Source organism: Zea mays, chromosome 4, assembly GCF_902167145.1.
Source record: "Zea mays cultivar B73 chromosome 4, Zm-B73-REFERENCE-NAM-5.0, whole genome shotgun sequence".
NCBI lineage: Eukaryota > Viridiplantae > Streptophyta > Magnoliopsida > Poales > Poaceae > Zea > Zea mays.
Window position 1 is genome coordinate 177,251,964 of NC_050099.1, and position 144,179 is coordinate 177,396,142.

At 47.5% G+C, this 144,179-nt stretch overlaps 4 protein-coding genes and 1 long non-coding RNA gene across 5 annotated transcripts; 2 read left to right on the forward strand and 3 right to left on the reverse strand.

Moving 5' to 3' along the window:
- The first annotated feature begins 7,713 nt into the window (after window positions 1-7,713).
- Window positions 7,714-9,531, forward strand: LOC103654132 (CRIB domain-containing protein RIC5). The gene is made up of 5 exons (XM_023302376.2): window positions 7,714-7,842; window positions 7,924-8,027; window positions 8,286-8,423; window positions 8,582-8,682; window positions 8,797-9,531. Exons 3-5 carry the CDS (start codon window positions 8,378-8,380, stop codon window positions 9,208-9,210), a joined length of 561 nt encoding a protein of 186 aa, XP_023158144.1. The 5' UTR covers window positions 7,714-7,842; window positions 7,924-8,027; window positions 8,286-8,377; the 3' UTR covers window positions 9,211-9,531.
- Window positions 9,532-10,037: 506 nt separating this feature from the next.
- Window positions 10,038-97,160, reverse strand: LOC103655706 (DNA polymerase eta; the record flags this gene model as incomplete). Its single annotated transcript, XM_020552712.1, has 12 exons — window positions 10,038-10,092; window positions 10,253-10,346; window positions 10,528-10,579; window positions 10,801-10,920; window positions 11,081-11,184; window positions 11,382-11,546; window positions 11,625-11,792; window positions 11,900-12,011; window positions 12,102-12,222; window positions 53,005-53,014; window positions 96,789-96,855; window positions 96,967-97,160. Coding segments are annotated over 10 exons (1,098 nt in total), but the record flags the coding sequence as incomplete, so codon positions are not given.
- LOC103654136 (probable glucuronosyltransferase Os01g0926700) lies at window positions 69,475-71,293 on the reverse strand. The gene is made up of 3 exons (XM_008680965.3): window positions 70,907-71,293; window positions 70,278-70,519; window positions 69,475-70,165 (listed from the first exon to the last, which is right to left on the reverse strand). The coding sequence occupies exons 1-3, from the start codon at window positions 71,174-71,176 to the stop codon at window positions 69,652-69,654; spliced, it is 1,026 nt and encodes a 341-aa protein (XP_008679187.1). The 5' UTR covers window positions 71,177-71,293; the 3' UTR covers window positions 69,475-69,651.
- LOC103654137 (uncharacterized) lies at window positions 72,209-72,661 on the reverse strand. The gene is made up of 3 exons (XR_565929.2): window positions 72,574-72,661; window positions 72,368-72,470; window positions 72,209-72,241 (listed from the first exon to the last, which is right to left on the reverse strand). It is a non-coding gene; the product is annotated as an uncharacterized lncRNA (long non-coding RNA).
- Window positions 91,003-93,700, forward strand: LOC103654139 (NAC domain-containing protein 79). The gene is made up of 2 exons (XM_008680967.4): window positions 91,003-92,286; window positions 92,649-93,700. Exons 1-2 carry the CDS (start codon window positions 92,112-92,114, stop codon window positions 93,368-93,370), a joined length of 897 nt encoding a protein of 298 aa, XP_008679189.1. The 5' UTR covers window positions 91,003-92,111; the 3' UTR covers window positions 93,371-93,700.
- Window positions 97,161-144,179: the final 47,019 nt, after the last annotated feature.

A 144,179-nucleotide genomic window follows, 5' to 3' on the forward strand; every position in this document is an offset into this window, starting at 1 on the left:
AGCCACCTTTGGGGGCAGGTCTTCGCCGGCCACAGCAGAGGTGGGCACGCTCGACGCGTCTTCCGCAGGCCCCGGGGTTGTCTCCAGGGCGACTCCAGTCGCGGCCTCCGCAGGGGTCGGCTCCGGGTCAGGCAGCGCGCTGTTCAGTGCCCCGAAGTCGTCCACCCGCTCGCCACGCTCCGCCTAAGGCAACACACACAAAAATTCAGCGAACACACGCACAGCCCGCATACAGCAAACAACAAACAAACGACGTTACCTGAGCCCTCGCAGCCTCGGCCCGCTCCCTGACCACCTCACGACCGTACAGACCCCACATCCGGTCGTAGAGGGCCCCGGCGGATTCCTTCACTACGGGGTCTTCGACCTTATAGATATCTCGATCAAAATCTTCATCCACCTTGTCGAAGGCCTCAAAGTGCCGGCACCCTTCGCGGGAGAGCGCGTTCATCGCCCCCTCGCAGGTGACCAGGGAGGCGTACGACATCAACCCCCCCACGACGGCTGGAAGTTCCAGCAGCTCCTCCTGCGCCCACTGCAGACAGCGAAGGCCGGGCTCTCGGTCCGGCACTTCGAAGTCACCGGTCCGCGCACCCAGCTCACGATATGTATCCATAAGCTGCGTGCGCGTCCGTTCGGCCTCCGCATGCATTGCGGCCTCGGCCTCCTTAGCGCGGCTCTCCAGGGCGGTGAGCCGCTCTTGCAGATGTTCGACGAGCTCCTTGGCAAGATTGCCCTCCGCCCGCGCCAGCTTGGCCTCCGCCTGCGCAGCCTGCCCCTTGGCGATAGCCTCGTTAGCTTCCCTCCTCTCCGCCGCCAGTTGGCGCCGGAGGTCAGCCTTCTCCTTCTCCAGGGCGGCCACCCTGTCCGTCAGCTTACGGCACTTGCTGTCGGAGGCCGACTTCTCACGAACAACATCAGCATGTTGTGTCCGAAGTCTCTCGACTTCGGCAGACACAGCCGCCGTGAGGGCCCCCGACGCAGTACGGCTGGCGAAGTCAGCCACCTAGAGAGCCGCGACACAGCACGTAAGGCAATGGCCCCGAGAGAGGTGGGGAAGAGAGTATGGCTCAACGGACCTGACTCAGCGCCTCCGTCGCCTGACTCAGTGCCTCCGTCACTCTCTTCAGCCGGCGGGTCGCCGCGCCCGCCTCGTCCCTGACCACGGCGAGGGCCGACACCTCGCCTCCGGCGTCAAGGGCCTCGCCCCTCGCCTTCGGCACTATGGCCGCCGTCGCGATCTCCGCGCCAGGCGCAACCATAGCAAGCTGGCCCCCGTCCGACCCTGCAACGCATCTTCGAATTAAAAAAAAACAAAATATACATATATATATATATATACATAAATACCAATAATAGGCCAGCGACTTACCACCAAGATAGTCGTCCACAGTAATGTCGGTGCCGAAGTCGGCAACACGTTTGCCCGCCAGCGGCAGCGCTCGGGCCGCCTTCGAAGCCTCCGCCATTCCGCTGGCCGGGGGCACCACCTTCGCCGGCTTGGAGCCTCCGGCGCCTTGCTAGGTGCAGAGGCGCCCGCCTTCGCCGCCAGCGGCGGCTTACCTCCGCCGGAGGCCACGGCCTTCGCAGTTCCCCGCGGCCTTTTCGGCCGAGCCTCGTGAATCCTGACAGTCGCCTGGCGTTTTTGCGCCGCCCCTTGGCGATCCTTGTCCATCACTGTCCACACAACAGCACCGATATTTCGCCCGTAAGGAAAAACTCTCCACCGATGAACCATACGAGATGTAAAACAGTCCTCCTCAGCCGCGCAGGGGATAGGAACATTTTTCGGCCAGCAACCCCCGGTAACCCTCAGCATCCGAGCCGAAGACTCCCGGAGCTCGGGCGAAGACATCCTTTCCCCCGGGGCCGCACACGTCCTCATTAACTCTCTAGCAAAACTATCAGACACCCCAAGTCCCCCCATCGCAGTACCTAATTTTCTCTTTTTTGAGGAGGGGGCGGCCGCCAGCGCAGGGTCGCCTCCTGTCTCCACCGCCGGTTTCTTCCCACGGCGGTCCTTTTCGTCTTGACCAGGATAGCCGTCGTACGGCAATTGATTTAATTCGAAGACCCTGTTCAAGCGCTCATTTGACCCGCGGATATCAAAGCTGCGCTGGCCTTCAGTCCTCGGCACGTAACGTCCCACGAGCCGCACCGCCAAGTCCTCCGCATCACGCACAAAGGCGGCCGGGTCACGATACCGCAAGTTCAGTGCGAAGGCAGGACTTCGCACCACCCTTCCACCGTGAAAAGGCATCTGGCGAGGGCACACTTCGCCCAACGCCCAGCCGTGCGCCAAGGGCCAGACCCCGTATGCCACGAACTCTTCAACCAAATCACGCCCACTGCTCTGACCGGCGGCGCATCGGAGGGCCCCTTCGTCTGCATCCTCTTCTGCCACTTCAAAAGGCGGATACGCAGAATAATAATGAGAGCACATCTCAGACACAGGGAGACCTTTATGGCCTTCGACAGTACCCTCCGCAACGTAAAACCAAAATTCATTCCAATTGCCCCACTTGTTGCGGGCGCACGGAACCAACTCCACTACTGGCATTGTGGTCTTGCCGGTCTTCGGCGTGAATGTGCATGACCCGAACTGGGCAACTCCGTCCCCAACCATCCTCTTCTGCCAATGCAAACAATAATTCTTCGCAAAAACTTCAACAGACGGCTGCCCGCCGTACGAAGTCGTCGCCCAGACATACTTCGCCAGCGCCACCATGGCATTCGGTGTCAGCTGATGTATCTGAACATTGAATCTACGCAGGACTTCGCCGACAAACCGGTGCGCAGGCAAGCGGAGACCGGCGGCGAAGAACGCCTCGAAAACGACCAACTCACCCTCCGGCTCGGGGACTTCCTCCGTCCCCGGAGCACGAGCAACTCCGCCGCCAAAGTAGCCCAACCGCTGCATATCTTCAACGCGGGCTGACGTCATCCGTGACACACCAAAATCAACGGAGTCGCCGGCGCGCAACTCCTCCACCATCACGCTACTCAACGTCTCCTCAGACGAGGCGGCGGCCGGCGGCGTGGTGTCGGAGGAAGAAGAGGACGGCATTGCTACGTACCGTCGGCGGCGGCGGGCGGTTTGCTTCACTCGAGCCAGCACTCTGGCGAGCAAAGGGAGCAGCGGAAGAAGAAGAGCAGCACGGCGGCGGGAGGCTAGGGTTTTCACGGAGCGCGGAAGGCAAAGTTCAAACAGCGCCGGCCCCGCCCCCCTTTTATAGGCAGGGCGCGGCTCTTCGGGAAACCCGCAATCCGACAGGGCGCGACGCTTCGGGAAACCCGCAATCCAACAGTACGCCGTCCATCAACGGTCACATCAGAAACCCCCGCGGAACCACTTCGAGCGAGGGCAGCGTCTCCGCCATCTAGCGACGTCTTCGGCACCAGGTGACTTTGTCGAACTGGTCCCTCGGAGGGCAAATGTTGGGGCGAAGGCAAAGACGCCACCCTTCGCTCGTCGTCTCTCGCTGCAGTCGCTGGTTTGACGAAGACAAGACGGGCAGGGACACCCTTCGCTTCATTCAGCACAAGACGAAGGCCTGCGGTGACGTCTCCCCGTAGCACGGCCTCGTCCTGCTCTGAGGCCTACGTGTGATCTGGCCCATTGTAACGGGCCCCGCGTGGCCGCCTTTGTGTTACGGGCCTAGTTTGTAAAGGCATTCTTGTAATTACGGCTTGTAACCCCGCTTTATGGGAATATTCTGAGGATAAACTAGGTGTCTGAGGGCACATGCGTCCTTAACACAAGGCGCTGGGCACTCAGATACCTATAAATACCCCCGCACAGTGCCCGTGAGAGGCTAGATCAACAGAGCTATTGCCCCCGTGCGCGTAACCCTGTTGTCACCACCGTTCACCCTTGTTGGCTTCCTTGCCGCTGAGAGCAAGTGCCAACACTTCCATCGTAAGTTATCTTTTGGTAGCTTAGCACTGAATTAAGGAATGAGAACTGTTAGAAGTAAATTAGTGTTATGTAGAGATGTTCCTGTGTTCTCGAAACAAAAAATCTATCACTATATAAAATCTAAAAAGGTTTTAGGGCAAGATTTTCACCTTTAAAATGGGTCAATCTTTTCTAATAAAACAATAACAAAGATTTTGCTATCTTGTCGAAAAACTATATAAAATCTAAAACACTTTATGTATTAAAGAACATAATATTATGAGGGAACAAATCACAGCACACGAATTAAACTTACATGATACTCACTTTAGGTCAGTAAACTTTTAAGACACATCGGTCACTGAATGACAAACATTTTTTTGGACAATTAATTACCATAGCCTCGATGGAGATATCATCGACTATGTTCACATCTCCAAGCAACCTGCATTGGATGATCCTTCCCTCAAGAGGCATACTATCCAGGTTCCTCTTATATATCGTCAACATTTTCTATTTAATAAATGTTATATATATCATCAGCTTCAATGTATCTCCATTGGTTGCGACCTTTTAGAAACGCCCTTCTAACCACCCAGAAGGTTAGTCCAACATTGCAACTTATCCAATAATCACCCAAAATTGACATGAGAATGGACATTTTCCTGAGAACAATAATCCAATTAGAAGGACCAAGGAAGAGGATGTACTAAGGGCTAGCTCCATCAGCAGTTTTGGCAAGAAGAGGCCCAGGAGCATCCCAAACCACGATTCGTTTCAGCGAAATGTGACGAGTGGCCATCAGGTACAGAACGTCGTCCGACCAACAAGAATGAGCATCTAAATCCGATAGGGTTCCGCATGTATGAATTCAATGGGGCATGATCCAAAGTCTGTTTTGGATGACTTTTTTTTGCAAAAAAAGATTGTTTTGAACGGAATATACTCATTGTCGTATAAGAACTATGCATACAACAATTTGCTAGGTGGGTCATAGAAAATCATTGAACTGTGCAGGACTGTTCAGGCAAACATTTTGAAGACCAACACAGTCAACACCAACTCCTTCACAGCACTCTCGGCTACAGAAACCTTCATATTTACACTACCTTTTCGATTTATTTACCATACCAATTCACAATTTAAGATGTTTTAAAATTATTTAGTAAGCCAACTCGGTATTCAAAAAAGTGCAGCTAACAACTCCTAAAAACATGATCTTTCCTATCTTTTTATTTTTAATAATATATATTGTCCAACCTGATATCAAGTAATTCATATTAGATAACGAATGTCCTAGGTTACAATGAAGATAACATATTCAACAACTCTCGTACAATATACTTACTTCACCACAAAACACAATTATTTATCCAAACAATTCATAATAAACGAACAGTTACTTCATAACTGCAGACACCATCATTCTAGGTCTGATACTGATAATAAAAAATGCAAAGGTACAATTACTCCTCATTTCACAATTAATATTTCTAAATTTACTGATTATGTTTTCCTGCAGTAAAGTAAGTGACTACATAACCAAAAAAATATTATTAGCAATAATCCTATTTTTCTTAACTAGGACCAAATAAAGACCACCAGTAAGGCCAAAAGAAAAACTACCATAACCTCAATTGGATCTCCTCAAAAAGGTTATACTTCTAAACATATACTCCCTTCATTTCATCAAAATAGTAGACGTTTTAGCTATTGTTTTTTATGTCCATATTCAGAAGGATGATGATGAATGCATATATAAAACACATACGTTAAGTGTTGTATGAACCCATTAATTATCTAAAATTTTATTTTGTGACGAAGGGAGTACCTTTTATTCGATACCTACCTGTATATATCTACTCGAATAAGATTAACTCAAGTTAAAATTTAGACACGTAAAAAATCTATTGTATTAAAAAAGTGTAGTACCCAATTATATTAGCAAGGTGAGTAATCAATACCTAACACTATTTACTGCTTCACACAACATAAATAAAAGAACATTAACTCCATGAAGATTAAACATGACCGTTAAAAAGACTCACATATTTCTGCATTGCTACTATCTGCATTTTGTGGCCTTTAGACCAAGTATTTTGTTGCCTCAGAAACTTTGTACATATGTCTAATCTGCTCTCAAATGCATAGCTTCACAAATTCACAGCAAACTTTCTTTTAGCGCATAATTATTTTGTTGCAACTGGTATCATTTTTTGGTTTCTTCAACTATCTGCAAGCAGGACCACTACAATATAATATTCACGCTGATCATGATGCCACATTTGCAGATTGTTAATATTCACTTGGGCTCAAAATGTCGTAGTAAAATATATAAGACGGGTTACTATTAATATTTTAGGACATTGCATAGTGATTGTCCTTATGGGATTTGACGTAGACTCTTGAGTGCATTTATGTACATCTCACTCATTCTATTTTAAAACACTTGCATCAAACTCCTACTAATAAAGGTAAAAAGGTCAGGTCTCCACTTCAATCTTTTCCAAACAGGTAAGCTTCTATATAGTTATAAGCTTCATATCCATTAACTAATATTTTTACTACTATATTTGAGATTATATATATCATCTTATCTTGTATTCGTTCCTGTAAAAAAGAACCATCAATATTATATTATACCGGTATCTTTATATATAATATCTCTTCTTTTTATATATGCATTTTAGTGAAATTATTATAAAACAAACAAACGCACGCAGGCGCGCGTCGAGACACTAGTACATATACAATAGTCTAGCATTAGTAGCATCATGACTCACTGAGTTGCATCCGTCGAAAAATCTAAGCGACTGAACGTTGGATTGCTGATTTTATGATTGTATTGTCTGTTTAGCAGGCCATCCCAAGACTTCGATAGGCTATAGACTTAAACACACAAAAAAATCAAGCTACAAGATAATTATCACAATATTTTTTCATGTTGAACAGTTTTAGATATTATTTTTGTTCTTTCTATGAATATATTTGTATATATACCGTATACGCTGGATATGCGGGGTATGGCAGGGCATTCCTGACATACTCCTAGCTAAGCCACTGCATGAAACACTACTGTACAACTTCAAAATGTTTCAGTTCATGTGGTCTATGTCCAATCCATGTCTCTTTTCAATGTTGGAGAGAACATTGAAAAGTGACACTGGCACATCCAGCTCAAACACAGGTTGAAAGTGTTCTAGGACAATGTGGAAGGTTTGAGCGAAAAAAAATGCAAGCAGAGATAACCAGACCCCTCTCTCTGTCTTTGTTGTTGTTAGTGTTCTTGAGGCTAGATACAAGAAGGTATGGGTGAGGCAAAAGTTCTAGACGATGTTGTCAATGTTCTCTCTCTCTCTCCAATGGTTTGGACAAGTAAAGTAGAAACTTAAGTGAAATTACAGGTGAATGGAATCTGAGCGAGGCCTTTGTGGTCTAAAATCAAACGAGAAAATGGGAAAAAATATGAATAACCCTCTAGTCCTGCAAATACTGTATTTCCTATGTAAATAGGAAACTGTGCAATATAATGGATGTTCTACCCGTTTTCCTTCAACAGGGGGACAGAGCCACAGAGGTCCTCTGTGAGCAAGTTAAGATCATCTTGGTGCATTGAGAATCGCAAATCACACCATGTATTGTGGGACTGACCAGAATCAAAATTCATAAGTAATTTAACAATCTGTTGACGTTATCAGTCGTAACTCGTAACTAACAATCTGATGGTAAAACAAGACGTTGTGATTGAGATCCTGATGACTCTTGATTCTTGATCAGTACTCAACATCCATTCCCGTCGTTTGCGTTGCGGACAAGTTGAACAGAGCCATGCATGGCCTCTCAAACGGGACTGCATCACGATGAACTCATTCACCAAAAATAGTGCGCTATAAATAGATTGGGCGCAACAGGTTTCTGCCCTTCCATCTTCTCCAACCAAGAAGGTGGGAAATCTAGGCCTACCTCCCGTGGAGCTCGATCTGGAGTGGGACATCGATTCTGCTAATTTGTGACAGATCATGCAGGAATAGGAGGCCAAGAGAATTTCTACAACCACAATGAAGACGACACCAGGACGATGAAGTCCGGTCGACCGGATTTTGTAGTTCCTCGATTGTTGCTTCCTTAGGTATGTCGATGGATGGGTCTGATAATTGTTCTGATAAATCATTTAGTAGGTTCACATAGTGAGCATCCATTGTTGCGTGGTGGATTGATAAAATTTCTCAGCATTGTTGGCATTGACTTCATGCATGTCATCATTGGTGGCACCATATTCAGGCTAACCACTAGCCATTTCTAGGATTTTTCTTCTCTCATGTTCTTATAATTTGATATCTGTTCCTTGTCTTCTCTCTCAACATCGTGACCTACATGTGAAACAAAGGCAAGTTCAAGAGGCGGGGGGACGCAAATTCGTAAGTGGTGGATTCCTCTCGGGGCACCGCGGGCGGGCAGCCGCCTGTGGAACCTGCTAAGATGAAGGGCCTTCTCAAGGGCCTCCGATACATCTCGCAAATTTTTGGTAAGCGCATCGAACCTAGACTACGATGCTGTTCTTCCAAAACGTAATTTCCAATCTCACCCAAAAGTAGCCAGACACCTCAGCTGCGTTCTAAAGCACGAGTGAAATCACTCAATGCAAACGAAATACGGTTTACCTTGTGTGTTGCGCGGGTGTAGGAGATGCGAAGGAGCCGGAGATGCAGATCGGGAAGCCGACCGACGTGAAGCACGTGGCGCACATCGGCTGGGACAACGCCTCCGTCACCGCGCCCAGCTGGGTAGCCGCTTCCGTTCCAGTTCCACCCCCGACCACGCCGTTCCCGTGCTCCGCGCCGCGTCCGAATGTCCGAACTCCAACTAACAGCTGCGGTTGGGCGTGTCATGTGCTGCAGATGGACGAATTCAAGGCTTCGCCGGGGACGGCGAGAGGCAGCGATCCTGAGCCCTCGCAGCCCGGTGGATCGGAAGGATGCGGAGAGGAGCAGGCCGGAGGAGGAGAAGACGGCGGCGGCAAGGCGGAGCGGCCGCGGAGGGCGAGGGGGAACAAGGGGTCGGGCGGCAACGAGCCGGCGAAGCGGCGGGACTGCGCGGCCGAGGGGTTGCGGCGCGACCGGCGGGTCGCGAAGGCGGCGGACGCGGCAGAGGGCGCCGAGGGCCAGGGGGACGCCGCGGCGGCGGCGCCGAAGCAGCGGCGGAGGAAGCCCCGGGCGGCGTCCGGGGGCAGGTCCAAGTCATCGTCGGGAGGCGCCGCCGCCTCGGACTCGGCGGGGGCGCCGCCGGACGAGGACGATCGCTGCGGCTGTTGAAGGCCTGAGGCGAAGGAAACGGTGTTCGCTGGGAACGTACGTGTGGCGTGGCGCGGCGGCATTGCTAGCGGGGCCGCGCGCCGATGCCTGTTGGGGTTCGAGTCGACTGGTAGTGGTACACACACACACTGACACACGGAGGGAGTAGGGAGGGAGGCATCTTCAAATTTGAACTAGGTGAGTGTCCGTGCGTTGCAACGGAAACATATAATACTATGATATTTTATGTACAAATGTCCACTACATTGCAACCATCAGTATCATACAGACTTCTATATATAACTAATACAATATTCGTGTGTTGCGACGACACATAAATTATTTGAGAGGGACCTGCTATGACTCGTACGGGTCAAGAGCTATAGTTGTTGCTAGGCACCGGTAAGGCGGCGAACGATTAAGCAATCGAGTGCATAAGCACAATTAAAAAAGGTGATACCATTGTGAAAGTTGCGATGTGGTAAATAAATAAAAATGTATTCATTCAATATTAGAATCCTAGCATTCACCTCGAGAGAATTTATAGACTTGTCCAGAGACATCGCCCATAAGGACCAAACAATTGACCAAGTCAAAAACTATGTACAGCTTTACTTTCAAATAAATTCCAACGCACTATGTACAACTTTGCAGCGTGAATGAATTTCATCCGTTTTAATAATTAGTGTAATCTATCTATAAACAAATACACGTGGGATTTTTCTGACAGATCAAACAACAATGAACACGAGCAGCCAATGAGGGCGTGACTCGACGAAGCAGAGAACTCACTACGTTTTAGCGACGGAAGAGAACGACGATCGTCACAAGCAGCGTGATGATCGTGGATGGGTGTCAGCTTTACTCCTTGAGGTGTTTATTTAAAAAGAGTTGTTCTACAATCTGAAAAAGCACAAAAACAAGTATTAAATACAAAAACATTTATTTAAAGATACTATTTATGTAAGAACCAAAACAACAAAGCATCTTTCCATACGACAATCCAATACTTGTCACATTATCAGGGGCAGCATATAGTGCTATAATGTTCAAACGAGAATACCTGAAGACAGCCAACCATCAGTATATTTGTCAGTCAAACTGTACTGATCATTGCAGACTTTGACCATGTGTCCGTCCAGAACCTTTTCCAAACCCTGGAAGCACAAAAATAACCCAATTTAGCAATCACGGGCATCCCATTGATATAAAAGTATTGTCACAAAAGCAATGGAATGACATAAGAACAATACAAAAGCAACAGAAAGGTTCTCATCTGATGATAATGTTGCTCCAAAAATATTTTCAGTACAGAATTTTTCTGATCCGATTACTTACCATTACACACCATGCTTATATAGTAGTAGGGAGATATATTATATGGTCAAACCTGAAATGGTTTCAGCAGAAAAATTCCTAAAGCATGTTATGGTAAGAAAAATAAAAACAAAATAGTTCCTGAAGCAAGAACTGACAACCTACCTAATGTGCAACTTTCTGCCCTGGAGAACATACATTACATTCATATGGCCAGATTTGATAATATCGAAGAAGCCAAGTAATCAAGGTAAACCAAATAATAACACATTAATAAAGCATGAACATAATTACCCAGTATTTACTCCATACTGCTCTTGTAATTTTTCCTCTGTAAAACTTAGGAGATCACCAATTGTCTCAACCCCAAGATCATCCTGCAAGGAACTTCCAAGCTTACCACCAAGTTGTTTCCTGAACAATATGGTTATTCTCACTATTCAGTTTCACATGCAGAGTTCCAACTAAAGCACAATGTTCTGTGATCTAATAGTGACACAAAGTCTCAAAAACTTTTCCCAGGAAAGCAAGAACCATAAAGGACAGAGGCATCTTGTTAGAGGTAGATCATTACATCTTTTTCACAGGTAGTGATGCTAGTAAGTCTTGAACTGATGAAGAAGGGACAACTGTTTGCTGAGCAGGCTTGTACATTCCACTGACAAGTTTAGCTAACATCTGCACAGTATAAGAACAATGAGTGGAAAACTAAGATAGCAAGAGAAAGGAATAAAGGAATGCAGAAAACAGAAAAACAGGAACCTTAGCTGATTTCCTGAGCACAACAAAACTAACACGATAATAACCATGGGCTACCGAACATTTTTGTCAACAGAAAGAAAAGCATCTACTCACTATTACGACTCATTATAAACCTTATTGTGAGCAATCCCAGCAGAGCATGTGAATTGGGTTTCCTCCAGAACTCTGACTCGTAACTGTGCAACAATTATAGCTCCACATGCCAGTAACTTGTCCTGGTAATCAGCTTCTGATTGACAAAGCCATGCCCTCACATTCTTTTCCTTCTCGCTGGCATCCTGAATATATCATGGCCTATGACCATGCTACATCAAATAGCAGAGCAGTAACAAATCTAACTGTGAGAGCGTTCTTACAGCCGGAAGGCCCAAGATATTTGACTTTGTCGCCTCCATAAAAATCCCCTCTGGTGAATCTGGGGGAGCTTGTAAGAGCATTTCCTTTGCTGCATCAGTAAGGTCAAGATAAACTTCGTCGATGGATGCCCGCTCGCACTTCCCTTTGCTTGCAAGGATTGCAACAACCTGAAAGTTCAGGTGCAAAATATAGACTTATTGTTCTATAATAATATGCCATGTAAGTCCTGCGCAATTATAACTTGTAGTAAATTAGTCAGCGATGGTGAACCAACCTCAGCACCAGCACTTCTGTAAAGATTAAGGTTAGCCTTGCCACGCGCCACTGGGACCTGAACAAGATTAATACCAGGACAGACCCTCTTGGCCTCATCTCCGCGCATGGACCTGAATAAGCACAACCATTTCGTCAGAAGTTACAACCTAAGCAAATTCCAATTAGACGGGACTGTTGACGAAGAAATGAAGGGCACTCGCCTCTTCACACCAAATCCACGAGCCTCGTAGCTGACGGCAATCAAGCCGCCGCCTTTCCAGCCATTGTACTGCACCACGACGGTTGGCTGTCCCCTGAGCGCCGGGTTCCTCCGCTGCTCGACTGCAGTAAAGCAGATGATCAAACTGAAAAGCACCAAAAGGAGGGTAGTTAAAAGTAATAGTGATGTTTTTTGGCTAGGATATGGTCAAAAAAACAGCATGAATTTCAGGGTCAGCCACATCACTGTTGTCATATAGGGATGAGGTACATATGGAGTTCTTTTGTGTGGGCATGTGTTTAATAAAATATCATCTCTCTGGTGGTGTTTTCTTTTGGAGCTCATTAAGATATGTCTTCTGCTCTTTGTGAGCCCAGGAAAAAACAATTAAATATAGAGTAAAATTCAATGGAAATGCCTGACCAGTGTGAGAAATGTCAGCTCCTACTTTCTCTCTGGTATTCTCAAGGCATTTGTGTTAGAGGCTTCAGTTAGTAGCAGTTTCAGTTAGTAGTGGCTAAGAGTAGCAGTTTCAAAAAAGGAGGGATTATACACCAGATTGAAATGAGCTTGCTCAAATGAAGACCTGGCACCGTGAAGCTCCTGATTGAGCTAAAAGATAAAAAGGGTTATGAAGTCGTCGCCTTCGGATTAAAGGATCTGGGCAGTTTTCTTCCCTTCTAATTCAAGGATTTGGGCTTGTTTCTTCCCTTCCGATTCAAGGACTTGGGCACATATTCTCCTTTCTACTTCAGCCTGCATCTCCATAGCCTGCCTAATCCCTGTTGGAGGAGTTATGTCCCCTGCATTGCCAAAATAAAAAATAAATAAAAAACATTAGAAGCAAACCATATATTATAACTCAAATTATTAAACACGAAAAAGCAACACATTGATCTCATAGTGGATACACTTCATGCCCAATCTGTGGCTGCCATTGATGGCACTCCTTTTTATCTCTGCAGATGTGTGTTCACAACCTGAAAGAAAACATGTTATGTAGTGACACAAACATGCAAAGCATAGAGTTTGAGAGATTGAACCATCAACCAACATAATTCACACATCCAATTTAGTGTGTCCTATTGACAACGCATGGTGCTTTTTATAATGTCCCCATTTCCCTATTCTTTATGCCATTTGGGAGTTGATATTTGTTAATACATACAAAACCAATTACGACACTACCTATATGTGTGTGCCAAGTTTCCTAAATCATGCAAAACCAAGATAAATCAGCTACAACTACTATTGGTGCAACCTTTCAACTGTGCTGTTACAGCTTTCTTGAAGCCATCTAATGTGGTAACCTTGATATACATAGACTCTTACAGTATGGCCAAATAAACATAAACTAAAGAGCTCAGATGCTAGGCAACTATAGAACACCGTCTAAACGACGCTATTATGTGCAAGCACGCTATGTGTGAAATAGATGGAGTAATTTTCTTTAGCTTCTACTAAACTCTGTCATGCTCTCGGATCACTTTTAGTTTTAGAGAAGAGAGTACAAACATGCCATATAGGGATTTTCTTTAGCAGCCGCCAATCAGTTATGTACGTACTTCATGAACACACCATTTTCTAGCAAATCCTTTATCTCACAAAACCCTCTATAAAAATTGATTTGAAGTTGGAAACGAAGTACCAAAGAGCAACTCGGTAAGATCATAAAACTTTTTCAAGCACTGAAAAATTGCTGCAGCCATGTCCCAGTCATCATCAGATGGAGAAATTTTCCTATCTGGGAATGTGAGGCAACGACAGAAGGGGTTTACCAAGTACGTTAGCTTCATTAGTTGTTAGACATCGATATGTCCATGTCTCGATGAAAATCCAACTAACAACGTATAACAAGTAGATGGTAGTGTGAAAAACTGGAATTTGTAGAAAATCCAAATGCATTTCTGACCAAACAAAGCTCAAATAGACATTGATTCCTAAAAGGAAAATCAGAATTCTTCTAGTTCCAGACTATGGGGTAGGACTCTACCTAGCAAGAAGAGACAGTGCAAGTGCAAAAGTACCAGTATCCTGTACAATGCTGCTTAGTTTAGCCTATTACATAGAGGCATGCAAGTGCAAGATCAACAATGTCTGTATTAGTCTGTTTCTCAACAATGTCTGTATAAGTCAAGAAGTATTCAAGGCAAGGCAAACCTTCTTGTCTGAGAGTATCTTTGGTTGCTTGCAAATGTCTAGTGTATTTGGAAGGTCCATATAAATCCCTTTGAAGAGCATGCAAATATAGGATAGAAAGCTTGGTTAGAAACAATATTTATCCACGCTGAAAAATCAGTTATCTTCTAACTCAGTTCAACTTACCATTTCTTCTTGTAGCTAGGATAGCCAATTCATTGAAAATACATCCATGGACCAGGGGTGGATGGCGCACATCCGAGGATCAAAATAGGGATTGCAATTTCTAAAGTGGGGGGATCGTTTTACCTGTGCCCTACTGTTGTCGCTGGCTGCTTCTGCCCACCTGCACGGTACCCCCTGTTGGCTGTTGGCGTGCAGCACTCGGTGGCCAATGCTTCACGCCGGCAGCCTCCACCGAAACCCCAGCAGCAGCCCACGCCTCCAAGTCCCCAATCACCGATCCGGCCTCCAGGGGATCGCCTGCTGCCCACCGACAGTAGATTTGGTCGCTGTGCCAGTCGATTCAGTCATCGGCCCGGTAGATTTGGCTGCTCCGGCCGTCGATCGCACGTCACGGCTGGGGGCGGCTTTGATGGGTGGCAGCGGCTAGCACGGTGTGGGCGAGCTGGGCGCGTGTGGCGTCCGCGCATCGCCTGTCACGGCAAGCAAATGCAGGGGTCACGGGGAACTCGCGGCGGGGGCTGCAGGACGGGGAGCGCGTGGGGGTGAGCGCGACGTCCATGTGGCACATGTCGCGGCAGGGAGAGGCAGGTGTCGCGGAGAAAGCGTGGCGGGGGTGGGCGCGCGTGGATCCACGGATCACATTTATGGTGGATAGGCGGATCCGCGACATCCGGATCTACGGCATCCGGATCTGCGACGCAGGCAGTGCACGTTGATGGCGGGGAGCAGAGGGGAGGAGGGTGGGGGATCCGTGGAGCGACGCGACTGTAGGTGTTGATGGCGGCGTGCAGAGGGGGAGGAGGGTGCGGTGCGTGCGCCATGGATGGAATGCTGGGGGAGGCGCGGTTTCTGGGGGACAGGATTTCACCGCGGCGACGCCATGGATGGAAGGGGCACCTGGGGGAGGCACGTTTTACGAATGAAAGGCCATGGATGGAAGTGGGCGTGCGCGTTGATGGCAGGCGGGCGCAGCGCGTGGGGAAGACGAGCGCGGCGGGCGGGATGCAGAACGGCAGAACCGTAGGCAATGTGGACGCCTACAATAGATGCTTAAGAGATAGTAGAGATAAGTAGTAGAGATACTATACTTCTATCACAAGGAATCTTTAGGCAAAAAAATGTTACAAATTAATAAAAAAAACTTTGCTCCATCACAGGTAATCTAGGGATCTTAGATAAGATGAGCAAAGGGGAAACAAGTATGTTACTCTATGGTCAATGTTGACAAAAACATTCATTGTAATTGATTAAAAGAAGATGAAGATCTGATGTATGATTGATCACGGATCTATTGCACAATGGACCAGTTGTACCATGGACATTTAGAGTCTAAGGTGACAATCCACAAACCTCTGATATATGACGGATCATAGATATGCCTCAAGAAATAATGGTCACATGTACCAGTATCATAGTTGTCCTCAAATATGAGATGCCTGAATCCAGCCTTTAGCGCTTGCTTTAACCTATTCATAGTATGTTTAAACAAAAGTATTAATAAAAAATAATTGTTTGATTTCTCGTCACTTTCATGCTTAGGATTGGTGACAAAAAGAGCGTAATCAAACATAAAAAACCATGATACATTGAATCAGAATTATAGTTTAGCACGATCAAGATAAAAACAAACAGAAAAGGTCTATGTATAGATTTTACCTTTTCAACTCACTTTGGTGGTCATCAAAGAAAATGAGCACCTTTTCAGAATCAGAAATGCCATGATTTCTCAATAGTCTTCCCCAATCAATGCTTCCAAAATCAACAAAATCCTTCCCATCGAGGTAAGTGCAGTTTCTATCAAATATGTAGGTCCCTTCTTAAGATATTTCTCAGGGTGCGTAGGAGAGTGATATAATCCTAGTAATTGGCATGGCCTTCCGCAGAACCCAAGTAGAGTGCCCCTTGAAAGCACCACCACTCTCAATCATCAAATTTGGTTTAAGCCAGCGAGCCATAAACCAAAGCCCAAAATTGTGGTCAAAACCCATTCCATTTAAGTTATTCTTAATGGGGTTTGTCTCATATATTGGTACGAATTCTTCCAGTCCATATAGTCTTCCATGTTTTTTATCTGCCTTTTGTGACGGAGAAAAGGGATAAGATACGGCATCCCATATAATGTAAAGAATAAACTGACACCAAGGAAATTATGGGTCGCATCATCAAAACAAAAAAACTCACTTCGAAATCCACAACACCTACAATTAACTAACATAAATAACTGTTCAATGCATCCAACAAGCCTATTCCAAAAGGAATACCAAGGAAGTGGCAATAGTTATTGCCCTTATGTTTCTTTGTCTTTATGTTCAATGATACATCCGGAGGAGAAGCATAAAAAGAAGCAGGTGAGAGAGAGTAAAATAGGAACGTATGCAAGTGCACCGTACAAACACATACAATGTTTACAATGATCAGGATACAAATAGTAGCTAGCAATTTACATAAGAATAGAATACAACGGAACTAAACATTAGCAGCATGCACTGCCCCCATATTTCCTGTCTTGCTCCACAACCAACTATCCCAGACCACCCATGCACATCACAACATGTCAATAATTTCTTTGAAAATAGATTCAAATATCTATCTAATGATACTAATTATATATTATAAAATATTAATATTTTCATGGTAGAGAAATGGAACCATAAGTGTTACCAAAACTCTTTTTTTTATTTGTGGGATAATTGTGCTCTCTACCAAAACCATGCTCTTAGACTACTAATATAAAATAACAATATGGGAATCTCATGGGATCAAATAAAAGTTAGTCACCAAATCTACATGGACCACAAAATGACAAAGTGTGTTTATTGTCCATACCAATCAGGCCCACTGCCCCACTCTATTGAAACCCTACCCTGCGAGGGAATATATAAAGCTCAGCGAAATCTATGTTCCCAGAAAACCATGAAGGTGAACTGAACTGTTCTCACACTGACCTACAACTTGTGACATCGTAATCAATAGATATTGTGATATCGTAATCAATAGGTATTGTAGTATTCTAATGGATTTATATTTCATTTTCCTAGCTACAAATCCTCAACTAACTCACAAAAACAGGAACTTCTAACTCCAGAAACTATTGTCCAACAAAAGACCTTCCAAATAGGTCGTCATACTCATGAATCAATCAATTGTACTTACTTTACCATACAAAAAAGAGCAACTAATCCAAGAAATAGTATGACAATTGGATGTAAAAAATGCGACTATCTTTTAATAAGTCTAAAAGGACCAGTCCAAACAGTTGTCAACATATTGATGTATGAACCAACAAGTTCATCAGAAAACCTGTTCGATGCAATAAACCAGCCAACCAGGCTACTCCCTCCATATCAAGAACCAATGTTAAAAAAAGCAAGCACCCCATTAACCCCCATTACCTTCTATGTGCAAGTGCAAGCTGCATATCATTGGCATTAGAGTAATCCTGGATTCCTGGACCATCTATTGTGGAGAAATATTGTGCCCATACGGTAAGCATATTTTAGTGGAAATGGGGTTTGGAACTAAACAGATTTATAAGCTATCAGAGTCGAGAAGAGGGAAAATTGCTATGAGAAAAAAAGGAAATACATAATTTTAGATCTTCGGTAGAAGCTAATCATTTAAGCTTGATTGCTTAAAAATAAAGAAAATCAATGAACCAAATTAGCACAACGCACGCAAAGGTTAGATGATGAGATCACTAAAAATAGCACCTCCTTGCACACAAGGCAAACACTTTAGCCGAGCTAATCATTTAACCTTGAGTTGCTTGCTTCTGAAACATCTTACAATTTGACATGCTTCACTGTTCGTGCATGCAGAGAACAAGGAATCAATAGAATTTGGCGGCAAACCAAGTGCTGCTTACTGGATAATTAAAGACATTCTTTCCTACTAAAACATAATCAGGTAGTCAGAGAAATAATGAAGTCATACCATATATTGCTCCCAGTGTAGCAATCCAATCCGATAATCTTAGAAAGTGATAGCTGTAAAGCAGAAAACGATGTGTGACCGATCTATCTGTTCACATGCCAAATTGAGAACGGGAGTGGGGTCACGTCAGGAATCAGGTTGGTAATACGTTGAGTAGGTGGCGAGTGGGAGAGTTTTGAAGCATCGACGGTGGAAACATGGCAAGGGTTGGGCGGTGTACGGTGTACCTCCATGGTGTGTTTCAAGCGACTGTACTTCCGAAGCTCCCTGACGACGTGATTGAGCTGATAGTTCTGCACTGTGCGGCCCTCCTCCGCCCATCGCCGCAGCACCACCACCAACGCTTCGGGTAGATGAGCTTCAGCAGGCGCTGCCCTGGTGTGTCACCACTCCCCGTAGTGCCGCCCGCGTGACCGCCTCGGGCGGAGGAACTTGGCGATGCGGGTGTAACCGGTGGTGTGTGGAGGGCTTGTCGAGGACGGCGTGGGCGGAGATGACGTGGGCGGTGAGGGTATGGCCATGCATCTAGGGGCGCGGTTGGTCCACGGTGGTGAAGCGCCGTCATTGGGGCTCGTGCCAGGGGCGGGCCACAGCGGACGGTGCCAGGGGCAGGGCGTTGACCGAGGTGCAGCATGCCACGGTGGTGGCGACCCCCGCCACGAGCTCCCCTTCCAAGTGCGACGCCGAGTCCTCGCCCTTGGTAGCGTCCCCCGCATTGTTGGATGGGCGGCGACATTTGCTTCGGATGGGCGGCGACAGTGGTAAGAAACCCTAGACGACGCTCGCAATGACCTCAGGCCACCGGCGAGTGAGGAGCTCGCGGATCCAGGACGCGGCGAGCAGTAATGGCGGCGAGGAGGGGGCGACAGTGGTAGAGGAGAGGAGGTGCGCGACTGCCTGCGGGATGAGGAGTAATGGCGCTGGTCAGCCGTGGGGATGAGAGCTCGCCGGCCGGGATGAGAGCGGCCGCGCTAGAGCCGCGCGACCGACGAAGAGCCTGCGTGCGGGCGTCTCTAGGTTTTTTTTTGCTAAATGGGCCGTATACACTTGAATTGATAGATGAGCCTCAAATAGGCCAGCCAAATAAATTCCATCTTCTCTACCGCTGCGCAAATAAATGGTACCATATCGACCAGCAAAAGAGAGCGGTAGCAACTTATAAACGTGCCTGCTATGGAGAAAGCAATCAGCTCTTGTAATCAGTTAGTGGTATTGTGTACATGTGTCAAATTTTTGCGCGCGCGGATGGACGATCCAGATTGAACAACAGTGATGCGGATGGACGATCCAGATTGAACAACAGCGATGGACGCTCCAGATTGAACGAAGGCAGAACGGCAGGCTACGCTTAGAGCCTTAATAAGTAGTAGAGATTTTGTTTTGCTTGGCAGGCTGGCTGGCTGGATACCGGAGAGATTTTGGCCTTTTGTGTGTGTGTGTGTTTTCTCTTATTTTGTATTTATATATACATTGGTTCTCGACTGGTCATCTCCCATGCACTGATTATTGGTAGTGGTGCAGCGTAGAGACAAGTGTATGTATAAACAATTGTTCTCATAATTCCTTCACACATGGGGATGGGAATACCGAATGCATTTGAAGGTGACATGGTTCGTAGGAGGGCGCAAAGCTATCTGTCTCCAGTAGAGACATTGCTCATTTGTCCAGACCCTCTATGGTAAGTAAGATTTTTGTGTGTATATATTCTGTAGAATTTTCATGTAAAATCGTTTTCTATGTTTTTTCCTACAAAAAAAAATAAACAATTATTCGAAGTAGGTGGTGAGGTGTCTATATAGTAATCTTTATAAATCTTACGATCTACTGGTCATTCTGTGGAAGTTCCACACCGGACTTGACGTCCAATTCTTGGTGTGGCAGCCGGTGCTTGACGGATCGACGCATTTGGCATCGGCAGTCGAGTTCACTGCTGTCGGCCTTGGCAAGCTAGGTATCCACTATCTCTCCGGCAATCCGGTCGTTCCATTCCCCAAACAAAGTCCAGTCGTGTTTCTGGTCGACGGAAGCTTTCTTGCCATCAGTTGCATCAGATATCCGGCCCCATTCCTCGCTCCTCTAGCTCCTCTGTATGGACCAAAATCTTTCTGCCCGATCTTGGCTTTCTTGGCCAATTGCTTGCGATTGCAATCAGTCACACCGGACAGCAGATCGCATCTGCGCCTCTGACAGTGGGGGGTGCCCAGCAGGTGCCGTCCATCCACTGAATTCAGCCTGAAAAAGTTTCAGCAAACTTTCTGAAATCAGCGAGGGCAGCGTCGTTTCAGACATATTTCGCCACATCCACACACCACTGACGTACGGCAGTGAAGCGAGCACCAAAACTGCATGTTTCCGGACATGCCTAGCTTGTTCTTCCCCCACCCCCATCGTTTCTACTCTCTCTAATCTCTATAGCTAGATTCTAGCTACCATTGGGCTGGAAACACACAACGTTGCATATATAGTTCTCATGGGTACTCCGACTCGTCGTACGTGTATCCGGACTGCACCAATCAGAGATCATGTCCTCCGTCTCCGTGTCAGCAGCAGTAGCTAGCAGTGCTTCGGTACCTTGCTCCCAGAAGCAACACAACTGCAAGTACAACAGCTAGCTAGCATAGCGTTGGCCGCTACTACACGCCAACAGTAACCGCCGGCAATGCACGTTGCTGCCGCGATCCGCTGCTACCGGCCGTGGAAGCAACATACTGCAAGCAGGAGTCAAGCGCCCGTACAGTACATGGCGCGTCGATCGGATGGATGGCGTACGCGCGCGATACGTATACGTATACGTACTACATGCCCGTACGTGTCTCGCCGGGGGTGAGCTGAGGACGTATTGCGGAGGAGGCCGCGCGTCGCGTCAGTGTGCAGCCCCGCCAAGCCACCGGAGCTTTTACTTGCAGGCAAGGCAACCGTTTCTCCACTCGCCCAAGCCACCTCCCCCGAGCCACGCCCACGCGCACGTCGTCCCCCCTTGGCCACCCGCAGATGGATGAGCTGCGGCTGCCTGTAGATCGCCCGGGGCGAGCGGGGGTCGCTGTCGACGCCCCGCCCTCCCCGCCCGGGGCCCCGTCGACGAGTCCATCAATGATCAATCATTGGCGCTGCGGCTGCACTGCATGCGTGGCATGCCCCGGCCGGCCGGAGCAGGTACTAGCTAGCTAGCCTCGCCGGCGCCACGCCGCCCGCGCCCTTCCGCATGCGTGCAGACCCCGGCTAGGTAGCTGCCACGCACTATGTACAGCACAGAACAGTGGACACGATCGAGAAGGTCGTCTTCTTTCCCACACAGACACAGGGAAGGGAATGATTAACAACAGATCAAGTATAGTAGCCATCTAGTTCTACTTCTACCTAGGGAATGCTAGTGTGGACGGGTGCTTAACTTTAGCTACCTTCAATTCATCACCAACGGTAACGGATCTATTCACACAGCAGCCTTCCTTTGCAAATACACCGTCTAATTAAGATCAAAATGGAAATGTTTTATGTAGGTAAACGGTGTGAGGGACAAAATGCAGCTAGTACGTAGCTTGCTCCTGCATGCGTGCATTTCGCTTTACTGGCGCCTGGTTACAACTTACAAACAAACAACAACACTATCCTAACTCATACATGCTAGCTAGCTGTTGTATAATTGGAGACATCGTTTTTTAGATCAGTCGGTACTCTGACCATCTGATTGGTTAGTCGCACCGTCTCATCCTGCATCAGTGCGTGCATTGACTTTATTTAAGTCTTTGTTTGGTTGCCTGTATACTTAAAGCGTGAGCTGTATGAGTGGATGCAAAATAATTTATTTTGAGACTGTTTAACTGCATCTGCTCATACGTCAAAATCTTCGGTTTCTAGCCGGCCTGGATGGCACGAGCCTGGTTTGTGAGGCCCAGGCAACCAAACAGGCAGTGATTGAATGCTCTGATGCAATGTTAGTTAATCAGATTTGTCGGGTACCATAATTAGGGGTACCCCTAACACTCCTAAACGCGGCTGGTAACCACCATCAGCGCAAGCTGCAGAGACTGATGGGCACGATTCAGGTCAAGGCTTCGTCCACTCAAGTGACGTGATCTCGCCTCGCCCGAGCCCAGCCTCGGGTAGAAACAGTAGTCCCAGACGAATTCACGCCTCGCCCGAGGGCCTCCTCAAGCAACGGGCGCACCCTCGACTCGCCCGAAGCCCAGCTCGGGCAGGCTTCGTAGTGAAGCAACCTTGGCCAAATCGCCTCACCAACCGACCGTATCACAGGCGCATTCAATGCGAGGATCGCCTAACACTTTATCCTGACACACGTTCCTCAGTCGGCAGGGCCAAAGTGACCGCAGTCACTTCGCCCTTTCCACTGACCGACCTGACAGGAAAACAGCGCCGCCTGCCCCGCTCCGACTTATGTGCCACCCGCCAGGGTGAGGCTAACGACAGCTAAGTTCAGCCTCAGGCGCAACAGGAAGCTCCGCCTCGCCCAACCTTGGGCCTCGGCTTTAGGAGGAGGTCTCCGCCTCGCCCGACCCCAGGGCTCGGCCCCCGCCTCGGCCTCAGGAGAAGGTCTCCGCCTCGCCCGACCCCAGGGCTCGGCCTCAACCTCGGCCTCGGAAGATGGTCTCCGCCTCGCCCGACCCCAGGGCTCGGCCCCCGCCTCGGCCTCAGGAGGAGGTCTCCGCCACGCCCGACCCCAGGGCTCGGTCTCAACCTCGACCTCAGAAGGGATCGCGTCCTCACCCGACCCCGGCCTCGGCCTCGGGAGGAGTCTCCGCCTCGCCCGACCTTGAGCTCGGACCGACCGCGCCGCGGGGGATACATCATTACCCTACCTCTAGCTAGCTCAGGCTACGGGGGAACAAGACCGGCGTCCCATCCAGGCTCGCCCCGGTAACAAGTAATGATGGCTCCCCGCGTGCGTCCATGACGACGACGGTTCTCTTGCGCAGATCTCCAACTGGGATGACCTGGTCAAAGCCTTCGCTGGAAACTTCCAGGGCACATACGTGCGCCCTGGGAACTCTTGGGATCTCCGAAGCTGCCGCCAGCAGCCGGGAGAATCCCTACGAGACTACATCCGACGGTTTTCGAAGCAGCACACCGAGCTGCCCAACATCACCGACTCGGATGTCATCGGGGCGTTCCTCGCCGGCACCACTTGCCGCGACCTGGTGAGCAAGCTGGGTCGCAAGACTCCCACTAAGGCGAGCGAGTTGATGGACATAGCCACCAAGTTTGCCTCTGGTCAGGAGGCAGTCGAAGCCATCTTCCGTAAGGACAAGCAGCCTCAGGGACGCCAGCAGGAAGACGTCCCCGAGGCATCCGCCCAGCGCGGCACGAAGAAGAAGGCCAAGAAGAAGTCGCAAGCAAAGCGCGACGCCACCGACGCAGATCTTGTCTGAAAGGGAATTAGGCTTACACCTAGTCCCTAATTAATTTTGGTGGTTGAATTGCCCAACATAAATAATTGGACTAACTAGTTTGCTCTAGTGTATAAGTTATACAGGTGCCAAAGGTTAACACTTAGCCAATAAAAAAAGACCAAATATTGGGTTCGACAAAAGAGCACCGGGGCATCCGAAGGCACCTCTGGTCTGGCGCACCGGACTGTCCGGTGTGCCACCGGACATGTCCGGTGCACCAGAGGACTCCAACTCAAACTCGCCACCTTCGGGAAAATCCAGAGGCGCTCCGCTATAATTCACCGGACTGTCCGGTGTACACCGGACAGTGTCCGGTGCTCCAAGGAAGAGCGGTCTCAGGAACTTGCCAGCTTCGGGAATCTCCAACGGCTAGTCCGCTATAATTCACCGGACATGTCCGGTGTACACCGGACTGTCCGGTGTAACGGCGGACCAACGGCTACTTCGGCGCCAACGGTCACCTGCCAGCGCATTTAAGGCGCGCCAGAGCGCGCAGAAGTCAGGCACGCGTGGCATGGCGCACCGGACACTCTACAGTACATGTCCGGTGCGCCACCGGACATCCAGGCGGGCCCAACAGTCAGAGCTCCAACGGTCGAAACCCCAACGGCCTGGTGACGTGGCTGTCGCACCGGACATGTCCGGTGTGCACCGGACTGTCCGGTGCACCATACGACAGACAGCTTTCACCAACGGCTAGATTTTGGTTGGTGGCTATAAATACCACTCCAACCGGACACTTCAACGGGTGGGAGTCCAAGCAACATTCCAAGTCATCTAGTTGACATACTCAAGCCCTCCCAACCACATATATTCATTGATACATCCTATACACAAGATCTAGACCACTACAACCAACACAAGTGCCACAAAAGAGAGAGCAAGCAATTGAGAGCTACTCAATTGAGTTTAGCCCTAGTGCCTTGTGAGATTCCTTGAGAGATAGTGTGTGCTACATCTTTGTGTTCATTTGCGCGTGGAGTTTTGACTCCCATCGAACTTCCTCCAAAGTTTTGGAGGCTTGTAAAAGCTAGCAAGAGACACCAAAGAGTGTGGTGGTCCTTGCGAGATCGAGGTTGATCCTTGAGAAGAAGAAGAGCTCGCCGATCCTTGAGTGATCGGTGGAGAGAGGGAAAGGGTTGAAAAAGACCCGTCCTTAAGGGTTGATTTGGTGACAAGGGGATCCCGAGAGGATTGGAGGGGATTGAGGAGGAAATAAACTAATTTCCCTCTCAATCCCCTCCGATCCTCCCGGGATCCCGGGTCACCAAATCAGCCCTAAGTGGACTCCTCAACGGGGACTAGGCCTTCGAGGGCCGAACCTCGGTAAAACAAATCACCTGTGTCTCGTGTGCTTATTGTTTGTGATTTGTTTGTCTTTTCCCTTTCTAAGTTTCTCTTGCACTACTCTTGACTAATTCTATTTGGTGTTGCTTTAAGTTAAACTCTCACTTAGTGAAGCAACACATTGCAAGAGAGAACTTGTGTTATTGCTCTTCTTGCCTAAGCTTTCTTGCTTTAATCTCATAAGCTTATTAGTAGTATTGATTTATCAATTCCGCATTATTTGAAAGCAATACTCTTTGCAAGCAAGGACTTAGTTTTTATACTCCGATAATTATATATCTTGTTCTAACCACTAATCAAGGGATCTAGTAGGGGGATAAAGTTTTAATTTTCAGGTTTCGCCTATCCACCCCCCTCTAGGCGACTTTCAATTGGTATCAAAGCTAGGCACTTCATCTTGAGTCTAGCAACTCGAAGTGATGGCTCGTAGAAGATCCCAAAATAACAAGAAGTCCAAGGAGAACAAGGAGGTAACTCTTGAGATATTACTTTCCGATTGTTCTAATTATGTTTCTTGGTCCACTAGAGTGATAAATGCTTTTAGAACCATAGATCCACAATTAGAACAAATTTTAGACAAGAGTATTATTCCTCTTAACTATGCTAGGGAAAATGCCTCCGAAGAAGATTTAAGATGTATACGCTTAAATTATCTAGCTTATGACATCTTAAGTAAATCCCTTAGCAAAGAAGATTACCATGCCTTCATAATAAAATATGACAAACCATTTGTGATGTGCATGATATTTGGACTAGAATTAAAAGCAAAATTAATAAGTCCAAACATGATAGTTCATTTTGTGCTTCTACTTCCTTTGGTCTTTGTGATACTAACCCTTGCAAGGAAGAAGAAGAAAATGATCGATGGAGACCAAACGATGAAACCACCTCTCCAAAAGGTTTGTCTTCCCATTTCGATTCCCACATGTGTTGTGTGGCTAATGCAAATGATAGCGGAAGCACAAATGAGGATGAGGAGGAAGAAAGAAGCTTTGTGCAACTCTACGCTCGCCTAAGCCAAGAAGATAAGGCGGTCATGCTCAAACTTCTAGAAAAAGCGAGAGAGCAAGGCGAAGCTCGTCAAAGGCTAGAAAGTATTCTCTCCATGAAGATGCAATGCTTTGACGAGTTGACTAAAGAACATGAGGAGCTAAAGTGCTCTCATGTTGATTTGGTCCAAAGGTATGAAACTATTTCAATTGAGCAAGATAACACTTTACATTGTATAGCTCAATTAGTAAATAAGAATACCTTGCTTAAGGACCAAGTAGAAAAGCTAAAAATTGAAAATCTAGCTTTTCAAGAAAAATATGATATGCTCCTATGCTCTCATGAAAATCTTAGAGATGATCATATCATATTAAACATTGCTCATGAGGTTGTGATAGAAAACTTAAAATCCCAACAACCTCACTCATGCACTTGTATTCAAATTGATACTATATTACCATGTGCTAATGCTTGTCCGTCAACAAGCAAATCTTCCTTTGAGCTAGAATTTGCAGGAACAAATGATGATTCATATGAAAAGCTCAAAGAAGAAAATGAGAAGCTAAAGAAGAGCTTGACATAACTTAAAGGGAAGTGCATTGCTCAACCTTCTCAAGATAACCGTGATCACATGGTGAAGAAGCTTGAGACGGGAACAACCATGGCATGCACTACATCCCTTGAAGAAAATGTCAAGGACTTGAGGATTGCCAAGAAGAGGAAGCAAAAGAAGAAAATCAACACCTCTTCCAAAAGCCTCAACCATGCCTCCATAAAAGGTAACATCCAAGGTAATAATCAAGTTACACTTCATACAAATGAAAATAAGAAGTGTAGTGAATGCTTTGAAAAGGGGCACTTGATTAGATCATGTCCCTACATTAAAAGTGTCTTGATTATTAACAAGGATGATAGACTTTGTTTTAAATGCTCCAAGAAGGGACACTTACTTAGATCTTGTCCCCATTTAAAACAAAGAGGCATAGGGTTAGAAAAGAAAGTTTTTACTAACCATGTAGCAAGCAACAAACAAGGAAAGAAGAAAGGTTCAAAACTTGAAAAACGCCTATGCTACACATGCCGAAAGAAGGGACATCAATGCAAGGATTGTCCCATTGGTAACAATCCCACTCCTAACTTGTCAATTGATTTTCATGTAACTAGGCAACCCAAAATTGCAACTTGTGATAGAAAGGTAATGAGCCTACCTAGTGCTAACACAAAGGACTTTTGGGTTCCTAGATCTTTGTTGACTAACCGTGATGGACCCATCAAGCGATGGGTACCAAAATGTGCTTGACAAGCTTTATAGGAGGAGATGATATGAAGCTTTGGGGTGCTTGAGGAAGCTAATTCAATTCTTATCAACTCAAGCTATCAATCTTCAAATGATCTACATATTCAAGATTGACCCAAGGTTACTTCAATTTATTATATCATGTCATCTCGGAGAGTATTTATGTTGTAGGAAATGAAGAACTAATCATATGCCAAAAGGTCAAGGCCTACAACATGGAGGAATGTCAAAGGATGGTAACACTTATGCTTTTAAGTGCAAGTATCTTAAATTATCATTTCTTATGTGCCTTGTGTAGTCACATAGGAAAAGGAAGCACTTAAGATGTTTTTAAAATTATGTCGCCATTCTTTGAAGAAATTCCTCTCATATGGTAGATTGCATATTCTTCATTTCTATATTATGGCAATCTACATACTTTAAAATTGTTGCAAGTTCCCATGGCATGTTTTACTTTAATTATCCTATTATTGCCATGATCTAGATATAGAAGAAGATTCCATGTTCTTAAAAGAATAAAGTGTCATATAAGGAATTCAAATCCTAAACACACTTATAAAAGGGAATCTTTCTTTATGTCTAGAATAGTGAGACTAATGCTTTTATCTAAGTAACCCATGTAGTCTCACTAATAGAGAATATGTTTCTCGTTGGAGATGCGTAATTTATCATGACGAGACAAATCAATCCAATAATTTATGTTGTATGTCCTATTGCTTAAATTGGATATGGTTCTTCTACATTTATCGCTCTCCTTGTTATGGATTAGATTTATTCCCATAATCTTAAAGGATTGGTTATGCTTGTTTTATGAGTTAAAATTGAGCATAACATCTTCTATGGATAATCTAGTTCATGCTATGAAGTTTCCATGCTTTTAGTAATCTAGTTTTTCATTCCTTATCAAAATGATTACAAAAAGGGAAACTAGTGCTTGTGTTGCCATTAACTTTTCACTTGAGCTTACTTATGAAAATCGACAAGAGAGTAAGTGCAAGTTTAATACCACAAGCCTCAAAGAGTTGATCTTCACCCATAGGAAGAAAGGTAAAAAGCAAAGGTATGGGAACTCATCTCCTTAACCTAATGTAGTTCCCATCAATGACTGCTTACTATAATCATATCTTTGTGAAGAAATAGATTCTTTATTGAATTTAAATTGGCTAAGATGTGCATTCAACCTCAATCTCATTAATGCACTTATTCATTAGAATCTATTTTCATACCTTTGCTATATTTGTTTTCATATTGATATGCTTCTAAGTTATGATGTTAAAATTCAATATGAAGAAGTAAAATTCCTATGGTTAAATAGTGCATATTCCTCTTTTCTTATGATGTGCACTAATACTAAGGACTTTACTTCATGTCTGGGTGACTTATGAATGATGAATTGTGTATATTAATTATCTAAAGAAATCATCCTTCTCCAATATACTCCCTTGCGCTATTAACATCTCTCTTGAGTATTTTCAATAAGTTTGAAAGGAAAAAGAGACAACTACAAAGGGAGGACACTCAAATGAAAAAGGAAGAACATCAAGGACAACAACACCTACTTGAACAATTAAGTCTTCACAACAATCAATGGTGTGGTTGTAAGCATTCTAAATCTTTTTCATTATGAGATTACCAGGCTTAAGTTGTTTATTGTAAATTTTATAAGCCTCGATCAAGGTATATAATGGATCTCCCTTTATGTCTTTAAAAGTGAATGTATCAAAATCAATTCTTTCAAATTTCTTGATGCATATCTTGAGGGGGAGTCCATTCTTATATTTTGATTATGTTGAGACTATTGCTTTATCTTAGTAAATTCATATAGTCTCTTGTATATTTCTCATAAAGTATGCTGCTACACATCAATCCATCTTGTTAAAATAATGTCGCTTTTATCAAGGATTGTTGCTTTCATTGCTAAAGTAGCATGCTTATTGGATTCTCCTATTTTAAGCTTAATTCATATTTCAATATGTTACTCTCTTGATCGTATCCATTGTTTGTTTGATCATAGAATAACATCAAATGACACTTAGTGCCTCATATTCTTTCAAATCAATATCTCTCTTGATATGCACTAAGTTAAAAGGAGAATTCATAATTCATTTATGCAATCTGTGATCCACTTGATATATGTTAGCTATGACTTAGAAAAGGATCAATAGTTGTAAGAACTCCCTATTGTGCAAAATATTTTCATATATTGTCTTGAGTATAGGTCTTAAGCAACTAAGACTAAGGACAAGCACAATGAAGAGAGCATCTCTATGTGAAGGTACAAAAGGGTAAAACTAATTCCTATCATTTACATATGTACCAAAATCTTCCTTTTCTATACTTTCCTTACATATCTTGTATAAAAGGAAGAGAAAGCATGTCCATGCATTTTTCCCTGCTTCATACCTAGTTTATCCTCTCAAACATTTCATTCCTGCATTTATGCATCTTTGTTAAAACTGGATGAAGTAATCTTATTGTCAAAGAGCTTAAAGCTTAACCTTGTAACGAGGATAAGCTGCCTTTGTTCCAAAGGTGGATGGTCCTTAAGCCTCTTTGAAATCCTTGGAAAATGCTTAAGACACTTATAACATGCTTTCATAAGTGCATAAACTGTCATGAGCATCACACTTATACTAGGACACAATGCACTTCACATTCTGTATGGTATAGATATGTTCTCATTAACCTCATTATGTGCAATTGGCATTTCAAGGCCAAAAATGTATTCCTATCAAGGCACATATTTAGGGGGAGCAATCTATATTATATAGAACTATGATCATGCTTAATTGACATATCTTTTGATCATATCTCTTTCATTTTGGTACAAATGCATATATCTTATTATTCTCGTACCATGACTACGACTAATATGTTTCCAAGTATATTTCTATACTAAGTCGTAGATTGAAAGGGAAATGGAGTCTTCGGCGAAGACAAGGCTTCCACTCAACTCTATCGGTACCATTTATCCTTCGCCATCACTCCACACTAACTCTCCACATTGGTATAATCTTTCACTCATATATTATTTGCCAAAGGGGGAGACAACTTAAAGAAAGGGCCTATATTTCATTCAAAGTATCCGTTTTTGGCGATTCATGCCAAAGGGGGAGAAAGTATTGGCCCAAAGCAAAAGGACCGCACCACCACCCTATTTAAAAAAATTAATGATTTTCAATTGGTAAATTTCAAATTAGTATTTCTTTGTGTTCTAAAGGGGGAGAAAGCAGTATTTTCAAAACTGATATCTTAAAACCTCTTGAACACTAAGAGGAGAACTGATTGAGGGGGAGTTTTGTTTTTTAGTCAAAGGAAAAAGCATTTGAAACAAAGGAAGAAAATTTCAAATCTTGAAAATGCTTCTCAAAATCTTATTCATTTACCTTTGACTATCTTGCAAAAGGACTTTGAAAAGAATTTACAAAAGGATTTGCAAAAACAAAACTTGTGGTGCAAATGTGGTCCAAAATGTTAAAATAAAGAAACAATCCATGCATACCTAGTAAGTATTAATATTGGGTCAATTCCAAGCAACCTTTGCACTTACATTATGCAAACTAGTTCAATTATGCACTTTTATATTTGCTTTGATTTGTGTTGGCATCAATCACCAAAAAGGGGGAGATTGAAAGGGAATTAGGCTTACACCTAGTCCCTAATTCATTTTGGTGGTTGAATTGCCCAACATAAATAATTGGACTAACTAGTTTGCTCTAGTGTATAAGTTATACAGGTGCCAAAGGTTAACACTTAGCCAATAAAAAAAAGACCAAATATTGGGTTCGACAAAAGAGCACCGGGGCATCCGAAGGCACCTCTGGTCTGGCGCACCGGACTGTCCGGTGTGCCACCGGACATGTCCGGTGCACCAGAGGACTCCAACTCAAACTCGCCACCTTCGGGAAAATCCAGAGGCGCTCCGCTATAATTCACCGGACTGTCCGGTGTACACCGGACAGTGTCCGGTGCTCCAAGGAAGAGCGGCCTCAGGAACTTGCCAGCTTCGGGAATCTCCAACGGCTAGTCCGCTATAATTCACCGGACATGTCTGGTGTACACCGGACTGTCCGGTGTAACGGCGGACCAACGGCTACTTCGGCGCCAACGGTCACCTGCCAGCGCATTTAAGGCGTGCCAGAGCGCGCAGAAGTCAGGCACGCGTGGCATGGCGCACCGGACACTCTACAGTACATGTCCGGTGCGCCACCGGACATCCAGGCGGGCCCAACAGTCAGAGCTCCAACGGTCGAAACCCCAACGGCCTGGTGACGTGGCTGTCGCACCGGACATGTCCGGTGTGCACCGGACTGTCCGGTGCACCATACGACAGACAGCTTTCACCAACGGCTAGATTTTGGTTGGTGGCTATAAATACCACTCCAACCGGACACTTCAACGGGTGGGAGTCCAAGCAACATTCCAAGTCATCTAGTTGACATACTCAAGCCCTCCCAACCACATATATTCATTGATACATCCTATACACAAGATCTAGACCACTACAACCAACACAAGTGCCACAAAAGAGAGAGCAAGCAATTGAGAGCTACTCAATTGAGTTTAGCCCTAGTGCCTTGTGAGATTCCTTGAGAGATAGTGTGTGCTACATCTTTGTGTTCATTTGCGCGTGGAGTTTTGACTCCCATCGAACTTCCTCCAAAGTTTTGGAGGCTTGTAAAAGCTAGCAAGAGACACCAAAGAGTGTGGTGGTCCTTGCGAGATCGAGGTTGATCCTTGAGAAGAAGAAGAGCTCGCCGATCCTTGAGTGATCGGTGGAGAGAGGGAAAGGGTTGAAAAAGACCCGTCCTTAAGTGGACTCCTCAACGGGGACTAGGCCTTCGAGGGCCGAACCTCGGTAAAACAAATCACCTGTGTCTCGTGTGCTTATTGCTTGTGATTTGTTTGTCTTTTCCCTTTCTAAGTTTCTCTTGCACTACTCTTGACTAATTCTATTTGGTGTTGCTTTAAGTTAAACTCTCACTTAGTGAAGCAACACATTGCAAGAGAGAACTTGTGTTATTGCTCTTCTTGCCTAAGCTTTCTTGCTTTAATCTCATAAGCTTATTAGTAGTATTGATTTATCAATTCCGCATTATTTGAAAGCAATACTCTTTGCAAGCAAGGACTTAGTTTTTATACTCCGATAATTATATATCTTGTTCTAACCACTAATCAAGGGATCTAGTAGGGGGATAAAGTTTTAATTTTCAGGTTTCGCCTATCCACCCCCCTCTAGGCGACTTTCATTGTCGCTGCCGCCGAGCACAGGAACCCTCGGAAGCCTCCCGGAGGGGTCAACCTATTTGACAAGATGCTCAAGGAGTCGTGTCCCTATCACCAGGACCCCGTCAAGCACACCCTTGAGGAATGCGTCATGCTTCGGCGCTACTTCCATAAGGCCGGGCCCCCGGCGGAAGGTGGCAAAGGCCAAGACGACGACAAGAGGGAGGGTGACAAGGCTGAGGAGTTTCCTGAGGTCCACAGCTGTTTCATGATCTATGATGGGCAAGTGGCGAACGCCTCGGCTCGGCACCGCAAGCAGGAGCGGCGGGAGGTTTGCTCGGTAAAGGTGGTGTCACCAGTCTACTTAGACTATGTGCCGAGCCCAGGAAAGTACCCGCTCGTTGTCGACCCCATCATCGGCAACACCAGGGTCACCAAGGTCCTCATGGACGGAGGCAACAACCTCAACATCATCTATGCTGAGACCCTCGGGCTCTTGGAAATCGATCTGTCCACGATCCGGGCCGGTACGGCGCCCTTTCACGGGATCATCCCCGGGAAGCGCGTCCAGCCCCTAGGACAACTCGATCTGCCCGTCTGCTTCGGAACTCCCTCCAACTTCCGCAGGGAAACCCTCACGTTCGAGATGGTCGGGTTCCGAGGAACCTACCACGCGGTGCTGGGGAGACCGTGCTACGCCAAGTTCATGGCCGTCTCCAACTACACCTACCTCAAGCTCAAGATGTCGGGCCCCAACGGGGTCATCACCGTCGGATCCACGTACCGACACGCGTACGAATGCGACGTGGAGTGCGTGGAGTACGCTGAGGCCCTCGCCGAGTCCGAGGCCCTTATCGCCGACCTAGAGTGCCTCTCCAAGGAGGTGCCTGATGCGAAGCGCCACGCCGGCAACTTCGAACCAGCAGAGGCGGTTAAGTCCGTCCCTCTCGACCGTAGCAACGACGCCTACAAGCAAGTCCGGATCGGCTCCGAGCTCGACCCCAAATAGGAAGCAGTGCTCATCGACTTTCTCCGCGCGAACGCCGAGGTGTTTGCGTGGAGTCCCTCGGACATGCCCGACATACCGAGGGATGTCGCCGAGCACTCGCTGGATATCCGAGCTGGAGCCCGACCCGTGAAGCAGCCTCTACGCCGTTTCGACATAGAAAAGCGCAGAGCCATAGGCGAGGAGATCCACAAGCTGATGGCTGCAGGGTTCATCAAAGAGGTATTCCATCCCGAATGGTTAGCCAACCCTGTGTTTGTGAAAAAGGAAGGTGGGAAATGGAGGATGTGCGTAGACTACACTGGTCTAAACAAAGCATGTTCGAAGGTTCCCTACCCTCTGCCTCGCATTGATTAAATTGTGGATTCCACTGCTGGGTGCGAAACCCTGTCATTCCTCGACGCCTACTCAGGGTATCACCAAATCAAGATGAAAGAGTCCGACCAGCTCGCGACTTCTTTCATCACACCTTTTGGCATGTACTGCTATACTACTATGCCATTTGGTTTGAGGAATGCAGGTGCGACATACCAAAGGTGCATGAACCACGTGTTCAGAGAGCACATCGGCCGAACGGTCGAGGCTTACGTCAATGACATCGTAGTCAAGACGAGGAAAGCCTCCGACCTTCCCTCTGACCTTGAAACGACATTCAAGTGTCTGAGAGCGAAGGGCGTGAAACTCAATCCCGAGAAGTGTGTCTTCGAGGTCCCCCGAGGCATGCTCCTCGGGTTCATCGTCTTCGAGCGAGGCATCGAGGCCAACCCGGAGAAAATCGCAGCCATCACCAACATGGGGCCTATCAAAGACTTGAAATGAGTACAAAGGGTCATGGGATGCCTTGCGGCTCTGAGCCGCTTCATCTCACGCCTCGGCGAAAAAGGTCTACCCTTGTACCGCCTCTTAAGGAAGACTGAGCGCTTCACTTGGACCCCCCGAGACTGAGGAAGCCCTCGGAAACTTAAAGGCGCTCCTTACAAACACTCCCATCTTGGTGCCCCCCGCTGCGGGAGAAGCCCTCTTGATCTACGTAGCCGCAACCACTCAGGTGGTCAGCGCTGCGATCATAGTCGAGAGACGAGAAGAAGGGCATGCACTGCTCGTTCAGAGGCCGGTCTAATTCATCAGTGAAGTGCTATCCGAGACCAAGATCCGCTACCCACAAATTCAGAAGCTACTGTACGCAATAATTCTGTCGCGGCAAAAGTTGCGACACTACTTCGAGTCTCATCCGGTGACTGTGGTGTCATCCTTCCCCCTGGGGGAGATCATCCAGTGCCGAGAGGCCTCGGGTAGGATAGCAAAGTGGGCGGTGGAAATCATGGGCGAGACAATCTCGTTCGCTCCTCGGAAGGCCATCAAGTCCCAAGTCTTGGCAGACTTCGTGGCTGAATGGGTTGACACCCATCTACCAACAGCTCTGATCCAACTGGAACTCTGGACCATGTACTTCGATGGGTCGCTGATGAAAATAGGAGCCGGCGCGGGCCTGCTCTTCATCTCACCCCTCGGGAAACATCTCCGCTACGTGCTGCGCCTCCATTTCCCGGCGTCAAACAACATGGCCGAGTACGAGGCTCTGGTTAACGGGTTGTGCATCGCCATCGAGCTAGGGGTTCGGCGCCTTGACGCTCGTGGCGACTCGTAGCTTGTCATAGACCAAGTCATGAAGAACTCCCACTGTCGCGACCCGAAGATGGAGGCCTACTACGACGAAGTTCGGCGCCTGGAAAACAAGTTCTACGGGCTTGAGCTCAACCACGTTGCTCGACGGTACAACGAGACTGCGGATGAGCTGGCTAAAATTGCCTCGAGGCAGACAACGGTTCCCCCGAACGTCTTCTCCAGAGATATACATCAACCCTCCGTCAAGACCGACGACACGCCCAAGCTCGAGGAGGCCTCGGCCGTCGAAGGTGAGGCCCTGCGTGTCGAAGGAGTGTGGAATGGGGTTGCGCCAAATCAAAACTGGCAGACCCCGTACCTAGAATATCTCCTCCGAGAGGAGCTACCCCTCGACAAGGTCGAAGCTCGGTGACTGGCGCGACGCGCCAAGTCGTTCGTCTTACTGGGTGATGAAAAGGAGCTCTACCACCGCAGCCCCTCGGGCATTCTCCAACGATGCATATCCGTCACCGAAGGACAAGAGCTATTGCAAGAGATACACTCGGGGGCTTGCGGTCACCACGCAGCACCTCGAGCCCTCGTTGGGAACGCCTTCCGACAAGGCTTCTACTGGCCGACCGCGGTGGCCGACGCCACTAGGATTGTACGCTCCTGCCAAGGGTGTCAATTCTATGCAAGACAGTCGCACCTGCCCGCTCAGGCCCTGCAGACAATACCCATCACCTGGTCGTTTACTGTGTGGGGTCTGGACCTCGTCGGTCCCTTGCAGAAGGCACCCGGGGGCTTTACGCACCTGCTGGTCGCCATCGACAAATTCTCCAAGTGGATCAAGGTCCGACCCCTAACCAGCATCAGGTCCGAGCAGGCGGTGGCGTTCTTCACCAACATCATCCATCGCTTTGGGGTCCCGAACTCCATCATCACTGACAATGGCACCCAGTTCATTGGGAAGAAGCACCTGGACTTCTGCGAGGACCACCACATCCGCGTGGACTGGGCCACCGTAGCTCACCTCATGACAAATGGGCAGGTAGAGCGTGCCAACGGCATGCTTCTGCAGGGACTTAAACCGAGGATCTACAACGACCTCAACAAGTTCGGCAAGCGATGGATGAAGGAACTACCCTCGATGGTCTGGAGTCTGAGGACGACGCCCAGCCGAGCCACGGGCTTCTCGCCGTTCTTTCTAGTCTATGGGGCCGAGGCTATCTTGCCCACCGACTTGGAATACGATTCCCCGAGGACAAAGGCGTATGGCAACCAAAGCAACCAGACCAGCCGAGAAGACTCACTGGACCAGCTGGAAGAGGCTCGGGACGTGGCCTTACTACACTCGGCGCGGTATCAGCAGTCTCTGTGACGCTATCACGCCCGAGGGGTTCGGCCCCGAGACTTCCAGGTGGGAGACTTGGTACTTCGGCTGCGGCAAGACGCCCGAGGGCGCCACAAGCTTACTCCCCCCTGGGAAGGGCCTTTCATCATCGCCAAGATTTTGAAGCTCGAAACATACAAGCTGGCCAACGGTCAGGGCGAGGTCTACAGCAACGCTTGGAACATCTGACAGCTACGTTGCTTTTACCCTTAAAATGTTTTCAAGTCGTTCATAAACCCCGTTCTCTTTACATACACAAATAGAGTCTAACCGTCAAGGAAGGGTCAGCCTTGCCTCGGCAAAGCCCGACCCTCCCTCGGGGGCTAGAAGGGGGGAACCCCCTCTGCGTCAAAATTTTCCTCGAAAAAAGTCTTTCTTCCAGAACATCTTTCGCGCTTTTCGATTGCTTCGATAGCGGGGTCCTGAAAACGACGGAGTACAAGTAAGCGGATAAGCGATTCGGATACGGATACCTCACTCATCACCTTCCGCCTCCGGGATACGGATACCTCACTCATCACCTTCCGCGATAAGTTACTCATGCTCGGATAAGCGATTCTGCTGCCGAACAAGTCTTAACGCTCGAAAACGTTTTCTGCCAGAACAATTTTCGTGCCTTCTCGACTATATCGATAACAGAATCCTGCGGACGAGTAAGAATACACGTAAGCGGCAAGGCCGACCGAGTCGAGGGACTCCTACGCCTCCGGGATACGGATACCTCACTCATCACCTTCCGTGAAAAGTAACTCTCGCTCGGACAAGCAATTCTGCTACCGACGAACAAGTCCTAATACTCAAAATAAGAGGAAAGGAAACGCAGCTTTATAACACAACAATAATATGTTTGGGCCTCGGCGGCCGCAAAAAACATACGCATACTACAGACAAACTGTTCCTGCAGGTTCAGACATCGACAAAGGGAGCAGCAGCACCCTCGGCGTTGTTTCCACCTTCGGCGGAATTTGGCCCGGCTTCGAACGGCGACACGGGCGGAAGGATCTCCACCTCGAAGGAGGACGCCAGCACCACGCTTGGTCCATCGTAGCCAGGGTCTCCGCAAGGGTTCTGGCCCGAGCGGACACCTCGACCGGCCGCTCCGTAGCCTTAGCCAGCTGTTCCCCGAGGACACCAGTCCAGCTCACGGCCTCGGTAGCGTGACTCCGGGGTTGGTCCCGCTAGCGGACAACCTGACCAAGCTCCGGCCGCCGCCGCTGCACCTCCTTGGCCTAGGAAGCCACCTGCTCCTGGGCCGACGAAGCCCCTTTTCGAGCCGACTCCGCCTCTGTCTACGCTGACACCGCTGCCTCCAGCTCCAGCTCATCGCAGAGCAGCCGAGGGTTCTATAACTGAGCAAGAGAAGCCTTGAGTGGCAAGGCCGACCGAGCCGAGGGACTCCTACGCCTCCGGGATACAGATACCTCACTCGTCACCTTCTGCGCAAAGCAACTCACACTCGGTTAAGCGGTTCAGCTAGTCGACAGGCGAGACCCAGTGCTTGAAATGAGAGAGAAACACGGCTTCACGCCCAAATACCCAGATGTTCAGGCCCCGTCAGCCACAATGAACATACACCGACACTCAAGGTGCCATTACAAACGGAACTCCGATTCCACTCCCGCGGGTATGAACAACCTCCACATCGGAGGGCCTGCGGGATGACAAACTCCGGGTGGCTCGCCGCCGTCCACTGCAGCAGCGACAACGACCTCCGTCTCAGACGGCAAGACGGCAGCAGCGATGGCCCCAGGGCGAACGCTACCGCTGGAAGGCCCTCGTTCACGTCCCCTCGCGGGGGACAAGAACCAGCCATTAAAGCCAAAGAGCCAGAGGCCCGGAGCGCAGGTGGCACTGACGGTGTCATCGGCGGAGAAACCTTCTCCGGCTGCCACCACCTCAGCACCGACGACGGCGGCCACCTGCCCACCAACACCGCACCAGCGAGCGTCGGCCGCCCCAAAGCGCACCGGCAGGTCCTCACTCCCGTCCTCACCGCAAGAACGAGAATGGGACCGTCCCAGAACACGAGTACCGCCCTCGCGGCGTACGACGTGTTGTGCGACCCCTCGGTGCAGCCGGCCACAGTCGCCCGGACGGGAGGACGGAATGCTGCACCCTGGCCAGGTAGCAGCAGTTCGCCTTCCCCCGCATGGCTGGAGGACGCCTCCTCCGCAGAGCTGGAGGATGGTTTCCTCCCCCGGATGCCGGAGGAAGAAGCAGGTCGCCGGCCCACGCGGAGACAGGCCCTGACTTGCCCCGCCCTCCTCCCCAGCTCGGGTGATGAAGATCCTTGAAGCTGAGGGCGGGGCAGAGGCCGCAGCCCGGCTTGCTCCTCCCCACCATCGAACCGGTGGTCACCATCCTGCGTGACCATTGGTGAGGGAATGCAGCCGGGCTGCCTGATGAAAATCCTTGAAGCCGAGCGACGACTGAAGGGTACCAACCCCCGCGAGGTCGTGCTCCTCCAACAGCAGCAAGACGAAAGCAACGCGGGTGCTCCCCATCTGGGGGCTCGGAAGGTGGAAGGGCGCGATGCATGAGGGGAGTGCGAAGGCATGGCTACCGCCCGGGGGTCGATCCCTTTTTAAAGGCGGCTCTCCCCACTCGCGTCCTCAGGCGTCACAGACAAAGTCTTCACCAACGTGCCCTAGGGTCCTCCCCCTACGACACGGGGGCTGGGTCCCACACGTCGTGCAAGCTGACCCGAAACGGAAGGAGCCGAACCACCGCACGCGAAACGTGTAACCGCCCCACGGTTACAAGCACTCCTCCATCCTCGCCGAAACCAGCGGTCAAAAGGGCGGACCGCCATGCAGGTGGCGTGCAACCACACCACGAGGGCGCACCCCCTCGGCTTCGACGCATCCAGCATGGAGGCCCAGGCCTACACGTCATGTAACCGGCGCGTCGGTTACTACGTGCAAGAAACTGCACCGCCACTCGCGTCAATGTCGCGCCTTCTCGACTGCGGAACCAGTGCCGCGACTCGAGGCGACCCTACGCATGGCCCAACAGTGCCAATCGAGCACATCGATCACGGGTCAGTCAGCCGCGGGAGGAGGCGCGACGGTTTATGTGGCCAAAAGTGGACCGACAGTAATGGCGGCAGCAGGCGAGCGGAAGCGGCGGTCAAATCGTCTGCAGGCTCACGTCCCCTCCTGGAGCAGCAGGGGAGCCCTCTCCCACGACGTGAAGACGACGCGCCCGTGTTCCGTTCCTCGAACGGCCCGTGCACACGGCCGCCCCGTGAACCACCCGTCCCGTCGCATTAACTCCGCGACAGGGCAAGCGACACCTTTGGCAGGCGAAGCGGGCGACGTTTCACCTCCGCCATGATGACCGCGTCAAAAAAAGGTGCGCCACACCGTTTAAATTCGTATCCTTTTCCTCTTCCCCTTTCTCTCTCTTGCTATAGGGACCGGGAAAGGGGATATTTCAAAAGGGATCCTTCTCCGTGAAGGAAGCGGGCCCCGAGCCCTCCTACTGAACAGGGGTTTGAAGGCTGGCCCCTCGGAAGGGTTCAACAGCCGCCCTAGAGCACTCGGGCTTCAGGCTCATTACTGATCAGGGGTTCGAAGGCTGGCCCCTCGGAAGGGTTCGACAGCCGCCTCAGAACACTCGGGCTCCGCGCCCACTACTGATCAGGGGTTCGAAGGCTGGCCCCACAGAAGGGTTCGACAGCCGCCTCAGAGCATGCAGAGCGAGGGATGACTCTGGGTACGTCCGTTACATGGCCGAGGCTCGGGCTACGCTCCCGAGGTACCCTAGAACATTTCCGAGACCAGCAGGAGCGATTTTGTAATGGAATCCCATCAGAGGGAGGCATCGAGCCCTCGGACCCTATCGAACGGGACCGGGTCCGGCAAATCACCTGCAGGAACTTTTGGAGCGCGCCTCTGGGCCACTAGCCGACCCTTATCGAACGGGGCACGGGCGTCCACTCAGATCACCCGTTAGCAACTCACTGGAGATACCATGTTCGGCGCCCTCCGAGGGCAATATGGCGCTTTCCCCCCTTCCTCCTTGCGAAAAGGAGACGAAGGGGCGTATGATAAAAGTCGAGATAGTCCTTGATCGTCCTCTCGCTCCGTGCAGAGGCTCGGGGGCTGCTCTCGCAAACCCGGCTACGGCCAAACCGTTAACAGCGTCAACAAACCAGCCCGAAAACTCGGAACCTGACCACGCACCCGGGCTACAATCAGATCGCATGAGGGAACAACCAGACCGGCCGAGGCATCACGAAAGGCATTAAGACCTCGGAGGAGTCAAACCACTCCTCCGAGGCCTCGGGGGCTACACCCGGCGGGTGCGCTCGCGCGCACCCACCGGAACAAAGTGTAACCGAGAAAGGCTGGTCCCCTTGCAAAAATGTGCGACAAAGCCTCCAAGCGAGTACCAACACTCCCTTTGAGGCTCGGGGGCTACTGTCGGGCACCATAATTAGGGGTACCCCCAACACTCCTAAACGCGGCTGGTAACCACCATTAGCGTAAGCTGCAGAGACTGATGGGCATGATTCAGGTCAAGGCTTCGTCCACTCAAGGGACGCGATCTCGCCTCGCCCGAGCCCAGCCTCGGGCAGGAACAGTAGTCCCAGACGAATTCACGCCTCGCTCGAGGGCCTCCTCAAGCAACGGGCGCACCCTCGACTCGCCCGAAGCCCAGCTCGGGCAGGCTTCGTAGTGAAGCAACCTTGGCCAAATTGCCTCACCAAACGACCGTATCGCAGGCGCGTTCAATGCGAGGATCGCCTAACACCTTATCCTGACACACGTTCCTCAGTCGGCAGGGCCAAAGTAACCACAATCACTTCGCCCTTTCCACTGACCTACCTGACAGGAAAACAGCGCCGCCTGCCCCGCTCTGACCGCTGTGCCACCCGCCAGGGTGAGGCTAACGACAGCTAAGTTCAGCCTCAGGCGCAATAGGAAGCTCCGCCTCGCCCGACCTTGGGCCTCGGCTTCAGGAGGAGGTCTCCGCCTCGCCCGACTCCAGGGCTCGGCCCCTGCCTCGGCCTCAGGAGAAGGTCTCCGCCTCGCTCGACCCCAGGGCTCGGCCTCAACCTCGGCCTCGGAAGATGGTCTCCGCCTCGCTCGACCCCAGGGCTCGGCCCCCGCCTCGGCCTCAGGAGGAGGTCTCCGCCTCGCCCGACCCTAGGGCTTGGCCTCAACCTCGACCTCAGAAGGGATCGCGTCCTCACCCGACCCCGGCCTCGGCCTCGGCCTCGGGAGGAGTCTCCGCCTCGCCCGACCTTGAGCTCAGACCGACCGCACCGCGGGGGATACATCATTACCCTACCTCTAGCTAGCTCAGGCTACGGGGGAACAAGAACGGCGTCCCATCCAGGCTCGCCCCGGTAACAAGTAATGATGGCTCCCCGCGTGCGTCCATGACGACGACGGTTCTCAGCCCCCTGCGGAAGCAAGGAGACGTCAGCAAGGTCCCAGCAGCCCCGACAGCTATGCTTCTACATGGCTCAAGCGCTCCTCCGACGGCCACGACACCGCGTACATAGGGCTCTAGCACCTCTCCGACAGCCACGTTAGCATGTACACAGGGCTCTGGCACCTCTTTGCTGGACACGTTAGCGCATAACTACACCCCCATTGTACACCTGGGCCCTCTCCTTGCATCTATAAAAGGAAGGTCTAGGGCCCCATGCGGAGGGTCGCGCGGGAGGACGGGCCGACGAACCGGCTCACTCTCTCTCTCTCTCCATCGCGAACGTTTGTAACCCCTACTGCAAGCGCATCCCCCCTAGCATAGGATAACACGAGCCACGGTTTCCCCCCTTGTGTTCCATCTCGCGCCAACCCATCTGGGCTGGGACACGCAGCGACAATTTTACTCGTCGGTCCAGAGACCCCCCGGGGTCGAAACGCCGACAAGATTATTCACCGGTAAGGTCTGCAAAGTTTGACCGGAAAAGATTTAATCTCTTTCAATCCACTCGTAACCGAACAAGCAAGCTAGTGCTAGTTTGTAAACTTAAATCCCCTTTGAGATGGAAATGAACTAATTTTTCTCTCAATACCCTCTAATCTTGAGGGCTTGTTTGGGAACACGAGGATGGAGGGGATTGAAGCTAAGCTAAAATCCTCTTGTTATTCAATTGTAAATAGCAAGGGATTTTAGCTCTCTCTCATCCGATCCATTCCCTTTTGTCTCAGAGGATTTGAGTTTCCAAAATAACATTATGAAAAAGGGCTTGGGCATCCATTCCCTTTGCTCTCAGACATGTCCTCAAGCAAACCGCTAGTGGAAATAGAATTCTACTGGCGGTTTTCTTTATTAGGTCGTCAGTGATAGTTTTTCGGTCTTTTTTTCAAATTTTAAACAAAACTAAAATGTACATATATTTACACACACACACATATATATATATATATATATATATATTGATATTCATATTGAAAGTAACATGGAATTAAATTCTATCATACATTTATATATATCAAAGTTTTGTGTTTACAACCATCACATTCTATACATCAAAGTTTTCACTCAATCTCTAATAGCTATCTCGGCTAAGAGATAATCTACTTATTTCTGTGAGTACTCTAAACTCTGGCCTAGCTACTGGTAGCATCGTGATATTTTCTTTCAACGGGAATGACCTCTTTCATTATGAATGAACATAGGTCCGCAATTATGACATACAATGCACCTTCGGTCAAGTTCTCCGGCTTTCCTCGTTGAAATTCTTGTAAAGAAAGTTTGTAAACATCGTCTATTTACACTTGATAACACATTTTCATCTTTAATGACATAAATACATACATGACTATTACTAATAATACATGGCCTGTGTTCGTGATGTATCGTCCGTTTTGTCTCATGAACTTGCACGCATAGAACCCATATAGGACCGATCCGAGTTGTTGCTTGTGGCACTAGATAACGTGACATTGGTTATTTAGTTGCATCATTGACCTATGTACGTACATGTATTCATAAAATCGCATACTTACCGACCAGTTATAATGGATGTCTAGTGGCACACATTTTTTTAACAAACCATACTTTCCACCTTGCCACTTATAGAACCTATATGTCATGTGATGTCAAATAGAATCACCATGGTATTCTAAAATTCTCATCGATATAAGTATGCATACATAGAAAAGGTTTACAACTATGTGGAAGAGGTTGGTGTGTCTCATGGCCGAACTAAAATCTGTTGTTGATGTTCTCAGGGTTTCCAGTTGTATAAGGAGAAAAGCTACCCTCTCCATACTTTGTCCAAATAATGTAATCCTTCATAAATCCTCGACATACCAGATGAGATATGTTTTGTTCTTTGTTATCAAATACAACAACATTTTTGCAGTTTATACATGGACAATATATGTGCTTTGTCTTTGTTCTCCAAGCATGGTTCGTAGCGACATCAATAAACCTATAGACCTCGGATATGTATGATGGATCTAGCCTTGATAAGTTATACATACAGGATGTTCTCTCCATCACCACCTGTAAAAAAGTAACATAAACGCACAAGAACACAAATTGGCAAGAGAAATATAAACCAACATTTTGTAACAACTAAATATGTCTTGGATAAACAAAAAAATGGAAAAAGAAACATAAACCAACATTTTTTAGCAACCTTCTTCCAAAAAATAAAGATCAAAACCTTCTCATTGTATTTTGTGAAATCTAGCCGTCCAATGGTTAAACTCCATATCCAAAATGTGACTATTGAGGAATAATGAACAAAAATTGGTAAGAGAAACATGAACCAAACTTTCCTAGCTATACACTTCTCTCTAACACATGGTGAAGGCATAGTTCCAAAATGTAGCTAAAATTGAGCAAAAATAAACAATAATTAGTAATTGAAACATAAATAAACCGACCTTTCATAGCAACAAAGAAAAAAATCTTAATTACTAAACATATCTTCCTCTATCTCTCCATGCATACAAATTAACACATGCAACATTCATTAATTAACTAAATATGTCTCATGGATAAACTGATTTGAGACCTAAACATGGAAAGAATAGAGGATAGAAAAAATCTAACCATCTTAAACAACCTCATTTGAGGATATAGAGAAAATAATCTAGCTATACTCTTTTCTCTCACATGGTGAAACCCTAGATCCAAAATGTGGCTAAAATTGAGCTCTTGAACAAAAAATTGACATTAGAAACATAAACCAACATTTCTTAGCAACCTTCTTCCAAAAAATGAAGATCAAAACATCTCCCCTTGTATTTTGTGAAATCTAGACCTCCAAAATCGTCTTCAATGAAAGTTGGCTGCGAGCTACAACTCCTGTCGGAGAGGAAGAAATAAAGGGTATTTATAGTACTAATGTCACTAACAGTTGGCTTAAAGAACCGTAAGTGGAAATTAGATTATCACTGACGGTTGGTGTAACACAACCGCCGGTGGAAATTAGATTATCACTGGTGGTTCTTTAAGCCGGTCCCACCTGTTTTTTCCATTGATGTTTGATAACCAAAATCGTCAGTGAAAATTTGAACGTTCCACCGACTTTGAGCTCTTTTCTACTAGTGCTCACGAACCAATCACCGGCTCGGGACGTTCAAGCCAATAAATAGAATTGGGGTTATAGTTAGTTAAAGTAGCCAATAGAAAACTGAAATAACGTTATAGTAAGTATGAAAGGGTTCAATTCCATTTTTTTACTATACTACATATGTTGGTAAAGCACTTACCTAACTTTAAGTTATAGAGAATTCATAATTCATCAGTTATTTTAGATAATACTAAAAACAAGATAGAGTGAGATACATGAGTCCCTAATTCCGAATCAAGAGATTTGTTGTGGAATCCGTTAGTTAATTAAACTAATAATATGAAGAACTAGATCATCTAACCCCATTGAAAAATGAAATTGGGTTTTCGGGAGAATTTTGGAAAAGTGACATGCGTGCATGTAACCAATCATGCTTGAATGCATGTATGCAACATGGCTGACAAGAGCCAGGTTCGTTGATGCGAGCCAGGCTTTGTAGCTTCACTCATTCAATCAGGCAGGCCCTAGCTGCTCTCCCTCAATGCATTATGCATGCATGTCTTCCCTCCACGGTCCTTGCTAATATTGGTGCGTCCGTCCAGAACCGTACCTGCCTGAACACAGTTAGCTGTTCTTGTGCAGGTTTTGTTGTATAGTTCTTCGACAAGATCTGTGCCTGCAGGCAATCATCTAGCTAGCTGCAAGTTCTTCTGAGCTTTGGATTGATTATTCCATCTGCTATGATAATGGGCCAAGCCTAGTTATTACTAATGGCACGTGTCCGGGCTAGCCCAATCGATCGGCTCAAATACCTGTCAAGCATGATACGTTGTCCGTGCCGAACTAGCTAGGTCTGAGCCCGCAGCGACCCGTGCGGGCCAGGCTAGTGTCGGGCTAACGGATCACGTGCTTATTAAACATCTATAGATTGAACTACGTGCTTATTAAACATCTATAGATTCAACCTAAATGCCGCTTTATCGCATATACCTTACTTTATAAAAAGGACATGGACCTTACCTCATAAAAAAGATTGTTATGACTAACAATTTAAATAAACATAATCAGTAAAATGACCCGGTTTTAAAAGCTAAGTGTGCAATCGCAGACACTAATATTAAGTTACATACACCATACAATTCAATCTAAAAGTTTAAGCTCGAGACTTTTGTCTTTGATACCGTATTAAGTTGCATATACCAACTAGTTCAACACAAAATTTTAAGCTGGTAAAAAAAGGTGAACAATTCACTTATATTATATTTGAACACTTCTCGTATTGAGTCTCTTTTGGGTCCCGAACATGGAATAGGAGTGAACAATAATTATTAAGTTGCATCTACCAACTATTTTAACTTAAAATGTTAAGCTGATAGAAAAGACACAGTGTTTATATTATATTCTAACAGCCAACTCACTTATGCAAGGATCAATGGCCATCAGGTCATGGCCCACTGCAGGGGGATGTACGTACTAGGGTCATGTACGTCGATCAGATCCTGCTCTCTCAGCACGCAGGTCCAGCCGAGGTATCGCCGAACGTCGATCTAGAGTGATTGGGACTGGAATTAATTGTGCTATATGTATTTGCCATTCCATCAACCAATCACCAATGTTTAGCTTCTTGGCCGGATCAGGTACAGTACTAGTGTTAGTGTGCTACTGCAAATTAACCTTTCTCGAGGGGGGTCGTCGGACGACGATGTTAGGCTCCAACAACCACACACACATATATATATATATAGAGCCCTGGGCTCTATTTAGCTAGAGGAAGCCCCAGCCAAATATGAACGCACGTGCATTCACAGCCGACTGACCTTTCAGTTTCCATATAAATACCGACGTGCTCCCGCGATTAGCTCCTTTGCTCCCGGCTCAGTTTCCATAACTGCAAAACCCCAACCCCGCCACGACTCCGGGAATCTCCGCCGATTCTTCCATCCCCGGCGACTCCGCTCCCCTTTCCGACGACTCTTCCAACCCCTCGCCGCTCGTTGTCGATCCAGTCGCAAACGGCATTTGAGCGGCGCGTCCTCGGTGTCCCCAATCCTCGCTCCAATATTCGCGCCGCTGCGTCCGGAGACCGGAGAAAACCCTACCTTCTCTGCCGACGCTTCTGCTTCTTCGCTCTCCGCCGACCCGACTGCTTCCACGTTCTTCGCCATCCTCAACATTCGTCGCCGTCAACGGGTACCGCTCCAATTGGTAGTCCATCCCCAAACATTTTCGGTGTGTTCTTCCCAACCCTAGCTCGCGCGCATTTCATTGGATCGAGTTCGACCATCAACAAACGAGTTGTTTTTTGTTCATTTTGCATTGTGTGGATCACGGCTAGGGTTGAAATTATTTATGCAGTTGATGTATTACATTTACGCACATTTACACAGTTGGTTACGTACATTTACACAGTTGGTTACGCACACTTACACAGTTGTTTATGCACATTAGGTTACATGTTTATGCACATTAGTTAAAGTTTTTTGCATCAGATTATGTTCAATTGGTAATTGAGTGGTCATCTAGTTGTTTTTGTGACTGCATACACTTATTTATTCCATTATTGTTATAGTTAATACATTGTGTGACAGCATGTATTGTTTTATTGAATCATATTGTTGGAACTTGCTCTCAGCAGCAAGGAAGCCAACAAGGGTGAACGGTGGTGACAACAGGGTTACGTGCACGGGGGGCAATAGCTCTGTTGATCTAGCCTCTCTCGGGCACTGTGCGGGGGTATTTATAGGTATCTGAGTGCCCAACGCCTTGTGTTAAGGACGCATGTGCCCTCAGACACCTAGTTTATCCCCAGAATATTCCCATAAAGCAGGGTTACAAGCCGTAATTACAAGAATGCCTTTACAAACTAGGCCCGTAACACAAAGGCGGCCACGCGGGGCCCGTTACAATGGGCCAGATCACACGTGGGCCTCAGAGCAGGACGAGGCCGTGCTACGGGGAGACGTCACCGCAGGCCTTTGTCTGGTGCTGAATGAAGCGAAGGGTGTCCCTGCCTGTTTTGTCTTCGTCAAACCAGCGACTGCAGCGAGAGACGACGAGCGAAGGGTGGCGTCTTTGCCTTCGCCCCAACATTTGCCCTCCGAGGGACTAGTTCGACAAAGTCACCTGGTGCCGAAGACGTCGCTAGATGGCGGAGACGCTGCCCTCGCTCGAAGTGGTTCCGCGGGGGTTTTCGATGTGACCGTTGATGGACGGCGTACTGTTGGATTGCGGGTTTCCCGAAGCGCCGCGCCTTGTCGGATTGCGGGTTTTCCGAAGAGCCGCGCCCTGCCTATAAAAGGGGGCAGGGGTCGGTGCTTTTTGAACTTTGCCTTCCGCGCACCGCGAAAACCCTAGCCGCCCGCCGACTTGCTGTTCGTCTGCCCGCCGTGCTCTTGATCGCCGGAGATCTGGCTCGAGTGAAGCAGACCGCCCGCCGCCGCCGACGGTACGTAGCAATGCCGTCCTCTTCTTCTTCCGCCGACACCACGCCGCCGCCGGCCGCCTCGTCTGAGGAGACGTTGAGTAGCTTGGTGGTGGAGGAGTTGCGCGCCGGCGACTCTGTTGATTTTGGTGTGTCACGGATGACTTCAGCCCGCGTTGAAGATATGCAGCGGTTGGGCTACTTTGGCGGCGGAGTTGCTCGTGCTCCGGGGACGGAGGAAGTCCCCGAGCCGGAGGGTGAGTTGGTCGTTTTCGAGGCGTTCTTCGCCGCTGGTCTCCGCTTGCCTGCGCACCGGTTTGTTGGCGAAGTCCTGCGTAGATTCAATGTTCAAATACATCAGCTGACACCGAATGCCATGGTGGCGCTGGCGAAGTATGTCTGGGCGACGACTTCGTACGGCGGGTAGCCGTCTGTTGAAGTTTTTGCGAAGAATTATTGTTTGCATTGGCAGAAGAGGATGGTTGGGGACGGAGTTGCCCAGTTCGGGTCATGCACATTCACGCCGAAGACCGGCAAGACCACAATGCCAGTAGTGGAGTTGGTTCCGTGCGCCCGTAACAAGTGGGGCAGTTGGAATGAATTTTGGTTTTACGTTGCTGAGGGTACTGTCGAAGGCCATGATGGACTCCCCGTGTCTGAGATGTGCTCTCATTATTATTCTGCGTATCCGCCTTTTGAAGTGGCAGAAGAGGATGCAGACGAAGGGGCCCTCCGATGCGCCGCCGGCCAGAGCAGTGGGCGTGATTTAGTTGAAGAGTTCGTGGCATACGGGGTCTGGCCCTTGGCGCACGGCTAGGCGTTGGGCGAAGTGTGCCCTCGCCAGATGCCTTTTCACGGTGGAAGGGTGGTGCGAAGTCCTGCCTTCGCACTGAACTTGCGAAATCGTGACCCGGCCGCCTTTGTGCGTGATGCGGAGGACTTGGCGGTGCGGCTCGTGGGACGTTACGTGCCGAGGACTGAAGGCCAGCGCAGCTTTGACATCCGCGGGTCAAATGAGCGCTTGAACAGGGTCTTCGAATTAAATCAATTGCCGTACGACGGCTATCCTGGTCAAGACGAAGCGGACCGCCGTGGGAAGAAACCGGCGGTGGAGACTGGAGGCGACCCTGCGCTGGTGGCCGCCCCCTCCTCAAAAAAGAGAAAATTAGGTACTGCGATGGGGGGACTTGGGGTGTCTGATAGTTTTGCTAGAGAGTTAATGAGGACGTGTGCGGCCCCGGGGGAAAGGATGTCTTCGCCCGAGCTCCGGGAGTCTTCGGCTCGGATGCTGAGGGTTATCGGGGGTTGCTGGCCGAAAAATGTTCCTATCCCCTGCGCGGCTGAGGAGGACTGTTTTACATCTCGTATGGTTCATCGGTGGAGAGTTTTTCCTTACGGGCGAAATATCGGTGCTGTTGTGTGGACAGTGATGGACAAGGATCGCCAAGGGGCGGCGCAAAAACGCCAAGCGACTGTCAGGATTCACGAAGCTCGGCCGAAAAGGCAGCGGGGAACTGCGAAGGCTGTGGCCTCCGGCGGAGGTAAGCCGCCGCTGGCGGCGAAGGCGGGCGCCTCTGCACCTAGCAAGGCGCCGGAGGCAACGGCGGGCGCCGGAGGCTCCAAGGCAGCGAAGGTGGTGCCCCCGGCCGGCGGAGTGGCGGAGGCTTCGAAGGCGGCCCGAGCGCTGCCGCTGGCGGGCAAACGCGTTGCCGACTTCGGCACCGACATTACTGTGGATGACTATCTTGGTGGTAAGTCGCTGGCCTATTATTGTTATTGTTATTATTTTTTTTTCTTTTTTCTTTTTTTTCCTTTTTTTTATTCGAAGATGCGTTGCAGGGTCGGACGAGGGCCAGCTGGCTATGGTTGCGCCTGGCGCGGAGATCGCGACGGCGGCCATAGTGCCGAAGGCGAGGGGCGAGGCCCTTGACGCCGGAGGCGAGGTGTCGGCCCTCGCCGTGGTCAGGGGCGAGGCGGGCGCAGCGACCCGCCGGCTGAAGGGAGTGACGGAGGCGCTGAGTCAGGCGACGGAGGCGCTGAGTCAGGTCCGTTGAGCTATACTCTCTCCCCCACCTCTTTTGGGGTAACGGCCTTACGTACTGCGTCGCGGCCCTGCAGGTGGCTGACTTCGCCAGCCGTACTGCGTCGGGGGCCCTCACGGCGGCTGTGTCTGCCGAAGTTGAGAGACTTCGGACACAACATGCTGACGCTGTCCGTGAGAAGTCGGCCTCCGACAGCAAGTGCCGTAAGCTGACGGACAGGGTGGCCGCCCTGGAGAGGGAGAAGGCTGACCTCCGGCGCCAACTGGCGGCGGAGAGGAGGGAAGCTAACGAGGCCGTCGCCAAGGGGCAGGCTGCGCAGGCGGAGGCCAAGCTAGCGCGGGCGGAGGGCAACCTTGCCAAGGAGCTCGCCGAACATCTGCAAGAGCGGCTCACCGCCCTGGAGAGCCGCGCTAAGGAGGCCGAGGCCGCAGTGCATGCGGAGGCCGAACGGACGCGCACGCAGCTTATGGATACATATCGTGAGCTGGGTGCGCGGACCGGTGACTTCGAAGTGCCGGACCGAGAGCCCGGCCTTCGCTGTCTGCAGTGGGTGCTGGAGGAGCTGCTGGAACTTCCAGCCGTCGTGGGGGGGTTGATGTCGTACGCCTCCCTGGTCACCTGCGAGGGGGCGATGAACGCGCTCTCTCGCGAAGGGTGCCGGCACTTTGAGGCCCTCGACCAGGTAGATGAAGATTTTGGGCGAGATATCTATGAGGTCGAAGACCCCGTGGTGAAGGAGTCCGCCGGGGCCCTCTATGACCGAATGTGGGGTCTGTACGGTCGTGAGGTGGTCAGGGAACGGGCCGAGGCTGCGAGGGCTCAGGTAACGTTGTCGTTTGTTCGGTGTTTGCTGGATGTGTTCTGTGCGTGTGCTTGCTGAATTTTTGTGTGTGTTGTCTTAGGCGGAGCGTGACGAGCGGGTGGACGACTTCGGGGCACTGAACAGCGCGCTGCCTGGCCCGGAGCCGACCCCTGCGGAGGCCGCGACTGGAGTCGCCCTGGAAACAACCCCGGAGCCTGCGGAAGACGCGCCGAGCGTGCCCACCTCTGCCGTGGCCGGCGAAGACCTGCCCCCAAAGGTGGCCGAAGGCGCGCCTGACGCCCCCGCAGCTGCTGCGCCGAGCGCTGAAGATTCCGCGGCGGTGGTGGCGGAAACAGCGGCGGAGGAGACAGCGGAGGCTCCCGCAGCGGCAGGGCCTTCGCAGGTGGCGTAGTGGGTGTTTAGGGTTGGGGACTTTTTGGATGTTGTACTGAATTTTGGTTGCTGCGCAGGTTCAAGATTTTGGGCCTGCGCACGCAACCGCTACTACTGGGTTTTTGGCGGCTTCGACCGCGGAAGATGGAAATGAATATGGTGGGTCTGTATCTGAGTTTTTTGATTTTACTGATTCTGGGAGCTCGGTTGAGTGGACTGAGGAGTCGTCGGAGGAGGACTTGGATTATTTTGCGGCCTTGGACGTGGCTGCGGCGGAGGCTTCGCCACACGCCGCGGACGCGCCAGACGTGCTGGGTCCTAGCACCGGGCGCCGACGACGAAGGGCGGTTGCAAAGCGTAGGGTTAGTGCGGAGGAAGGGGCTCGGCTTTGCGTGAGTAGGGGTGGTCGGCAGGAACTGTTGTCTTTGCCGGCCGCCACGAGCACAGGGGAAGGGGAACTGCGAAGTCTTTTTGCGGGTGAGGAGCTTAGGATAATGTTATTTAATTATAGGGAGATGGGGATTATTCCTAAGGTGGAGCCGATGTAGAGTGTGGTGCCCTCGCTTGTATATGTGTAAAAGGTTGTAAGATGAAGTTGTGTGCCCTCGCGTGCCTGTGCCTGCGAGGGCGCTGTGTACTTTGTGTGGCATGGTTGGCTATGCTGTGCTGGTGTAATTATGGTCGGTCTTAGCGCGGATGGTTTGATGCTGTCGCTTCTGCTTTTGTTGTACTAGTTTGACTGCGCCCTTAGGCGGCTTCTGCGCGGAGTCTTCGCGAGAGACACCGGAATTTTTCGCACTTGATGTGTTTAGTCCGGCTGCACCCTTAGGCGACTTCTGCGCGGATAGTCTTCGCGATAGACATCGAAATTTTTTCGCACTTGATGTGTTTAGTCCGGCTGCACCCTTAGGCGACTTCTGCGCGGATAGTCTTCGCGATAGACATCGGAATTTTTTCGCACTTGTTGTGCTAAGTCCGGCTGCACCCTTAGACGACTTCTGCGCGGATAGTCTTCGCGATAGACATCGGAATTTTTTCGCACTTGTTGTGCTAAGTCCGGCTGCACCCTTAGGCGACTTCTGCGCGGATAGTCTTCGCGATAGACATCGGAATTTTTCCGCACTTGTTGTGCTAAGTCCGGCTGCACCCTTAGGCGACTTCTGCGCGGATAGTCTTCGCGATAGACATCGGAATTTTTTCGCACTTGTTGTGCTAAGTCCGGCTGCACCCTTAGGCGACTTCTGCGCGGACTTGTCGCACGCGAGGGTGGCTAGCGCTTAGCCTCGCGATGACTTCGAATTGGTCGAATGCCGAAGACCGTTGTCGCGGTCTTTTTTCGACACATGTTTTTGCGGGGGATTTTTCTCACATATATTACATGGCTCCGCCTCGTTAAAAACCTCACCCCCCGGGAGGAAAAGAGTGCGGGCCGGTACAAGATTGTTTGCGGCGAATTACAAGGGCGAAATCAGCCCTAAATGGGTCAAACAAAAAATTTGCGAAGGTTGTCGATGTTCCAGGAGTGCTCCAGGTCCTCGCCGTTTGGCGTTGTGAGCCTGTAAGCGCTGGGGGAAGCTTTTGACTTGACTATGAAGGGGCCCTCCCACTTGGGCTCCAACTTGCCCTTGGACTCCGTCCGAGCCGTCCGGATGAGTACGAGGTCCCCCTCGCTGAACTCCCTCGGGATGACTGTGTGGTCGCGCCATGCTTTGGTCTGGGCTTGATATTTGTTTAGGGCCTGTAGGGCGAAGACCCGGTCTCCGTCAATGAGATCTTTTGAAGTTGGCTCATCCACGTCGGGGACGGCTGACGGAACTGTACGCGGGGACCCATGCTTTATTTCTTGCGGGGTCATTGCCTCCGATCCGTATAGAAGGCGGAAAGGAGTGAACCCGGTCGCCCTGCACTCAGTTGTGTTTAGCGCCCAGACTGCCTCCGGTAATAAATCGGTCCATCTGCCTTTTCTTTCATCGAGGAGCATCTTTTTGACAGCTGTGAATATTTTCCCATTGGCACGCTCCACGACCCCGTTGGACTGCGGATGATAGACTGAAGCGAAGGCAAGCTTGGTGCCGATGGAAAAACAAAAATCCTTGAAATCTTGGCTGTCGAACTGCTTGCCGTTGTCAACTGTTAGCTCGGACGGTACTCCGAAGCGGCAAACGATGTTCTGCCAGAAGAATTTTTGGGCAGTCTTTGATGTGATTGTGGAAACAGCCCTCGCTTCAATCCATTTGGTGAAGTATTCGACGGCTACGAAGGCGAACTTAAGGTTCCCCTGAGCGGTGGGCAGGGGCCCGACGATGTCCAGGCCCCAGCGCTGGAGAGGCCATGTATGGGCAATCAGCTTTGTATATTGCGAGGGGTTGCCTGACCGAGGAGAGAACTTCTGGCAGGCTTCGCAGGACCTCGTGACCCGATTTGCGGCGCAGATCATTGCGGGCCAGTAAAACCCTTGTCGGATCACCTTGGCAGCCAGGGCCCTCGGCCCTGCGTGCGAGCCGCACGTGCCACTGTGGACTTCGCGTAGGATCTGCATGCCTTCGGTTTCGGTGACACATTTGAGCATTGGCTGACTGAACCCTTTCTTGTATAATTGGCCCGCAATCAGTGCGAAGTCCCTGCTTCGATGCCTGAGGCGCTTTGCCTCACTGACGTCAGTTGGATGATAGTACCCCTGTAGGAACAGGGTTATTGGCGCCCGCCAGTCTTCGGTCATGATTAGGTTGACTATACGGTGGCCCTCGCTATCATTAGTTATTTGGAGCCCTTCGGGGCTCCGGACGGCGGGCGTGCCGATGGTGTGGAAGAACACGTCGGAGGGCAAGGGCTCGCCCCTGGCGGCAGCCTTGGCCAATGCGTCGGCCTCCTCGTTCTTGGCCCTATCCACATGCTGCAGGGTGAATCCCTTGAATTGTCTCTCGAGACTTCGGATAGCCGCGAGGTATTGCATGAGCGCGGGGTCCTTTGCTGCATAATCTTTCTCGATCTGGCCGGCAACTATCTTGGAGTCTGTCTTGATGATACATGTGGTGACTCCGAGGGCCCTTAGCTTGCGGAGGCCGAGGATAACCGCTTCATACTCTGCGATGTTGTTTGTGCATCTGTCGGACTCCAGAGCGAAGCTGAGGCGTGCTGCATATCTGTGTTTGACTCCGGTTGGTGAGGTGACAATTGCAGCGACGCCTGCCCCCGCATGGCACCATGCGCCGTCGCAATGGATGGTCCAGACCTTTTCTGTGGACGGGTCTGGCTGTGCTACTGGCCCAGTCCAGTCGACGACGAAGTCTGCCAGGACTTGCGACTTGATGGCTGTCCTGGGCTCGAAGCTGATGTGGTAGCCGGAGAGTTCGGCTGCCCACTTGGCAATCCTCACCGATGCCTCCGGGTTTCTGAATAGTTCGCCAAGCCCCCTGTCAGAGGTGACTCGGACCTTGAATGCTTCAAAGTAATGGCGCAATTTGCGCGAGGACATAACAACTGCGTAGGCGATCTTCTCCAGCTCTGTCATGTTGCATTTGGACGGTGTCAGGACTTCGGAGACATAGTAAATAGGGCTCTGTCTGACTGTGCCTTCAATAGTCTGCTCATGTACTAGTGCCGCGCTGACCGCGTGCGGCGAAGCCGCGACATAGAGCAATAGGGGGAGCGAGGAGTCGGGGCTTGTGAGGATGGCCAGCTCCGATAAGTACTGTTTTAATGAGGCGAAGGCCGCTGCTTGCTCCGGCCCCCAGGCGAAGTCTTTCGCACCGCGAAGTGTTTTGAGGAAGGGGAGACTTCGCTCGGCGGACCTGGAGATGAATCTGTTGAGAGCGGCCAATCTGCCTGTCAGACGCTGGACGTCCCTGACGGACTGCGGAGGCGACATGTCGATGATGGCCTGGATCTTGGTTGGGTTGGCCTCGATGCCGCGGTGTGACACCAGGTAACCCAATATCTTGCCCTAGCGAACACCGAAAACGCACTTTTCCGGGTTCAGGCGGAGTCGTGCATCTCGCATGTTCGCGAATGTCTCGGCGAGGTCGGCGAGATGGTCCTCCTTATTCTTGCTGGCGACGACGATGTCGTCCACATATGTAAATATGTTTCTGCCGACCTGCCCTTCGAGTACTGTTTTGGTGAGTCTGGAGAAGGTGGACCCCGCATTCTTGAGTCCCTCTGGCATCCTGATGAAGCAATAAGTGCCGAAGGGTGTTATAAAGCTGGTGCTAGCCTTGTCTTCCTCCTTCATGTATATCTGGTGATAACCGGAGAAGCAGTCGAGGAGTGACATGACCTCGCATCCGGCCGCGCTATCGACTATTTTGTCGATCCGCGGCAACGGGAAATTGTCCTTCGGGCAGGCCTTATTGAGACTGGTGAAGTCTATGCACATTCGCCATTTCCCGCTTTTTTTCTGCACCATTACGACATTGGAGAGCCACGTGGGGTAAGCCACTGGCTCGATGAATTTAGCTTCTAGGAGGCGGTGCACTTCCGCCTTAGCGGCCTCTGTCTTTTCGTCGGACATTTTGCGGAGCCTTTGCTTTTTTGGTCGCACCGAAGGGTCAATTCCCAAGCTGTGCTCAATTATGGATCGGCTGACTCCGACCAGGTCTAGGGCGGACCAGGCGAAGACATCTTTATTTTTGGCCAGGCAGCAGAGAAGCCTCTCTTCTTCATGTGACGTAAGGTCTTCGCTGATAGTGACTGTCTGCTTGGGCGTGGCCTGATCAAGGGGAACAGTCCTGGTTCCATCTTGGCTCTGCAACTGTGCCTTCTCGTGCTGCTTGTCGGCTGGGCTGGCGGGCGCGGGGACCTCGCGCTGGGTCGTGAGACAGTGTACGTTCCTCTGACCAGGCACGAAGTCCCGCTCTATGTTGCGCGCCGTCTGCTGGTTGCCGTAGATCGTGATAGCGCCTAGCGGACCTGGTATCTTCATACATAGGTACAGTCCGTGGATGGCAGCTTCGAACTTATTGATGGAGCCTCGGCCCATGATGGCGTTGTACGGATATACCATGTCGACAATGTCGAAGGTTACTTGCTCACTTCGGGCATTGGGTGCTACACCGAAGGAGAGGGGAAGCTCTATTTTGCCAACGGGGAAGGTGCCTTTGCCGCCGAAGCCATACAACGGATTGTCCGAAGGCTTGAGCAGGTTGTGGCTTATACCCATGCGGTCGAAGGCGTGGAGGAAGATGATGTCCACCTGACTGCCGTTGTCGACTAGGACTTTGTGCAAGTCCCAGCCTGCCACGCTGCAATTGATGACCATAGCGTCGATGTGGGGGGCGCTGCGTAGGTCGACGTCTCGTGCATCGAAGGTTAGCAGTATGTGGGACCACTTCGTCTGCACGACTGGGCCGGTGACCGCGACATGGTTGATGTTGCGGTAGTGGTCCCGCTTCTGCCGCTTGGTGTCGAAGTCAGTGCTGGACCCCCCTGTTATCATGTGAATGACTCCGCGATATGGTTGATCGGCGAAGTCTTCCTGCTTTGGGGCATGGGGGATGTTTTGGTGTTGCTGGTGTGGTGGTGGGGGTGGAGGAGGTACGATTTGTACTTCCTGATGGTGTTGGTAAGCGTGGTGCGGTGGATGCGGAGCGGGAGCGTGGATATATGGTGGAGGGGGTGGCTGGTAATTATGCGCGACAATTCTGGGATTGTCGGCTGGCTGCGCCCGCACCATTCTGTCTCTGGTGGCCTTCGTTTCGGGGCAGTCTTTGGTTTGGTGGGCGCAGTCTTCGCCGTGGAAAAGGCAGTAGAACCGGCGCGGCGGCTGCGCGCGCCCTCGGCCCCTGCCACGAGTTCCGTTTCCGCGGCCTTGGGGGGGATATTCCTGGCGACGAGGGGGGTCAGCAGCAGGCTGCTGGTTTGCGATGTTGTGCACTTGCTGTTGACCGCGGCCATCTCGACCGGAGTCTGGTTGCGGAGTCCTCGTCCATGTGCGGCTGGACTGCGGGGCATCCTTGGGCTTCCGCTGTGACTCAACTTTGCGCTGGTGGAGCTCTTCGGATTTGGCATATTTTTCAAAGAGCTGATATAGCTCCTGAAGGTTCTTGGGTGGATCTCTGATACAGTGGCTGTAGAGGACGCCGGCCCGAAGGCCACTGATGGCGTAGTGGATAGCGATCTGATCATCGACGGAGGGCAGCTGTGACTTGAGTGTTAGGAATTTGCGGTAATACTCCCGCAGAGTCTCCTTTTCCAGCTGTTTGCAGAGCGAGAGCTCGGCCAAAGCGTCGGTGTCTGGACGGTACCCTTGGAAGTTGAGAAGGAACTTGTCCCGGAGACTTCTCCACGAATCAATGGACAGCGGAGGCAATCTGGTGAACCAAGTGAGTGCTGGGCCCTCTAGGGCGATGATGAAAGACTTCGCCATTGTGGCGTCGTCCCCTCCGGCGGATGCAACGGCGACTTGATAACTCATTATGTATTGCGTCGGATCGGTGCTGCCGTTGTACTTGGGATATGCCCCTGCTCGGAAGTTAGCTGGCCAAGGCGTCACTTGCAGGTGTGGCGCTAGGGGACTGCGCTCGTCGAGGTAGTTGACCCCTTGGAATGGCGCGCCGTGCTGGAAGGCGTAGTCATGTTGGGGGAAGCGCGGGTTCTCCGGCTGCGCCCGGTGTTGCAGGGGTGGGCCATGCTGCAGGCCGAGGTGGCCTTCGCGTGTGTCCTCCGGTTGCGCGCGCTGCTGGAGGGGTGGCTCTTGCTGTAGACCGAGGTGGCCTTCGCGCTGCATCAGCGCGATCTCGCGCTCGAGGTCTTGGGCCTTCTGCTCCTCGTCGCGTATCATCTGCCGCACCTTGGCTAGTGCGGACACACGTTGGCGCTTGGCTTCCAGTATCTCTTTCTGCCTCTGGAGATTGCGGTTCTTGAGGCGCAGGGCGCGCAGCTGTAACTGTTCTTCTGTTGAGACGCCGAGGACCTCGCCGTCCTCGGTGAGATCCCCGCCCTGCACTGGGGCGAAGCCTGGGGGCGGCTGCGATTGTCCTTCGGGCCCGCAGGTGCGGAAGGTGTCGTCTTCGCAGGTGCGGGGAATATTGTCTTCAGTGGGCTCTTGGTGGGTGGATTGGGTGAGGGCGAGGGCCTTGCCCTTTCTTGCGGCCAGCAGTGCTGCCTTCGCAGCCTCGTCAGCCTTCGGGTTAGCTCTCTTGGGTGCCATCGCGGGTGGTCTTGTCGTAGCACGAACGGTGGGCGCCAAATGTTGGAACTTGCTCTCAGCAGCAAGGAAGCCAACAAGGGTGAACGGTGGTGACAACAGGGTTACGTGCACGGGGGCAATAGCTCTGTTGATCTAGCCTCTCTCGGGCACTGTGCGGGGGTATTTATAGGTATCTGAGTGCCCAGCGCCTTGTGTTAAGGACGCATGTGCCCTCACACACCTAGTTTATCCCCAGAATATTCCCATAAAGCAGGGTTACAAGCCGTAATTACAAGAATGCCTTTACAAACTAGGCCCGTAACACAAAGGCGGCCACGCGGGGCCCGTTACAATGGGCCAGATCACACGTGGGCCTCAGAGCAGGACGAGGCCGTGCTATGGGGAGACGTCACCGCAGGCCTTCGTCTGGTGCTGAATGAAGCGAAGGGTGTCCCTGCCCGTTTTGTCTTCGTCAAACCAGCGACTGCAGCGAGAGACGACGAGCGAAGGGTGGCGTCTTTGCCTTCGCCCCAACACATATCCAGTTTTTTATTATTTTAAAACAGACATTATTTATTACACTAGTTCACAGTTAATACAGATTGTTTATAGCAAGTTTTGTTTTGCTCAAACATATCAATTTGCAGGCAAATTGTGTTTTATGTTTGCAACTGTATGCAATGGTATGCAACATATTCAGATTTTTATGAACGTATAACAGGACAGAACATATATGCTACTGTGTTTCATGTATGCATCTGTATGCAACATATTCAGTTTGTTATGCTGGTATATCAGGTCAGAATATGTATGCATCTGTGTTTAGTAAATGATCAGCCAACTAGTTGTTTTTCATAGAGTATATGTTTTATATAAAATTTCATATCTGTTTAGTGCATACATTTATGTATTTCAGATGATTACAGCTAATACATTATTTGGTTACAGCAAGGTCTGTTATTCACTTATTATTGAACAGTTCAGTACATGTTTTATCGAATCATATTCAGTTTTTTATTATTACAAAACAGACATTATTTATTACACTAGGTCACAGACAATACAGCTTGTTTATAGCAAGTTTTGTTTTGCTCAAACATATTCAGATTTTTATGCAACTGTGTTTAGTAAATGAGCAGTCAACTAGTTGTTTTTCGTAGAGTATATTTTTTATATAAAATTTCATATCTGTTTAGTGCATACATTTATGTATTTCAGAGCATTACAGCCAACACATTATTTGGTCACAGCAAGGGCTGTTTTTATTGAAACATATTCAGTTTTTCCTAATGATTGAACAGTTCAGTATGTGTATACAAATGTAAATAGAGAACAGTATATTCAGATGTTTTAAGCTTGGTATTTAAAACAATTAGGTTCATTGATTCAATCATACCACACCATAAATACATATGCATATATAACAGTTTATTTTTTACAACATTGTATATTATGTATGCAGCTTTTAATTTAAAAAAATGAAGCAAGTGGACCGTCCTCCAAATAACCCCAAGCGTATAACAATTCAGTCAAGCCAGGAGTGTTTCAGTGTTGACATTCCCTCTGTAGAACAGCCTAATCCATGTCCAGAAGTTGAAAATCCTCCAAATGTTGACAGTCAAAATTTGACCAATGAAACAGTTCAGATTGATTCTGATGAAGATGACTTCATGCTAGCTCTGAAGAAGTGTAATGTTTCTGAAAGCCACACAAGAGTGTTAAGAAAAGTCATGACAAAGAGGATTAAACATGAGGAGCTACCCCGACAGGTTAATGTTATGCATACCCAACAAACAATTTCATATTTGTAATGTTCTGATTATTATTTTTTATAATAACAAAATTATTTCATGTTGTATATTGTTTAACAGAGGCTTAATGTGAGGTGCAACCCTCAAGATGTCATTGCAAGCATTAACATTTTGAATGAAAGACAACGTGAGGCTATAAGACGTAAAGGTTTCTCTACCATTCTTGATATGACAGTAGATGCGCTGTGCAGTAGATCACACCTTCAATGGTTGATGGACAAGCTAGACCCCAAGGATATGACAATACGTCCTGGTCCAGGAAAGGAACTCAAGATCACAAAGGACATTGTTCATCTTATCCTTGGCGTGCCAAATCATGGCGGTGGTAAACCTTTGGGGATTGACGAAGCAGTTGCAGCAAGCAACTTGAGGGCAGAGCTTGGTGTGGCCAAAGATGAGTTCAATGTGACATTTCTACAGGATCGTTTAAGGAAAGGCGAGGATGATGACCTTTCAATCAGATGTTTCTTCCTCATTCTATTCAACCGTCTGCTGTTTCCAACTGCTAGCTGGGGCATAACATATCATGAGGTGCTTCTCACAGAAGAAATGCACCGTTTCCATGAGATCGACTGGTGCCAGTTGATTTTTAATGATCTATGTGAAGCTGCCAAGAAGTGGCACAACCGAATCACCACAAATGTCTCCACGACTATATATGGATGCTCCATTGTTGTCCTTGTAAGTATAGTGTTTTTCCGTATGCACATTTATTTCATTTTTGTTTGCTAACTGTTGGTAGTTATGTAACATGTTTTACGATGTTGGTTACGTCTACTTACATAGCTATTGAACATTGTAATTCTTTTATGTAGTTGTATTACTTGGATCACCTGCATACAGCCGCTGCCCCCCAAAATAAGACTGGCACACCTCGCATTAAATTTTTTTGATAAGAATATCATAAAAGCTTTGACCAAAGCTGACAAGAGGAAGGTACGCCATGGGGCTGAACCTTTCGTACATTGTGAAGTAAGTTATTCATATTTTCACAGTTGGTTATGCACACTTACACAGTTGGTTACTCACAATCACTACAATTTTATTTCTAGTTCCGAAGCTCGACAGAGACATGCTATGCAGTTGGACCTAAGATCGATCGCCAATCTGAGGCAAGTTTATGATGTATTATATACATTGTTTATGATTATTTATGGAACAAATAGAATAGGAAGGTGGACATGGATTCTTATTAATTTTTGCTGAACAACCAGCCAGAGTGTAGGACCAATATTTTTGATGCACCGCGCCCTGCCCCCATGCCTCGGCCAACTTTTAACATCAAACTTCCATCTATCAAAGAGATGATGTCAAGTAAGATCAACGATCTCCCACATCGTCATCGATCTAAATTCACAGATATTCTTGCTGCATATGACTTGGAGGTTGACAAGTCATGCGTAGCCATAAAAGACAGCATTGACAAAATTATTGAGAAGCAATACGACATAGCAGACAAGTTTATAGAATTGATAGACGAGGTACTACGTGCCGAGTCTGAAAATTTAGAAAACGAGACTGATGAGCCACATCAACCGGGGAATTCGGCTGATTCAGCAGGTATTCCTTATTCAGAACATTTTATCTTTCGACATGTGCATACGGTTTTTGTTATAAGTACAGTTAACAACTTATGTTTTTGTCAAGTATACACAACAACATTTGATTTATAATGCAAGTTTTGACATATATTATTTTCAATATAATTGTGTACAAGGACACACTGTTGATGCCACCTAGCCCACACCCGACATGACATCCCAAGCTTCGCAGCTCGAGACCCAGCTGGGTGGTACTCAGTTTGAAGAAATTCACGAAAGACAACAGCATATCCGTAGAGTGCTTGAGACGTGTCCCGACGAATCGGATGTGGTTTCAGATCAACAGGTAATTTGTCCAACTCCAATACTATTTTTACTCATCATACGTACATGTATGCATACTTCTTTTTAGCAGTATACGAACCACACTTTTTTGTCAACAGGATTTCTGTTTTGATGTTCGAAACATAAGTTTGAGGAACACAAATATCACACCTCAAACCACATCAGCTTGCACCTGCTTGCCGAAATTTGACGTGACACCGGAAAAAATGTTTGTTAGCAGTCCATGTCTCATGTTATAATTCCATTTTACTATACATACTACACAGTTATACTAATTATATACCTTTGTGTAGAGAGGTGAAATGGCAACAGAGGAAATGGAACACAATGACAGTGGGCCAGTTTTTGACCAGACCCCAACTCCTCATGTCAGTATGATAACATACATATTACATAATGCATTTTATGATATTAAACTGATTTTTTTAATGTTCAACCACTTACAACCATGTTGCATTTCAGGATGATACACTGAAAGGGACAACAAACTCTGGATCTGATCCACCCCTTACAGAGCAAGAGTGTGTTCGTTCTCTGTGGGATTTAATTTGTTCCAAGGACATTGACCAAAGCAGGTACATGTTACCCAAATTACGAATAACGTATTTATAAGTTTGGTTCATTTATGAAATATGAATCTATAACTTTGTTCATCATACAGGGTTGTCATAGATTACGGTGAATACAGTGCAAACTGTATGGATATTTATGAATCTTTCGCGGAGGGCAAATGTCTTGAGAATGTCTTCATGCAGTGTTTCATTGAGTGTGTTCGTGATGATTCTAAAAATCATCGTCGAACTCTGACATCTAACAGATTAATACTTGATGTCAACGTTGGGGTAGGTTCTTCTTCACAGTTATTGTAACTATACACATAATATACTTACACACTCTATTTTTTTATAGGCTCTGTTAAATTTTGAAGAACAGGAACGTCACAACAAGAATCCTCAGCCGTTTGATCAAAATGTGTTACAGAATTGCTTGCACAACACATTGCCTGCTTTGGTAAATCTGGATAAATGCAAGTCGGTAAGTCCCATTAACATTTTGTTCCCAGTTTCATCAGCTCATTAACTGTACATTTTAATTATCATGACATTGTAACAGCAACATGTAACCTATATTTACTTTTCTCATCAACAGATATTGGTACCTATGCTTAGCAGGGGACATTGGACACTGTATGTGATCAATCTACACCATCGGGTTATACACATTTTAGATTCGAATCCGTATGGTATACAACTTGGTGGCACCGAATGGAAGGACTACCATTATGATCCAATTTATTTAGGTGGCAGGAAATTCCCATGGGCTAGGGTTATAATGAGTAGGCTGAGCAAAGCGTTACAACACGTTTGTCCCAATGCAGACTTTCCTAAGTTTGGTAATTTTCCAATGGATATGCCATCTAATTGCCCAACAATGAGGACAGGGTCAAATGACTGTGGATTTTTTGTAATGAGTTACATGAAGTTTTATGATCACAATGCAGGTGTCATATCTTCTTTCAATCAACCAGTAAGTGACTGTGCTAACTGTTTCTATAATCCGGTTGCCATCATTTGTACATGTTAGCTATAGACGTGTCTAATGCACGCTATGCTTTTATTGCAGAACAATTCCTGAGACCTAGGTGCTCATGCCCTTCATCAACTCACATTCCATCGCATCAACAAGGCGTTGCCACTTCCATTAGATATCCAGAGATTTATGTTTGCGCGCAATTAGTGAACTATGTCAGAACTAAGCAATGGTGTGGGCAATGTACCGTACTGTGGTATTTTGTCCATTATTGTCAGTTAACAATTTTAGGAAGCTTCCTTATATGTGCTGTTTTAGAACAATTGTCATGCTACCTTGTCTTAGGGGTGTTACCCAGGTTCTTTCTGTGAACTTTAGTTGGCTGGATACTTATGGTTATGCTGCGAATATGTGAACATCAGATGTTTTCACTTCTGTGGGCTTTAAATATGATCTGTTTATATGTTATGAAGATGTTATATGAATACCTCATTCCTTAATATTACCATCAGTTCATATGCGAGTATCATCCAGGTTATATACGATGTTTCCTACTTCAAATTATGCAACATTAGTAAGCAATATACGCTCTATTTATCAGATTTCAACAACCTTATATCTTAGATTATTCGTATCAGATACAACAGACTACTCGCTGCCTGACTCACTGCTGTCGTTATCAACAGACTAATTACTGGTCATATAGTTTACAAATTATACGATCATCCCACAAGTTATCTACGATGTTTTGTACTTCCACTTACGCAACATTATTAAGCAATATACGCACCATTTATTAGATTTCAATATCCACCTCTATATAAATCAGTTGCCAAACATACAAGGTTTATTGTAAAAAACAAATAAATAGTATCTCATACAACAGTCTAATCACTGTCTGACTCACTACTATCGAAATCATTTGCGTGTTTTTTTGATGTTGTTGTCTCATTCCAATCAGGAGCTTTACTGCCACCCTTGTTCCTAGATCCTGGAGGTCGTCCTCTCTTACGTCCAGCAAGGCTTGCCAACCTTTGTCTATTTTCCTCCATTGACAAACATGTCCTACTGTTGTGACCATCAGCAATTCCACACTTCTGACATTTCCTGGTCATTTTCTTTGTACTTTTTGCTCCCAATTTAATAACCTTTTCTTCACTCCCCTTTATTGTTCTTCCTTTGGGTTTTGAGTTATTTGGTCTTGCCAAGCTTATCCCATCGACTGCAAAATCCAGTTTCTGCAATTCAAAAGTAAATACTTCTCAGCATATAATATTATGTAGTACAACATACAGTATTATACCATTATTACCTTTCTGGCATGATCATTTTGTTCATTGACACCACTAACATTCATAATTGCGTGATCATGCAAATTAACCTGTAATTGACAACACATTTTGTTAAGCTCAATCATAACCCAATAACTCAAACTTATAAATCATGTATATGTATAACTGCAAATCAGTATAGTTGTTAAAGATATTACCTCTTCTAATGGACATATTGGTATATGTATTTGATCATTGGCCACACCTTGTTCAAGTATATTAGATACGTCTTGAATTTCCTAAAAATTTGGATGAAAGCTCAATATACATCATTTACAAATAAACATTCACAACAGTATGATCAAAACCTTGTTATTCCTTTCGTCAAATTCACCATCCTTTTCGTTGTCTCTATTGTCTTCATCATCGTCCTGAGATTTTATTGTTTCACACCTCATCAATATAATATGATTAATAATATGTTACAACATACATATTAAAACATTACATACCTGTATACCATCTCCTCCACTAGTTCTACAAGTTTCCTCAACGTCTATATCTGTCTCCAAACGCGAAAGTACTTCGAGAAGCTCATCCATTACTGTTAGGGCTCTATCATTTCCTGCTTTGGATAAACTAGCATGATGCACTACTTTCATTGCCTTTTTTAGCAACATCTTCTGTCTATATGACTTTGTTTCTCCATCCTTCCCCTTCAAATTCCTATCATCTCTTGAAAATGGAACATCTTGCCTTGCAGAGTAGGTGTATCTTTGTAAAATATATTCCTTCGGTATCCGGTCAATCTGAAGATGCATAAACGCGCGTAGTACATGTACACAAAATAGCCCTATAAAACAATAACGATCGTAAGATTTTGTACATATGTTTTCAATGTATATATTTACTATTTAGTACTCCATACTTGTATGTTCCCAATGTTTGCATTCACAAGTATACTTTCTTGCATCTTCATCAGCTGTGACTTTGAATTGGTGTTGTCCCCACACAATTTTATTCGATCTAGTGGTATGTTGCACTACCCAATCATTTGCACCCCCTTCTTCGTCGTGCATTATCTTGAATGCGGTTGCATATTTCAAAAATTCCTGGAATTTATTCATCACAGCCCTTGTGTATGCTCTTGCAACCCTTATCTCAAACATGTATAGCGTGTTCGTTTCCTTTTGACCCTGTGGCATATATAATGCAAATTAGTTTACACTTATATTAAGGTATCAATATACGACATAACAATTTTATCCTCACCATGCTTCCCACTGCTTCTTTTGACTCTTTCATCTTTCTACTGTGTAGAAGTTTCATCATTTGCTTGGCGAATTGATGAAGCGGAGTATTTGCATCGACATGTGCACTTTTGACAAGCCTGTTCATGCTTTCGCTACGCTGTGTAGACAACATTAGACCACAATAATGATTTTTGAAAAAAGCAGGCACCCAATCCTTACGTATTCCATACAGCTTATCGAGAGTAATGTTATCGTGCAGATCAAAATCTTCAAGTAGCATTGACCATGCAGTCTCAAACTCCAACTCAGTCAAAGGATGATGTATTATAGATTGAAACCGTGTCTTAAAGTCCATTTCCTCAAATCTTGCATACAAATCGTTTAGAAAAGGCATATACCTATTTTGCACATGCCATAGACATAAACGATGTATTGTGTGTGGGAAAACCCTCTCGAGGGCTACTGGCATTGCAGGATCTTGATCTGCAAACATATATGACAAAATTGTACGAATCTTATTCCATGTTATATAAAGAAAATAATATCAAATTTAAGCCATATTTTATGTATATACATTTAATTCATTATTATCAGTCGTACCTGTCAGCATCACTCGTGGCCCTTCGGTTCCCATGCATGTTTTGAAGGCGTTGAATACCCATTCAAATGTATCAACAGTTTCATCCCCCAACAATGCGAAAGCAAATATAGTGCAATGGAGGTGGTGATTTGAACCAACAAACATACCTAGTGGTTTTTCATACAGATTAGTCTTATGTGTTGTGTCAAATGTACTCGCATCACCAAAATCCATGTAATCCCCTTGCTGGCTTGCATGTGACCAAAATATGCTCAAAATCTTGCCTTCTTTATCCAATTGGAAGTCAGAGAAAAATTGTGGATTATCCTTTTTGCAGGATGCAAAAAAGGATAGTAGCTTTGCCACATCATTTGCATTTCTTTCTCGTTGCTTTGCCTTTTTCCTGAAATTATTGTCAAAATTTAGCATTAGGTGAAAACAACAATCAACAAATATCAATTATGAATATCAATCGAAACATATTATAAACTTACAGGTTATACATGTCCTGTGCTGTTACAGGCACACTCTCAGGACCACCGTGCATTTCTGATACATAATTCATAATACAATGTTGCGGGATTTAACTCTCTTGCATTGAACTTATGAACTCCATGTATTCAGGATCATGCGTCTTGTTGCATTGTAATTGATTCTTTTCGGTATCCTTTTTAAAAAATTCATGATTATGATCCAAGTGCAACAGATCAATACGCACTGATATAACTGTCTCTTTTGCATCATCATAAATTTTTTTAAGTTTCATACAGGCCTTGCATTGTGTCCGCTTCGAACTGGTACTACGTACCTTTGGGTTTGATATTCCCCTTACTGCTCTTTTGCCTTCCATCGAGCAATTCAACAACTTACAATTTTTCCGTTCCCTATACTTTTTCAATGGAAATCCAACTTCATATGCATACCTACTATAAAATTTATATGTTTCATCCACCCCACTGAATGTCATACCAACTTTAGGTACTAATCTCGGATCAATTGTAACTTCCTGTGCAAAAATATAAATTGTATCATGTATGGTACCCTACATATTTTTATGTTGTATGTACATCATAACAATTTTCAGACCATAGTTTTACAGTGTATGCACAATATAACTACTGAATGTCATACCATCTCTAGCTGCCTTCTACTGTATACAATTTAACCTACAATACTGAAAATTCAAATCAGTTCAATATTACTTACATGTCTCTGCAGAATCACTGGTGTGTCCTGTTCATGCTCACCAATAGTACGCATAATATTAAGGTGTTGTCCTCCTTGATTTACTGTCATCCTCGATGCCTCAAATATGGTCTGATCATCAACCCCGGGGCCCTCAAAGCTGCTGGTGGAGTAATTGCATCTACAGCAGTAGCTGATTCTGTATGCGTAATTCCATCTGACGCTAACTGGTTCCCTCCTTGTTGTTCTTCCTGCACCATTGTTACGATATCCAAGCATTGATTTGGTCGATGAACAGACGTCGGCGTCGTATACTCACTTATGGACTTGTTACCCCATGGCGCCACCATCTTCCAGAGCAAATACGCCCTTCACCCAGCCGCGGCCTATCAAATGATGCGTACTCTCCACTTTTTTTTGGAAGATTATGATTATTTTTCCTGTACCATGCGTATATCCAATATCGTGGACGCGAAATTCACGGGCATATCCATTACCCGCTGAATTTTAGGATCGTGGTCGCGCTGATCGTGGGCGCTCTGATCGTGGGAGTAACAGCCATTTATGCAATTTTATACATAGATTTACGGTGTCATAACTGTCTGTTTAAATGCGCTTCCCCAATTTACGGGTTACACGTCACCGACCCACGTTCGAATTAGTGGCCCACGTCGGTTTACGCATATTTGTAATAGCTATTATAATTGCATAACTGTAGTGCATTAAAGCGGGCCGCCTGGATCGGTCCATTCGGTTCGACCACGCTTGGCTCGTCTGGCTGGGGCTCCGCGCACCTATATGAAGCCCAGGGCTATATATATATATATATATATATATATATATATATATATATATATATATATATATATACTCCCTCCGTTTCTTTTTATTTTTCGCTGGATAGTACAAATTTGCACTATCCAGCGACAAATAAAAAGAAACGGAGGGAGTATATATATATATAGGTATATGCCCGTGCTTTGCAACGGGAACATATAATATCACGGTAACTTATGTATTATATGTCTCCGTTGCAACGCACGGGCACTCACCTAGTGAAGATATATGGTATAACAGCTACAGGGAAAAAAGAAAGAACATACCAAAATGTACATTTGGCTTGTGGTCAGCACTATACAAGTATACAACCATGGTAACTTAAAGGTGCATGTATGTATATCACCATGTTCTCATTCTTGCTTTTTTCCCAAAAAGGTTCTAGGCAGGCAGATGCTACCAAGGTTTAAGGTCGCCTGGCGGTCCGGCGGTCCAGTTCAGGACCCTCTCCCCGGGCTTCAAGAAGACGCTCTCACCATGTGGGAGCTTGCGCGCGAGCCCATTTAGGATCTGGTGGAATGCATCTCCCGCCTGAGCAGGCTGGGGGAACAGCATGGCATGTTTCATCAACGGGTTTGCAAGGAGACATTGCTTCCTCAGTATAACATCTGTTGGGATGGACGTCAGGATGTTGTCCAGCTTCGGGACATCCTCCTCGGCGACAAACACACTGATCTCCTCCCATGGGATGGCTTCCGCAAAGGGCAGGACAATGTCGTCGGCGATGATCACCGGGATGCAGCCGAAAACCACAGCTTCCACCAGCCTGGGGCTCCATGGAGCCCAGCCCAAGGGGCATAGGCAGAACACTGAATGCTGCATGTCTTCGTAGTAAGTCGGTGGGTGATCAGTCGAGATGTCGAAGAGCGGGTTGTTCTTGAAGTTCTCCCAGACTGATGCACGAGCACCTCTGTAGAACATGCAGAATGATCAGAGATCAGACCAAGGACGCAGTGTTGTGATGAATGACTGGGAAAAAGTGGAGGGAAGCTGCATCACTTGCAGACAGATAGATGATTTACCTCGCATAGTAACCACCCTCAGGATCGTTGCCGGTGTCGTAGAACAGACCACAGAAGTACACGAAGATAGACCGAGGGGTGTCCACGGGGATAAGGTGAGCCTGCATTTTCTGGGGAGGTGCAAATGGTGGGATTGTGATGGACCCACCCTTCAGGCAGACATGGTTCTTCTGTCCAAAGGTCTGAACCAGTGTAGCACGTTGAAGCAAGGGAAGGATTCCCCGCCCGATTGCTTTCTCTTCCTGAAAATAATTTGAAGCGCTTGTGTTACAAAAATATCGAGATGTTGGAACAGCCAGTAATGTAAGGTGCCAACTGGAAAAGTTGTCATTATAACAGTACAGCAACTAACAAATTTTCCAACCTGAGACATGTTTCTTCTACAAGAGACAAACAAACATGTGGGACCTAAGTATTTTAGTCATAGACTCATAGTAGTTCATTCATAGTGAAACAAGAATCTTGATGCCCACAATGCCCCATGTTCAGTGACGCAATTAGATACGTCCCAGTTGTTCCAAATACTGGTATTCAGTACTCATCTATTATTGATTAGCATCTAAACTTTATTAATGGAAGCATAGATAAATGCACGCTACAGCTACTTCATGTACCGGTGGTGTTTATACCTGATAATGGAAGCAAGCACCAGAGTCATGTGGCGTGACAAAGAAATGATCCGCACCCTCTGATCTGTTCCAGTAAGGCCAGTTCGTGGCAATTAGCTCAATTGCGCTGCGCATCATGCGTGGAGATTTGAAGGGAAGGGGAATACCCGAAGGAGTCAGATCACATGTGGCGTATACGGGAGTGTAGAACCAATCTGCTTCTTCAGGATTAAATGTTCGGACAGCACTTGACAACAGGAACCGGTGCATGAAGATCTCAGCAGCAAACATGTGGTTCAGGCACCTAGGATCCTTCTTCACCAGCTTCTTGTTGTATTTACTGGGAGATCATACACGTAAACCTTGAGCCTCCCAACAGGGTTATCTTCCAACACGTCACCAACACTTCCTGAATTTTATCGGCCACATCATTATAGGCTTTGCACAAAGGTAGGGAAAAGAATATACTTGGGCCTTAGAACCATGCTAGGGATCACAGGATCATAAAAGTACAATGATAGAATGAAAGTGTGCTAGGTACAAGCCTTATAGGTGTAAAGTGATTTTTGCACCTATGTTGAACTGACAGTAGGGTACTTTTTGGTTCACATGTTTGTAACGTGAATGATAAAAAATAGATACATAATCATAACAAGATTGTACTGTCGTCAGTAAGTAAACCAATCATACTTAATTTCCTTAGAAGTTTCAAGTCTGAAAAAAGGTTCTAGAGCTGCATACCTCACAGAAAGTGTGTTTTTCACATCCTTTAAAGGAGCACGAAGGCCACTGGCACAGGGCCGGGGTATCTGAAAGATGATATCAATGCAGCAAACTTATCCATTGATTTTTCTGCAATTCCACTGTATGTATTCACATGGGAAACATTGCATCCAAATCTTCCTTCACGCCAAGACTTTTGAGCAGAGGATGGGAAACATCGTGAACCTAAATATGCACAGCAGTTTCCCATGTTACATACTTCCGTTGATGTTGTTTATCGAGTCCTAAAAAGAGTTAGCCCCTGATTGTTCACCAGTATGGTAATTGGTAAAAGTCCGCTATTTTAATGGGAGCTCGATCATCTACACCCTTTGTTTTAAATTGTAGGATGTTTTAGCTTCGTCCTAAGTCAAATTTGTTTAATTTTTAACTAATTTTTTTTAAAAAATTATCTACAATATCAAACAGATACGCTATAAAAATATGGCATGGTGTATATGATAGTAATTTTTATAAACTTACTCAAAGCTAGAAAAAATGACTGAGGATAAAACTAAAATGACTCATAATTAGGAATAGAGCGAGTAAATATGATATTACCTATGCTACCTTGATCATGTCTAAATATGATATCTAAATCACAGAGCAGTAATATAAACAAACATGTAATCTAAATATTTATGAACAACGTCGATAATATGAAAAGACCATATGTATCAGATGTGTCATTCAAAAAAATAATGGAACTTTCAAGCATACCTTCCATTGGGCGAGACATCTTTATCACCCTTATTGTAGTGTAGAGCTGCCACGGGTTTTCTTCCAGGATCTTGTAACTGTTGCCTCAGCGACATTGAATAGACTGCACAGCCCACAACAGAAATGAAAATGAAGATCCCATACTTATGCACAGTCAAGTTTGAAGTACTCAACTAATCATCCACTAACCAATTTCCCCATCTCACCTCATCCTGGTACTCAATCACTGCCTTGTCTCCTCGCTAGCTAAATTGTCCGCGTGAGGATACTCAACAGCAGGCTTGAAAATTGCATTCAGCAACTCCTTCTCATCAGTGGCATTAAAAAGCAGATGAAATCATGTTCTTGATGGCAGACAACTTCAACCTACTGTTCTAGAAGCGTCTCCTCCTGATTGCAGTGCAGTTGAAGTGCAAAATGTCATGCAGCATGAAGGTTCGGCTAAAAGTCAGGTTCCCCTAACTTCTTTTAAGGGTGAATTAACATCAGCTGGGGACAGTGTCCAGGCTATTGGAGAACATCAGCTTGTTGCATCATAAGAGTCTCTAGAGAAACCCAAAAGAGATGAAGTCAAAAGAAGCATACACGATGAAAAGTAAAATCAGATGGGGGCTATGCTTTGGATATCAGAGAATTTCAGCTTGCTGCATTAGAAGTCTCTCCTTCAGAAAACAACATGGCTGAAGTGCAAGGGGTTGCACAAGAAGAATCGTTACCTCTAGATGGAGTTGAGGAAAATTCAGACAAGGGTGACTTTGTTTCCATAGAGCAGTCCCAATTCTATGTCACAAATTAATCCTTGGCTGCAGAGCTGCAAGGTAATGTTGAATAAAAGGAGGGTAGAAGATAAATGTATCATAGAAACTGGTTGGTAAAAAATTTGCACAAGTAACCAATAATGATAAGAACAGCTATGAGTATTCCAACTTCAGCTTTGAAATACATAATAGGATGTAATCAAACAAAGGTGTCAATTTGATAACCTTTCGCTTGTTTTATGGCTTCTTCACTGTCACACATATCCGAAGTATTTCTGTAAAAAATCTTCCCACTTGAAATAGCTTCAGCTAACCGTATTTATGGCATCAGAATGAGCAGATTTATTCGCTGAACCTTCATTGAGATGTAATGAAAAGGTGATCTCATCCTCGCTATCAATAAAAACCACAAGAGATTCTTTCTCTCTGCACCATTATGACATTTCATCTAACACTTTATCAGCGTGTAGAATTTCTCCACTAATAGCAGAGTTGTTTGCAGTATTAATGTTCTTGGATAATTTGTTCTGTCTAAATTATTGTCACTACAAAAATTTCAGGCAACAGATATATAACTGAAACAGTATAGCGAAAATACATGTTATTGAAAATGATGGAGTACTTGTTCGACCTTTTGTCAGCTAGGTGATTTGGTCCAGCCATATGCACGCCATGATGTCCTGGCTAATAAGCATAGCAGCTACTATTAATAAATTAGCCAATGATGCATTTCATATTAAGGCAGCGCAAGTAGAAAAATAATGAAAACAAGGTCTTTAGAGTGAATCGGTGATGCATACCAATCCGATGCAGGCTCTGAATAGGAGACCGAGCCATCAAGCAGGTCCACATTAAGCCGCGTCGTACCATACTTCGCAAAGACCACAAGAGAACGATAAGGAAACTCGGTGTTAGCCAACCAAAATTACTGACCGCCAACCAAAATTACTGACCAAGTAGATACGGCTACTCAGCCACTCAGGGGAAGCAACGCGACCCAACCTATGCAAGGGTCTCAGCAGCTTGTTGGTTTGCTGCCGCCCACCTCTCCATCTATGAAGCACGACATAAGCCCTTGACATCCCAGCCTCATCCTGTAGAAATCTGAATATAATGAGTACAATACAATCGAGTGAAAATAACTTAATAGTAAGTAATGAGGCTATGAATTTAAAAAAGGAAAACAAGGATAACATACTGCTTGTGTAAGCATAGATATTGGTTTCAGGGGAAAAGGAGTTAAAGGAACATCAGTTAAAAATACAAACTTAGCTCTACAGGGCAGTCAGGTGACAAGAAACTGCATGCAGCATAATTTTTAAAATCGTTTCAAGCAATAAGCAAAGAAAACTGTGAGAAGTCTGTAGTGTGCGAAGAGTAAACTACAAGAAAAGACATCCATCAGGTTCCCCTTTCTCTAGTGAATTGCTAGCTCAGTGGCCACTCTAAGCATGTGCTTACCAAGCTATTCAGAGCTGCCTCACCGAGCAAGAGCGTTGTTCATCGAATGCATTCCTACCAACAGCTGCTAGCGCGAGAGAGAAGTTTTTGTGGAAACAAGCTGCTCTGCTTTTAAGTAAGCATATAGGGTTCACATACAACCAGAGAATACATACTCAGTCTACTCGGGCACCGCATTTGTAAACCCTACAGTCCAGCACTGAGATTTCACTTGGACGCCATTTCCATAAACATCCAAGCTTAGAACAGGATCCCAATTCCATCCTCACATTTTGCCCCCATCCATTTGGTGCCGACATTCTCACACAATCAACAATCAAGTCACCAGTAATATTAGCAAGGACCAGAGTCTTCAGGAGTACCTTGATCAATTCTACAGTCATGACAATTTTATTGATAGCCCTTCCCATGGCCTTGAGTACAACCTCATCAGAACCTTTGTCCTTCAAGAAATATAACATTGAGCAACATATCAGGCACACAAGTACACGACACAAAGTAGATATTGTAGAAAAGCAGAAATATCACATAAAATTTGGCCATGTAAATATATTACAGACACTCTTACACACCTTGAAATTTTAAAGCACAAAAAACTACTTGAACAAGAAGATATCATTTAAGAAAATGACCAAGGATAAATATAGGTATCCAACAAATTTTTTCATAAATTCAGAAACAGAAGTCTCTACCAAGCATTCTGGTTGTGTTCAGGTTCAGTTCAGAGGTGTTCTTGAGTCCAGTCTAATTCTTTCGTAAAAGCCGATCCCTTTTTCAGGCAGGTTGAGAATCAACCTGCTGCTGCAACTGATTGCAGTTTTCACGCACAAAGATTCCACCTTTCTCCAATTCTATGTTCATCGTATTTGATCTGCAACAACGATAGGAATTCCTGTTCAGAGCAAGAGACAGAGAAATCATTTAATAATAATTGTTACAGTGCTCTCGGAATCTTTATCGTGTTCGGAGGGAAAGAGACGTGGAGACTAACCACAACGGACAGCGGGACCGAGAGGAGGGTGATGGCGGGCGTTGGAGAGAGAGTAAGGGAGAGGGAGCGAACCATGGCAAGTAGAACTCGACGAGGGTGTCATGGTCCTGGCTGACCTCCTTCTGAAAATCGACTTTTGTCAGGGACATCACCTCGTCTTTGGTGGTCGGCAAGACGACCGCTGCTAAGGCGGAGAGGAGCAGGAAGCTGAGGGTTTTGTGGGAGATCTGAGGGGACACCATGATGCGACCCACAGGTGTCAAGGCAAGCTCCGCGTTAGCTGGGATCTCAGAGCGAAAGAAAACTATGGAGATTCATGAACAAGAAACATGAAACGGTGGGAGTTAGGCAAAGACCTGGGGAGGAGGGCTCCAACTCTTGTAGGGGCCTCGATGCCGATGGGGGGTTGGAAAGGTCGGCCCTCACGGAGGTCGTGGGTGTTCCGGCGCTGGAGTCGGTCCATCACGTTCGCCGCACCATCGTTTGGGCCGGCGTACGTGTGCAGCGGCCACACGCGAGCGGCGGTGGTGGAGGCCCCCATTCCACTTCCTTGAAGGGGAGGCCGCGCGGTTGCCGCATCGCGCTGGTGGATCTAGGGTGAACACATCTGGGAGCCGGGGTCTGGGTGGTTTCTGACGTCGATGGCGAGGGAGGCGCTGAGGAAACGAGGTGAACGGGGCCACGGGCAGCGGAGCTGGCGGAGCGGTTGAGGCCGTCGTGGGGGAGGAGGTCGAGGTCGTGGGCAGCGCGCCGTCGCTGGAGTGGAGGCTCCCGTTGCAATGCCTAGGCAACATCAGGGCGCCGTAGGCTGGGCTGTAGCGGTAGGCGCCGTAGGATGGGCTGCAGAATGGGCCGCACCCACCGCGGACACAGGCACTGGTATGATGTTATTTCATTATAGTACCATACCGGCCACCGAGAGCGTCGAAACGTGACTTATAAGCGTTGATGTGTGTTGTTCGTTGCTCAGATGTGTTGGTGTGTGTTGTTTGTTGCTCAGACGTTAGACTCAGAATGAGTCAGAGGCCACAGCAAAACGATTTTTTGGCGCGGGGGACTGTACGTCGGGGCAGAACGAGTTAGAGGCAGAACAGGTCAAAGGCAGAACAGGTCAATGACAGACTACTATTGCTTACTTAATAAGTAGTAGAGATATATATATATATGATATGCGCACGCATGTATGAACTATATATGATCAACACTTGGGACACGCACGGTTCTTGGATAGCAACATGCATGCAACTGCAAAGCAAAAGAGGAAGGGGGATGCCCTAAATAATCCTCAATTGGATCGATGCTGGAGGACTGGAGTCTGGAGGTACTAGCTGCACGTAATTTGGAAAAAATTGCTATTTTAGCTCTTCTAACGGGGCTCTCTGCTATTATGTGGCCCTTTATATGATTTGTGAGACCACTTATGTCTATAATTTATGAGTTTGATGGTAAAATAGATAAGTCCACAACTGAGAGTGACAAAATAGCAAATTCTCCACCTTCTTTCTGCGCTGCTGCATTCATCGCGCTTCAATTCCGCGTACGTACGTGCAAATATTTAATTTTACACATGTACGCTAGCTAGATAGGATTCTTTTATTTAATCTTGTCTGCTTCCTTATGCTTTTCATCGTCCGTCCGGCCGTGTTTGAACAGGATGTGTGTCCAAAACCGCAGCGAGTCGGTTCGGTAGACGCCAAGTCCCTAGATCTTTATTAATTAATCCCGGTGTATTAATTCAGGTGCTCGAAAAGAACATGGATATGGTAATGGACTCTAAATTTTACATTATAGAATTTAAGGATCGGATTAGGATCGAGACCTATTTCTATTTATTTTGATCTAAAATTTATTTAGGGTTCTACCATTTTATGAAGAAACATTTGGATCACGATCCATTATCACCCCTAAGTATGGATAAGAAATCGCTACTGTTTACACATCTAGCAGCCTGCGCATTCGGTTGTGCAACTGCAACATTCACAGCCTTTCGATCTTGCGCCGTGCATATTCCCGCGCTCACATCCATCGCAGAAAACTGAATGGCTCAGCGTCGCACCGCGCGTGGAACCCACAGATTTGATATTAGTTGTTGGAATGTAATATAAATTGTCTACCTCTACCTATTAATTTAAGTTTTTGGATTAAATTAGATGGTACATACAACTTAATATATATAATATCAAAACTAGAGGTCACGAGTTCGAATCCTCGTTAGCGCAATTGATATAAAGTAATTATTGACCACTTCTATTCCATATATGAGACCCAAGAGAGATTCAACATGAGGGGGTGTTAGAATATAATATAAGTGAATTGTCCATCTCTAAACTTTTATGTTGAATTGGTTGGTGTATATACATCTTAATACTTGGTATACTCTGGACATTTATTGTGCTAATGCAACATTGTCAACTCACTTATTTTCAACACTTTTGAGTTATATTTCATGAACATCTCTCGATCTTTCGTAGCGCTATCTAGTACTAGAATTTACAAGTGTGCATGATCACTAGACTTATCTAGGTCAAGCTATCTATACATGCTCCCCTTTAGGCTATTCTCAATGGTAGTTTATTTATAGAAGTTTCATTCTTATTAAATGATGTGTCATGTCATCAATGTAGATGTTGTGACAAGTAATTAATGAAGAAAGAGATCAAATGGGTTTTTATAGGGATGAAATCATGCCTACATTATTACATAGACATATTGTCTCTTGCATGTTATCCATGAAACCACGCCAAACGAAACTCTTCACTGTGAGAGATTGTTTTAACCAAGATTTCATTTATTTCTTTATTATGTGACATCTTGGAAAACAAATATGAAACCAACCATAGTGAATGGCCTCATAGCACAATCAAAGGAAAAAATTAAGGTCATATCACTAATCTATGTGTCTACCAACTCCACCGACTCTTATGACTAGATGGTCATTATATTAACCATTTATGCTCAGCATTTGAAAACTAATAAATTACTTTGATTAATAGGGGCACAAAAACCATACAAGCTCATTTTTAATCACCATTACTCCGAGTCAACTCAATTTACCTCTATAATAGGGGGTTAGATACTTTCAGTGTTCTCCTATTTGGTGATTAATCAAGTGTTGTCATTAATCATCAAACTCAAATAGGGGGTTAGATAATTTCAGTGTTCTCCTGTTTGGTGATTAATGACAACACAACCTTGAATAAGTGAAAAAATAATCTGAGGTTTTAAAGTACTTAATTTACATAAATTCGTGGCATTACAACATAGATGCTAGCAGGGGCGAAGCTATAGTCATTTTAGGTGGTGCAGATGCACCCCCTAAAAAATGCAAAACTAGTTATAATAGACAATTTTTCACCTTATATGCACCCCTATCAGATAATGTATATGCATCCATAAGACAATTGCACCTTTCTCAATTTTACTCTAGCTTCGCCAGTGGATGTCAGTACAGGTTCTTACAAGTTAAGTCCACGACATGCATCCGAGGAGGTCAACATGCAACTCCCTCCACCCCACTCGAACTCCTCCAAGTGATAAAGCACGGGGCAGAGCAATGGTTGAGGAGAGGGCACTAGTACACAGAAGCTCTATAGTGGCGGTTCTAAACATATTTACACTGGCGTTTTTCAGTACCGCCAGTGCTAGGGGTCAGTGGAAATCAGCATTTCCACTGGCGGTTATTTTGGAACCGCCAGTGAAAAGTTCATTTTCACTGGCGGTTTTCTTAACGAACCGCCAGTGAAAAGTGCATTTCCACTGGCGGCTGAATAAAGAAAACCGCCAGTGGAAATGCATTTTCACTGGCGGTTTTCTTAACGAACCGCCAGTGGAAATGCACTTTTCACTGGCGGTTTTCTTTATAAAACCGCCAGTGGAAGTTTTCCCGCCTTTTTTCAAAATTTCAAACAATACTGAATTATATATATATTTATTTACACACACACAAACATATATATATATATATCTATATTGATATTGAAAGCAACATGAAATTAAATTCTATCATACATTTATATACATCAAAGTATTCTGTTTACAACCATATATGCTTCATGCATTCTATACATCATAAGTTTTCACCTAAGCTCTAATAACTATCTCGGCTAAGAGATAATCTACTAATTTCTGTTAGTATTCTGAACTCTGGCAAAGCTAATGTCCCGGAAGCATCGTGATATTTTCCTTCTGCGGGAATGACCTCTTTCAATATGAATGTGCAGAGGTCCTCGACTATGCCATACAATGCAGCTTCGGTCAAGTTCTCCGGGTTTCCTCGTTGAAATTGCTGTAAAGGAATTTTATAAACATTATCTATTTATACTCAATAATAACACATTTGCATCTTTAATGACATAAATACATACTTAACTATTACTAATAATACCTTGTCAGGGTTCGTGATGTATCGTCCGTTCACTCTCATGAACTCGCACGCATAGAATCCACATAGGACTGATCCTTGTGGTTGCTTGTGGCACTACATAACGGGAGATTGGTTATTTAGTTGCAACATTGTGTATGATATGTATTCATAAAATCACATACTTACCGGCCAGTGATGATGGATGTCTAGTGGCACGAGTTTTTTCGACAGGTCGTACTTTCCACCTTTCATCTTATAGAATCTATAAGCACTGTGATCTCAAATAGAATCACCATGTTATTCTCAAATTTTAATCGATAAAAGTATGCATGCATAGAAAAGGCTTACAGCTCTAAGATGCTGAGGAATGTTGCATATGTCGAAGGGTCGAAGTTCAAGGAGTCGAGCACCAGCACCTTTCCAACCTTAGGATAAATGAGGAAGCATATCCAGTGGTCCCTGTACGAATCAAATTTGTGATGCATGTGTATTGAAATTATTAATTTTATTTATGCAAAATCACACTTACTTAAAGTTGTACGGGGCCATTATGGCTTCCCTGTCTTGAAATTGAAGCATTGCATGTCCTATGTATGTGGCGTATCGAGCTTCAAAATCCTTCTTCATTTCCTTTATACGCTTCTCAACTTCTTCGTCCGTCTTTCCCCTTATTTCATCGTTGTCTTTCCCGATTCTAAAAGTGTGGCTTTCCTCGGATATAAGTATTGGGTTGAGATACCCAACCCTTTTACTGGCACTAGCATTGGGCTTGGTACCGTAAAGAATCTCCTGCTGATCATGTTGCATTCTGCAAGTCACACGTGCATGTCAGATATTGAAATTTTATACAGCTCACTAATAATAACACACATATGTGGAAGTATGAGCGACACTTACAATGCAAACATCGTTACAAGTTGCACGTCGAGTCTCTGAAGGTTCATCATTAACCACATGTCCTCGAATGTAACAACGGCCTTTTGGTTCGAACCAATAAAAGCATGGTCTGGTATATGCACACTGATTGTGTCGATGCCAACCGATGATGCCCGCATGTACCAGTCATGCAACCTTTTAACACCAGCCGGGACCTTTCTTAGTTTGTCAAGAGGTAGCAGAGGTCTTCCCGGCACATATTTTTTAGGCACGTTTTTGTAATCTGCCTTAGTTGGCTTCTTTATCTTTGCGGCCGTTGCCTCAGCCTTTTTTGCAGACTCCTCGTGCTCGGCCAAATCAACAGTTTGTGACGTGAGGCTCCGTCCAATCCCTTTCAAAAACCTAACTGTGCCAGCAGTAGTAGCTTTACTCTTCTTTTTCTGATACGGGGACACCAATTTTGGTATAGGAAGTTTAGATTTCTTTGATGGCCGTGGATCGTTTGATGGCTGTGGAGAAGGTGGATCCCTTGATGGTGGCGTAGACAGTGGGTCACCAAGAGGATGGGGAGGAGAAGGTGGTGGAGCCCTGAATGGTGATGCTTGTGGCGGAGACGGTGGGTCAGAAAAAGGATGAGGAGCAGCATGTGAAGTTTGAAGAGGTGAGGATGGATGTACAATAGGAACAGCAATTTGAGAAGGCGGAGACGGTTGGGCCTGCGACGCCTGCGACGAATTCGACAAATCAAGCAATTCGACATCCCTTCGAGGCCAAAGGATAAAATTCTTAATAGCTTGTCCAAGTTTCTCGATATCTTCGGGCCCAGGGATGTCTAGCATGTCGTCCTCGTATCCTTGGACGACCGTCGTCACTTCTACTTTGCAATAATCATCTGGAATATCGTTTCCATGGTACTTGCGTCCTGGGATCGCAAGGCCTGTGGCTACCATCTTTGTACGTTTATTGTTAATACCATATCTTATAACCAGTGTGCACGCCACAGGCCTTGTGATGTCATCAACTGGATAACGGTCCTTATTTCCCGTTGAAGCAACAGAGCTTGGTAATGTCGTACAATCTGTGGAAGCCGGCGGTTGAGCTGCTGGAATTATTTGTAGCTGTGGAGTGGTCATCTGTTGAACAGACATCGCACTCGCCAACTGTTGCATCAATTCTGGAGGAGGATTCGATAGCATTTGAGACATCATGGCTTTGAACTCTTTCTTGGCCTCCAACTTAAAATAATCTGCCATCTCTTGCTTGTATCGATCACGTTTCCTGTACAGACCTTCCCACTGTTGTCCGAATCCTTCCTTCCATCCTTCCTTAGACGAGATTCCTCGTACACGGCCAGGATGCTCAGGGTTACCGAGACCAGCCGTTAGGATGTCTCTTTCCCTTTGTGGCTTAAAAGTTCCTTCGCTCTGCTTAGCTGCCATTGTATATATGTTTTTTGCCGCTTCTTCGACAATGGGATCATCAAAAGATACACCGGTCTCGGTTTCCCTTGGTTTTCTAGCACGGAGCCAATTTGCCGCCCTTTCACCAAGTTGCTCGGACAGCGTCGGCAACCCTGCGGCCTTCTTCTCGGCGTCTTCTTGTCTCCATTTAGGAACCTGACGCTTGTAACCACCTGTGCCTAGGTGGTGGCGGTACTTGTTCTTCTTTGATAGTTCAGAATTTGCCTCACTTATAGATATGAAATCAGGGCTGCTCCTCTGCTCTAAAAATACTGCCCACTGACCTGCTGAGATTTTATATTTTTTGGTCGGGTCCAGACCTTTTTTTGCAAACTTTGTGTTCATCTCAGACCTCCAGTTTCGGAAATTTATCGCAAGCTGCTTCATCGTGTATTCCTTCATGAGTTCTTCTGAACCCCGAGGCAGAACGAACCTCATTAATAGCTTATTCCATATTTGATTCTTGACATCATCTGACACATCTCTCCACTGTCGTATTGTTATGTCAAGATTATCTCTAACTAAAAACCCAAGTGCATTCCGGAACTTAGGTAGTGCCTCTTCTGGAGCAAGGGGCTGACCTTTCGGGCTCACGTCTGAGATTTTGTATGTTTTGTCGGGAAACTTGTTCAGCCCCCTGTCACCTCTTTTTCGATCGCTCTGCTTCCTTTTCCTTGACGTCTCGGTTGTTGTCTTGGTCTGTTCCTGTGCGTCTTGGGTCGGCTCTGGTACGTCTTCGTTTCGTGCCACGGCTTCTTCGAGTATCGCACGAAATTCAGACATGACCTCCTATTCATGTAATAAAATGCACAAGAGATCATGCATGTGAAATCAGTAGGGTACACATACGAAGCTAAAGATGCGTACTTTTACCTCAGCTTCTCGTGGATCATAAGTAGGGTCACGTTGCAACTCACGGAGAGCGGCCCTATCTATGCTAGTGGTAGGAAAAGGGTCGCTAGGCGATTCATATCCTTCACTGCTGGATTTTTCTTTAGCAACACTCTTGTCCATGTGCTCGGGCACTAAATCTTGGTCCTTGATCGGAGAACTCATTGAGCTATATATATACAAATACATAAGCAATAATTAAATACATATTAACACATATTAACGTAAGCATATTAACCCGAACCCTTAACCCTAAACTCTAACCCTAACTATAACCCTTAACCCTAACTATAACCCTTAACCCTAACCCAAAACCCTTAACCCTAACCCTAACCCAAAACCCGAACCCTTAACCCGAACCCTAACCCTAACCCAAAACCCGAACCCTTAACCCAAAACCCGAACCCTTAACCCTAACCCTAACCCTAACCCTTAACCCAAAACCCGAACCCTTAACCCTAAAGAGGGAGAGAGTCGCATAGGACGTATCGTATAGGACGTATCGTATAGTCGTATAGTATCGTGTAGGACGGGGAGAGAGTCGCATAGGACGTATAAAGAGGGAGAGAGGGAGAATCGTATGGATATTATCGAGTTACGTATAGAGAAGGAGAGAGGGAGAGTCGTATAGGACGAGGAGAGGGAGAGAGGGAGAGTCGCATAGGACGTATAGAGAGGGAGAGAGGGAGAGTCGTACGGAAATTATCGAGTTCAGATCGAATTCGGATCGGATCGGATATGTATATTATCGAGTTGTGACGGATAAAATTACAATGTATATATTGAACATACATTTGAACACATATGAACACACATATATATATTGAACACATACATTTGAACACATATGAACACACATATATATTGAACACATACATTTGAACACATATGAACACATATATATATTGAACACATATGAACACACATATGTCTCCCTCCTCTCTCTCCTCTCCCTCCTCTAACTATCTCTCTCCTCTCCCTCCTCTCCCTCCCTCTATCTATCTCCTCTCCCTCTATCTCTCTCCCTCTCTCTATCTCTCTCCTCTCCCTCCTCTCTCTCTCACCCTCCTCTCCCTCCCTCTATCTCTCTCCCTCTCTCTATCTCTCTCCTCTCCCTCCTCTCTCTCTCTCACCCTCCTCTCCCTCCCTCTATCTCTCTCCTCTCCCTCTATCTCTCTCCCTCTCTCTATCTCTCTCCTCTCCCTCCTCTCTCTCTCTCACCCTCCTCTCCCTCCCTCTATCTCTCTCCCTCTCCCTCCTCTCTCTTCCCTCTCCCTCTCCTTCCTCTCTCTTCCTCCCTCTCGGCGGCGGCGGCGCGCCCCTCCTCTCTCTTCCCTCTCCCTCTCCTTCCTCTCTCTTCCTCCCTCTCGGCGGCGGCGGCGCGCCCCTCCTCTCTCTCACTCTATGCAGAGACGGCGGCGGCGCCCGCGTGCGCGCGGCGGCGGCGTGCGCCCGTGCGCGCGGCGGCGGCGGCGGCGCGCGCCCTCCTCTCTCTTCCCTCTCACTCCTAGACCGAGCCCGAGCGAACGAAGAAAGGGAGAGAGAGAGAGAGAAGAACTCACCTACGGCGCGGGGACGACGGCGTGGACGACGGCGTGGACGACGGCGGCGCACGGAGGAAGATCGCCGGGGCGAAAATTCGGCAGCCTGACGGCGGGAAGATGGAAAGACAGGGCGCCAGAGACTTAGCGAATTTTTCGGCCCCGCGCGCGCTCCTTTATATAGGAGATATTTCTACTGGCGGTTGACAATGAAAACCGCCAGTAGAAATCATTTCTACTGGCGGTTGTCATAGAGAACCGCCAGTAGAAATACCATCCACAGACTGTGGAGGCCATTTCTACTGGCGGTTCTCTATGACAACCGCCAGTAGAAATCATTTCTACTGGCGGTTTTCATTGTCAACCGCCAGTAGAAATGATTTCTACTGGCGGTTTTCATTGTCAACCGCCAGTAGAAATGTTTTTAGTATATTATTTTTTATTGTATATTCATACATTAAGTATATAAATTTTTGTACATATTAAATATATAAATATATATATTTAGTATACATAATATATATATTTATATATTACTTCTCTCTCTCTCCCCTCTCTCTCCTCTCTCTCCTCTCTCTTCCCTCTCCCTCCTCTCTCTTCCCTCTCTCTCCCCTCTCCCTCTCTCTCTCCTCTCTCTCCTCTCCCTAGCTCCTCTCTCTCCTCTATCCTCTCTCTATCCTCTCTCTCTCCTCTCTCTATCCTCTCTCTCTCCTCTCTATCCTCTCTCTCTCTATCCTCTCTATCCTCTCTCTCTCCTCTCTCTCTCCTCTCTCTCTCCTCTCTCTCTCCTCTCTCTCCTCTCTCTCTCTCCTCTCTCTCTCCTCTCTCTCTCTCTCTCTCTATCCTCTCTCTCTCCTCTCTATCCTCTCTCTCTCCTCTCTATCCTCTCTCTCTCCTCTCTATCCTCTCTCTCTCTATCCTCTCTATCCTCTCTCTCTCCTCTCTCTCTCCTCTCTCTCTCCTCTCTCTCTCCTCTCTCTCCTCTCTCTCTCTCCTCTCTCTCTCCTCTCTCTCTCTCTCTCTATCCTCTCTCTCTCCTCTCTATCCTCTCTCTCTCCTCTCTCTCTCCTCTCTCTCTCCTCTCTCTCTCCTCTCTCTCCTCTCTCTCTATCCTCTCTCTCTCCTCTCTCTCTCTATCCTCTCTCTCTCCTCTCTAGAAAGTCGTGTAAAATTACATGCTTCAGTTTGTCGCTAACAATAATCAATTACATGACATGTCCTAACAATAATCAATTACATGACAACTATATAATCTAGGGAGCTATTGTTCTGCCTTGTCCATCGTGGCGTACCCAGGGCATCGAATTGCGTGGGATGCTTCGCTCAACGTTCCTTATCTTGGTTGGATGGTCTATGAAAAGAGACATGTCATTGAACTGGTTAAAATCCTCTAAATCAGATACACCATCAACTCCTATAGCTTGTTGTTTTCCAGGAAAAACTACATGCTTCGGTTTGTCGGTGCTTTTCTTCTCATTGTTAGAAATGATATGTTCAGCATAGAAGACCTGTGCAGCACGATTAGCAAGGATCCATGGGTCATCTTTGTAACCTACCTTACTTAGATCAAGAACTCTGACCCCATAGTTGTCTACCGTGACATGTTTGTCTTCAACCCATTGACATCGGAAAACCGAGATCTGAAATGTACCATAGTCTAGTTCCCATATGTCCTCAATAAAGCCAAAATATGTAATAATCTCACCAGTTTCATCATCTATGGCTTCGCATCGAACACCACTGTTTTGTGACATGCTCTTTTTGTCCTTGGACTTGGTACAAAATGTGAATCCACTAATGTCATAGGTTTGCCATGTTGTGACCTGGCGTGATGGTCCAGATGCCAAGCCCTTGATGGTTTGTTCTTCTATTGTTTCTCCACGTGGAATGTCCTTCACCATTAGCCATGTGTTGAACCGCTGCTTATGTTGCTTCATTACCCAATCATCCGTATGCCCAGGATTTTGCTCGCGAAGCTCATTGATGTGTTGTTGGATAAATGGCTCCATTATTGTTAGCTGATGTAGGATGCTCTGATGTGCCTCAAGTACTATATCGTAATCCGGTGGGATGAAAGATTTCCGTCCCATCCTCCCGCTTCCATACAGTCTACCCTCGTGTCGTGACGGAGGCAGACCTATTGCAACCTGGTCTTTTAGGATACTATTGCAGAATGGAGCTCCGGACTCAATGGCCTCTTCGGTACAGTACCCCTCTATCATGGATGCCTCGGGACGAGCACGGGTTGATACATAGCCATTCAGTATTGACATGAAACGTTCATACGTCCACATTTCATGCAAGTACATAGGACCAAATGCCTCTATTTGTGGCACCAAGTGCACCACAAGGTGCACCATAATATCAAAGAACGATGGAGGGAAACACATCTCAAACTGTGATATTGTCTCCACTGCGAATTCCTGAAGAGATGCCAACTCATCACGGCCAATTACCTTTTGTGAAATCCTGTTGAAAAAGTAGCACAACCGTGTGATTGCCATCTTTAAAAACAAAGGATTTATAGCCCTGATGGCAATAGGTAGGAATGTAGTCAGCATGACATGGCAATCATGTGAGTTGTAGTTGGTGATTGTCAGGTCTTTCATTGACACAATACTCCGTATGCTAGAGCAGAATCCGGATGGGACTTTCAAATTCTTGAGCCAAACACACATCGCATGTTTCTCATCTACATTGAGATTGTAGCTTGCTGCTGGGAGATGGTACTTCCCATTTTCTTGAAGAACGGGATGTAGTTCCTTTTTTATGCCTAAATCTACCAAGTCCATGCGTGAATTGAGCCCTTCTTTTGTTTTGCCCTTTATGTCTAGCAAGGTGCCCATTATGCTTTCAAACACGTTCTTCTGAACGTGCATACCATCGATCGCATGCCGCACATCTAACTCTTTCCAGTAAGGCAAGTACTCGAAGAAAATAGACTTCTTCTTGAATATAGCCCCCGAAGCTGGTTTGACATCCTTCCTTGTTTTTCCGTCTTTTGTCTTCTTCCCAAAAACAAACTTGATATTCCTGTCTATTTCAAAAACTCTATGACCTCTATTGTTACCCGATGGAGCAGTAGAATGTAGTTCACCATTATTGTCGAAGTACTTATCCATCTTTCGCATGCGGTACCTGTGTCCTTCCAATAAAAAGCGTCTGTGCCTCATGTAAACTATCTTCCTAGATGCAGCAAGGGATACGTAAGCAGTTCCATCAATGCATACTGTGCAACCAACCTTTCCCTTAAACTGGCCTGATAATGTGAAGAGAGCAGGGTAATCGTTGATCGCATCAAAAAGAATTGCTCTCAGCGTGAATGAACCTTTACGATACTCATCCAACATTTGAACACCCGTTTCCCACAATATTTTCATATCCTCCATTAAGGGCTCCAAAAATACATCCATGTCAACTCCAGGTTGTGTAGGTCCAGAAATAAGGATGGTTAGCAAAATGTACTTCCGTTTCTGCATCAACCATGGAGGAAGGTTGTATATGGTGAGGATCACCGGCCATGTGCTATGCTTGCTGCTCCTCTCAGCAAATGGGTTCATTCCATCAGTACTCAGTGCGAACCTAACATTTCTCGGTTCATCGGCAAAGTCTCGGTGGTTGTCATTGAAATCTTGCCACTGCTTCCCATCGGCTGGATGTCGAAGCTTCCCATCGTTTTTGTGCTCATCAGAAGCATGCCAGCTCATAAGTCTGGCATCCTCAGGATTAGCGAACAAACACCTCAATCGATCGACGACGGGGAGGTACCACATCACCAAAGCAGGAATCTTTTTGAGCGCATAATAGTCTACTTCTTCTTTTTCTTTGCTCGTGGATTTTGAAGTCTTTTTTTGGGCTTTCTTTCGCTTCTTCCCTTTAGACACGGATGCAACACACTCTTCGTCCTCTCGATAGTCTTTATTCGTCTTGTACCTACTTGCACCGCACTTTGGGCAGCTCTCCAAGTCTTTATAATCATCACCTCGATAAAGGATACAGTGATTTCTACACGCGTGGATCTTCTCCACACCCATAGTGAGCGGACTGATTAGTTTCTTTGCATAGTACGTGTTAGCAGGCACATTGTTCTCCTTTGGAAGCATGTCTGCGATAATACTCAAGAACGCATCGAAGCCAGCATCAGACACACCATATTTAGCTTTTAACATCAACAGCTTTAGCACAGACCGGAGCGTCGTGAACTCTTTGGTACAACCCTTAGACTCGTCGTACAAAGGCTCTTCTGCTGCCTTCTTTAGGGACTCCATACCTTTCATTAAGAACATCGATTGATCTGTATGACGACGCAACATTGCCTCTAGCAACTCTGCATCTTCCTCATCCATAACACTTGGCAGAACATGAGGTCTATCATGTTCATTTCCTCCAGCGTAACCATGATCAGTAACATTTTGCACTACATGTTCGCTCTGTGGAAGAGGTTGGTGTGTCTCGTGAACGAACTGAAATCTGTCGTCGATGTTCTCAGGGTTTCCAGTCGTATAAGGCGAAGAGCTACCCTCTCCATGCTTTGTCCAAATTGTGTAATCCTTCATAAATCCTCGGCATACCAGATGAGATATGATTTGTTCTGTGTCATTAAATACAGCAGCATTTTTGCAGTCCATGCATGGACAATATATGTGTTTTGTCTTTATTCTCCAAGCATGGTTCGTAGCGACATCAATAAACCTATGGACCTCGGATATGTATGATGGATCTAGCCTTGATAAGTTATACATCCAGGATGTCCTCTCCATCACCACCTGTAAAAAAGTAACATAAAACACATGGTGAAACCCTATATCCAAAAATGTGGCTAAAATGGAGGAAAAATAAACAAAATTTGGCAAAAGAAACATAAGCCAAACTTTCCTAGCAACTAATAAACAAAAAAAAAATTAATACCCAAACCTATCTTTAACATATGGTGAAAGCCTAGTTTCAAAATGTAGTTAAAATTGAGCAAAAAATAAACAATAACTAACAATTGAAACATAATTAAACTAATCTTCCATACAACACATTCACCATTCATTAAGCAACTAAACATGAAAAAGAGAGGGAATAGACAAAAACTAACCATCTTATGCAACCTCATTTGAGAAAATAGAGAAAATTACCAATCTATACTCTTCTCTCTCACATGTGAAACCCTAGATCCAAAATGTGGCTAAAATTGAGCAAGAATGAACAAAAATTGACAAAGAAACATAAACCAACCTTTCTTATCCACCTTCTTCCAAGAAATGAAGACCAAAACCTCCCCCCTTATATTTTTGTGAAATCTGGACCTCCAAAATCGCCTCCAATGGAAGCTGGCTGCGAGCATACAGTTCACTGTCGCGGGGAAGATGGGTATTTATAACAGACAGTTCACTGGCGGTTGGTTTGAAAAACCGCCAGTGGAAACCTATTTCCACTGGCGGTTATCTTAACACAACCGCCAGTGTAAATAGGGTCTTTACACTGGCGGTTCTGTTACACCAACCGCCAGTGGAAATAGGTTTCCACTGGCGGTTGGTGTAACAGAACCGCCAGTGGAAATACCCTATTTCCACTGGCGGTTGTGTTAAGATAACCGCCAGTGGAAATAGGTTTCCACTGGCGGTTCCTAAGTCGGGTCCACCTTGTTTTTTTTACTGGCGCGTGATAACTGAAACCGCCAGTGATAATTTATGGGTGCCGCAGGCTTTGAGCTCTTTTCTACTAGTGGAGGCTCCTAGTTTAGGTTATAGATGTACAGAAAGCCCGACCCCCGAAAGCCCGGCCCAAAGCACGTTGTTTTGGCGCTGTACGAGCCCGGTCTGACCCGCTTATATATGGGCTCAGGTCGACCCAGCACGAATAAGCGTGTCGGGCTCGGTCAGAAACTAAGCCTGGTAGGCTAGCCGCGCCCGACACGTTTAACTCTAAGCCTGTTTTTTTGCATTAAACCATGCTTAACGGATCGCTTACCTATTTTTCGGTCCGCTTTTTCTGTGCTTATCGGGCCGAACCGACCCGTTTAGCCCACAGTGGCCGAGCTCGGACAGAAAAACGAGCCCACGGGTTTGGAAGGCCCGACCCGGTTTCCTAATCGTGCCTGGTGGGCTGGACCTAAACCGGGTCGGGCTCCACGGGGCGGCTCATTTGGCCATCTCTAGTTGAGGTTGTTTGTTGAGTGAGTAGTAAGGCTATCTCTAGTAGGTTGCTTATCTTTATCTTTTATTTAAAATTTACTATATAAAGTATAGTATACAACACAAAACCGTATTTTGCATGTTCATACACACGATCTTCCGGCTATAGCCAAAGTAGTAGGGTCTCGTAGTAGGCAGCTGGTTTCTCTTTCTCCTAGCCAACAAGTTTCTTGTGAGCCTGGGTCTCCGCTCCTCGATCGGTCCCTAGCTTCTCTTCAAGAGCTCCACTCCACCGCATTTTCCCTCCTCCTTCCCCTCCGCCCACGTATCGGCTGTCGCTCGCGTTAGTGCTGCGCAAGCGCATCGCGCGCCGGCGAATGCCACAGGCGCGCACGCGTCACCTCCGATGATCCTCTCCTCCGGCCTCTCTCCCGCGGTCCCGCCCCATGTCCGGCCCGTGCTGCCTGCGTCCGGCGCAAGGGGCGACAGAGACGTCAATCATGGATGAACAGTGCGTCTGATACGATCTATCTCCTCCCTCTCCGCGCGCCGTATATACCTGTAGACCGATAGATGGAATGGAACCGGCGGGGTCGTTGTCGTCGTCGTCGTCTTCCCTCCGATCCCCTTCTCTCATCATCCTGCATCGTACACGTATACCTGTCGATCGCATGCGCTAACGGCGTACGCCCCCGGCCTCCTCTCTCAGGCTAGATCTCAGCTCCGTCCTCGTCCTCCTCCTCGATCCATCTCTGCCTCTGCCTCTGCCCGGGCTGGGATTAATTGTAGTACCAGCAGCACCCCTCCGATCGATCTCCTTGAATCTGTTGTTGCTTGCTTCCCCAAACTTCTTGTTTTATTTCTTTCTCGATCTCTCTTCCCCTATCTAGCTATATATATCTTCTTCCTCTATTTATGTATCTAATAATAACTACACATATAATGATTAAATAGTCCCGGCAGTCGGCACCAAGCTATATATATACTCCCATCCTTTCCTACCAGCCACTGCCAGAGGCCACCACAAACCCATCCGGCTACAGCAAGCAACCGTAGCAGTCGTAGATGTGTGCAGCGCGCGCAGCGCAGCCAATTCCTTCTTAGTTCTTACTCCCCGGGGCCTTCCCTCTGTCTCTCTCCTCTTCTCTTCAGATCGACGTGCTGGTTGCAGAGTGCAGACTGCGTATATAATATACAGTTCGTTGTTCTTCCAGCTCCGCACATAAAGATAGATAGATATACAGGGAAAAAGTGTAGTAGCTGGAGCAGAAGCTAGCTAGCATGGGGCTGCGGGACATCGAGCTCACGCTGCCGCCGGGGTTCCGGTTCTACCCCAGCGACGAGGAGCTGGTGTGCCACTACCTGCACGGCAAGGTGGCCAACGAGCAGCTCGCAGGCGCCGGCGCAGCCATGGTGGAGGTGGATCTGCACACCCACGAGCCGTGGGAGCTCCCTGGTACGTACTCGTACTCGGTGCCTTGGCAGTTAATTCAGTTGTTTGCTTAATTTAGCGTCTCTAGCAAGCAATCTCCGTGCGTAATTATTAACTCGATTCCGTGTCATGGAACGAGTAATTACGCACGCACGCAACCTCGGTTTATTGGTTCAGCTTCAGCCATGTTGATTCTTGTTTGTTTTGTTCTTGTTAGTTGTCTGTTAATTATTATTATTGGAAGAAGATGCTTATACAATATATTTTTCCCTTTCACAACTGACGATCCAGTTAATAGTAAACACCGAATACCGATTGCTCTACACATCTGAAGCTTACTGACTGATAAACTGATGATGAATCCATGCATACGCGTATTACAACAGACGTGGCGAAGCTGAGCACCAACGACTGGTACTTCTTCAGCTTCCGCGACCGCAAGTACGCGACGGGGCAGCGCGCCAACCGCGCCACCAGGTCGGGCTACTGGAAGGCCACCGGCAAGGACCGCGCCATCCACGACCCCAGGTCCGCCATCGTCGTCGGCATGCGCAAGACCCTCGTCTTCTACCGCGGCCGCGCGCCCAACGGCGTCAAGACCAGCTGGGTGATGCACGAGTTCCGGATGGTGGAGGACCCCCACGCCCCGCCCAAGGAGGACTGGGTTCTATGCAGGGTTTTCTACAAGACGAAGGCCGACGACGCCACGGCCGACAGCGAGCAAGACGCCGTGCGTATGCCTCGCGGCGGCGGCGGCAGCGCTGATCCGAGCTGCTACTCGCCTCCTCCGTTCCCCGCGGCGCTCGGCGGCAGCCACCACCACCACCACCATCTGCCGCCGCCGCCGCCGTCTTCAGACCGCCGCCACGGCGCCGGCTCCCCCGACGACGACTTCCCCGGAGGCATGGCGCTGCTGCAGCACAGCAGCGGCATGTTCGACTTCCACGGCGGCCAGCCTCGCCCTCACGACGGCGTCGTCCTCGCTGGGCCGGCTGCTGCAGCGGCGGCGCCGGCGTCAAGAGACGGCGGCGATCAGTGTGGCAGCGGCGCGCTCATTGACCTAGGACTGGACGAGCACTACACCTACAACAGCCTGCTGCAGATGTGATATATCACGTGTGCGGATCAGTGCTCCAAACAAGCAGGCGATCTCGTCATCTGATTTTATTATTCGTTGGTGCAGTGGTCTAGCTCTCTGCCTCTCTCTGTGTGCACACCGATTCCGTTTGTGCATATGTGCTGCACTCGTACCGTCGTACGTGTAGTTAATCTACATATCAGTAGTGCTGTCAATCTGTTGTGTTTGATTCAAATAGGTGCTGTGAGTAATGTACATGCATATTTGTTTGTGGATCAGTTCCTGTTGCTTGGGAGCTCAGAGAGTTCAGAACCTATTTGTTCCTATTTTTTTTACATATCAAGTACATGTTAGAATTAACACGGTATATTACGAACATGTGGTCGGTATATGTCCACGGTGTTCAAATGCGATGATTAATTATTCACGTTGTGATGATCAGCTTTTGTGTAGTACTAACTAACCGTGAGTCATGGTATATATGTGTGATATGTTTCTTGGCTTGGTGTGCAGACGTGGAGTATAGAGACAGTGGTCGATGACGAAGATAAAGATCATGTGGTTTTGTGTCAATGAACTGTAACAGGTGAAGGACAAACGCCAGACTTGTTAGAATTATAGGCATTTTCCATATCATTTTAATTCCATAAATTAACATTATAATGATGACGTATGAATAATTAACCATAGAAATCGTGATCTTAAATTGATCCATACCAATATGGATCAAGAGAACATAAAGCATATAAATATAATAAGTATATAAGCATGTTTCATGAATTATTACAGAACAACTGAAAGTAAACAGATAGTAATATAAACAGAATGACTGTAAAATTAAAACAGATATATATAACATATTATAATATGACAGAATAGAGCTATGTACAACGACATATATAATATGCAGAATGTAAAACAGTAACGAACTGAATTGATCATACCCTCCCATGCGCTCCGATGATCCTGAACCTTGTCCAACTTCTCTTGTCATCCGGTACGAAATGAAGACGCCAGGAACCAGTGAAGAAGACAACGACGGACATTGGGCAGTCGCGTAGACGCTCCCCCAAAAACCTAATTGCCGATCCCCCGTGCAAGGTCTCGAACGGCACCGGCTTCGGAGGCACCTGCCCTCTCGCTTCTCTGTGCGCGCAGAGTCACGAGATGGAAATACCCTCACTCGGCGGCTGGACTGTGATTCTGAAAATGTTTCTCGCGTGTACCGAGTGATAGGGGTGCTCCTCTATTTAACCTCTCGCAGAGGGAAGCTGAAGGAGAAGGGTCACTCGGCTAGTCACTCCAATAGTCAGTCAGCCCTCGCCGAGTCATGCCATGAGTCGGCCAGCTGAAGGATCACTCGGCTGATGAAGAGACAGGGTCACTCAGCTGACGAAGAGACAGGGTCACTCGGCTGACGAAGAGACAGGGTCACTCGGCTGACGAAGAGACAGACAACTGAAAGGTTAACGCGTTAGTGAGTGCTAAAAATTAACACAACCACACCACGCCCGCCCGCTCGTCTGCCTGTCTGCCTGCCTCGCCTCGCCTCGCCAAGCCACACCCGGCCCGACCGGCGGCGGCGGCGCGCGCGCGCGTGTGGCACGCTCTTGTCCATTTCTTGACTTCTCAAGTTAAGTGGAATAAATCCCACCATATAAGTCAAGCCAACAGACCCTTGGACTTCCAATGTGGTACTATTGGTATTCTCCACCATTACACACCTTAGAGTTTATTCAATAAATGGGCCAAGCCCATAAAAGATCCAACAATCCCCACCAAACTCTAGGGTTTGTAATGGTGAAGTATCAGAATCACAATCCTTTGATATACCAGTGTTTCGATGGAGACTGTTAAGTTGAACATCCATCTAGAATAAGAGTTTCACTCATTCACAACTGAACAATGGACTATGCCTTGAATTGACAGTTTTGTGCGAAATAAGATTCACTCAAATCCTTTACTGATACTAGGCTGCAAAAGAGTATTTCCGCTGTTTAGAAGCATATAAGTCACACTTCAGTGCCTTTCATGAGCATTTAGGGATTACCCAAGTCCCATAGACTGTGACCAGCAGTCTGCCTCATATAGGTGTATTCCTCAGCAGATGTTCTGTAGGACAACATCTCACCTTTATAAGACTCTTGGAATACATTAAGGTAAAAACCATCCTGCCTTACAGATAGGAAAGATGTGCATCAGAAATGAGTTAAGGAAGGGATCTTTCCTCACAATCTACTCCTAGCTTGTTTCTCCACTCTACTTCACGGGATCTCCGATCACATAGAGCAGGTTACCACTAGAGTAGATCTCACATGGGTCTCATACCCATTTCCCTCGATGCACTTTCTATCACATTGCGTGACAGACCCTTAGTAAATTGATCTGCCAGATTATTCGATGTGTGAACATAATCCACAGTTATAACTCCGGAGTTTTTCAACTTTCTGACAGATTTCAATCTCCTCTTAACATGCCTTGTAGACTTCATGTTATTCCTAGAACTGTTAACCTTTGTAATCACCGTTTGGTTGTCACAGTTCATGGAAATAGCCGGTATCGGTTTTTCAACTACCGGTAAGTCCAATAGGAAATCACGAAACCACTCGGCCTCAGCCCCAGCAGTGTCTAATGCTGCGAGTTCTGCTTCCATTGTAGACTTCGTTAAGATAGTCTGCTTGCAAGACTTCCAGGAAACAGCGCCACCTCCAAACAGAAACACATATCCGCTTGTGGCATAAAGCTCATCAGCATCAGAAATCCAGTTGGCATCACAATAGCCTTCCAGCACTTTTGGGTTTCCGGTATAATGAATACCGTATGTCATAGTACCTTTCAAATACCGCAACACTCTCTCAAGAGCACGCCAGTGATCATCTCCTAGTTTCGACACAAACCGACTTAGCTTACTCACAACATAAGAGATGTCTGGCCTTGTTGCACTTGCAAGGTACATGAGCGAGCCAATGATCTGGGAGTATGTCAATTGATCCCTTGCTATTCTCCGATTCTTTCTTAATAGCATGTTGGGGTCATAAGGTGTTGGAGCAGGATCACAGTCACTAAAACCAAAGCGACTCAATACCTTTTCCACATAATGGGATTGTAACAAAGTTACCCCACCATCAGCTTCTCTAACAAGCTTGATGTTTAGAATGACATTAGCTTCTCCCAAATCTTTCATTTCGAAATTGCTCGATAGAAGATTTTTAACTTCCTCAATCACATTGAGATTTGATCCAAAGATCAAGATGTCATCAACATAAAGGCACAGCATAACAGACTCACCCCCACCATACCGATAGTATACACACGTGTTAGATTCATTTACAACAAATCCAGCTGCTGTAAGAGTATTATCAAACTTTTCATGCCATTGCTTAGGTGCTTGTTTTAGGCCATACAATGATTTTATCAACCTGCACACCTTGTTCTCTTGACCATCCACAATGAACCCTTCTGGCTGATCCATATAGATCTCCTCATCCAACTCTCCATTTAGGAAAGTTGTCTTAACATCCATCTGATGAATGATAAGACCATAAGAGGCTGCCACGGCTATTAATGTGCGAATTATAGTCAATCGAGCCACTGGTGAGTAGGTATCAAAGAAATCTTCACCCTCTTTTTGGGTATATCCTTTGGCCACAAGCCTTGCCTTGTACCTCTCGATTGTACCATCAGGCCTAAGCTTTTTCTTGAAGATCCATTTGCAACCTATAGGTTGACAACCATAAGGACGGTTAACGACCTCCCAAGTTCCATTAGACATAATAGATTCCATCTCACTCCTTACTGCTTCCTTCCATAAGTCAGCATCAGGAGAGGAATATGCCTCACTAATGGTAGTTGGTGTGTCTTCCACAAGGTACACTATAAAGTCATTACCAAAGGATTTTGCAACCCTCTGTCTCTTGCTCTTTCGAGTGACTATAGTGTCATCCTCCTCAGGGATGTGCACGTGGGAATCCTCAACATGATCTATAGGAATCGACAGTTCGTGCTCATGGGGAATTATAGTCTCATGACTTGTATCACTAGGTGTATTCTTCATGGGAAACTCATTCTCAAAAAATGTTGCGTCTCTTGATTCCATGATAGTATCAACATACATATCAGGCACATCAGATTTTATAATTAAGAACCTATACCCAGTGTTGTGAAAAGAGTACCCAAGGAAAATACAGTCAACAGTTTTAGGCCCAAGTTTACGCTTTTTGTTGATTGGAACATTCACTTTAGCCAAGCAACCCCAAGTGCGCAAATATGAGAGATTTAATCTTCTCTGTTCCCATTCCTCAAATGGAGTGATCTCTTTGTTCTTTGTTGGAACTCTATTCAGGACATGACATGCTGTCAAAATCGCCTCACCCCACCATGTCTTGGATAATCCCGCTGTACTCAACATGGCATTCACCAAATCTGTTAGAGTGCGGTTTTTCCTTTCAGCAATCCCATTGGATTGTGGTGAGAATGGCGGTGTCCTCTCATGAATAATACCATGTTCCACGCAGAACTCATCGAACACATTAGAGAAATATTCTCCACCTCGATCAGACCTTAACCGTTTTATTTTCCTCTCAAGTTGGTTCTCAACTTCAGCTTTATAGGCCTTAAAATAATTGAACGCTTCATCTTTTGTTTTTAAGAGATACACATAACAAAATCTAGTGGAGTCATCTATAAAAGTGAGAAAGTATCTTTTACCACTTTTGGTCAAAATTCCATTCATTTCGCACAGATCAGAATGAACAAGTTCTAGAGGTGCCAAACTCCTCGCCTCAGCAGCCTTGTGAGGCTTGCGGGGTTGTTTTGATTCAACACACACATGGCACTTAGACTTTTTGACCAAGTTAAATTTAGGAATTAAATTTATATTTGCTAACCACATAAGACAGCCAAAGCTTGCATGACAAAAACGTGAATGCCATAAATCTGACTCATCAGAAAAATGAACAGAATTCACCAGTTTATTACACACATCATGCAGTGATAAGCGGAACAAGCCTCCGCAGTCATATCCTTTACCAACAAAAGTACCATGTTTCGACACAACACATTTATTAGACTCAAGAACAACTTTGTATCCATCTCGACATAGCATAGAAGCGCTAACGAGATTCTTCTTGATAGAGGGCACATGCTGCACGCTCTTCAATGGCACCGTCTTTCCCGAAGTAAACTTCAGAATGACCGTACCAACACCAAGAACATGAGCACGCGACCCATTTCCCATCAACAAGGCGCCAGACCTCCCAACCTGATAGGAGGAGAACATAGAGGCATCAGCACACACATGAATATTTGCACCACTGTCCATCCACCACTCAGGTGAATTACAAACTGAGAGAACAAATGGTAAAGAATTACCATACCCAGATGTTCCTCCTTCAGTTTCAGTGGTTACAACATTAGCTGATTTCTTGTCTTGAGTGAACTTGCGATCAGGGCACTCTCTAGCCCAATGTTGATCACTGCCACAGACAAAGCATCCTTCCTTTCCCTTGTTATTGTTGTTCTTCTTTTTAAATTGTGTTGTATGAACAAGTTTATTTGCGTTCTCTGGTTTGTTCTGGTTTTTCTTCTTGTTAAACTTGCGGAAGTTTCTCTTCTGCACCACATTAGCAGTAGAGGTCTCCACACCTTTTCCATTGTCCTTTGTTCTAGCTTTTTCCTCAACATCAAGAGTACCAATGAGCTCTTCCACATTGAACTCTTGTCTCTTATGTTTGAGAGAGGTAGCAAAGTCCTTCCAAGAAGGTGGCAACTTGGCGATTATACCGCCAGCCACAAACTTGTCAGGCAAAGGACAAGGAAAAAGTTCGAGTTCCTTAGCTAGTGCCTGAAACTCATGAGCCTGTTCCACTACAGATCGGTGCTCAACCATCTTGTAGTCATACAACTGCTCCATGAGGTACAGCTCGCTACCAGCGTCAGTTACTCCAAATTTTCCGACAAGTGCATCCCACAGCTCTTTCCCTGTAGGAAGGATGATATAGCTTTTCTGGAATTTTGTGTCAAGTGCGCTAATCACTGCTCCTCGAAAGAGGTTGTAATCAGCCTTAAACTTAGCCTCATCCTCAGGAGGTAAGTTGGCAGGCTTGCCCTCAGCGGCATAATAACATGACATTGCAGTTAGCCACAATTCCATCTTAGCTTTCCATATCAAGAAGTTTTTACCATCAAAAGGATCAGGCTTCAGCACAACAGCAAAACCTCTGATAGAAAAATGCCTAACATTAGGTTTTTGGATTGTTAGAATTATAGGCATTTTCCATATCATTTTAATTCCATAAATTAACATTATAATGACGACGTATGAATAATTAACCATAGAAATTGTGATCTTAAATTGATCCATACCAATATGGATCAAGAGAACATAAAGCATATAAATATAATAAGTATATAAGCATGTTTCATGAATTATTACAGAACAATTGAAAGTAAACAGATAGTAATATAAACAGAATGACTATAAAATTAAAACAGATAGATATAACATATTATAATATGACAGAATAGAGCTACGTACGACGACATATATAATATGCAGAATGTAAAATAGTAACGAACTGAATTGATCATACCCTCCCATGCGCTCCGATGATTCTGAACCTTGTCCAACTTCTCTTGTCATCCGGTACGAAATGAAGACGCCAGGAACCAGTGAAGAAGACAACGACGGACGTTGGGCAGTTGCGTAGACGCTCCCCAAAAACCTAATTGCCGATCCCCCGTGCAAGGTCTCGAACGGCACCGGCTTTGGAGGCACCTGCCCTCTCGCTTCTCTGTGCGGCTGGACTGTGATTCTGAAAATGTTTCTCGCGTGTACCGAGTGACAGGGGTGCTCCTCTATTTAACCTCTCGCAGAGGGAAGCTGAAGGAGAAGGGTCACTCGGCTAGTCACTCCAATAGTCAGTCAGCCCTCGTCGAGTCATGCCATGAGTCGGCCAGCTGAAGGATCACTCGGCTGATGAAGAGAAAGGGTCACTCGGCTGACGAAGAGACAGGCAACTGAAAGGTTAACGCGGTTAGTGAGTGCTAAAAATTAACACAACCACACCACGCCTGCCTGCCTGCCTGCCTGCCTCGCCTCGCCACGCCACGCCACGCCACGCCCGACCGGCGGCGGCGGCGCGCGCGCGCGTGGCACGCTCTTGTCCATTTCTTGACTTCTCAAGTTAAGTGGAATAAATCCCACCATATAAGTCAAGCCAACAGACCCTTGGACTTCCAATGTGGTACTATTGGTATTCTCCACCATTACACACCTTAGAGTTTATTCAATAAATGGGCCAAGCCCATAAAAGATCCAACAATTGGACGATTGAGGGCCAAAGAAACCAGAAGATCAATCATGGGTGACTAACAACTAGGAACATGGACAAGTGTAGGAAGGAGTACATGGAGGAGTAGGCCATGCTAATGAGATATGACAGTGGTTGGTCAAATCAAAACGATGGTTTACTAAGTCAAGCGGACGTTGGAGGACATGGTGTCGGTTGATTGAGGACTAATGGTGACACCCGTTAAGGCTATCCGCAGCGGTTCCCTCTAAATTTATCTCCCTATATCGTTTTTTGCGTCACATTGTTAATATTTCATCTTCTACTTTTCTTCCTCCCGCGGTCGTTTCCCCCTAAATTCACCTATTTACCCCACCACAAACATAAAATATCATTTCCATATATTTTCATCATTCATTGCCATTTTTCTCAACTAACAAACAATAGTGTACACAGATAGCGAGGCAAAGGGGATGCACAGCACTCCCCCACATCTGGTGCGTGTCTGCAGCTTCCTCTTGCCCTGTACCATGTAAAGGAGGCTTTAGAGGTAAGCGATGCACCGTCCGCGTTACTCTAAAGAGTAACAGTGCAAGGGGAGCGGATGGCGCGGCGGTCAGTCTAAGATCGTAAAAGAAATGTATTGGATACACTATTCTCGAGAATTTTAATGGTTCGAGCTTCAAAACCATCACACAGACGATTTTCGTGTTTGGACCTCAAAGCTAAAGTGGAATTCCAATGGGAACTGAAGGTGGCACATGACAACATCGAGGAGTTCACGTTGAGGCGAAGCTATCTCATGAACGGCCTGTGGCCGTTGATTCTATAAACCTTGAGTTGGACTGTAACACCCTTAGGGTAAAGTGGGTTGGCTCTAAATTTACAATGGTACATTGTAAATGTGTAATGTCCATTTTGCAAATAAGAGGAGTGTTGTCCCTATCTCTTTAGTTGTCATCGGTTTACCTTTTTATTAGGTTTTTTATTCTTAATCAATGAGGACAGAGTCTATAATTATATTTCCATCCATTATTCGCGAAAAGCTTCGTGGCTGCCACCTTCAAGTTGAAGCTCACTAAACGGAAATTATCTCTGGTCTCAGGCTGCAACAACGCCCCAAAACCTTAGCCAGTATGTTCTTCTGAAGACAGCCTTTAAAAAAGAGTTATATTTTGCATTGTTAAAACAAATACGTCTCGCCAAATCGACCAGCATAAAGCCATTGCACCTACTAAAATAACACACATTTCTTTTAAAGAGACCCAAGACAACCATCTGAGAAACATATATTCGTCCGAGGTTGGTGCTTTTAGTCCAGTAACAATCTAAATTACCCTCTGAATGTTTTTTAGCATGGTGGCAATTAAAAAGGATATGGTTAATGGTTTCATTGCTATTACAAAAGCAACAAATCAGATTACCTTTCCAAATTTTTTAGATAGATTGTCCTTTGTTAGTATGACACCTTGTTGCATACACCAAAGGAATATTTTGATCTTAAGTGGCACTTTCAATTTCCAAATTATTTTATGCCCGAAAGGGATGTCTTGGTTCATAAGAAATTGGTACATCGAGGGAACTGTAAATTTTCCACTCGTATGTTACCTGGCATTCTATGTATCGACATTTTTATATGTATATATACCTATATAATGGTCCATAGTTATGTAAATCTAGCATCCTAAATCAGATGCGGGTCTAGGAGGGTTTCATGGGTATTCATTGAATACCCAAGTTTTTAGTGATCTATAGTAATTTGTCAATAATGTATTACACAAAATAGCATTAGAGCACTAATTTATTTAATCTTTTGAATTTTTGAATACCCAATCTCAAATGTCTGGGCCCGCTTCCGCCCTAAATTATAGATTTAGAGCATTGCTAAAACACTTTAAGGTGTAAAAAATGTTTTTGCTCCAACATTTTTCTATTTATTGGTTGATAATTTTTTTTGAAGATGTCCACATCAATAAAAAAAATAAGTGGGTCTACTTTCTATTTTTAATTGAGTTGGCAGCAGAAATCCATACCAACAACCTTCCCTGACGTCTTGTTAGGTCAGAGCTATCGATGGAAGACCAGACGGTTGCGGCGATAGGCGGCACATGTCGTTCATGAAGGTCCTCGTGGTGATAGTGTGGAGGTAGGACAGGAGGTACAATGGTGGCGCCTTAGCACTAGAAGTTGTCTGATAGTGGTGGCCTCAAGGCGTTTGGGGCGGTGTCGCGGAGATGGGTTTATGGTCACATGGACGGTGAGATGGCGTGAAACGGTGGTTGGATTAGTTTTTTTCGATGGATTTAGCACAAACGTTGATTTTGCGAGTTCTCATAGAATTGATAAATATAGAGATGAAATTGAAATTTGTAGGAAGTTTATAAATTTAGGGACCTAATTTACATAACTCTTGGAGAAAATTTTTCCTTGAAAACTATTTTAATTCATAATGTCGGGGACCATAATTAGGGGTACCCCCAAGACTCCTAAACTCAGCTGGTAACCACCATCAGCACAAAGCTGCAAAGGTCTGATGGGCGCAATACAGGTCAAAGCTCTGCCCACTCAAGGGACACGATCTCGCCTCGTTCGAGCCTAGCCTCGGGCAAGAACAGCAGACCCAGGTGGATTCACGTCTCGCCCGAGGGTCTCCTCAAGCAACGAGCGCACCTTTGACTCGCCCGAGGCCCAGCTCGGGCAGGCTTCGCGGAGAAGCAACCTTAGCCAGATCGCCTCGCCAACCGACCGTATCGCAGGAGCATTCAATGCAAGGATCGTCTGACACCTTATCCTGACGCACGTTCCTCAGTCGATAGGGCCGAAGTGACCGCAGTCATTTCGCCCCTCCACTGACTGACCTGACAGGAAAACAGCGTTGCCTGCCCTGCTCCGACTGTTGTGCCACCCGCCAGGGTGAGGCTGACAGTAGCCAAGTCTAGCCTCAAGCGCCATAGGAAGCTCCGCCTCGCCCGACCCCAGGGCTCGGACTTAACCTCGACCTCGAAAGACGGTCTCCGCCTCGCCCGACCCCAGGGCTCGGACTCAACCTCGACCCCAGAAGACGGTCTCCGCCTCGCCCGACCCTAGGGCTCAGACTCAACCTCCACTCCGGAAGACAGTCTCCGCCTCGCCCGACCCCAGGGCTCGGACTCAACCTCGACTCCGGAAGACGGTCTCCGCCTCGCCCGACCCCAGGGCTCGGACTCAGCCTCGATCTCGGAGGAGTCACCGCCTCACCCGACCTTGGGCTCGGACCGACCACGTTACAAGGGGATACATCATTACCCTACCCATAGCTAGCTCAGGCTACGGGGAACAAGACCGGCGTCCCATCTGGCTCGCCCCGGTAAACAAGTAATGATGGCACCCCGCGTGCTCCATGACGACGGCGGTCCTCAGCCCCTTACGGAAGCAAGGAGACGTCAGCAAGGACCCGACAGCCCCGACAGCTGTGCTTCTACAGGGTTTAAGTGCTCCTCCGACGGCCACGACATCACATGAACAGGGCACCAACACCTCTCCGATAGCCACGTCGGCATGTACATAGGGCTCTGGCTCCTCTCTGCTAGACACGTTAGCACATTGCTACACCCCCATTGTACACCTGGGCCCTCTCCTTACATCTATAAAAGAAAGGTCCAGGGCCCTCGTACGAGAAGGTGGCCGCGCGGGAGAACGGGCTGACGGACAGGCTCTCACTCTCTCTCTGTCCCTCGCGAACGCTTGTAACCCCCTACTGCAAGCGCATCCGCCCTGGGCGCAGGATAACACGAGCCGCGGTTCCCTCTTTTGTTCCCCCTTGTGTTCCATCTCGCGCCGACCCATCTAGGCTGGGACATGCAGCGACAATTTACTCGTCGTTCCAAGGACCCCCCGGGTCGAAACGCTGACAGTTGGCGCGCCAGGTAGGGGCCTACTGCGTGTTGACGAACAGCTTCGCGTCAAGCTCCAGATGGGTAGTCTCCAGCAACCTCTCCAGCCTAGGACGCTGCTCCGTTTCGGGAGTCTCGAGTTCATGTCCCTCGACGGCAGCTACGACATGGTACTCCTTCCTCCGCCGCGCGACAACGACAATCACGACCGTCAGCCCGCTAGCCGGCGGCGGAATCGACGACGTCTTCCCCGCGTGGTGGAAGAGCAGCATCCGGGTCTGTCCCGTCACCTTCCCCGCCGACGGAGGAGGAGGCGGGGCAACCATGGCCAAGCAGGAGGCGACACCTCGTTGGTTGTCGAGCGAGTCGACGACGCCGGCGCCCCAGCGGGGGACACGGCGGACGTTGACCTCGCGTCTGAGACGAAGACGAGCGTCGTTTCCCTGCAACACGCCTACCCAAGCGGACGGATGACGCCAGCACGCTCGCGAAGGACTTGCTGGGCGTTAGCCTCGTACCTGAGATAACGGTGCAGTCCGTCCCCGACGTGACTTTGTCACCATCCGTCGATCAAGAGGTACCGTCCGTTTTCCATCCTGTGCCTTTTAGATTCAGCTTCGACCGACCAAGCGATCCCGCTTCGGTGGACGCTTTCATGAAGGCATATCCTAACCTTCCGGGGTACCATATATGGTCAACCTGGGACCGACTGACGGCCGTCTCGACCTACGGGCCCCCGGGTTCCGAGGAAGATGACGAGCCCGACTCTGGTTGGGATTTCTCCGGGCTCGGTAACCCCAGTGCCATGCGAGACTTCAAGGCCGCATGTGACTACTACCTCTTCGATTGCTCCGATGGTGGCCACAGCCTTGACGACGAGGACTGTGGCCTAAGTCGCGAATGTTTCCACGTCGATCTAGGGGGTCTCGACGAAGGCAACCACCTTGGTATGCCGGAGGACGGCGATCCCCCTAGGCCTGCGCCTCGTGTTGACATCCTTCGGGAGCTAGCTGTGGTCCCAGTCCCTGCGGGGAGTCAGGACGCACAGCTCGAGCAAATCCGCGAGATGCAGGCCAGGCTCGACGAGGAAGCAGGACAACTTGTGCAGCTCCGGCAAAATATCGGGCAGGAGTGGGCAGGCCGAGCACCGGCTGGAGAAGCGCGTCATCTGGCCCAGGACGTCTAGCACCGCATCGCCGACGATGCCAGGGCAAGGCTGCCCCCGGCTTCCAGTGGGGTCGGCCAGAACCTGGCTGCAGCGGCAATACTACACCGAGCGATGCCGGAACCATCCACCACCGAGGGGCAACGTATCCAGGGAGAGCTCAAGAATCTCCTGGAGGATGCCGCGGTCCGGCGGGCCGAAAGCTCTGCCTCCCGAAGGCAAGGGTACCCCCCGGAGCATCGTGCTGCGACTTCCCGATTCATGCAGGAAGCCTCGGTCCACACCGGGCACACGCGGAACACAGCGCCTGCGGCCCCGGGTCGCCTCGGCAACGAGCACCGCCGCCGCGACCGTCGAGCCCACCTCGACGAGAAGGTGCGCCGAGGCTACCACCCCAGGCGTGGGGGACGCTACGACAGCGGGGAGGATCGGAGCCCTTCGCCCGAACCGCCCGGTCCGCAGGCTTTCAGCCGAGCCATACGACGGGCACCGTTCCCGACCCGGTTCCGAACCCTGACTAACATCACCAAGTACTCGGGGGAGACAAGGCCGGAACTGTGGCTCGCGGACTACCGGCTGGCCGGCCAGCTGGGTGGAACGGACGATGACAACCTCATCATCTGCAACCTCCCCCTGTTCCTCTCCGATGTCGCCTGAGCCTAGCTGGAGCATCTGCCTCCTGCGCAGATCTCCAACTGGGACAACCTGGTCAAAGCCTTTGCCGGCAACTTCCAGGGCACATACGTGCGCCCTGGGAACTCCTGGGATCTCCGAAGCTGCCGCCAGCAGCCGGGAGAATCCCTCCGGGACTACATCCGGCGATTTTCGAAGTAGCGCACCGAGCTGCCCAACATCACCGACTCAGATGTCATCGGCGCGTTCCTCGCTGGCACCACTTGCCGCGACCTGGTGAGCAAGCTGGGTCGCAAGACTCCCACCAGGGCGAGCGAGCTGATGGACATCGCCACCAAGTTCGCCTCTGGTCAGGAGGTGGTCGAGGCCATCTTCCGGAAGGACAAGCAACCTCAGGGGCGCCAGCCGGAAGACGTCCCCGAGGCGTCCGCTCAGCGCGGCACCAAAAAGAAGGGCAAGAAGAAGTCGCAAGCAAAACGCAACGCCGCTGACGCAGACCTTGTCGCCGCCACCGAGCACAGGAACCCTCGGAAGCCTCCCGGGGGTGCCAACCTGTTCGACAAGATGCTCAAGAAGTCGTGCCCCTATCATCAGGGTCCCGTCAAGCACACCCTTGAGGAGTGCGTCATGCTTCGGCGCTACTTCCACAAGGCCAGGCCCCCGGTGGAAGGTGGCAGAGCCCACGACAATGACAAGAAGGAGGGCCACAAGGCAGAGGAGTTCCCCGAGGTCCATGACTGCTTCATGATCTACGGTGGGCAAGTGGCGAACGCCTCGGCTCGGCACCGCAAGCAAGAGCGCCGGGAGGTCTGCTCGGTGAAGGTGGCGGCGCCAATCTTCCTAGACTGGTCCGACGAGCCCATCACCTTCGACCAAGGCGACCACCTCGACCGCGTGCCGAGCCCGGGGAAGTACCCGCTCGTTGTCGATCCCGTCATCGGCAACTTTAGGCTTACCAAGGTCCTCATGGATGGAGGTGGTCGGGTTCCGGTGCGACGCCCTTTCATGGGATCATCCCCAGGAAGCGCGTCCAACCCCTTGGGCAACTCGATCTGCCCGTCTGATTTGGGACTCCCTCCAATTTCCGAAAGGAAACCCTCACGTTCGAGGTGGTCGGGTTCCGAGGAACCTACCACGAAGTGCTAGGGAGACCATGCTACGCCAAGTTCATGGCCGTCTCCAACTACACCTACCTCAAGCTCAAGATGTCGGGCCCCAACGGGGTCACTACCGTCGGATCCACGTACCGACATGCGTACGAATGCGACGTGGAGTGCGTGGAGTATGCTGAGGCCCTCGCTGAATCCGAGGCCCTCATCGTCGACCTGGAGAGCCTCTCCAAGGAAGTGCCAGACGCGAAGCGCCAAGCCGGCAACTTCGAGCCAGCAGAGGCGGTTAAATCCGTCCCTCTCGACCCCAGCAACGACGCATCCAAGCAAGTCCGGATCGACTCCGAGCTCGACCCCAAATAGGAAGCAGTGCTCGTCGACTTTCTCCGCGCGAACGCCGAGGTTTTTGCATGGAGTCCCTCGGACATGCCTGGCATACCGAGGGATGTCGCCGAGCACTCGCTGGATATCCGAGCTGGAGCTCGACCTGTGAAGCAGCCTCTGCGCCGATTCGACGAAGAAAAGCGCAGAGCCATAGGCAAGGAGATCCACAAGCTGATGGCTGCAGGGTTCATCAAAGAGGTATTCCATCCCGAATGGCTAGCCAACCCTGTGCTTGTGAAAAAGAAAGGTGGGAAATGGCGGATGTATGTAGACTACACTGGTCTAAACAAAGCATGTCCGAAAGTTCCCTACCCTCTACCTCGCTTCGATCAAATCGTGGATTCCACTGCTGGGTGCGAAACCCTGTCATTCCTCGATGCCTACTCAGGGTATCACCAAATCAGGATGAAAGAGTCCGACCAACTCGCGAATTCTTTCATCACACCTTTTGGCATGTACTGCTACATCACTATGCCATTTGGTTTGAGGAATGCAGGCGTGACATACCAAAGGTGCATGAACCACGTGTTCGGAGAGCACATTGGCCGAACGGTCGAGGCTTACGTCGATGACATCGTAGTCAAGACGAGGAAAGCCTCCGACCTCCTCTCTGACCTTGAAACAACATTCAAGTGTCTCAAGGCGAGAGGCGTAAAACTCAATCCCGAGAAGTGCGTCTTCGGAGTCCCCCGAGGCATGCTCCTGGGGTTCATCGTCTCCGAGCGGGGCATTGAGGCCAACCCGGAGAAAATCGCGGCCATCGCCAACATGGGGCCATCAAGGACTTGAAAGGAGTACAGAGGGTCATGGGATGCCTTGCGGCTCTGAGTCGCTTCATCTCGCGCCTCGGCGAAAGAAGCCTACCCCTGTACCGCCTTCTAAGGAAGACCGAGCACTTCACTTGGCCCCCGAGGCCGAGGAAGCCCTCAGGAACTTAAAGGCGCTCCTTACAAGCGCGCCCATCTTGGTGCCCCCCACTGCCGGAGAAGCCCTCTTGATCTACGTAGCCGCAACCACTCAGGTGGTCAGCGCCGCGATCGTAGTCGAGAGACAAGAAGAAGGGCATGCATTGCCCGTCCAGAGGCCGGTCTACTTCATCAGTGAGGTACTGTCTGAGACCAAAATCCGCTACCCGCAAATTCAGAAGCTACTGTACGCGGTAATTCTGACGCGGCGAAAGTTGCGACACTACTTCGAGTCTCATCCGGTGACTGTGGTGTCATCCTTCCCCCTAGGGGAAATCATCCAGTGCCGAGAGGCCTCGGGTAGGATTGCAAAGTGGGCGGTGGAGATCATGGGAGAGACAATCTCGTTTGCCCCTCGGAAGGCCATCAAGTCCCAAGTCTTGGCGGACTTCGTGGCTGAATGGGTCGACACCCAGCTTCCAGCAGCTCCGATCCAACCGGAACTCTGGACCATGTTTTTCGACGGGTCGCTGATGAAAACAGGAGTGGGTGCGTGCCTGCTCTTCATCTCACCCCTCGGAAAGCACCTCCGCTACGTGCTGCGCCTCCATTTCCCGGTGTCCAACAACGTGGCCGAGTACGAGGCTCTCGTAAACGGGTTGCGCATCGCCATCGAGCTAGGGGTTCGGCGCCTCGACGCTCGTGGCGACTCGCAGCTCGTCATCGACCAAGTCATTAAGAACTCCCATTGTTGTGACCCGAAGATGGAAGCCTACTGCGACGAGGTTCGGCGCCTGGAGGACAAGTTCTACGGGCTCGAGCTCAACCACGTCGCTCGACGATACAACGAGACTGCGGACGAGCTGACTAAAATAGCCTCGGGGCGGACAACGGTTCCCCCGGACGTCTTCTCCCGAGACCTACATCAACCCTCTGTTAAGACCGACGACACGCCCGAGCCCGAGGAGGCCTCGGCCTAGCCCGAGGCACCCTCGGCCACCGAGGGTGAGGCATTGCGCGTCGAGGAAGAGCGGAATGGGGTCATGCCTAATCGAAACTGGCAGACCTCGTACCTGCAATATCTCCACCGAGGAGAGCTACCCCTTGACAGAGCCGAGGCTCGGCGACTGGCGCGGCGCGCCAAGTCGTTTGTCTTGCTGGGTGACGGAAAAGAGCTCTACCACCGCAACCCCTCAGGCATCCTCCAACGATGCATATCCATCACCGAAGATCAGGAGCTATTGCAAGAAATACACTCGGGGGCTTGCGGTCATCACGCAGCACCTCGAGCCCTCGTTGGGAACGCCTTCCAACAAGGTTTCTATTGGCCAACTGCGGTGGCCGACGCCACTAGGATTGTATGCACCTGCCAAGGGTGTCAATTCTACGCAAGGCAGACACACCTGCCCGCTCAGACCCTACAAACAATACCCATCACCTGGCTGTTTGCTGTGTGGGGTCTGGACCTCGTCGGTCCCTTGCAGAAGGCACCTGGGGGCTTCACGCACCTGCTGGTCGCTATCGACAAATTCTCCAAGTGGATTGAGGTCTGACCCCTAAACAGCATCAGGTCCGAACAGGCGGTGGCATTCTTCACCAACATCATCCATCGCTTTGGGGTCCCGAACTCCATCATCACCGAGAACGGCACCCAGTTCACTGGCAGAAAGTTCCTGGACTTCTGCGAAGACCACCACATCCGGGCGGACTGGGCCGCCGTAGCTCACCCCATGACGAATGGGCTGGTAGAGCGTGCCAACGGCATGATTCTGCAGGGACTCAAGCCGAGGATCTACAACAACCTCAACAAGTTCGGCAGGCGATGGATGAAGGAACTCCCCTCGGTGGTCTAGAGTCTGAGGACGACGCCAAGCCGAGCCACAGGCTTCACGCCGTTCTTTCTAGTCTATGGGGCCGAGGCTATCTTGCCCACAGACTTAGAATACGATTTCCCGAGGACAAGGGCGTACGACGACCGAAGCAACTAGACCAGCCGAGAAGACTCACTGGACCAGCTGGAAGAGGCTCGGGACATGGCCTTACTACACTCGGCAAGGTATCAGCAGTCTCTCCGACGCTACCACGCCCGAGGGTTCGGTCCCGAGACCTCCAGGTGGGGGACTTGGTGCTTCGGCTATGACAAGACGCCCGAGGGCGCCACAAGCTCACGCCTCCCTAGGAAGGGCCATTCATCATCGCCAAGATTTTGAAGCCCAGAACATACAAGCTAGCCAACAGTCAAGGTGAGGTCTACAGCAACGCTTGGAACATCCGACAGCTACGTCGCTTTTACCCTTAAGATGTTTTCAAGTCGTTCATATGTCTCGTTCTCTTTACATACACAAATAAAGTCTAACCATCAAGGAAGGGTCAGCCTTGCCTCCGCAAAGCCCGACCCTCCCTCGGGGGCTAGAAGGGGGGAACCCCCTCTGCGTCAAAATTTTTCCTTGGAAAAAGTCTTTCTGTCAGAACGTCTTTCACGCTTTTTGACTACTTCGATAGTGGGATCCTGAAAACGACGGAGTACACGTAAGTGGCAAGGCCGACCGAGCCGAGGGACTCCTACGCCTCCGGGATACAGATACCTCACTCATCACCTTCTGCGATAAGTAACTCACGCTCGGATAAGCGATTCCGCTGACCGAACAAGTCTTAACGCTCGAAAACTTTTCTGCCGAAACGATTTTTCGTGCCTTCTTGACTATATCGATAACAGAATCCTGCGGACGAGTAAGAGTACACGTAAGCGGCAAGGCCAATCGAGCCAAGGAACTCCTACGCCTCCGGGATACGGATACCTCACTCATCACCTTCCGTGAAAAGTAACTCTCGCTCGGATAAGTGATTCTGCTACCGACGAACAAGTCCTGATACTCGAAACAAGGGGAAAAGAAACGCAACTTTATAACACGACGATGATATGTTTGGCCTCGGCGGCCGCAAAAAAAACATACACACACTACAGAAAAACTGATCCTGCAGGTTCAGACATCAATAGGGGGAGCAGCAGCACCCTCGGCATCGACTCCACCTTTGGCGGAATCCGACCCGGCCTCGGACAGCAACACGGTCGGAGGATCTCCACCTCGAAGGAAGATGTCAGCACCGCGCCTGGGCCATCGCCGCCAGGGTCTCCTCCAGGAACCCGGCTCGAGCAGACGGCTTAGTCAGCCGCTCCGTGGCCTCAGCAGCTGACCCCCGAGGACATCAGCCCGGCTCATGGCCTCGGCAGCCCGACTCCAGGGTTGGTCCCGCCAGTGGACGACCTGGCCAGGTTCTAGCCGCCGCTGCTATGCCTCTTCGGCCTGGGAAGTCCCCTGCTCCTGGGCCGACGAAGTTTTCTTCTCCAGCCGCCTCCGCCTCTGTCCATGCTGACACCGCTGCCTCCGGCTCCGGCTCATCGCAGAGCGGCCGAGGGTTTCCTTTAACTAAATAAGAGAGGCCTTGGGTGGCAAGGCCGACCGAGCCGAGGGACTCCTATGCCTCCAGGATACAGATACCACACTCGTCACCTTCCGCACAGGGCAACTCACACTTGGTTAAGCGGTCCAGCTAGCCGACAGGTGAGTCCTGGTGCCCGAAATAAGGAAGAAACACGGTATTACACCCAAAATACCTAGATGTTCAGGCCTCGACAGCCACAATGAACAGACACCGGCACTCAAGGTGCCATTACAAACGGAACTCTGGTTCCACCCCCGCAGGTACGAACAACCCCCACATCGGAGGGCCTGCGGGACGACAAGCTCCGGGTGGCTCGTCGCCGACCACGGCAGCAGCGACAACGACCTCCACTCTGAGCGGCCAAACAGCAGCAGCGATGACCTCAGGGCAGACGCTGTTACGGCAAGGTCATCGCCCACGTCCCCACTCGAGGGGCGAGGACAAGCTATCAAAGCCAAAGAGCCGGAGGCCCGGAGTGCAGATGGCGCCAACGATCTCGTCGGCGGTGAGGCCTTCTCCGGCGGCCACCACCTCAGCACCAACGGCCGTAGTCACCTGCCCACCGACAGATCCCCACTCGAGTCCTCCCGGACGGGCGAGCACCGACCTCCGCGCGGAGGCGTCGTGCCGGAGCGAGGGCGGGACAGCCCAAGAACGCGAACGCCGCCCTAGCAGCGCGCGACGTCTTGGGCGGTCCCCCGGTGCGCGTGGCGCAACAGCCGCCCATACGACGGGCAGATAGCCACGCTCCGCCCAGTGGTGGGAGGTGGCACCGGAAGCTGTGCCAGGGCCAGCTGAGCTAGCGAACCAGGCACGCTGGAGCTGACGACGCTTACGGCCGATCGACCCCGCGTTGTCGAAGTCCGCCCCCTCCGCTAGGCCGGTGAGCGCCCTCTCCCCTGATTGCTAAAGGAGGAGGCGACCCGCCGGCCCGTACGGGAGGTAGAGCTCCAGCTCAGCTCGCCCCCCGCCCTAGCAAGGATGATGAAGATCCTTGAAGCTGAGGGCGGGGCGGAGGCCGTAGCCCGGCTTGCTTCTCCCCACCATCGAACTGGTGGTCACCATCTTGGGTGACCATTGGTGAGGGGATGCAGCCGGGCTGCCTGATGAAAATCCTTGAAGCCGAGCGATGGCTGAAAGGTACCAACTTCTGCGAAGTTGCGCTCCTCCAACAACAGCAAGACGAAAGCAACACGGGCGCTCCCCATCCGGGGGCTCGGAAGGTGGAAGGGCGCAATGCATGAGGGGAGTGCGAAGGCATGGCTGCAACCCAAGGGGGTCGCCCCCTTTTTAAAGGCGACTCTCCTCACTCGCGTCCTTAGGCATCGCGGACTAAGTCTTCACCAACGCGCTCCAAGGTCCTCCCCCTACGACACGGGGGCGGGGTCCCACACGCCATGCAAGCTGGTCGAGACAAAAGAAGCCAAACCGCCGCGCGCGGAGCGTGTAACCGCCCAGCGGTTACAAGCACTCCTCCATCTTCGCCTAAACCAGTGGGTGAAAGGGCGGACCGCCATGCAGGCGGCATGCAACTGCACCACAGAGATACACCCTTTCGACTTCGACGCATCCAGCGTGGAGGCCCAGGCCCACACGTCATGTAACTGGCGCGCCGGTTGCTACGTGCGAAAAATTGCACCGCCACTTACGTCAATGCCGCGCCTCCTCGACTACGGAACCGGTGCCGCGACTCGAGGCAACCCTGCGCATGGCCCAACCGTGCCAACCAAGCACATCGGTCACAGGTCAGTCAGCCGCGGAAAAAGGCGCAACGGTCGATATGGCCAAAAGTGGGCCGGCAATAATGGCGGCGGCAGGCGGGCGGAAGCAGCAGTCAAATCGTCTGCAGGCTCACGTCCCCTCCTGGGACAGCGAGAGAGCCCTCTCCCACGGCGTGAAGACGACGCGCCCGTGTTCCGTTCCTCGAACGGCTCGCGCAACGGCTGCCCCGCGAACCACTCGTCTCGTCGCATTAACTCCGCGGCAGGGCAGGCGACACCTTTGGCAGGCGAAGCGGGCGATGCTTCACCTCCGCCATGATGACCGTGTCAAAAAAGGTGCGCCACGTCGTTCAATTTCATATCCTTTTCCTCTTCCCCTTTCTCTCTCTTGCTACAGGGACCGAGAAAGGGGATACTCCGAAAGGGATCCTTCTCCGCGAAGGAAGCTGGCCCCGAGCCCCCTACTGATTAGAGGTTCGAAGGCTGGCCCCTCGGAAGGGTTTGACAGCCGTCTCAGAGCACTCAGGCTCCGAGCCCTCCTACTGATCAGAGGTTCGAAGGCTGGCCCCTCGGAAGGGTTCGACAGCCGCCTCAGGCCACTCGGGCTCCGCGCCCACTACTGATCAGGGGTTCAAAGGCTAGCCCCTCGAAGGGTTCAACAGCCGCCTCAGAACACGCAGAGCGAGGGATAACTCTGGGTACGTCTGATACATGGCCGAGGCTCGGGCTACGCTCCCGAGGTACCATAGGACATTTCCGAGATCAGCAGGAGCGATTCTGTAATGGAATCCCATCAGAGGGAGGCATCGAGCCCTCGGACCCTATCAAACGGGACCGGGTCCGGCAAATCACCTGCAGGTACTTTTGGAGCGCGCCTCTAGGCCACTAGCCGACCCTTATCGAACGGGGCACGGGCGTCCACTCGGATCACCCGTTAGCAACTCACTGGAGACACCATGTTCGGCGCCCCCCGAGGGCAACATGGCGCTTCCCCCCCTCCTTGCGGAAAGGCGATGAAGGGGCGTATGAAAAAAGCCGAGTCAGTCCTTGATCGTCCTCTCGCCTTGGGCAGAGGCTTGGGGGCTGCTCTCGCAAACCCGGCTCGAGCCAAACCGTTGACAGCGTCAACATACCAACCCGAGAACTCGGAACCTGACTATGCACCCGGGCTACGACCAGTTCGCATGAGGGAACAACTAGACCGGCCTAGGCGTCACGAAAGACACTAAGACCTCGGAGGAGTCAAACCACTCCTCCGAGGCCTCGGGGGCTACACCAGGCGGGTGCGCTCGCGCGCACCCACCGGAACGAAATGCAACCGAGAAAGACCGGTCCCCTTGCAAAAAAGTGCGACAAAGCCTCCAAGCGAGTACCAACACTCCCTTTGAGGCTCGGGGGCTACTGTCGGGGACCATAATTAGGGATACCCCCAAGACTCCTAAACTCGGATGGTAACCACCATCAGCACAAAGCTGCAAAGGCCTGATGGGCGCAATACAGGTCAAAGCTCCACCCACTCAAGGGACACAATCTCGCCTCGCCCGAGCCCAGCCTCGGGCAAGAATAGCAGACCTAGGTGGATTCAAGTCTCGCCCGAGGGTCTCCTCAAGCAACGGGCGCACCTTCGACTCGCCCAAGGCCCAGCTCGGGCAGGCTTCGTGGAGAAGCAACCTTGGCCAGATCGCCTCGCCAACCGACCGTATCGCAGGAGCATTCAATGCAAGGATCGTCTGACACCTTATCCTGACGCAGGTTCCTCAGTCGACAGGGCCGAAGTGACCGCAGTCATTTCGCCCCTCCACTGACTGACCTGACAGGAAAACAGCGCCGCCTGCCCTGCTCCGACTGCTGTGCCACCCGCCAGGGTGAGGCTGACAGCAGCCAAGTCTAGCCTCAGGCGCCATAGGAAGCTCCGCCTCGCCCGACCCTAGGGCTCGGACTCAACCTCGACCTCGAAAGACGGTCTCCGCCTCGCCCTACCCTAGGGCTCGGACTCAACCTCGACCCTGGAAGACGGTCTCCGCCTCGCCCGACCCTAGGGCTCGGACTCAACCTCGACCCCGGAAGACGGTCTCCGCCTCGCCCGACCCGAGGGCTCGGACTCAACCTCGACCCCGGAAGACAGTCTCCGCCTCGCCCGATCCCAGGGCTCGGACCGACCACGTTACAAGGGGATACATCATTACCCTACCCCTAGCTAGCTCAGGCTACGGGGAACAAGACCGGCGTCCCATCTGGCTCGCCCCGGTAAACAAGTAATGATGGCACCCCGCGTGCTCCATGACGACGGCGGTCCTCAGCCCCTTACGGAAGCAAGGAGACGTCAGCAAGGACACGACAGCCCCGACAGCTGTGCTTCTACAGGGTTTAAGCGCTCATCCGACGACCACGACATCACATGAACAGGGCACCAACACCTCTCCGACAGCCACGTCGGCATGTACATAGGGCTCTGGCTCCTCTCTGCTAGACACGGTTAGCACATTGCTACACCCCCCATTGTACACCTGGGCCCTCTCCTTACATCTATAAAAGGAAGGTCCAGGGCACTCGTACGAGAAGGTGGCCGCGCGGGAGAACGGGCTGACGGACAGGCTCTCTCTCTCTCTCCCTCGCGAACGCTTGTAACCCCCTACTGCAAGCGCATCCGCCCTGGGTGCAGGATAACACGAGCCGCGGTTCCCTCTTTTGTTCACCCTTGTGTTCCATCTCGCGCCGACCCATCTAGGCTGGGACACGCAGCGACAATTTATTCATCGGTTCAGGGACCCCCGGGGTCGAAACGCCGACACATAAGTAAGTTGTTTATATAACTATTAGTGCTCTAAGTTGAGATGCACGGCGATTGGGATATAATAATGTTGGTAGGTTCGATCAGATTAATTGCAATTCAGTATCGATCCAATCATATGTGCAGGTTAATTAGTTGCTTGGGGACAACCCTCTCGGTTACCTGACTTTTTATTTCTCCAAGCTATTACAGAAAGTACCACAAATAGGTAACGGTGCCAAATTAGTAACCACGACGATAAAAAATCAACCGATCGATCACCATATTTTATTTGTAAACACAAATACTGCGTAACATATTCATGGAGTGTATGTATATCATAAAATATCCTATTTTTTGGTTGAGTCAGGTTACAACACAAACGTACGGAGCAAACAGAGAACTGAATGCATATGTTGCTAGAATACAAACTAAGGGTGTATGCTATGTCATAGGCTCATGGTTTTTCTTCCCTTTCAGGTGACAATATCGTCATGCATCTGGAGTCGTCGATCTTCTGGCAGCGACGACACAACAACTTGCTCTTCGTCTCGCCCTAATCTTCTGGTAGAGAATCGTCGTTCTCTCCATTATCACCTGCCTGCCTCCCTCCTCCATCATTCCATATCATCTAAGCCCCTAACCAGTCACTACCATTGGCGTTTATTTTCTTCCTCCGCTATCTACTGAAAACTTCCTTTGACAATAATGACACTTCGTCACTTGCCACCCTTGAAATATTGGCTTAGAGAAGAAATATCCTTGCCTAAGGCAAAGACGTCTGTACATTAAAACCTCTCAGTTAATTTGATAGATCGCTTCTATAATGTATTTCATTTTCTCTCTTGGGTCTTGATCGTGCCTTTATCTGTGCACATATTTTTTATTTATTTATTATTTAATATAAAAAAATATGCGGGGGACTCCCCTGCCGGCCTTCCTAATTAAGTAAATTAATCCTAAACTTGAGGCATCTAATATTTAGGAAATGTTTAAAATGACTACATCGATATGATCTGCACTTGTATATTATTGTACTTCTTGTTATGAAAGTAAAATAGAAAAGGGGTACAGCTAGCTAGTTTAATTTTATTTTTACTTTTGCGAATAATCATTCATTGTTTGTTGGCCATACACACACACCAAAAAAAAGAAGATAATAATACTCCTCCCATCTCAATCTCCAAAGACTTGAGAGATTACAACAGCACATATGCACAGGGAAACTGCTGTGTACATGCATGCATGCAGGCTTAGCTTCCGTCGTCACACAGCAGATTTATAGTCGTTCTCTCTGATGGACTAAATATGCGTGATATCAATCGGTCTCCAGAATCAATCAGTGAATAACAGTGGAGTCAACGTCAGGGCCGAGTCTATGATGGTGAGCAAACGTGCATGAGCGAGGCTGCATGATATATGCCTGAAGATAGATTCCATAGAAACTGAGGTCCCGATAAGAAATATGATGTATATATATGAAGCAAATGAACTAATTAAACAATAATCTTCCCAAGTGTAACATGTGCATAACAGTACGGTCACTCAAATGAGCAGCAGCGTGAGAGGGAGAGAGATGAAATTGTTCTGATTGATCTATATCAATGGGATCGGAGAGAGCGAGCCAGGAGGGCAACGCGTGATGAAAAAAAGGCAAGCTAGCTAGAAGACAAATGGTCCTGCCTCCTGCTATGACCAAGTGTTGCTGGTTGATAGCTCTCCCTGCTGTGTCGGCGAGACGAAGAAAGAGGTACGTAGACCTGCTGGCCGGGGTTCAGATCAGCAAGGGGGGGGGGGGGGGGGGGGGGGGGGGGGGGGGGTGGGGGCAGAGTCAGAGATCGGACCACCTGGATGGCTGGACCGGCCTGCTCTGCTCCTGAGCAACATCGTCAAGGCGGAGGCGGACCTCTGGACTCTGGAGGCAAGCGGGAGCTAGCCATCAAAACTCACTGTACTACACTAACTACAAAATACCTGTACGCATTGAACCTACTACTCTAACTAGCACGTTCGCTCCATAACGATGTATTTTAATCCGTATCAACTTGTAATACTTTTAGAGTGTTTTGTCTCTGTGATTACAGCTACTACAGTGCCTCGGTGCTTCTTTTGCCCATAAGGTGTTCGGTGAAATGCTTGTGACAGTTTAGCTTGCTCCTTTGGGCCCGCTTTCTTCGATGCGTCCGACCCTCAACAAATATAATATCCCTCTTTTCCTAAGCAAATAGGCCAGTTGTGTGTGTGTGTGTGTGTCTGTGTTTTTGTTCTCTCAACAAGCATGGCTAGTTTGCTTTTGTCACATGGAATGAAGTATATCAAGAACGTGCCTCCTTTTGGAGACTACTACTTGATCATCACATGAGGTCTCACGTAGATGCATGATGTGGTGAAAGGCCCAACACCAACTGTGACGACGACTTTGCAACTGTTGATGATGACTATGGCTACCCTGAAGGCGATGGCTGCATTGGAGGCGTGATGACGATGGCAGCATACACCAAAGAGATGAACACTCTAATGACCTCGACGGTGCATGCATGACCATACAGGCCGATCTACATATTCTATGCCTTAGGATATAATGGGAGTGGCAGAGAAGAAAGACTAAAGCCACCAATTCCATGTTAACTGCAGGGATGGCATCTAACTTATTTTGGGCCCCTTTGATGACAGGAGACTAGCCTTTTGCTAAAATGTACTGGTACAATATAGCCCCCTGTGGCATGGTATATGTATAGGTTGCCAATATATATGAAGAATGGTGTTGTAATGAACCTATGGATGCTAGACTATATGATATACTAGCTAGGTCAATTTGAGCGTGGCTGTTATCCTCTATATATGTTTTCTTGACTAATTTCGAAGCTACACATGCATTAACTTGGCTGAAATCTCAGCCAAGGAAATTGGGGGTAATAACCGCCAAGGAAAGATCAATTAATAACTTGACAGTTTATTACTCTCGTGAAAACATAAATCCGTGGCGGTTCATAATATATACCCATCAAGAAATTAAATAAATGTCCTTGGCTGTTTCTGTACGTACTAGCAGGCAATGACAGGCACGCATGCATATACAGACAAATTAAATGCGCACACGTACAGCCGCCACATACATATCTGGCGATCGAGATTATGATTTATGCATGAGTGCATGCATGCCTTGCGTGTTGCGTGGACACCGTGCATACATATATGCATGCATGCATCTTAGCTTATCACTATTAGTTCGCCTACAGCTTGCACGTAAGAAACTTTGAACGCGAGATCTCGTTCGATCACTAAGCTAGCTAGCTACCACAGAGACGATGTTTACCAGCAGGCAGAGCACATAGCACTAGCTAGACGAGAGATAGATAGAACACGCACGTACGGTCTAGTGACAAGAGAGATACATGAGGCTGGTAGGTAGACTACGACGATAGATGAGAGGTCGTAGCTAGCTAGCGCTGGCTTAGCTTGACTGCTCGATCGAGTCGCAAAGCCAGCGCCGGCACCCACCGTGTGCTGACGCTTCACATCTCATGTCGGAAAAGAAGATCGATCCGGCCAGATGGATCGTCGATCGGTCACTTCAATTTCTCTGCCGATGCGGGGGAGCTCCGTCGTCTTTTCTCTTTTGACTGGCCGGCCCCAGACCCCGGGCCACGTACGCGCGCGCGCGCGTGGCGCACATCGCATCAGTGGCTTGTAAAGCCATCTCATATGAACGTCCAGGTCCAGCCATCAAATTAAATTAACATCTTCGTCAGTCACCAAGCTAGACATAGATAGTTCTATGTTTATAGAATCTTGAGCAAACCTATAGATAAACGGATATATACCAAGGACCAAAGCTCGATCTGCCTAACAATACGAGTAATATATTAAGTCTAACAACCTTGTCAAGAGAATGTTAGCTTTAGCAACAACAAGCTAGCTAGCTAGGGTGTGGGGGTCTCCAATAACCCGCCGATTCAAATTCTCAACAACGAATAATGAAACATGTCCAATGTCTAATTAAAGCGAATGGAACAACACCATTAACAGCTAATAATAAATCATTTGGATCAACAACCTATATATACAAATAAATGCTAGACTTAGAAATAGAGAGAAAAAACTATACTCTAATAATTAAAGACAATTCAAACATTAAAATCAACAAACAGAGTAAAGAAAAATAAAAAGACTAAAAAACATAACATATGAATGAAGTGAAGCAAAAACAAGATACCAAATAACAAGAAACATACCTAGCTTGATCCTAGGTGGGATCTCAAAGAACTCCATGAATGAATTCTTCCCTAGCAAAATCTCAACTTGTAATACAGGAATGTGTCACACCTCCCGTGCTCCCCTCCTCGCTCTTCTGTAGGCTGGCACACGACCAGATAGGCAGGAATGTGTGACACTCGGCAAAAAAAGCTCAGCGAACTATACATCGGCAACGACTTCTTTGTCGAGTACTTTTTATCGGGCACTCGATAAAGACTTTGTCGATTGTCACCAATTAGTCGTCAAAGAAAAGTGTCTTCAGCAGCAAACTCCTTCAAAAATTAACATGAAACTCCTTCAAAACACGTGCAAAGACCGTCACTTTATCTTCATGTTCCTCAATCCTTGCATCATCAACTTTAAGACCAAGTGTAGTCTCAATGACAACTTGAGACACCTTCATGCGTGTCTTTGTTGGTAAAAGGCACACAATCCATTTTAAACAATAAACATTAAAAATTAAATGCACATTTTACTAATACAATATACAAAATTAAAGCAAATAATATTCATATGGAAAAATCTTTTTTATGGATTGCACATACAAAAACATTTTTTGAAATATATAAAAAAAATCAAAATACCAGAAAAAGTAGAAATTTCTTACATTCAAAAACAAAAAAAACACTATTTTTTAAACAGCTTACGTTAATCAAAATATACATCATTTAAAAACAGAAAAAACAAATTCATTTTTACCTACAATGATGGAAATAGTTGGACGTGTATTAGATGGGATCCACCGTCTAGATAGGGATGCAATTTTCTACTCCCTATGCTATAAAGAAAAGTGTGTAGCAATATAGAAATAGATTGTCAACAACATCATAAGGATCATGACTAGGAATAGAAAACACATCAAAGTCTTATTAATATATCGAACTTGGATAAGCAGTAAAAGGAGGGTTCCAAGTTGTTTTCAAATTTGTACTAAAAAGGAAGTAACGATAGAAAAGCAAAATCCAAATTGGTTCATCTTCCGTTTTTTTAAATAGATGCTCCTTAACCAAACACATCCTGAAACATGTTCCCATGCGCGTACTGCTAGCTCTGTCTTATTTTTTAGCATAAGCTTGTCTCCCAGCAGCTTACACATTCTATCTCCTATTTTAAATTCTACTCTGCTATAATAAAAAAAATTAGCACGATCCGGTGTAAAACGTCTAAGCTATTGAGAAACCCTAATGAAGGATTATGTGGGCAAATACCGAATATAGCCCTGAGGGCTATCGCGTCTCTATATATAGAACCTGTACCCCTCATATGGAATAGAGAAGAGAAAGAGGCCAGAGGCCCAACCATATACCTTGTGTCTTGTGTGTTTATTATGTCGTGCTTCTGGGAAGGGAGACGAGTTCTCTACAACTTCTCGCGCCTAATCTGCTGACGGGAGGGAAGGGTGCGGATCTAGTGATCTGTGGTAACGTAGTTCTCAACACGTTATCAGCACGCTCTACCTCGACGTTGCTGTTGGATCCGGTCTGCACCGACTCTTCACCATGCCGGCAGGTCTCCGGCCTAGCCGAACTGTCCTACGCGACAGGTTTTCAATTCATCTACGTAATTAAGCGGTATGTTTTCTGTTCTTCTTGATCTGTTCCGATCAATCGGAAGAGCAATCAACGCACGTCACCGCGGAGCAACGCCGGAAGTCGCGCCCGCGTACCGAAGAATCCCGCCTGCCTTGCTGGAGCCGTGCTCGCGCCGGAAGCCGCACCGTGCTGGAGGTCACACCCATGTCTGGCAGACCAGCTCCGAGCTCAGGCTAGCGTTTATGGCCTGCGATCGAGTCCCTGGCGGCCGAGCGCCCGAACCCACATGCAGTGGCCAAGCTCTACCTGCCGGCTCCTGCTAACTGATCACTCACGTTGTGGCGGAGCGGCGGCCTGGAGGGCGAGGAAACGGGTCGTTGGGACCGACGACGTCTCGATCTTGACGAGGCCGTCTGGGATTTTCACTTACCAAAAGAAACAAATCGATCGTTCTTTTTTTTTGTGGGCCCAAGCGAGAACGGTGTGCCGACGATCTAGGCACGATCCTGCTCCCTCTGGTCATTCGCATGTCGTGACACGGTCAAATGTGGTGCATGCATCTTCTGATGCCCCTGCAGACCAGGACTAATCGTGCATGCGCGGCGTGGGTGGATAGATTCATCCTCTGGTCCTCCGTGTGCTTTGCATGCCATGTTTTTTAGTGACTCCCACGTTTGGGCAGGAGTATGTACGTGTGTTCTTTAGTAATCTCTATATTAATTATTTAATTCCTGTCGTGAATAATTAGTATTTTTTTGCATGATTACATATATGAAAAATGCCTTCTTGCAACTGATAAACTTATGATCATGTATTAATTCTAGTATTATCTTTCTGCTCTATTCTTGTGGTAAATATATAGCAGAAATATTAGAATGCATGTGAAGGCAATATTGTATTGTCTGTACATACTCAAATCGCTCTAAATATTCATGTTGTGTTGAGCTTTTATACTCATATCGAGCGATTAAATGATATAGTGGGTACTCAGACACGTCGACCAAACTATGTTATTATCGGCTGAGTTATGGCATTAGCTGAATATTGATTGCGCCTTAGCAACACGACGTAATATTTGTGCCGTTCGAACTTGGTTGCGTCATGTGATTGCTATGTCGCACTCTCGCTTAATCGGACCACTCTAGTTGAGTCAGACCATCATTGTCGAGCCGCGTATTTTTTTGCATGCCCTGTAGGCAATGTCTGTCTGCCGCGAGCCACAATTGCGCCTGTTGCGCACGTTGCGTGGATTTATCGTGTACCCCAATTACCGAGCCATAATTGTGCCTGTTGCGCTTATTACAGAGGCTTACTATACTATCGTAGCCCTGATGGCCGCACACGCGTTGACGCCAGATACGCTAGAGCTTGTACTCGCGTGGATTGTGGTGGGTTGTTCAAGGTCCTGAAGTCACATTATGTGCAACCTTCGTAAACAATTTTGTTTTCACTCTATATTTTGTTTGATTGTGTTGTGTGGCATCGTATATTTATATATATCGCCAAGTGGCCATAACAACTATATTAAATCTGGGACATTAAATCGAAATACAATGAAACACAGATAAGTTAAATCTCTGCTCTCTCCTCGTGCATAAAGTTTTACCCGAAGTAACCTGAAGAAATTCAATATTAATGCATGAAAGCCTTTTTTGGCACAGAAAACATCACAAATTGAGATTTTATTAGTAAGCAATAAGACCTTGTCAGATGAATAAATGCTAGAATCTGAAAGGGAAATGTGCCTTTGGGCCATTTCTAAGTATTTTGGTGATTGAGTGCAAACACAAGTGCTCAAATGTGAAAATATGCCCATGGATGAACAAAGTGCAAATCACAAGTTAAGGTATGTTTCTAAGCCTTAGTACATTGGTTTTGTGTACTAATATTCTTGTCTAAGTGTTAGAAACAGGAAGAAGAAGAGGAGTGGAGGGCTGCTTCGGGGGGGGCACCGGACTGTCCGGTGTGCACCGGACAGTGTCCGGTGCGACAGACCAGCGCGGAGCAAACCAACCGCTCTCGGGTTTTTCTCCGGCGACTTCGGCTAAAATTCACCGGACTGTCCGGTGTGCACCGGACTGTCCGGTGAGCCAACGGTCGGCCGAGCCAACGGTCGGCCGAGCCAACGGTCGGCCGCGGAATCTGCGCACGACACGTGGTCTGGCCAACGATCGGAAGGAGGCACCGGACTGTCCGGTGTGCACCGGACTGTCCGGTGCGCCAGATCTGCAATGGTCGGCAACGGTCGGCTGCGCCTGTTAAGGAAAGAAATCGGGCACCGGACAGTGTCCGGTGTGCACCGGACTGTCCGGTGCGCCCGACGACAGAAGGCAAGGATGGCCTTCCAGAATTGTTCTCAACGGCTCCTAGCTGCCTTGGGGCTATAAAAGGGGCCCCTAGGCGCATGGAGGAGAATACCAAGCATTCCTTGAGCACTCTTGATCACTCACACATCAATCTCGCGCACTTGTTCGACATTCTAGTGATTTGAGCTCCGTTCTAGTGTGCTAGTCTTTTGAGCTCAAGTCTGGGTCTTGTGTGTGCGTATTCGCTGTGATCTTTGTGTCGTGTGTGAGTTGCTAATCCCTCCCTTGCTCTGTGATTCTCTGTGAACATCTTTTGTAAGGGCGAGAGGCTCCAAGTTGTGGAGATTCCTCGCAAACGGGATTGAGAAAAGAAAAGCAAGAACACCGTGGTATTCAAGTTGATCATTGGATCACTTGAGAGGAGTTGAGTGCAACTCTCGTCCGTTGGGACGCCACAATGTGGAGTAGGCAAGTTTTGTACTTGGCCGAACCACGGGATAACCACTGTGTCATCTCTGTGATTGGATTCTTGTGGTTATTGTGTTTTGACTCCTCTCTAGCCACTTGGCATAAACTGTGCTAACGCCTAATCAAGTTTTGTGGCTATAAGTTTAAGTTTTTACAGGATCACCTATTCACCCCCCCTCTAGGTGCTCTCAATTGGTATCAGAACCGTTCTCTTCACAAAAGGACTTACCGCCCGAAGAGATGGATCCTAAGGGGAAGGGAATCGTGATCAACGACAAAGAGAAGGAATCCTTCGTCAATGAGCCCAAAGATGACAAGCCTACCGACTCCGGCTCGGGTCATAGACGAAAGGAAGGGAAGAAGAAGAAGACGAGGCGCATCAAGGAGATCGTCTACTACGACGACAGTGATGAGTCTACATCTTCCCAAAAGGACAACGACCACAACGACTACGAGCAAAGGAAACCGGTTAATTCTAACTTTTCTTTTGACTACTCTCGTATTCCGCAAAGTTCAAATTCACATTTGCTTTCCATTCCACTCGGCAAGCCCCCACACTTTGATGGGGAGGACTACGGATTTTGGAGCCACAAAATGCGTAGTCACCTATTCTCTCTCCATCCTAGCATATGGGAGATTGTAGATAGTGGAATGCACTTTAATAGTTCGGATAGTCCTATATTCATTAATGAGCAAATCCATAAGAATGCACAAGCTACTACTGTTCTTCTAGCCTCATTGTGCAGGGATGAATATAATAAAGTGAGTGGCTTGGATAACGCCAAGCAAATCTGGGATACCCTCAAGATCTCTCATGAGGGAAATGACACTACCTTGCTCACCAAAATGGAGTTGGTGGAGGGCGAGCTTGGACGGTTCGCGATGATAAGGGGCGAGGAGCCAACTCAAACATACAACCGGCTCAAGACCCTTATCAACAAAATAAGGAGCTACGGAAGCACACGATGGACGGACCACGACGTCGTCCGACTAATGCTAAGGTCCTTTACCGTTCTTGATCCTCATTTGGTGAATAATATTCGTGAGAATCCTAGGTACACCAAAATGTCGCCCGAAGAAGTCTTAGGAAAATTCGTCAGCGGGCGAATGATGATCAAGGAGGCAAGGTACGTGGACGACACCTTGAATGGACCGATCAACGAACCACAACCTTTTGCTCTCAAAGCTACAAGAAGCAAGGAGGCGCTACCTAGCAAGGTGGCACAAATTGAGGCGGTCGGACTTAATGATGAGGAGATGGCTCTCATCATCAAACGCTTCAAGACGGTGCTAAAGGGTCACAAGGGGCAGCCAAGCAAGACCAAGACGAAGGGGAAGCGCTCATGCTTCAAGTGCGGTAAGATTGGTCATTTTATCGCTAACTGCCCCGATAATGATAGTGACCAGGAAAAGGGAAACAAGAGGGAAAAGAAGAAGCATTACAAGAAGGCAAAGGGCGAGGCGCATCTAGGCAAGGAGTGGGACTCGGATTGCTCTTCTTCCGATTCCGACAATGAAGGACTTGCCGCCACCGCCTTCAACAAATCAGCCCTCTTCCCCAACGAGCGTCACACATGCCTTATGGCAAGAGAGAAGAAGGTATGTACTCGCAACTCTACCTATGCTTCTTCAAGTGAGAACGAATCTAGTGATGAGGATGAAGTAGATTATTCATGTTTGTTCAAGGGCTTAGATAGATCTAAGATAGACAAAATTAATGAATTAATTGATGCCTTGAATGAAAAGAATATACTTTTAGAAAAGCAAGAGGATTTGTTGTATGAAGAACATGATAAGTTTGTAGAGGCTCAAAAATCCCTTGCATTAGAAATTAAGAGGAATGAAATGCTTGCTTGTGAAGTGTCAACATGCCATGATTCAATTTCTAAATTAAAGAGCATTAATGATGACTTAAATGCTAAACTAGTAGAAGCACATAAATCCAACTCTTCTGTTGAACATGTTGAAATTTGCACTAGGTGTAAGGATGTTGATATTAATGCTTGTAGTGAACACGTAGTTTCCATTTCAAAATTGAATGATGAATTAGCTAGTCTTAATGCCCAACTTAAGACTAGCAAAAGTGATTTTGAGAAACTAAAATTTGCTAGGGATGCCTACACGGTTGGTAGACACCCCTCAATTAAGGATGGGCTTGGCTTCAAGAGGGAAGCCAAGAACTTAAAAAGCCATAAGGCTCCCATCTCTGCCAAGGAGAAAGGGAAGGCCCCTATGGCAAGTAGCACTAAAAGGAATCATGCTTTTATATATCATGATAGGAGACAAACTAGAAATGCTTATAGGAGTTATAATGCATATGATGATTTTAACTCTCATGCCATGTTTGCTCCTAGTTCTTCCTTTATGCATGATGGAAATGTGTCTAGGAGAAATGCTATTCATCATGTGCCTAGGAAGAATATTATTCATGCTCCTAGGAAAGTAGTGAATGAACCTTCTACAATTTATTGTGCTTTAAATGCTTCCTTTGCTATTTGTAGAAAGGATATGAAAATAGTTGCTAGGAAGTTAGGGGCAAAATGCAAGGGAGACAAAACTTGCATTTGGGTCCCTAAAGATATTTGTGCTAACCTTGTAGGACCCAACATGAGTTGGGTACCTAAAACCCAAGCCTAAATTTGCCTTGCAGGTTTATGCATTCGGGGGTTCAAGCTGGATTATCGACAGCGGATGCACAAACCATATGACGGGGGAGAAGAAGATGTTCACCTCCTACGTCAAAAATAAAGATTCCCAAGATTCAATTGTATTCGGTGATGGGAATCAAGGCAAGGTAAAAGGTTTAGGTAAAATTGCAATTTCTAATGAGCACTCCATATCTAATGTGTTTTTAGTTGAGTCTCTTGGATATAATCTGCTATCTGTGAGTCAATTATGCAATATGGGATATAACTGTCTATTTACAAATGTAGATGTGTCTGTCTTTAGAAGAAGTGATGGTTCACTAGCTTTTAAGGGTGTATTAGACGGCAAACTTTATTTAGTTGATTTTGCAAAAGAAGAGGCCGGTCTAGATGCATGCTTAATAGCTAAGACTAGCATGGGCTGGCTGTGGCATCGTCGCTTAGCACATGTGGGGATGAAGAACCTTCACAAGCTTCTAAAGGGAGAACATGTGATAGGTTTGACTAACGTGCAATTCGAAAAGGATAGACCTTGTGCAGCTTGTCAAGCAGGTAAACAAGTGGGAGGAGCGCATCACAGCAAGAATGTGATGACCACTTCAAGACCTCTGGAGCTGTTGCATATGGACCTCTTCGGACCCGTCGCCTATCTGAGCATAGGAGGGAGTAAGTATGGTCTAGTTATTGTAGATGATTTTTCCCGCTTCACTTGGGTGTTCTTTTTGCAGGATAAGTCTGAAACCCAAGGGACCCTCAAGCGCTTTCTCAGGAGAGCTCAAAATGAGTTTGAGCTCAAAGTGAAGAAGATAAGGAGCGACAACGGATCCGAGTTCAAGAACCTTCAAGTGGAGGAGTTCCTTGAAGAGGAAGGGATCAAGCACGAGTTCTCCGCTCCCTACACACCACAGCAAAATGGTGTGGTAGAGAGGAAGAACAGGACGCTCATCGATATGGCGAGGACGATGCTAGGAGAGTTCAAGACCCCCGAGTGCTTTTGGACGGAAGCCGTTAACACTGCGTGCCACGCCATCAACAGGGTCTACCTTCATCGCCTCCTCAAGAAGACGTCGTATGAGCTACTAACCGGTAACAAACCCAATGTATCGTACTTTCGTGTATTTGGGAGTAAATGCTACATTCTAGTGAAGAAGGGTAGAAATTCTAAGTTTGCTCCCAAAGCTGTAGAAGGGTTTTTATTAGGTTATGACTCAAATACAAAGGCGTATAGAGTCTTCAACAAATCATCGGGTTTGGTTGAAGTCTCTAGCGACGTTGTATTTGATGAGAATAATGGCTCTCCAAGAGAGCAAGTTGTTGATTGTGATGATGCAGATGAAGAAGACGTTCCAACGGCCGCCATACGCACCATGGCGATTGGAGAAGTGCGGCCACAGGAACAAGATGAGCAAGATCAACCCTCTTCCTCAATTATGGTGCATCCCCCGACTCAAGACGATGAACAGGTTCATCAAAAGGAGGCGTGTGATCAAGGGGGAGCACAAGATGATCACGTGATGGAGGAAGAAGCGCAACTGGCACCTCCAACCCAAGTTCGAGCGACGATCCAAAGGGATCATCCCGTCGACCAAATTCTGGGTGACATTAGCAAGGGAGTAACTACTCGGTCTCGATTAGTTAATTTTTGTGAACATTACTCTTTTGTCTCTTCTATTGAGCCTTTCAGGGTAGAAGAGGCCTTGCTAGATCCGGACTGGGTGTTGGCCATGCAAGAGGAGCTAAACAACTTCAAGCGCAATGAAGTTTGGACACTGGTGCCTCATCCCAAGCAAAATGTTGTGGGAACCAAGTGGGTGTTCCGCAACAAACAAGACGAGCACGGGGTGGTGACGAGAAACAAGGCTCGACTTGTGGCAAAAGGTTATGCCCAAGTCGCAGGTTTGGATTTCGAGGAGACTTTTGCTCCTGTGGCTAGACTAGAATCAATTCGTATCTTGCTAGCATATGCCGCTCACCATTCTTTCAGGTTGTTCCAAATGGATGTGAAGAGCGCGTTCCTCAACGGACCAATCAAGGAGGAGGTGTACGTGGAGCAACCCCCTGGCTTTGAGGATGAACGGTACCCCGACCATGTGTGTAAGCTCTCTAAGGCGCTCTATGGACTTAAGCAAGCCCCAAGAGCATGGTATGAATGCCTTAGAGATTTCTTAATTGTTAATGCTTTCAAGGTTGGGAAAGCCGATCCAACTCTTTTTACAAAGACATGTGATGGTGATTTGTTTGTGTGCCAAATTTATGTCGACGACATAATATTTGGTTCAACTAACCACAAGTCTTGTGAAGAGTTTAGCAGGGTGATGACGCAGAAATTCGAGATGTCGATGATGGGCGAGTTGAACTACTTCCTTGGGTTCCAAGTGAAGCAACTCAAGGACGGCACCTTCATCTCCCAAACGAAGTACACGCAAGATCTACTAAAGCGGTTTGGGATGAAGGACGCCAAGCCCGCAAAGACGCCGATGGGAACCGACGGACACACCGACCTCAACAAAGGAGGTAAGTCCGTTGATCAAAAAGCATACCGGTCAATGATAGGTTCTTTGCTTTATTTATGTGCTAGTAGACCGGACATTATGCTTAGCGTATGCATGTGTGCTAGATTTCAATCCGATCCTAAGGAGTGTCACTTAGTGGCGGTGAAGCGAATTCTTAGATATTTGGTTGCTACGCCTTGCTTCGGGCTCTGGTATCCAAAGGGGTCTACCTTTGACTTAGTTGGATACTCAGATTCCGACTATGCTGGATGTAAGGTCGATAGGAAGAGCACATCGGGGACGTGCCAATTCTTAGGAAGGTCCCTGGTGTCATGGAACTCTAAGAAACAAACCTCCGTTGCCCTATCCACCGCTGAGGCCGAGTATGTTGCCGCAGGACAGTGTTGCGCGCAACTACTTTGGATGAGGCAAACCCTCAGGGACTTTGGCTACAATCTGAGCAAAGTCCCACTCCTATGTGATAATGAGAGTGCTATCCGCATGGCGGAAAATCCTGTTGAACACAGCCGCACAAAGCACATAGACATCCGGCATCACTTTTTGAGAGACCACCAGCAAAAGGGAGATATCGAAGTGTTTCATGTTAGCACCGAGAACCAGCTAGCCGATATCTTTACCAAGCCTCTAGATGAGAAGACCTTTTGCAGGCTGCGTAGTGAGCTAAATGTCTTAGATTCGCGGAACTTGGATTGAATTGTAGCATACATGTGTTTATGCCCTTGATCATGTTCATTCTGCATTTTGTTGCTTATTGTGGTGCTCAAGTTGTACAAACACTCCCTGGACCTCACAAGTCCATTGCAAAGTAATGCACATGTTTAGGGGGAGATGTGTTACAACTTGACCCTTTGAGACTAACCATATGCTTGAGTTTGCTTGATCTAGTCTCGAAGGAGAATTGAAAGGGAAAAGGTGGACTTGGACCATGAAAGACTTCCACTGCACTCCGATGAGAGGGTAATTACTTCCAAGTTCATCTCATGAACTCTTATTGCCATTTGCTCTTAATTGAAAATTTTGGTGAGGCCATGGGGTTCCTGGGCCAAGATTGATCCCGTTTTGGTGCTTGATGCCAAAGGGGGAGAAAATAAAGGCCAAAGCAATAAATGGATCAGCTACCACTTGAGAAATTTTGAAAAAGTATAATAGAGCGTTTGGTTTGACAAAACTCTTGTATTGTCTCTTTTGTCAAAAGTTGGCTTCTTGTGGGGAGAAATGTTGATTATGGGAAAAAGGGGGAGTTTTTTAAATCCGTGGTCAAATTTCTTTGGAATGACTCTCTTTATGCTTCAACATGTGTGTTTGACTTAGAGATAGAGATTTGAGTTTGATTTGCAAAAACAAACCAAGTGGTGGCAAAGGATGATCCATATATGCCAAAATTGAATAAAACTCAAAGTTAGTTTTTATTTGAAGTAGTTTTGCACTTGTTCCACTTGCTTTATGTTGTGTTGGCATAAATCACCAAAAAGGGGGAGATTGAAAGGGAAATGTGCCTTTGGGCCATTTCTAAGTATTTTGGTGATTGAGTGCAAACACAAGTGCTCAAATGTGAAAATATGCCCATGGATGAACAAAGTGCAAATCACAAGTTAAGGTATGTTTCTAAGCCTTAGTACATTGGTTTTGTGTACTAATATTCTTGTCTAAGTGTTAGAAACAGGAAGAAGAAGAGGAGTGGAGGGCTGCTTCGGGCTGGGGCACCGGACTGTCCGGTGTGCACCGGACAGTGTCCGGTGCGACAGACCAGCGCGGAGCAAACCAGCCGCTCTCGGGTTTTTCTCCGGCGACTTCGGCTAAAATTCACCGGACTGTCCGGTGTGCACCGGACTGTCCGATGAGCCAACGGTCGGCCGAGCCAACGGTCGGCCGCGGAATCTGCGCGCGACACGTGGTCTGGCCAACGATCGGAAGGAGGCACCGGATTGTCCGGTGTGCACCGGACTGTCCGGTGCGCCAGATCTGCAATGGTCGGCAACGGTCGGCTGCGCCTGTTAAGGAAAGAAATCGGGCACCGGACAGTGTCCGGTGTGCACCGGACTGTCCGGTGCGCCCGACGACAGAAGGCAAGGATGGCCTTCCAGAATTGTTCTCAACGGCTCCTAGCTGCCTTGGGGCTATAAAAGGGGCCCCTAGGCGCATGGAGGAGAATACCAAGCATTCCTTGAGCACTCTTGATCACTCACACATCAATCTCGCGCACTTGTTCGACATTCTAGTGATTTGAGCTCCGTTCTAGTGTGCTAGTCTTTTGAGCTCAAGTCTGGGTCTTGTGTGTGCGTATTCGCTGTGATCTTTGTGTCGTGTGTGAGTTGCTAATCCCTCCTGTTGGGGACTTGTTCTCAAATGCTAAGAATTAAGAACAAGGCAACACAAGAAATGTTAAGTGTTACGGTCCTTCGTCCTTCATAACAATATATCCCTTCGGGATATAAAGCATCTCGGACGAAGGTTACGAAGGACATACCTTCGTAAGCATATCAACGAAGAATGAAGCGTTTGCATAAATCATAGAATATGAAATAAAAATTTAAATATTGTCATAGAATTATCTCTACTTGTATTAATGAATATAAATGGCTTTGAATTACAAATGTACCTTCGGTCCTGCAGAAGGCAAAAGTACAAGCGTGATGTGAAAGCAAATGACAGGTTCACGTGAACAGTATAGAGATACTGTTCATCTATTTATAGGCACAGGTCGCAGCCTGTGACAAATTACAATTATGTCCCTTGCGAAAGTTTACAGCATTGACTCAGACCTATATGTATAAAAAGGTCATTCTATCTCTATGTCGGTTTAAAACGCCGAAGCTCCATGAAAAGGGGCCTTCGGCCATCTCTTGGAGACGACTTCAGCCGAAGCTGTTTCTTCGTGTGAGACCTTCGGCGCACCGAAGCACAACCCCAACAGTAGCCCCTTTCGCGGTGCTAGATCGTTCTTCGTAACGAGCTTGACCCGTGAAAAAAGCCTCTTCAGCTTCGGGAAGCCGAAGGTCCAAAAAACACCTTCCCTGAGCTCGTTGCGGAGAAACGATCCGACTTCCGAGCGCGTGTCGGTCCCACCTTGCAGAGTTACTGTTTGATCTTTGCGGTCCACTGCGCAGCGGGTACAAGTTACTGCGCGCCTGGTGTAACAATTCCGCCGCTTCGCCCTCTTACCTGCAGCACTATATAAACTGACAAGTAGTTGTGAAGTTACCACAGCATTCATTGCTATTTGCACTGTTTTGCTGCCAAAATTTTTAACCATCGCCGAAGCTTGTTTGTCAGAATTGAACGAAGCTCCATCTTGAAACCTGCTTCGGAGAAAAAAGTATTAAAGTTTCACAAGTTCATAGTTAAATGGCCAGAATCCGCTCTACCGCTAGGATTGAACGCGAGGGGGAGGAGACTGAAGCTTCGGAGACCGTCCCTATCTCCGAAGCCATGCAACGGTCCGGGCTAGTGATTTCAGAAAAGATTCCTATTGATGATGCAGAACAAGCAATCGCTGAAGCAGAAGGAGAAGAAGCTGAGGAAACAGACTCCGAAGATGATTATCACCTTGCCACACCAAGCAAACCCAGCCATTTGGACTTCGGGAAATCTACTGTTTCGAAGGCTGATTTGTCCAAGATGGTGAAGTCAGGCTATTTTACTGAAAATCAAAGGAAGCTACTACGCTTCGGAGGAGAAGAGACTACTCCAAAGCCGGAGAAAGATGAAATTGTTATTTTTAAAAGCTTCTTAAAGGCTGGGTTGAGATTCCCCCTTCATGAGATTATTGCAGAGATATTGAATAATTTTGGAATCTATTTTCACCAGCTAACCCCTAACGCTATCGTTAGGCTTAGTGTTTATATTTGGGCACTCCGAAGCCAGGCGGTGGAACCGTTTGCGGACAGCTTTTGCCGAGTTCATGAACTGCACTATCAGACAAAGGCTAGAAAGGATGGATTACATGACAACTTTGGTTGCTATAATTTTGCTTATCGGAAAACTACAAAGTGTCCTGTGATTAGCTACCGAAGCAAATGGGCAGCAGGGTGGAAATCGGAATGGTTCTATGTTAAGGTTGATGATGATAAAGAGAAGCTTGTGCAAAGCCCACTGGAACTGACCTTCGGAGAAACCCGCCCCCAGTGCCACATGTTACCAGAGGGTCCAACTCAAAAAGCAATGTATGAATTCAAAATAATTGCAGAAAATATCAGTACAAGGGACCTGGTCCAGGAATTCTTGGCTTTCAAAGTTTTCCCTAGTGTAAAAGAGTGGGAAATGCCGAAGCTGGAGGGGGAAAAGAAAAAGGGTGAACTTGTACGCTTGCCTTACTACTTCAAATTTAAGAAATTCTTTAAAACTCCTTGCCAGGAGTGGCTAGATACGATTGAAGTGATGTGCAACGAAATACTTGGTAATTATTCCAAGAAAGAAGATCAATTGATGACTGCAGCCTTCGGCAGCCGTCCAAAACGAAGGCTGAATCGAGTATTGGACGCCCTGGGCCTCGAATATCCAGACTACGAAGATCTGAACAAAGGTGCCAAGGGCCAAAAAAGGAAAAGAGCAACTGAAGCCTTAGATGAAGGTGAAAAAGAGCCAATAAAGAAGAAAATTCAAAAGAAAAAGAAAACTTCTTCTCCGAAGCAACAAATGTCCGAAGCAGAAGAAACCCCCGCATCGCCTTCTGCTGCTGTTGTTGGGGAAATTCTGAAGGTAATGACTGAATCCTTACCTGCGAAGCTAAGTCCACTAGGTCCTCAACTGACAAAGTTTTTTCAGAAGGACAAGGAGCCCGAGAAATCAAGGAAAACAATCAAGGCAAAGAAACAAAGAATCATTACCGTGACAGAGGTAATTGACAAAACGCCGCCAAGAGCTTCGGCCCAAAAAACACGAGCGGCTGCAGAGGGAGCAGATATTGAAATTGCACCTTCGGAGGCCGCAGCCGCCGAAGCTACCTCAGCTGAAGATTTTAATTTAGAGAGCACAATTGAACATATTGACCAAATGCTGCTAGGCATGGCTGCAGAAGAAGCTGCTACTGCTGTCGGAGAAACTGTGACCGTAGCGTCAAAGAAAGGAAAAGAAATTGCTGACGAAGCTTCAAAAAACGAAACCTTCGCGTTTCAAAACTTAGTTGGAGAACATCTAACACAAGCTGAAATAGAAGAGCTTACAGAGTATGCCCAATCCTGCGGATACAAACCTGGGGCACTCCTCTTCGGAGGTGTTGATGATGAGAAGTTAAAGTGTATTCGGGACCAAACAGGGGCCAGAGTTATTAGTACTCTGTCCAAGAGTATTGGATTTCCGAAGCTAGAAGCAGATATCAGCCGCTACCGACGACAGCATGTCGTTGGTAGTTTGTTTTACTCCAACTTCAAGGTAAATGACTTGTCCCCTAACTTTTATTGCTCCTAACAAAAACATGTCTGATGAAGGTTGTGTTTGTGTAGAGTATGCTATTGAGCAAGGCCTTGCAAATGCAGCAGGATCTTGAAGATAAAAAGCATGAAGTTATAATTGAAAATTTGGAAAACAAAATAAAGGAACAATCAGATGCTCTTGAGAAAAAGAACTTCGAACTCCAGGCAACCGAAGGTTTACTGGCGGAAGCTGAAGCAAAAATATTAGAACTGAACACGAAGCTTCTCCGCCAGTCTGAGCAGTTCGAACAAGAAAAACAAGATCTCAATGCAAAACTTGAAGCCGAAGCTCAGCAAAATTCGGATTTGAGAAAACTACTGACAAATCTTCAAGAAAAATGCCTAGAATTTAGCAAGAAGTGCATTCAGCGACTAAGAAAGATTTTTCATTCGGTTGGAGCTAGCAGCGAAAAATTTACCCCCTCAGCTGAAGACCTACCACAAACCTTCGATCACATTGAGGGGGAAATTGACGAGCTCGACGAAGTCATAGCTGGGCATGGTGATTTCTGTGCCTGGGTAGCTTCTCGAGGGACTGCTGCAGCCTTCATGAAGGCTGGCTGTGAGCATGGAAAAGTTGTTAACAGGCCCAACTTCGCCTTATCTCCATCAATCCTGGATGATATGCCTGACCTTGCCCGAAGTATCTCCAACAGATTTATAAAAATGATATGGACAAAAGGCGGGCGGGAGAAGGCTGGAGATGAAGCACGAAGCCATCTTGAACCAGTAAGAGATAATACTTCGTACTTACCTTTTTCTTTGAACTTGATTTTTACTCACGATTCCTTGATTTATGTAGGATGACGAAGGTGAAGATGATGCCTAAGTTATGTCGCCGAAACTGTCGCCGAAGCTGAAGCTTAATGAAGATCAGTAGAAATGTACTGTAGGAAAAAACTTAGGATACTTTTGTAACAAGTTTTGTAAATACAATTGAACTGTTCTCAAGGAACTTTGTACATACCTTGTAATATATCCTTACCCTTCGATTGGGTCGCTTTGATGTGGACGAAATCAATATTTTGAGCCGAAGGCGAAAAAACACCTTCCCTTCTTTTCGTACACAACGAAGCCTAAACGGTCGCTTCCTCTTTTTGCCAAAGCTTTTCTTCACATAGCAAAACATAAAAAACTACTTCTTTTTCCTGCCGAAGCTTTTACATAGCAAGACATAAAAGACTACTTCTTCTTTCTGCCGAAGCTTTTACATAGCAAGACATAAAAGACTACTTCTTCTTTCTGCCGAAGCTTTTACATAGCAAGACATAAAAGACTACTACTCTTATATACAACGATTCATAAAAATCCAGTTCTCCCTTATACTGAAACTTTTCTTTGTGCCAAAGCAACGGAACTTTTCACTTTTGCACACAACATAGCGTAACAAGTCATAAAAAGGCACTTCTCCGAAGCTTTTTTGCCGAAGCAGCCACTTGGGAACACAAATGCTATGAATGAATGCTTATGCATGCGAATGTTATGATGTAATGTAATGCACGAATGAATGTCCGAAGCATATGTCCGAAGCCATATTGTCAGCCATTACTTGGAAACAACCACACATTAGCTCTGCATTCCCTTAGGAACGACTTTGGAGCTTCTTCGCCTCTTACTTAGGCAATATCAGCGTTGACTTTTCGCTGTAAGCTCTGCATCCCCTTAGGGACGTCTTTGGAGCTTCTTCGTCTTTTACTTAGACGGTATAAGCTCTGCATTCCCTTGGGAACGTCTTTGGAGCTTCTTCGCCTTTTACTTTCGGCGGAATCAGCGTTGACTTTTCGCTGTAAGCTCTGCATCCCCTTAGGGACGTCTTTGGAGCTTCTTCTCTTTTTCAGTTTCGGCACTCGATGGTGCGTTCTCAGCTTTTACATGTACATCTTTGGGGGATTTTGCTCTTATAAAACTAAAAAGAAAAATTACATGTGATGGCCCCATTAAAAACCTTTCTCCCCCTTTAGAAAGGAAAAGGGTGCCATGAAAAAGAAAAGAAAAGTCAAAATTGCATCAAGTTATACATAAAACCGCCGAAGCTCATCCGCATTCCAAGATCTTGGAATCTCATTGCCATCCATGTCCTTCAGTCTGTACGAACCAGGCCTTGACGAAGATGCTACTAAGAAAGGCCCTTCCCATTTCAGTTGCAATTTGCCCACTGTATCCGGATTGGCCACTCTCCGAAGCACCAAGTGTCCTGGCTCAATATTTTTTAGCCGGACCTTTCTATCTCGCCATTTAACCGTTTCAGCCTGGTACTTATTGATATTCTCCACGGCCTGAAGCCTGATCCCTTCTAGGGCATCTTTTTCCACGAGACAAGTATCTTCGGGACCTGATTCTGCCGAAGCTACCACTCTTATTGATCCAGCTTTGGCTTCTTCCGGGGTTATTGCTTCGTCACCAAATAACAACTTAAATGGGGTGAAGCCTGTAGATCTTGATGTTGTTGTGTTATGGCTCCATACCACCTTGGTAAGCTGATCTGGCCACTTTCCCCTTGGTTGATTGAAGATTAGCTTCATTATTCCTGTCATTATGATGCCGTTGGCCCTTTCAACAAGCCCATTTGACTCCGGGTGCCTGACTGATGCAAAGTGGATCTTCGTGCCAATTTGATCACAAAAATTCCTGAATTCTTCGGAGTCAAATTGTGTTCCGTTATCTACAGTTATAGCCTTCGGCACTCCGAAGCGACAGACAATATTCTGCCAGAAAAATTTTTGGACAGTGGCCGAAGTTATTGTAGCTAATGGCTTCGCCTCAATCCACTTGGAAAAATATTCCACAGCAACTACAACATATTTCAGATTGCCCTGAGCCGGTGGTAATGGGCCCAGCAGATCGAGGCCCCACCTTTGCAATGGCCAGATGGGTTGTATTAGCTGTGTCAAAGACGAAGGTTGTTTTTGATCTCTTGCACATTTCTGACAACCTTCGCACTTTTGAACTAATTCAGCTGCATCCGAAGCTGCCTTCGGCCAATAAAATCCCTGACGGAACACTTTTCCAAGTAACGGCCTGGATCCGATATGGGATCCACAAAGGCCTGCATGTATCTCCTTCATCAATTCTATACCTTCGGCTCTAGACAAGCACTTGAGCAGCGGGGCACAAACTCCATGCTTGTATAACTCCCCTTCTATAATAATATATGGACGAGCTCTTGCCTCTATTCTTTTATTATAAGCTTCGTCATCTGATAGGAAGTTGCCCTGAAGGTAAGAAATTATTTCAGTTCTCCAATCTTCACTGTACACAGGAGAAATAGTAAGAACTGCTCTTTCAAGTAACTCCACTGAAGGTGCCTTTATTGTTTCAAAGAATACATCCGAAGGTAGCGGCAGCCCCTGTGCTGCAGACCTGGCTAACAAATCAGCATGTTCATTTTGCCCTCGAGGGATATTCTTAACAGAGAATCCTTCGAAGGAAGCTTCGATCCTTCGGACTGTGTCTAGGTATTTTTCAAGCTTCGGGTCTTTAGCCTTGGAACTTTTGTCAATATGACCCGAAACAATCTGAGAATCAGTTTTAAGGATCGCCCTCCTGATCCCCATCGCCTTTAGTTTCCGAAGACCCAGGAGCAAGGCTTCGTACTCAGCAATATTATTTGTGCAGCTGAAATCCAGTCTTGCTGCGTAGCAAGTTTTAACCTTGGACGGTGAAACCAAAACAGCAGCTGCTCCTGCTCCGAAGGTTCCCCAGGAGCCATCACAAAACACTGTCCATGCTTCGGCATCTTTATTCGCTTCTTCACCCTGAGCCCCTGGCGTCCAGTCGGCAATAAAATCTGCCAAAGCTTGAGATTGGATCGAGGATCTGTGCACATAATCAATGTAAAATTCATTAAGCTCCGCAGCCCATTTTCCAATTCGGCCAGTAGCTTCTTTATTTCTCATGATATCTTTCAACGGCTGCGAAGAAGGAACAATAATATTATATGCCTGAAAATAATGCCGAAGCTTCCTGGATGCCATTAGAACGGCATACAACACCTTCTCCAGTTCTGTATAATTTTTCTTTGAGACACTAAGGACTTCAGATACAAAATATACTGGGACCTGCTTCTTGATTTGTCCATCAAACTTCTCCTGCACAAGTGCCGCACTTACTGCTGAGTGCGAAGCTGCCACATACAACAACAGAGGAGCCCCTGGCATTGGTGGAGTTAATGTTGTTAGATCTATCAGGTATTGCTTGAGTTCTTCGAAAGCTTTTTGTTGAGCTGGGCCCCATTGAAAGACTTCAGCTGATTTTAGCACCTCGAAGAAGGGTAGATTTCTTTCCGCTGATCTGGATATAAATCTGTTAAGAGAAGCCAGTCTTCCTGTCAATCTTTGGGCCCCCTTTCTTGTGGTTGGTGGCTCCATTCGAAGTATAGCTTCGATCTTATTTGGGTTAGCTTCAATTCCCTTTGTTGAAACCAAGCATCCAAGGAACTTACCCTTCTTCACTCCGAAGACACATTTTTCTGGATTCAGCTTCAGACCAGCTTGTCTGAAGCTGGCGAAGGTCTCCTGCAGATCAGCAATATGGTTTTCTTGCTTCGTGCTTTTTACAATAATATCATCAACATAGGTCAACACATTTCTGCCTATCTGAGATTGGAGAACCTTCGCAGTCATCCTGCTGAAACTCCCTCCAGCATTCTTAAGCCCCTCAGGCATCCGAAGATAGCAATATGTACCACTTGGGGTTATGAAACTAGTCTTCGGCTCATCCTCCTTTTTCATCCAGATTTGATGATAGCCTGAGTAACAATCCAGGAGACTCATGAGTTCCGAAGAAGCTGCTGCATCAACTAAAGAGTCTATCCGTGGCAGCGGGAACTCATCCTTCGGACAAGCCTTGTTGAGATCTGTGAAATCAATACACATTCTCCACTTTCCATTGGCCTTCTTCACCATAACAGTGTTAGCTAGCCATTCTGGATACTTCACTTCTCTGATAACTCCTGCACTTAGGAGTCTTTTTACTTCGTTGCGAGCCCCTTCGGCCTTGTCGTCAGACATTTTCCGAAGCCTCTGCTTGCGGGGTCTGAAGGATGGGTCAACATTGAGCGAATGTTCAATAACATCCCGATTCACTCCACAAAGATCATTGGCTGACCATGCAAAAACATCTTTATTGTTGAATAAAAACCTTATCAAGGTTTTCTCTTGATCTTCAGATAATTGCGAGCCCAATAGCACCTTCTGCTCTGCTATATCCTCACACAGCAGCATGGGCTTCGGCTGATCAGCCGAAGCTGCTTTTTCCCTCCTGAACTTATACTGTTCACAAGCTTCAACTCCATCTATATTATGAATTGCCTTGGAATCAGTCCAGCTTCCTTCGGCCCTTCTGGCAGCTTCCTGACTCCCATGAATAGCAATAGGGCCTTGGTCCGAAGGTATCTTCATGCAGAGATAAGCTGGGTGAAGAATTGCTTCAAAAGCATTTAAGGTACCCCGACCAATGATGGCGTTGTAGGGGTATTCCATGTCAACAATATCAAACACAATTTGCTCAGTCCTTGTGTTATGAACAAATCCGAAGGTTACCGGCATGGTAATCTTCCCGAGTGCCACAATCTGCCGCCCTCCGAAGCCACAAAGAGGGTGCGTAGCATCATGAATCTTGTCTTCAGGCTCTTGCATCTGTCTGAAGGCTTTGGCAAATATAATGTCAGCTGCACTGCCTGTGTCAACTAGGACATTGTAAACCAGAAACCCTTTGATCACACAAGAAATGACCATAGCATCATTGTGAGGATAGTCCTTGAGCTGAAGATCTTCCTGAGAGAAGGTAATTGGAACGTGAGACCATTTTGACTTAATGAAGGGTCCCTGCACTCCAACATGCTGCACCCTTCTCTGAGCCTCCTTCTTCTGCTTTTTGTTAGCTGGCTCTGAGCAAGAACCGCCTGTTATCGGGAGCACCAGCTTCGAAGCCGAAGCAGCTCCAGCTTGAGTGTTGAACGAAGCCATCAGCTCAGAAAGGTGGAAGTGAGTTGACCGGAGGTGGGCGCCAATGTTGGGGACTTGTTCTCAAATGCTAAGAATTAAGAACAAGGCAACACAAGAAATGTTAAGTGTTACGGTCCTTCGTCCTTCATAACAATATATCCCTTCGGGATATAAAGCATCTCGGACGAAGGTTACGAAGGACATACCTTCGTAAGCATATCAACGAAGAATGAAGCGTTTGCATAAATCATAGAATATGAAATAAAAATTTAAATATTGTCATAGAATTATCTCTACTTGTATTAATGAATATAAATGGCTTTGAATTACAAATGTACCTTCGGTCCTGCAGAAGGCAAAAGTACAAGCGTGATGTGAAAGCAAATGACAGGTTCACGTGAACAGTATAGAGATACTGTTCATCTATTTATAGGCACAGGTCGCAGCCTGTGACAAATTACAATTATGTCCCTTGCGAAAGTTTACAGCATTGACTCAGACCTATATGTATAAAAAGGTCATTCTATCTCTATGTCGGTTTAAAACGCCGAAGCTCCATGAAAAGGGGCCTTCGGCCATCTCTTGGAGACGACTTCAGCCGAAGCTGTTTCTTCGTGTGAGACCTTCGGCGCACCGAAGCACAACCCCAACACCTCCCTTGCTCTGTGATTCTCTGTGAACATCTTTTGTAAGGGCGAGAGGCTCCAAGTTGTGGAGATTCCTCGCAAACGGGATTGAGAAAAGAAAAGCAAGAACACCGTGGTATTCAAGTTGATCATTGGATCACTTGAGAGGAGTTGAGTGCAACTCTCGTCCGTTGGGACGCCACAACGTGGAGTAGGCAAGTTTTGTACTTGGCCGAACCACGGGATAACCACTGTGTCATCTCTGTGATTGGATTCTTGTGGTTATTGTGTTTTGACTCCTCTCTAGCCACTTGGCATAAACTGTGCTAACGCCTAATCAAGTTTTGTGGCTATAAGTTTAAGTTTTTACAGGATCACCTATTCACCCCCCCCCCTCTAGGTGCTCTCAGAATCTCAGTCATACATTACTCAACCAGATGTTGGCACATTGCTATTTGTTGCTGAACGGCATGAAGCGAACTTTGAGATAAATGACTAGTACCTTAGCAACACGAAGTTGCGAGTACATCGAAAGGTAATTCTGAGATTTTTTTCACAATGTTTGTGTGAAAAACCATTGTGTGTTCCCGTCGAACCACTTTACTCGTCCTATCTAGGACCTCTATGCTTGTGTTGCATACATCTCTCAGAATTGTAAATACTTATAGTCATTGAATTGACTTGGGATAGTCCTTTGACTGGTATGGTATACATTATAAGCTAAATGGTAAAGGTCGGTCCTGAATGGACACATACCTGGGGTTTATGTAGCCGAACTACACTGAATTCCACCCTTTTGGTATGCTTACCATTATCTACCTCCGATCTACCAGAAGTGAGAAGAGTAGACAAATAACTATGAAATCCCACATCACCACAGAGCTTGAAGCTAAATTAGACATTAACATGTCCTTGGTCCTCGAAGCCAGAAGAGCCATATGTCTTGACCACTAGACTACTAGTGATGATAATTTGTGATAGAAATATGAAGATCTTGTAGCCTCTCTACTCCTGATGATTTCTTCGTATGAGAGCAGTACTATCTGATGTTGAAGATGAATCCTAGGCGGATACCAGTCTTGTTTCGTTCTTGCCAAGCAGTTATCATCGTTTGCTTCATCAAAAGCTAGTTATATGGTGATTTTCCCAGATACAATGAATTCTTGGCCTTGTCTGTTCTATTCCAAAGCTTCTCTTTTTGCTGAACAATGAAGAGATCGAAATAATGCTTTATAGAACAATTTGGTATATAATATGAGGAGAAATGTTTGCCCTGCTGGCAACACCACAAATAATTAACTATTGTTATAAGTTCTCTCTTAAAATTATTATACCTAAAAAAGTTGCATAAATCGATACCCAATTTCATAGCAGTATGAGTAATTGGGTAAACCATGGGCAGTGATAAAAATGAGCTGGACTATACATCTCTGCATATAAAAATCTTTGCTTGGCAGCATTGGCCTGATGCCGTGCACTTCACTACCAATATAAACACACACATTTTTCCTATGTGCTTAAAAGCACAATGCAACCAGTGAATGTCTTTGTGAGCGTTAGACCCTGATGGTCATTTTACTTGTTGATCTGAAGTCAACTAATGGCTCCAAATGACGAATGGTATGCATGAGCCCCTGAAGGACCCTTATGGATAAAATAGTTTTGCGCATATCAGTCTAAATCTTAATGATTGACTATGCATTTGGTAGTAATAACAATAAGTTTGCAGAATTGTAACCATGAAGCAACTTGTTGTTGCATGTCTCGCTAGATGTTGAGACTAACCCTTCACGTTGAAGGACAAATATGTAGTATTCATGCCACTACATTAATCTAAGTCCAAA

Coding starts and splice junctions, on each gene's coding strand:
- LOC103654136 (XM_008680965.3), bottom strand. CDS start 71,176: ATGTTTGCTGCTGAGATCTTCATGCACCGGTTCCTGTTGTCAAGTGCT. Junction 70,520..70,906: donor GTGCTTGCTTCCATTATCAG/GTATAAACACCA, acceptor AATTATTTTCAG/GAAGAGAAAGCAATCGGGCG. Junction 70,166..70,277: donor GAGGGTGGTTACTATGCGAG/GTAAATCATCTA, acceptor CATGTTCTACAG/AGGTGCTCGTGCATCAGTCT.
- LOC103654139 (XM_008680967.4), top strand. CDS start 92,112: ATGGGGCTGCGGGACATCGAGCTCACGCTGCCGCCGGGGTTCCGGTTC. Junction 92,287..92,648: donor CGAGCCGTGGGAGCTCCCTG/GTACGTACTCGT, acceptor GTATTACAACAG/ACGTGGCGAAGCTGAGCACC.
- LOC103654132 (XM_023302376.2), top strand. CDS start 8,378: ATGAAGGGCCTTCTCAAGGGCCTCCGATACATCTCGCAAATTTTTG. Junction 8,424..8,581: donor ATACATCTCGCAAATTTTTG/GTAAGCGCATCG, acceptor GCGCGGGTGTAG/GAGATGCGAAGGAGCCGGAG. Junction 8,683..8,796: donor CCGTCACCGCGCCCAGCTGG/GTAGCCGCTTCC, acceptor CATGTGCTGCAG/ATGGACGAATTCAAGGCTTC.